The 143155-nt window shown below is 39.0% G+C and overlaps 19 protein-coding genes, 1 long non-coding RNA gene and 2 pseudogenes across 26 annotated transcripts in view; 14 read left to right on the forward strand and 8 right to left on the reverse strand.

Moving 5' to 3' along the window:
- Positions 1–1214: 1214 nt before the first annotated feature.
- On the forward strand, positions 1215–1914 carry LOC127617383 (histone H1-like; annotated as a pseudogene).
- Positions 1915–3269: 1355 nt separating this feature from the next.
- On the forward strand, positions 3270–3663 carry LOC127617490 (histone H2A-like). The gene has a single exon (XM_052089468.1). It carries the CDS (start codon positions 3280–3282, stop codon positions 3661–3663), a length of 384 nt encoding a protein of 127 aa, XP_051945428.1. The 5' UTR covers positions 3270–3279.
- Positions 3664–21239: 17576 nt separating this feature from the next.
- Positions 21240–21726, forward strand: LOC127618021 (uncharacterized). Its single transcript, XR_007967394.1, has 3 exons — positions 21240–21289; positions 21392–21475; positions 21591–21726. It is a non-coding gene; the product is annotated as an uncharacterized LOC127618021 (long non-coding RNA).
- An 840-nt stretch (positions 21727–22566) lies between these two features.
- On the forward strand, positions 22567–105746 carry LOC127617430 (histone H3). Of its 2 annotated transcripts, none has more exons than XM_052089399.1 (2): positions 22567–22987; positions 105420–105746. In XM_052089399.1, exon 1 carries the CDS (start codon positions 22570–22572, stop codon positions 22978–22980), a length of 411 nt encoding a protein of 136 aa, XP_051945359.1. In that variant the 5' UTR covers positions 22567–22569; the 3' UTR covers positions 22981–22987; positions 105420–105746. The 2 variants fall into 2 exon arrangements, with proteins under 2 accessions (XP_051945359.1, XP_051945367.1); XM_052089407.1 differs by lacking the exon at positions 105420–105746 and adding an exon at positions 23903–24292 and having other exon boundaries at positions 22567–22909.
- LOC127617797 (histone H2B-like) lies at positions 24953–25684 on the forward strand. The gene has a single exon (XM_052089880.1). It carries the CDS (start codon positions 25001–25003, stop codon positions 25373–25375), a length of 375 nt encoding a protein of 124 aa, XP_051945840.1. The 5' UTR covers positions 24953–25000; the 3' UTR covers positions 25376–25684.
- On the reverse strand, positions 33397–34030 carry LOC127617680 (histone H2B-like). Its single transcript, XM_052089715.1, has one exon. The coding sequence runs from the start codon at positions 34013–34015 to the stop codon at positions 33641–33643; it is 375 nt and encodes a 124-aa protein (XP_051945675.1). The 5' UTR covers positions 34016–34030; the 3' UTR covers positions 33397–33640.
- LOC127617853 (histone H4) lies at positions 34566–35173 on the reverse strand. Its single transcript, XM_052089964.1, has one exon. The coding sequence runs from the start codon at positions 35044–35046 to the stop codon at positions 34735–34737; it is 312 nt and encodes a 103-aa protein (XP_051945924.1). The 5' UTR covers positions 35047–35173; the 3' UTR covers positions 34566–34734.
- On the reverse strand, positions 35635–37162 carry LOC127617546 (histone H2A-like). Its single transcript, XM_052089512.1, has one exon. The coding sequence runs from the start codon at positions 36135–36137 to the stop codon at positions 35754–35756; it is 384 nt and encodes a 127-aa protein (XP_051945472.1). The 5' UTR covers positions 36138–37162; the 3' UTR covers positions 35635–35753.
- On the forward strand, positions 54874–56124 carry LOC127617912 (histone H4). Its single transcript, XM_052090081.1, has one exon. It carries the CDS (start codon positions 54874–54876, stop codon positions 55183–55185), a length of 312 nt encoding a protein of 103 aa, XP_051946041.1. The 3' UTR covers positions 55186–56124.
- On the forward strand, positions 55949–56323 carry LOC127618659 (histone H2B-like). The gene is made up of 2 exons (XM_052091239.1): positions 55949–56012; positions 56076–56323. The coding sequence occupies exons 1-2, from the start codon at positions 55949–55951 to the stop codon at positions 56321–56323; spliced, it is 312 nt and encodes a 103-aa protein (XP_051947199.1).
- On the reverse strand, positions 59669–74019 carry LOC127617299 (histone H2B-like). Of its 6 annotated transcripts, none has more exons than XM_052089278.1 (8): positions 72345–73279; positions 72173–72259; positions 71005–71192; positions 69844–70259; positions 63823–64543; positions 61641–61791; positions 61400–61527; positions 59669–60849 (listed from the first exon to the last, which is right to left on the reverse strand). In XM_052089278.1, the coding sequence occupies exons 5-8, from the start codon at positions 64372–64374 to the stop codon at positions 60547–60549; spliced, it is 1134 nt and encodes a 377-aa protein (XP_051945238.1). In that variant the 5' UTR covers positions 64375–64543; positions 69844–70259; positions 71005–71192; positions 72173–72259; positions 72345–73279; the 3' UTR covers positions 59669–60546. The 6 variants fall into 6 exon arrangements, with proteins under 6 accessions (XP_051945238.1, XP_051945229.1, XP_051945258.1 ...); XM_052089269.1 differs by having other exon boundaries at positions 71005–72091; XM_052089298.1 differs by having other exon boundaries at positions 71005–72259; positions 72345–74019.
- Positions 74381–74964, reverse strand: LOC127617860 (histone H4). The gene has a single exon (XM_052089977.1). The coding sequence runs from the start codon at positions 74951–74953 to the stop codon at positions 74642–74644; it is 312 nt and encodes a 103-aa protein (XP_051945937.1). The 5' UTR covers positions 74954–74964; the 3' UTR covers positions 74381–74641.
- LOC127617500 (histone H2A-like) lies at positions 75473–75920 on the reverse strand. Its single transcript, XM_052089476.1, has one exon. The coding sequence runs from the start codon at positions 75918–75920 to the stop codon at positions 75537–75539; it is 384 nt and encodes a 127-aa protein (XP_051945436.1). The 3' UTR covers positions 75473–75536.
- On the forward strand, positions 89053–89633 carry LOC127617399 (histone H1-like; annotated as a pseudogene).
- LOC127617511 (histone H2A-like) lies at positions 103827–104228 on the forward strand. The gene has a single exon (XM_052089480.1). The coding sequence runs from the start codon at positions 103827–103829 to the stop codon at positions 104208–104210; it is 384 nt and encodes a 127-aa protein (XP_051945440.1). The 3' UTR covers positions 104211–104228.
- On the forward strand, positions 104833–105432 carry LOC127617444 (histone H3). Its single transcript, XM_052089418.1, has one exon. It carries the CDS (start codon positions 105001–105003, stop codon positions 105409–105411), a length of 411 nt encoding a protein of 136 aa, XP_051945378.1. The 5' UTR covers positions 104833–105000; the 3' UTR covers positions 105412–105432.
- Positions 105747–106285: 539 nt separating the features above from the next.
- On the forward strand, positions 106286–106731 carry LOC127617886 (histone H4). The gene has a single exon (XM_052090028.1). The coding sequence runs from the start codon at positions 106292–106294 to the stop codon at positions 106601–106603; it is 312 nt and encodes a 103-aa protein (XP_051945988.1). The 5' UTR covers positions 106286–106291; the 3' UTR covers positions 106604–106731.
- Positions 106732–109312: 2581 nt separating this feature from the next.
- LOC127617975 (histone H2B-like) lies at positions 109313–109721 on the forward strand. The gene has a single exon (XM_052090176.1). It carries the CDS (start codon positions 109322–109324, stop codon positions 109694–109696), a length of 375 nt encoding a protein of 124 aa, XP_051946136.1. The 5' UTR covers positions 109313–109321; the 3' UTR covers positions 109697–109721.
- An 8703-nt stretch (positions 109722–118424) lies between these two features.
- LOC127618703 (E3 SUMO-protein ligase ZBED1-like) lies at positions 118425–119858 on the reverse strand. Its single transcript, XM_052091308.1, has 2 exons — positions 119628–119858; positions 118425–119073 (listed from the first exon to the last, which is right to left on the reverse strand). The coding sequence occupies exons 1-2, from the start codon at positions 119856–119858 to the stop codon at positions 118696–118698; spliced, it is 609 nt and encodes a 202-aa protein (XP_051947268.1). The 3' UTR covers positions 118425–118695.
- A 4150-nt stretch (positions 119859–124008) lies between these two features.
- Positions 124009–124420, forward strand: LOC127617920 (histone H4). The gene has a single exon (XM_052090094.1). The coding sequence runs from the start codon at positions 124017–124019 to the stop codon at positions 124326–124328; it is 312 nt and encodes a 103-aa protein (XP_051946054.1). The 5' UTR covers positions 124009–124016; the 3' UTR covers positions 124329–124420.
- Positions 124421–125284: 864 nt separating this feature from the next.
- On the forward strand, positions 125285–125720 carry LOC127617982 (histone H2B-like). The gene has a single exon (XM_052090185.1). The coding sequence runs from the start codon at positions 125294–125296 to the stop codon at positions 125666–125668; it is 375 nt and encodes a 124-aa protein (XP_051946145.1). The 5' UTR covers positions 125285–125293; the 3' UTR covers positions 125669–125720.
- A 7708-nt stretch (positions 125721–133428) lies between these two features.
- The window catches only part of LOC127617664 (histone H2B-like), a 32128-nt gene continuing 22401 nt past the window's right edge, over positions 133429–143155 (reverse strand). The window contains exon 2 of the mRNA XM_052089691.1: positions 133429–135479. Within this exon, the coding sequence (XP_051945651.1) occupies positions 135099–135473 (375 nt within the window). The 5' untranslated portion in view covers positions 135474–135479 and the 3' untranslated portion in view covers positions 133429–135098. The remainder of the gene's footprint in view (positions 135480–143155) is intronic.

Genomic DNA, 143155 nt, shown 5'->3' on the forward strand with positions numbered 1-143155 from the left:
GAATTTACGACAGGTGGACTCCAATCAAGTTGTAGAAACATCTCAAGGATGATCAGTGGAAATAGGATGCACTTGAGCTCAATTTTGAGTGACATGGCAAAGGCTGTGAATACTTGTGATTTTTTTAGTTTTTTTATTTTTAATAAATTTGCAAAGATTTCAAACAAATTTCTTTCACATTGTCATTATGGGGGTATTGTTTGTAAAATTTTGAGGAAAATAATGAATTGAATCCATTTTGGAATAAGGCTGTAACATAAAAAATTTGGAAAAAGTGAAGCGCTGTGAATACTTTCCGGATGCACTGTACATTGCTGCACTCAATGCTCCCCCATTTCCCACCTGGACATTGATAAAGCAATGTTGCAACCTTATAAGGATATGGAAAGAAACATGGAATAGTCTCCTAACGTATACACTGAACCATGTGAGGCTTCAGACTATAAGCATACATGCATAAACAGGAATAGATGGATGGACATACAAGCTGGTTTCATGAATGTTAAGTATATGATCATATTTTGATTATAGTTGAGTACATAAATGTGGATATAAGTACATACATGTGGATACATGAACATGCTTGTATAATATCAATAAGCAAATATATAAAATATTGAAATAAACAATAACCCACATAAGCCACTTGCTTTACCATCAGAAATTAAAAATGTAACATATTCAGCCATCTTCAACTAAAACTGTTCTTTAATTATATTTTATTGAGCACTGAACAATGATTGTTAATAATTATATAATTTAGATGTAGAGGACATTATCAGCCCAATGATTTGATCTTTTGAGTGTGTTTCAAGATGCCTAAAACAACTACTGTATGAAACAGTCAACAAGTCCCTCAGTTCTGATCAATACATTAAAGTTATTGTCAAAGTGTTTGTTGAATACTCAGAGGACACGTTCAACTTTTATTAAACGTGTTTACATAAAAATAACAACAAATTCACTCGCAGCTTTTTCCGGTGACTGATGCTCGCCGTGGATTTCATGTGATTGCGCTAAACTAAACGTTTCCACGTCGCGTGTTTTGGTCTTCAAATAAAGCACAGTAGTCCTGCTCAGTGTTCACAATGTTTTTACTCCATCAAACTATTGAATCACTCCAGTTTTGCTCTAAATGTGAGAGGAGAAAACACAAGCGCGAGCGGCTCTCGGAGACACACCAGCACTGAGTCGAGCGGGTTGAGTCTATATGGTTCTCATGTGTGTTTCAAGAGCGCAGCGCCGCTCAGCAGCTGTTCATTACTGAACTCAGACAGTGTTTGTGTGTGAGGTTACAGATCCGATCAGAGAGATGGCAGAAACCGCTCCAGCTGTCAAAGCGCCCAAGAAGAAACCTGCAGCTAAACCCAAGAAAACGGGCCCAAGCGTCGGTGATCTCATCGTCAAAGCTGTGTCCGCATCCAAGAGAGGAGCGGCGTGTCTCTCGCCGCCCTGAAGAAAGCTCTCGCCGCCGGTGGATACGATGTGGAGAAGAAGAACTCCCGCGTCAAACTCGCCATCAAGAGTCTGGTGACTAAAGGGACTCTGATCCAGACCAAAGGAACCGGCGCCTCCGGCTCATTCAAGATCAGCAAGAATCAAGCCGAGAGCAAGAAGAAACCCGTCAAGAAAGCCGCTCCTAAAGTCAAGAAACCCGCTGCTGCCAAGAAGCCCAAGAGTGCCGCGACAAAGAAACCCGCCGCTAAGAAATCCCCCAAGAAGGTGAAGAAACCCGCAGCGGCTAAGAAAGCACCGAAGAGCCCCAAGAAGGCAAAGAAGTCAGCAGCCCCCAAGAAAACAGCCAAGAGTCCCAAAAAGACCAAAACTGCCAAACCCAAAACGGCAAAGCCTAAAGCAGCCAAACCTAAAAAGGCAGCACCCAAAAAGAAGTAAACAGACTCATTACAGAGTTTCTGCCCCAAAACGGCTCTTTTAAGAGCCACACACTAATTCATATAAAAGAGCAATTCTTTATTTTTCATCAATATTATCCTGCATTGTTGTCCTGAGATTAGTCTGTTTATTAATGATGGGCGATACCACTTCTTTTCTTTTCTATCCGATACAAAGTAAAATAAGGCCAATTTCGCCGATATCGATATATCGATGATTCTTTGGTTAAAATTAGTAACTTTATTATTACTTAATTGATGTATGTGTTTATTGGTCTAAATGGAAAATAATAAGTGACTGATGGTGTATTTTAGCATTTCTGAGCGTCAAGATAAGCGGAAGAAAAAAGTTCTGGTGAAATGCAACATTTTGATCATATAATTATTTTTTCCACTTCGAAGCTCATGTGATGCATTAATATTCATGTTATATAAGTAATAAGATCACTAATTAATGAATAAAATAATAAAAACAATTCAGAATCGATAATTTGATGTGAAATATATACTTGATACCACATCAGTATCGGAATTATCGACACTTTAGTATTTAGTATTTTTTATTTTTTTTATATTATACTAAAAACGGAAGTTTAAAATCAAAGGCTAGTGCGGTTAATTGACATAATTGTATACCTATGATTCAGTTAGGTCCGTGTATCATCCGATCATTCGATTATTCCATTTAATCTGTCAAACCAAAAACGAGATCATTTGTAATCTTAAAAATGTATTAGAAAGTTCAACAATAATAGAATATGTGATATGATGTGATATGTTAGTTACACTTCATTGAAATAATTCATCATAACTGATCTCCCAATATTGCACTACATTTCTTGGAATAATAATATTATAATAATAATAATATTTAATGTCTAGACTCCTTACAAAACAAATTCAATTAAATTATCTGCCCGTTTTGTTTCTTCACCTTTCTTTGTCATCGTGTTTTTTAATTTCTTTAATAATTTAATTGTTTAATTCAAACCTTGATCTGTGCGAAAGAAATTTCTATAAAAACTCATGGGCTTTTTTACCCCACTAATATATTTTTTATTATAAATATATTTATTTATATTACACTAACTCTACTTCAGTTTAATTTCTAAGTTCAAATGTATAAAAATGATTACACAAAAGTTGTTTCTGTATTTTATCTCCTTTATTTTATAAACCTTTAAAAGAGTTGAAACTCACTCTTGAACACGTTCATCGTCAGAGAGAGGGGCGTGGTTTGGAGTTTGGAGTGAAGAGCAGTGATTGGTTAGAATGTTTTCCAGACTCTAGCCAATAGGCGTCTGACACACTCTTATAAATACTGTAATCGGGAACTCGACTGCCCAGTATTTCTCTGTAATATAACACTGTTTACTACTGATCGAAAATGAGCGGCAGAGGTAAAACCGGCGGTAAAGCGCGAGCAAAGGCTAAAACTCGTTCCTCCAGGGCAGGACTGCAGTTCCCCGTCGGTCGTGTTCACAGGCTGCTCCGCAAAGGAAACTACGCACAGCGCGTTGGTGCCGGTGCTCCTGTTTATCTGGCCGCTGTGCTCGAGTATCTCACCGCTGAAATCCTGGAGTTGGCCGGAAACGCCGCTCGGGACAACAAGAAGACTCGTATCATTCCCCGTCACCTGCAGCTGGCAGTGCGGAACGACGAGGAGTTGAACAAACTCTTGGGTGGAGTGACCATCGCTCAGGGTGGTGTGCTGCCCAACATCCAGGCTGTGCTGCTGCCCAAGAAGACCGAGAAACCCGCCAAGAAGTAAACGGACTAAAGTCTGATTCACTGAAACACAAAGGCTCTTTTAAGAGCCGCCCAATTTAACTATAAGAGAGTGATGATATCTTATATGCATGAATATTGTGAGATAGATAATACACATAATGAAACCTTGTGAAATACAAAGTGTGAGGTTAAAGTTACATTTTATCATTCGTACCTCAAATTTATAAACGCAGTGTTGACTCTAAAAGGTTAATGTTATTTATAAAGCTACACAAAGAATCAAGTATCATTCTGGGGAAAACAAATAAACAGTATCTACTTCAAAACAGATTAAACATGAATAACTTGATTAAACGTATGCACACATAATATAATATATCTATATTTAATCTCAGATTATTATAAGAGAAACCTTGTAGGTTAAAACCCAGTTAACAATTTTTGGTTCCCAGAACAAACATTTCGAATGTTCCCTGTTGGTTAGCTAGGAAAGTTTTCTTTACATTAATAGAACGTTCCCTTTAGGTTAGAGGAACGTTCCGGGACCGTTCCAAAGGTTCCGAACGTTCCCTTTAGATAGGAACGTTCGAAGGTCCCTAACGGTTCCCGGAACGTTTCTCCTAACCTCTACATCCTGATATGCCTGTACACAAATAAGTCTACAAACAACATCTTCTACGTTGTTTATTGTTCAAAAGCATAATAATCGTATGAATATAATATTATTACAATAAATTGAATGTATGCACAAAATGTATATATATATATATATATATATATATATATATATATATATATATATATATATATAAAGCCATGAACATTTATTTTAAACAACATATATTACAAAATTGCATTGCAACGCAATAACCATGAACATTAATATTCTAAAACTAAAGAGATTAGCCTGTAATAATTTAATAAATGTAAATAGGACATATATTATCATATACTAACTATTATCATATCATGAAAACCTATATACACATTTTAGTTTAAACAAGATATTTACACACACATATAATGAAATGTAAAAAACAAAAAATCTTCTCTTCACCATCATCTGCAAATCAAAAACAAAGAAACAAAACGTATACATGAGTCAGATAGAAATTATATAAACATGTGTATAGGCTATATTTCGTCCATTGCAGTTTTGTCAATGTCTTGTGGACTGGTTATAATATTATGCACTGCAAAAATTCATTAAGTCAGGTAGTACTGATACTTACGAAATTAAAATTTGAGTTGTACAGATATAAATTAAATGTCACATTGAGAGTACTGAGTAGTAAAGAGCCTATACAATTGACAATACGATGGTATACGTGTCGCCAACTCTTTAACATCTCATCACTAGATGACGTTGTAATTACTTAGGCCTACTATTGATCATCTCAAAACAAAACTGACATTATTGCTTACCATTTTAAATGCCTGTGTGGGGCAAATTTTAAAACCATTGAAATAAGGTCTTCCACGTCAGTTGCCTTTAACGACTTGAACAGCTTCTGCGTTGCTCCTAGAATATACAAGGTTGATGATGCGCAAATTTTAGTTAGATTTGAGGTATATTATTTTAAATACTGTATTTTGCGACCAGAACTATACACATTTTATTCCAAAGTGCAAAATACAAAACTGCTGCTTTTAACAACTCTACATTGATTGATAGCCAGTTGAAAAAAAAAACTTGCCTATAATTAAATCACAGATGGTCAAGTCTTTAAAGGCTAGTTTGCCTTTAATTCCCTTCAAACTGAAGTTACTCAATACTGGGTTTGATGCAACCTTGCGCAACATTTTGCGCACGGCTGCCCCTGGGTTTGTTCCTCCCAGGGATCGAAGGTAGTTCATCTGTTAAAAAAACAAAAAAACAAACAAACAAACAAACAAACACAAAGAGTCATAATATATAACACTGTTATTTAGAATAATGCCATTATGATAACAGCTGAAAGAATATTTTGTTTGTTTGAAAGGAAATGTTGAAGCCAATGTCGATGTGTTAAACATTTCTAGAGAGAGAAAGTGAGAGAGAAAGACAGCGAACTCACATTTACATTTTTAATATTTGTTATTAATTTGCAACAACACCTGATCAAATACTACATTTTCTTGTGAAACATATTTATTGCGATTATAGTTTTTACTTGGCTCTTAAAGGAGAACTCCGGGCAATTTTTAAGTTAATCTTGATCGTTAGACCTTTGTGAGTACTGTCTATAGAAAAAACCGAACCGGATTGGTGCTTGCGATGCGGAGCTGCGACAGCGAATGCCCAGAGCTCCCACTCAGCTAAAACGGCAGCTATGGGGGCATAACATAAAGAGTGTTTTTGTGCCTCTTAACAGACACAAAATGCAATTAAAATGTCTGTCCAACATGAACAGGGGCCTTACCTGTGAACGAGTTGCGTTTAGCAACTTAGCCATGGTTTAAATTCACCTAAATATGTTTTAGACGGCAAGCTGTAGTCTCGCGCTGAAGTCTCGCTCCTCCCACCTGGACACTATTTACCAATCCCGGCAGAGACAGAGAGAGACAGAGAGAGAGAGAGACAGAGAGAGACAGAGAGAGTGAGAGAGAGACAGAGACAGAGAGAGAGACTGAGAGAGACAGAGAGAGTGAGAGAGAGAGAGAGAGAGAGAGAGAGAGAGAGAGAGAGAGAGAGAGAGAGAGAGACAGAGAGAGAGACAGAGAGAGAGAGAGACAGAGAGAGACAGAGAGAGAGACAGAGACAGAGAGAGAGACTGAGAGAGAGAGAGAGACAGAGAGAGATTTGATTTTTAAACAAACATTTATTCCAGAAAAATTAAAAACATTTAAATTAAAATAAAAATTACATCATGTTTATAAAAGATGTGAAAAGTAAATTCCATCTTCAAACACAGAACACAATACCTCTCTACAACACCATGTGTTTATAAACACTTCCATACAGTTCAAATCTTTATAAAAATAAAAGTCAATTAACATTCTCGATTTAATCATGGCTGTAAACATCATTACAACATCATAATCACCCTTTTGTTCAACTTTTCTCTTTCTACTAACATATATTGCCATTTTTGCCTTGCCTATAATAAAATTGATTAATTGACATTCTTGTTGTCTTCTTCGAGTGTATTTAAAACCAAAAATAAAAATGGACACAGTAAAATTTTCATCAAAACAACTGAACATGTCTTTCAGCAAGTCAAATAAAGGCTTAAGTCTTGAGCAGTGCATAAACACATGAAAAATTGTCTCTCTTTGGGAACAAAAAGGACACTCATGATTAACATTTGGATTTAAAATAGAAATAAAAGAATTAACAGCAATTATACCATGTATAATTCTCCACTGTAAGTCTCCAATTCTTTTTGTTAATGGTGGCTTATAGAGTGCCCTCCACTCCGGTTTTACATCTCTATCAGAAAAAATTTTACGCCAAGGTGAATCAACTCTTCCATGCAGACCTTTTTTGTTAAAAACTTTTACACAAGCATTGTACAACTTTTTCCCCGACTTCATATAAGTCCATGTCTGGTACATTTTCCAAAAAAATTCCAGAGTGTTCTTCTATATCTGGGGACAAAAAACACCTTGGGAAAGCATCTTTATCATTGGGTAGATGTTTCTCAGCAAAAAAAAAGTCCAGCATGTTCATTTCTTTTACTGTGAGTGCAGATTGCAAATTCTGAAGAAATTTTACCACAATTCGGATTGATTTAACACCTAAAGAGGCAGCTACGTCTTCCACATTTTTAAAATTTGGACCAGACACATTAATTAAACTCCCCAATGTTACAATCTTAGATTTGATGCACGCACCATTTAGTAGACCACAAGTATCCAAAATATCCAGACGGGCACCATATATTATGGGTTCTTCCAGTAGCCAAAAAAGAGAATCTGTGCTCTCAGTCCTTTTCAATTTAAAAAGGTCCCATATTCTAAACAGATTTTTGTAAAAAACAGGAAGTCTTGATGTACTGAGTTTTTTGGATCCACCAGGAATAAGTGTTTGTCCAGACAGAGTTCATCAACAGATTTAAGAATAGTGCAGGCCACTGATTTCCAAGCCAAAGTTTCTGAGCTGGTAAGGAAGCGTTGTATAAATTGTAGTCGAAAAGCCGCAGTCCTACTTTGTATATGAACAAGTCCTTGGCCTCCTTCTTCTTTTTTCAGATACAAAATGTTGTGTGGTATCCAGTGTAATTTGTCCCAAAAGAAATCTAATAGAACAGACTGAATTTTCCCAAGTAAGCTAGCTGGTGGATCAATGCAAGCCATCCGGTGCCACAAAGAGGAAGCCACCAAATTGTTGATGACTAAAGTGCGTCCCCTGTAGGATAAATTTGGTACAAGCCATTTCCATTTTTCAAGTCGGCTCTTTAGTTTTTCGACTGTTCCTATCCAATTTTTTGGGCTGCTACTTCGTTACCTAAGAATACTCCCAAATACTTCAGACCATTTCTTGTCCAGTGCAAACCATCTGGAAGATTTGGTACTCCATTTTTCCATTGACCGATCAAAACTGCCTCGCTTTTGTTCCAGTTAATCCTTGCAGAAGAAATTAGGCTAAAATCTTTTAATGTCGTCAAAAGTAAGTCTATATCATTTTGCTTATTTGTCATTATAATAACATCGTCTGCATATGCAGACAGACATAAAGAAGTTTTAAAATTGGGTAAAAACACCCCTTCTAAAACTCTCCTTAAAACACTTAAAAGCGGTTCTATTGCAAGAGTGTATAATAGCCCTGACAAAGAACAACCCTGTCTTACCCCACGACACACTTTAAAAGGAGCACATAAGCCACCATTAATCTTCAGTAGACTCTCAATATCACAGTATAAGACTTTAATATAAGCTAAAAATTTAGAATTAAAACCAAAAGCTTGGAGAGTCTTCCATAAATAATTGTGTTCTACTGCGGTCAAAAGCTTTTTCTTGATCTAAAGAAATCAATCCTAAGTCAAGACCAAACATATTAGAAACATCAAACATATCTCTAATTAAATGAATATTATCAAAAATTGACCTCTTAGGTACACAATATGACTGGTCAGGATGGATAATTTCAGCTAAAACTTTTCCCAAACGGGTAGCTAGTGTTTTGGACAACAGTTTATAATCGCAACACAACAGAGATACAGGTCTCCAGTTTTTTATATCGCTCAATATTCCCTTTTTAGGCAAAAGGGTCAAAACCGCTCTTCTGCAACTCAAAGGCAAAAGTCCTTTGGCTAAACTATCATTGAGAACAATTAGCAAATCTTCTCCAATGATTGACCAAAGAGATTTGTAAAATTCAACAGGGATTCCATCTAATCCAGGAACTTTGCCATTCTCCATGCCCTGTAGAGCTTTAGATAATTCTTCTAAGCCAATAGGCTTTGTAAGTGCCATATTTGCTCTTTCTGACACTTTAGGTAATTTTTCAAAGAAAAACTGTTCTATATCTTTCTCTTCTTTATATTCAGATTTATAAAGATTTTCATAAAAACTGACTGCTCTTTCTCTTATTTCTGTTGAACCTGATAATAAAGATCCAGACTCAGAGAGCAGTGAATGAATAAAACGTTTCTGTCCATTTTTTTTTCTAAGCTGAAAAAATATTTTGATGGAATATCCATCTGTTCTATGGTCTTAAAACGCGATCTAACTAAAGCACCCTGTGCTTTCATCTCTTGTAGGTCAGACAGAGCGGTTTTCTTTAGAAAAAGAGAATCAATAAAAGCTTTATTTCCACCTAGTTGTGCCATATCTTGAAGTTTCAGAATTTCAGTTTCCAGATTTCTCATAGACTTAGCTGTCTCCCTTGTGATATTTTGAGTGTACTGTTGACAAAAAAGTTTGATTTGGACCTTGCCAAAATCCCACCAACTCTGCAAAGAGGAAAAAGAATCTTTTTATTTTTAAAACTTTCCCAAAAAAAAGCAAAAGCCTCTTTAAAAGAAGCATCATTTAAAAGAGTGGTGTTAAAATGCCAATATGCACTCCTTGGTGACACAGAATTTAAAAAAACACTGCAAATAACTACACTGTGGTCGGAAAAACCAACTGGATTTATTATACAACTCTTAAAAACACTGTGATGATGTTTGAAACTGTAAAATCTGTCCAATCTCGCTAAAGACAATAAATTATCATGGGCGTGAGCCCACGTATATTGTCTTGAAGTCCCATTTAAATTTCTCCAGACATCACATAGGTCATTCTTTTCAATTATCTCACAAAGTCGCTTACGGGAAGGCATGTGTGGTTCTATGTGGTTGCGATCGATATTTTGTTCAACACAATTAAAATCTCCACCAAGGAAAAGATATTCTTCATTACTACATTTATCTAGTGTTGAGCATAAAACATCCATAAAAGCCACTCTTTCTAAAGGTAAAGTGGGGGCATACACACAAATAAAAACCAGAACATATTTTTCAAAAATGGTTTGAATTTTCAAGAGTCTCCCTTTCACGATTTCTTCTATTTTAAAAGAACATGGAGTAAAATTTTTCGCGAACAAGATGGCAACTCCACCACTACGTGAAGTTTTATGACTTAAAAAAATACAACCATTCCATTCTTTTGTCCAGTCTGTAGCGTTTTTATCATCACTGTGTGTTTCTTGTAAAAAAAGAACATCAAGTTTTTTCTGTTTCATTGTTTCGTACACCTGCATTCTTTTAACTTCATCCCTGGCTCCGTTTACATTTAAGGATGCAATACGGATATCTGCCATGAGTAAAGAAAAAATGAAACAAAACAATAAAAACCAAACAGAAAACCACAACCAGTGAAGATAAAATAATTATACCACTTTGTCATCATTATTGTTCAGTTGATTTTGGATTTTTGCCATAATTTTTTTCAGTCGATATACTTCTGTATCCAGAAAGTAACCCTCACTCATTAAACTCCTAGTGCTTACCACAAACCGTTTCAGGTCTGGGAAGAAATCAACAATCTGTACACCTCTCTGATTTTTTGTCAATTTTAGAAACATCTTAATTTCATCAGCACTATAGTCATCACATTTCCATTCACTCTGTGAAAAACTTGAAACACTGGAGTCAGAAAACTCACTTTCACTGTCAACATTGTCTGTGTCATTCTTTTGTTCTTTTCTTGCTTGTTTTGAATTTTCCTTTCTGTCTTTCTTTTTTCTTTTAACAGGAGTTTTGAAGACATCGTGATCCATGTCTACCTCACACAAATGTACATTGTCTGATAAAGGTTCTATATCAGATAAGCAGTTCAGCGAACTTTTTTGTGTGTCTATTGGTTTTTCTATGACAGTGGATTTTTCAAGCAAGGTCACATTCATTTGATCATCAGCCGTATCATTATTTTCTTTGATCTCAACCATATTTTGAGCGGTTTCAACAATCCGTTCACAAGGCACTGTGTTTATTGTGTGCTTGGCAGACTGTACTGGATTCAAAAGTACTGACACAGAAGAACCAGTAACACACTCTTCTTGTACTGTCTTCTCATCGACTTGTTTCGCGTGTGTACTCGTTTTCGGGACAGGCGCGAGCCAAATGTCCGTTTCTTCCACAGCCGAAACATTTTAATGTGTCAGTAGATACATAGACAGTATAATCAAAATTATCAGATCTGACTTTCAGATTTAAATTCAGGTCTGTTCTATTTTCACTCAGGATCATATAAGTGAATCTCCTGAACGACACCACATGTTTGATCAAGTCCGATTTACTCCCGATCGTGATCTTTTTCACTGGAGCAACCAACTTCCCAAACCGTGACAGTTCTTTAGTCAAAGCCTCGTCTTTGATAAAAGGTGGGACATTTGACAAAATTACTTTCTTAGCAGGGGTTGAAAGAGGAAGCACAGGTGTAAAAAGGCCATGAATCACAACTCCTCTTTCTACAATAACATTTGCATTCTCCACAGTGTTTAAAAACAAACAACTGCGTTGCTCATCCTTGATGCTGCAAGAATGCTCTTGTGCCCAACGATCTCACCGATGGCCAAGATACAATCTTCCACACTTGCAGCGGCCACCACTTTAACCCCATGGCGCCGCGTTAGTGAACCGAGTGAATCAACACTTTGGGCTGCCATGCCCCTGGTGATACACCGGTACACCCGTGAAACAATATATAGTTTTATCTACTCAATGCAGATTAAAGGTTTTTTTTTTTTTTTTAGAAAATAGCAAAGTTCAAGTAAGGAAAAGCCACAGCGGGCAGAAAAACACTCGAACTCACCGCACACTCTCCACGCTCACTCAGCAACCGCTCACGCATGCGCACGACACACACACAGAGAGAGAGAGAGAGAGAGAGAGAGAGAGAGAGAGAGAGAGAGAGAGAGAGAGAGAGACAGAGACAGAGAGAGAGACTGAGAGAGACAGAGAGAGAGACAAATGGGTAGACCAAGTGGTTTGAAGGATATTAGCAAAGTACAAAGATTTAAAAATTACTGGACATATTTATAAATGGACAGCGACTCTTATAGCCCTTAAAACACAGCTGTGTGTGATCGTGCTAAGTGCGTTTTTGTGAATAACCCAATAGTTGTAAAACTGCCACACAGAACACACAGTTTTGCAAAATAATATCTTCTTTCCGGTAGAGATAGGTGTACATTTAAGTGTCTTGCAAATGTATTACCAGCTTGGTCCTTTTTTCTTTAGTGCCCAGTTCTGTGGAAAGATTTAGTAGTTCTTCCACAGTCTGGCATGGTCCATTTTCCAGGACATCCTCCCCTTCCTCTGTCACTGTCACAGCCACAGCAGCCAGTAGACTTCTTTGCAAGGCCAGGATGTCTTGCTGGTTTTCTGCAATCTCTTGCAGTTTTTGCAATACTTTTGTGCGATAGTCTGTAAAGCAATATTGCAGATTGGTCCTTGAAAATACAGTATTGTTTTAGTGTGAAAAATGAAAACATGACTTACTCTTTGTTGCTGCTTCAGAAGAACACTGGGGCTCTTCTAAGAGGAGCTGTGAGGCAGCTGTGGGATGACATCAAAATATACTTTTCAAAGTTTAATAATAAATCACTCTTAATAGAATGGTTAATAATTACAATAATATATGATAAAATGTATACCTTGAAGGGGTTGTGACGCACTTGATTGTCCGGACTCTGGCAGTGATGCTTTTGCTGCAAATATAAAATCCAAATAGACTTAACATTCCTAGTAGAATTAAACAGACAGAAATTTCTCTGTTGCCTGAGAGGGCAAAGAGAGATTTTTTTTTTCAAATGTCTTTATACTTAAAAACACATTTGTATATTTTACGAACCCTTGTCAAGAGGATGAATGTTGGAGAATGGCTGATCTGTAAATACAAATTAAAATGGATTGGACATCTCATATGTTGGTTAATGTGTCAATCATGTTACATGTCAACAACTTACATTTGGGTGGAAGAGGTTTTGATACCATTATGGCATTTCTTGTCAGTTGCCATTCTGGTATGAGCTTCATAACTGATTGTCTTGATTGCGCTTTGAAACATCCAAGTATTCTTGAGTCACATGGATCTCTGAAAAGCGGTTCGGTTGTTTCAAAAAGTCTGCACAACAGCATCTGGGAACCATCTACTTCTCTCTCTTCGATGGCCTCGCAACAGTGTCCTTCAGTAAGAATGAAGGCATTGTTAGGCCTATTGATTTTGGACTTGGAGGTCACCATAGATAGTGGGGAATTTGGTCTTTCCACCAGCCGTTTGACCACTTGAATAAGTGGCCGCTTTCCTGACCTTACGAGTCGTTTCAGCTTCCCAAGATAGTTCTCGAAAGGGAATGCACTGCAAGCATCGAGACTGCCAAAAGCCAGTGCCTGTTCTGGTAGATGTACCATCGAATGTACATTGTACACCATGAAGTGATCTCCGTACAGTTCTTTTGTTTTTCCAACAAAGTATGTCATTAGCTCTTGACTGTAGCTGTTGTGGTCCACTGCCAGTGTAGGGCAAAGCAGAAGGCTCAAGGCAACACTAAACGCCATGAAATGGTCATACAACTGGTCAACCAGAATCCCCTTCAGCATGATCTTGCCAGTATATACAGCAAACTGCCGCAGTTCAGTTGCCTTCCACCTGTCAATGTCTACTAGATTCCTTGGTTTTCGGGCAAAACAGCTTGGAATGGCCTTCCTGAGTGACAGCAACCGTTGGGTCACCTCATTTACTTGCCCAGCAGACATTCTCACCTTTCTGTCTCCTCTAATCCACGCTGTGATGAGTTTTTTCATTACACCCAGGCAGGCTTGGTGCATGTAGTCAATTGGAAACTGCTCTACCATGTCCAATGGGAGGCTCAAAAAGGGAGACATTGGGATGTATTCATTCTCCTGACGTCTTGTCATTTCACCACGGTATGTGTCATTGGTGCGTAGAGTGAGGTTGTCCACCTCTGGGTAAGTCACTCGCCCAGAAACCCATGTGCCCTTCTGTGTGCATTTGTCGCATCCATAATACCCGAATACTGTTTGATCTTTTTACCATGGCTCTTGCGGGTGCGTCACACACAACACATCTGATTTTTATTTCTTTTCCATCCAAACCATTGTCAAGTATTTCCTGAATGTCCTTTATTGCTTCCTCAGCAAAATCCAGATTCATTGGTTTGGTGGGACCAAGTGTCAGTGTTATAGGAAAGACACTGATAGGTGGCAGGTGAATGGCACAGAGGATGGGCCAAAGATGTGTCCTGCTGCTTTTAAAAATGGGCAGGCCATCTATATTAAATGACAGTTCCAAAGTGCTAACTCCTTCCATTATCTCCCTTGGATAGCGCTGCAGCTGCTCATGAAGGCTCTGTCTTAAATTAAAGTGGACACACTCCATTCCAGACTTTACCACTGATTTAACTATTCTTGGAGTTTTCAGCAATGTCCTTGATGTTGATGGGAGGTCTGGGTGTCCATTTTTTTTAAGTCCTCTAAGGAGATCATCTATGGCATTATGCTTGATTAAGTGTTTTGTTGCCCATTCTTGTAGGAATGTTGTGAGTGAAGTTGAGGCCATTTCGTTTTCACTCTCAGTTTCTGAAATGCAGTTTCCCTCACTGAGCCCATCGTCCACACGGTCAGGTCCCGAACTGCAGCTCTGCCCACTGACACCAATTTCCACACTTTCAATGACACTTGAGATGTCTTCATCAATGTAATTGATGTGTTGAGGTTTTATTGGTGGAGTTGTTATTGGATGAGGTGTTATTGGATGATCTGACGATTCTGATGATTTCTCTCCAATAAACCTTTCATCCAATGATCTACGTGCATATTTCCACTGCCTTGTGTAGCGTTGTCTCTTGGATTTCGAATCCATTCTAAATTCAAAATATTGGACTTGATGAAAATGTGGTAATGACACATTATGCAATATTTCACTGTACCTACACCACATGGCCAAAAGTATGTGGACATTTATTGGCACAGTGAATCAGCTCAGAAGTTCTTATTGAGATTAACAGAGTTTTAGATGTTCATGTTAGGTTGAAAATGTTTCATTTGTTTGTTTGCTTTAGTGGAGCTCTCGACCCTTGACTTTTCTCCGATTATTTTTCTTTTAGCATTGTCAGGTTTTAGATATTTATTATATTTTAGAAAAGCGATACAGAGGCAACAGTCTGGCAACACAAATATTTTTCCATAAACTGTTTTCTTTATATATATATATATATATATATATATATATATATATATATATATATATATATAATTCCATACTTTTCAATACTTTTCCAAACTGAGTAGGAACCCTGTCATTAAAGTGTCCATTTACTTGTTCACATACTATATGTAACACTTACCTTTCGCTAAACTGTGGAGACCAGAGCAACTGAACACAAAGTGATTGCTGAAGCCCTGGCACTGATGGGTCCAGAGGCTGGGGGGAAAGGGTAGGGGAAAGTAGATAATGATTAGTATTCTTACTTAACTGTTATTATGGACACTTTCTGTTAGCATAGACAATATCAACATCAACATAGTTTATGTGTCTGTGAAAGTAGCCTATGGCCAGGTAATCCATCATTAAAAACACATGAAGTTACTTAAAAGTCTTAGATGACTTCATAAATAATAAAAAATAATAAACAAACCTTGAAGTGAAGCTAAAGAATATTACTTACAAGAAAAAACTTTGAGGAAGAGGCAGTTGAGAACGATGTAGAATCTAATAAATGAAAAAAAGATCATCATCAGATTGGGTTGGTTTAATGCTGGCATCATGAATCGAAACAAGATCAGAAACTTCGAGAGCTTGTGAATCAAATTGAATCATGAAATCTCTATCAGTCCCCAGCCTAACATCTGACTTATAACTTTTAAATAAGGTATGTGACAGGCATTCAAAACATATACTTACAAAGCCAAAGTCGCTCTGTGCTAGGGCTCTTAAAAGAGCCTTTGGGGTGTAGTTAGCTGCTGTTGACACACAAGGAAAGGGGAGAGAAAGTAGAAACATGTCTGAATATGAGTGAGATATATCTGTACAAATTAAAATGCATTCAATTTCAGCAATGATTTTTGACTAATCAGGATGACTGCTAGATGTATCACTTACAATAATCAGACTACAATATACTGAAAAAAAAGAGAAGAGAATAATTATTTTCAAGGTATAAATTCCTAAAGTTAATAAAGGCTCTTGATTTATTGATATATCAATTGCATAAAAAATGCATGAGAAGAATGCAGTAATGCATCTGATGAGACTTTACAACCCACTAACAAACAAGAAACCATATTAAGTCAGTAAAATACATTTTCTTTCTTGAAAATACTACTACTAATTAGTATTATTATTTTTAATACTGTTAACAGTAATAATAAAATATAATTATTATTATTGTCATTATAATTATAATTATGAATAGTATTAATAATAATAACTTATTGTATTATTATTTGAGTTTAACTATTATTAATAGTAGAAGTAGTAGTAATACTAATAATAATAATTATTATTAACACTACTAACAATAATGATTGAAATAAAATATAATAATAATTATTGTTATTAATAAAACAATATTTATATTTATAAATATTATTAAATGTAGTGGTATTAATAATAATAATATGACAGACAGACGAATGGCCGATTTCTGATCTGATCTCATCTTTACAAGACACGTCTCGCTCTCACAGGCTTGGCTGCGAGCGCTGGCGCGTACACCACCAGCGGCGCGCTCACGCGCTCGCTTTTCATACAAAGTAAAGATAGTATTATTAATAATTAGATAATTTATTTATTCTAAAGTAACGATAACATCACAGACATGACTGATGAAACGAAACAATTCATTTCAATTTGAGCGGGTTTTCTCTATTATCCCAAATGACGTCACACAGACTAAACGGCATTTAACGGTATTTAATTATAGCGACTAGTGGACGGTGGGGAAAAAAAACGGAAAAACATTGTTTATGTGAAAAGTAGTTGTACATTTACTGGAAAAGACAGTTAATCAATTTTGTGACAATTAAAAATGTTCATTAGGTGAAAGCGGCAGTTATTTATCTTATTTATGTGGTTAAGGCTGCCGGTTCATGCCGTTTTAAATTCAAGGCCCTGATGCTGGCATATAAAACAGTCACTGGGTCTGCTCCAGCATACCTAAAAACATTTATGCAGAGCTACGTTCCCACCAGAAGCCTGCGGTCGGCTAAGGAACGTCGCCTTGTCGTACCAAAACAAAGAGGCACCAAAACACTTTCCCGGACTTTCAGTTTCATCATACCACGGTGGTGGAATGACCTTCCCAACTCAATCCGGGAAGCTAACTCACTCTCTATCTTCAAAAAACAGCTAAAAACACATCTTTTCCAAAAGCACTTAACCGGTCAATAAAAAAAAAAAAAAATAATTAAAATAAAAAAAATAAATAAATATATATTTACATTTCTTGTTGCACTTAAATCTGTTTGGTGTACTATTCTGATGATAGTGAAACTTTGTAATATGGCACTTTTTGTACCACTGTCTCCCTAAGATGATTCGCTGATGTTCTTCCTCTTTTGTAAGTTGCTTTGGATAAAAGCGTCTGCCAAATGAATAAATGTAAATGTAAAAATGTAAGTTACAGTATGGGCCTACCTTAGCCTATATAACGGTAACGTTATGCTATAATTATATTTTATTATGTACTTTCTTCAAAGTTTGAAGTGTCATTTACCTTTGTAGGGGGTTCGTCTGTTTTAAAAGTAAAATCAGTTATGTAAAAAGTACTTTACCTCAAAAATGCTGGTTGAATAGGATGTCCACTTACAATGAAAACCGGGTTCTCATGCGCAGTGGGGTCACAACCCCTGCTTATATATGCCCGCTCATGGACAATGGCACGCGCACAAATGTATATTTATATTATATTATATTTATTTTTTAAATGTACATTTATATAATGATACCTTACGTTACCTTGTCAAAAAGTGATATACCACAATAATTTAGTAAATAGTAAATATAAGTTATATATTTATAAACTTTTGAATATGATTATGTTAACTAAATTGGCTAAATTTACGAAATTAATTAACAATTAAAATGAATCGATTGTGCAGTCAGTGTTGGGTACCTGGATGGGATGGGGAATATACATAACATAATACATATTCAACAACCCATAGGTGGCGATATATGCGAGTCGCCAATAAGCATGCATGCAAGCGAAGAACCAGCTATACGCAGACGCGAGTTTACTCTATCAACGCGTGGCAGCCTTTAGTGGAAGCGTTCGGCTTTGATGTGCAAATGGTTGAGAATTAGAATGATATGGAATAATATGTGGAAATTTATGTTTTTTTCATAGTGTGATAATTTGTGGGATTGTGAGCGCTTACCCAGAGCTGTCTAGCGCGTTTTGCACGTGGCCCTGTTAAAGAAGCTTTATAATTTTTAAAATGCAGTGATGAAATCTATCTTATAGAATTTAAAGTAAATCAAACATGTAAGAGAAGTGCAAGGTGCATCATATGTTAATTAGTTGTGAACGAAACCGTTTTGCATACAAAAATAACCTACAGGAATCCTGCAGTTTTTTTAGTTTTTTTTTGCAGGATATTGTTTTATTTATACATTGACAATATGTGCAGGAAATTTCTACAGGTTTTAGAATGAAACATGCAGGGACAGGCAAGGCAAGTTTATTATATCACATTTCATACACAATGGTAATTCAGTGGCGTGTTAAGTGCTTTACATAGAAGAAATTAAAATAATCAAAAGAAATAAGAATAATTAAAGTACGAACAGTGGTACAGTGCTCATTCAGTAAATGCACAGCTAAACAGATGTGTTTTGAGTCTAGATTTGACATTGACTACTGTAATAGCACATCTGGGCCCGTATTCATAACAATTATAATTGCAAAGAGTAGCTATAGTGACAAAATCCTAAGAAAGTTTTTAGAAATGTGGGTGTTTACTCTTAAAATTAAATAAAAATCCTAGTGAAGTAATTCAGAAAGAGGTTAAAAGAGGTCTTAAGGTCAAAATTGTTAGGAGTAAGGACTTTTAAGAGGCTTAAGAGTTTTTTTTAACAGGAGAAAATGACAGAAAGACGAAGAGGGAGAAGAAATGTTTTGCGCACAATGGATGACAGTGAGTTGATAAGACGCTATAAATTAGATCTAAATGTAACTGGGAGCCAGTGTAAAGATCTGAGGACTGGTGTGTTCATATTTTCTGGTTCCTCAATATGGCAGCAGCGTTCTGTATGAGCTGCAACTGTTTTATGGTCTTTTGGGGAAGTGTTGTATTTCTATTCCACTGTAATACCTAGATCCTTTTAAAACATTTTCATAATCCACTGTAATCAAATATGCCCTTACCTTTAGATTAAAGATGCAAGACGTCAATCCAGGGTCGCCAGCGGAGCATCTAACCAGTTCAGTTCTAGGTTCGGTTTCTAGGGGCGTCTGCTAATATTACTATTTGATTACTAAAATTAATTTAGTATTAATAAGGAAAAATTACTCATAGTCTTGTTTAAAAGGTTTATGAATCATCACAACATGATTTAGTTTTCTTAAAAAATATTTAGAATAATACAAATACAAAAATTGCCCAAGGCAAAAATAACAAACACATAAAAGTCTTTACCTGAATTGCGACTCTTTTTGCGTTGTCCCTCTGGAGGTGTTCAACTATAAGATCGTCCATAAAAATGTCAACTTTGTCTGTGACAAGTAATTTCTTGTACTATTTTCATCTGAGATGAAGCCAAAATTACAAATAATTTGACTTTAGTGACAGTGAAGGCCAAGTACTCAGAATTTGGCCTCTGCACTTAACCCATCCAAGTTAGTTTACACATTAGGAGTAGTGAACACGCAAACCTTGGACAGTGGGAGAGATCGGGGGTAAAGCGCAAGGGCACCTCAGTTGTTTCCTGTCTGTATTGAGACCTTTGAGTTACAAGTCTGACTCTAACCATTAGGCCACAACTGCCTTTAGAGAAATGGCAGCATCGTTATTTTATTTTTACACAGAGATTTGTAGATCTATTAGTAAAATCTGTTGACTTTAGCAATTTTTGTTGCATTGTATTCCAAGAAATATTAAAGACATCTTAATATCCTTTTTAAATTCTGGTTCTTAACAAAATGTTATTTTGGTATCATCATTTTGAAGGCCCTATACAGTTTAATTCTAAGAATGAACTGTTCAATTTTATTTAATGGTCTGAAAAATACATATCATATGCTAAATTGAGTTTTTTCAGGTCAGTACTAAATTACAAACAAACATATTTTACCCTGTGGTGCTCCTCATTTGTGTTCTTCATGACCGGACACCTGAAAATGAAACTTAAGCAAAATCAATGTAATATACTTTAGTTCAATAATAGTTTTGTTTTGTATTTTGAGAGCATTTTATATCAATTCATATTTATGAAATAATTATGGTCCATTTTTGCCATTGAAAATAATAATATATATTTTTTTAAATCTAATTTCATTTTTCAATTATTGCAGTATTTCAGATTAACAGACTGGGCCTTTTAAATCCATTGTTTTTGAAGGCAGACTAGCGCCACCTGTTGAGAGAAAATAAAATAAAACATGTAATTTCATGGTGTAACCACTAGATCCCGTGCATACCATTCCGATGAAGCTATGTTTTAAAAAAATTCAAAATACAAAACTTTTCGGTCAAAAGTGACCGAAGACCACCAGGGGTAATGTGGTCTTTCATTCACTGCAATACAAGTTTACAAGTATGACGTCCTGCTTTTGAGAAACCTGGAAATGTGAAGTCAAAATACTGGCAAAGTGGGACAGTGGGTAAAGTGGGACAGTTAAGCTTCTTAATTTCTATCTTTACATGTAAATTATTCCATTACTAAAAATCAACATTGAGCTCATCATAAGCAAGTATGTGATAAAAAAATATAGGTTATGTGGCTATGACATCACTTCCGGGGTGTGGCACATCATATTCAACAACCTTACAGTGAACCGTGATGGTAAAGTAAAATGAAATAGCATTCTGAGGTGAATAATGTTAAGATTATAAAAATTAAAACACTCATGGATCATTTGTAATTGTTATATATTTTGTTATAGGATGTAATGGTGAATCAGAACTTTTAAAAATCACATTCATATGAATCTTTTTGTCTCTAACCTACAACTGGGTTATATTGGTCACATGGTATACATTGGCTGCCAGTGTATAAAGAGCAAACTAGCACAGGTCAGTTCTTTTCACTTTTCAGTGTCCCCTCATAAATGTACATCTCTTAGAATATTACAACCTTAGTGATACTAATGTTGTGTTTTCTTTTTAAACACCTAGGCAGGTTTGATGCATGTAGTCAATTGGAAATTGCTTTATCCACTGGAAGCCTCAATGGTGCAAAGTGAGGTTATCCACCACTAGGTCGGGTCCAACACCTATGTGTCCTTCTGTGTGCATTTATCACAACAATAGTAGCTACTTGTTTACTACTGGCAAATAACCTTAGGAGCTAAACCATTTTCACATCCATTCACAGATGGGTGACAGGTGAATGATGCACAATAATGTTTCCCCTGTATTCAGCAGTTGGGGTTGGTGTCCTGAGGAACACATCTGGAATACAACAGTCAGTTTTTTATTTTATTGTTCCTGTTGAAATAAAACCTCCCTCCCATTTGTTCTTGTTTTAATAAAACTGTTAAACTCTGTAGTGAAATTGTAGTGTTGTTTTGTTCAGTCTTGCCAAATAGATTTCGCCCAACAATGTATGTAATTGTATACCATAAAAAATGAAAAATCTTTGAAATAAACCATGAAAAATCTTTAAAAGTTATATAATTTCTATATTATAATTTATAATATAGATATAACATACCTGATTCAAGTCATCGGTTGAGTAGTAAATTACTTAAAGACCTGAAACATTCCAGGAAGATGGTAAGGAAACCCTATAAATATTCAATATGAGCGCCCTCTACTGCCTGTTAATTATGGTAAGTGATATTAAAATAACAACCTGCAGGGAACGTTCCTAGAACGTTCTTATTTGGTTCCGAAAAAAATAACCAAATGGGAACCATATGAGAACGTTAGGGGAACGTTCTGTGTTTACTGGGAATGTGTTCGGTAACTATACAAAGAATCAAGTCTAATTAAAAACATCGACATCAAAATACAGATAGCATGAATGAATAATTAGGTGTGGAATAATTATACATGTGCACACACGGAATATCACGTTTATATTTAATATCAGTTTAACATGCAACATACAGTATAATCTAAAATACAGATGAACTGAACAAAAGATCTTGAAGAAACTGTCGCCGCTTGTTTGAAAACACGAGCCGCACAGTCATTGGTCAACTGTCACACATAGACGTCACTATCAGCCAATCACAAGCCTCGGAACCCTCCCCCCACTGAACTCATGGTCACACAAGGCTTTAAAGAGAAGCAGCAGCGGAACATTCAGTCACATTTTCTGTGAAGAACGGAGAAGAGTCGTTGAAGTCATGGCAAGAACTAAACAGACCGCTCGTAAATCCACCGGTGGAAAAGCCCCGAGGAAGCAGCTCGCTACTAAAGCCGCCCGTAAGAGCGCACCAGCCACCGGCGGAGTCAAGAAGCCTCATCGTTACAGGCCCGGTACCGTGGCTCTGCGAGAGATCCGCCGTTATCAGAAGTCCACTGAGCTGCTGATTCGCAAACTGCCTTTCCAGCGTCTGGTGAGAGAAATCGCTCAGGATTTCAAGACGGATCTGCGCTTCCAGAGTTCCGCTGTCATGGCCCTGCAGGAGTCCAGCGAGGCTTATTTGGTCGGTCTGTTTGAGGACACCAACTTGTGTGCCATCCATGCCAAGAGGGTCACCATCATGCCCAAAGACATTCAGCTGGCCCGCCGCATTCGTGGAGAACGAGCTTAAATCCACAGTGACGTCATCCACATCAACCCCAAAGGCTCTTTTAAGAGCCACTTCAATCCACTGAAAGAGATCATTCCCAGTTTTCATTAGTAATGGTTTATAAGAAAAAAAAATTTTGAACGGGAATTAAAAAAATTCTAGCATTAATGGAGCTATTAATAGTAAATGTCATTCTAAAATGTTCCCAAATAGATGAAGTTAACTTAAACTAATAGATAGTGTCATAAAACAAATTAAAATGAGTTGGAAAAACAATTTCTGAAGCCATTTTACTTGTAATTAGTGAATACAAGTGATCGTTTTAGCACCAGTTTATTTCACCAGGAAACTTCTGCGATATAGTACATACAGCACACCACATAATTATTATAATATTTAAATAAATGCAAATACAATTGTTTGATGTCCACAATAAAATGGTTCTACCGTCCATCTTACATTGAGTGTCTTTATGTAAAATATTTTGGGGTTTTGTCTCACAGTTGCACATGAAGCTGATTTTCCTTTCATTAATGTAGTGGAAGTTCCCAAGATTGTGTAAAATACAATAATTAAACTAAGATATTTAGAAATATCAAACCATTGTCTTATTTTATTTTTTATCAATAGAGAATGTGGTTAATAAATTGAGTGATTGGTAGTTTTGAAGTTGACCACACAATCAATATTCCCATGAAGTCCATTCACAAACTGTTTAGTTGTTTACGTGTTCCTTTTCAGTGTTCATTGTTAACAAGTATTCACCCCCATTTTACAAATGCTTATTTGGACCTGAAACGAATTCTCATTAAAAATAAATTCGAGTGAATCTGTGAGAAGTGACGTGTGTTAGGCTCCTCCTTCATTGCTGTGTTTCTACTAGGTCCAGTAGACTACTTTAAAATCCTCTGCCGCAACTCTATTCTCCACATTCTGTGTATACTCGACATCATGTCTGGAAGAGGTAAAGGCGGTAAAGGACTCGGGAAAGGAGGCGCCAAGCGTCACCGCAAAGTGTTGCGTGATAACATCCAGGGAATCACCAAACCCGCAATCCGTCGTCTCGCTCGCCGTGGCGGTGTCAAGCGTATCTCCGGTCTGATCTACGAGGAGACTCGCGGTGTGTTGAAGGTGTTTCTGGAGAACGTTATCCGTGATGCCGTCACCTACACTGAACACGCCAAGAGAAAGACCGTCACTGCCATGGACGTTGTGTACGCGCTGAAACGACAGGGACGAACTCTGTACGGATTCGGAGGATAAACGACTTTATTCAGGAGAAATCAGACCAACCCAACGGCTCTTTTAAGAGCCACACACAATCTCACACAAAGAGTTGATGTCTCTCAATGACGTTTAATCTTTATTATATTTAGCACGTTGTGCTTTCCCAAAACACAGGAACTTACAAAATAATAAATTTCATGGGAAAAATAAGTGCCACTTCTCTATGAATTACCCAGCTTTAGTACAGTTAGATCATTTCATATTACTTTTGTTTTCACGGTTTAAACTCGCACATAATTATATACTGTTATGGAAGTGTGTTCGTGATAAAAGTGCAGTTTGATTTGCAACATATACATGTATAACTTTGGTGAAGAAAATCAAGTAGACCAAAATAATACCAAATGCAGGACTGTATAAATCATAGAAAATTAGAAAAAAACTATGGTCTTTGTTAAAATTGTTTATTTTTATAAACCACAGTAGTAAGCAGAAACATATTGACATTATTTATTTGTTCCTTTCATTTTATATAAGGCGCGGGAGAACTAAACAAAGGAATGTAATCGTGTGGGGGGTGGAAACTTTCAAACATGAGGCGAGAGGAGGGACTTTCATTTGGAAGTCTTTGATTGGCTCTTTTCGGTCCGTCAAACTTACAACTGTCCAATGAAATCATTGAATGTGTTTGACCAATGAAAATACGCCATCAGTGGCGCGCGTCATCTCCTCACAGAATTAGCATAGAGGAGGGAATAAATACTTCTGTGAGCTGAACAAGAATCATTATTCTGAGTTTGTTCTTCAGATCATCATGCCTGAACCAGCCAAATCCGCCCCGAAGAAGGGATCTAAGAAGGCCGTCACAAAGACCGCCGGTAAGGGAGGAAAGAAGCGCAGAAAGTCCAGGAAGGAGAGTTACGCTATCTACGTGTATAAAGTCCTGAAACAGGTTCATCCTGACACCGGGATCTCTTCCAAGGCGATGGGAATCATGAACTCTTTCGTCAACGACATCTTCGAGCGCATCGGCGGTGAAGCGTCTCGTCTCGCTCACTACAACAAGCGCTCCACCATCACATCGAGAGAGATCCAGACCGCCGTGCGTCTGCTGCTGCCCGGTGAACTGGCCAAACACGCCGTGTCTGAGGGCACAAAGGCCGTCACCAAATACACCAGCTCCAAGTAGAAGAACATCCGGTTTCTCAACCAACCCAAAGGCTCTTTTAAGAGCCACCCATATTCTCATTTAAAGAGTTTCTTGCAGAAGATGTTCACGTGAGAACGGAATCTGGTTTAGTGACTGGAAAAGTAAGGTTTACGGGACACTCAAGATTAAACTCAATCATTGAAAATGGGTTCGGTTACACAAAGCCACCATTTAATTTTCTGTCATCTGGTGATCAGAAATGTAAATTGGGAAACTGCCATGACTAACATGTTATTTAATTTTAAAGTAATACAATTGCATTTGAACACTCATGTCTTTGGAGTGATTATTAAATATCCAATAATTTCAAATCAAACGGAATGCCTTAATTAAGGTTAGAATGTTTTTGAGTATGATCCACACAATCATTTATTTTCAGTTTGAAGATACAGAGAAAAGTACTTGAATGCTGAATGTCCCTGAATAAGGTAAGAATACATTTACTATTCATTTTACAATGTTTTGTCCGTCTATCATTGAATAACACTTATTTTAATGTATCCATCAGTGTTTTAAAAACATAGGGCTCCGCTGGTGTGTTGGTAAACAGCAGGTCGGCGCTGAGGAATTTGAAGTCCGGTTTCTGACTTTCTTCCTTCACCCTACTCGGACCCTGAGTTTTTATTTAGTTATTTTTTATAAACTATTCTAGATGAAGTTGCACCCTTGAAGGTGAGGCGTGTAAAAAACTAAAATAGAGCCTTTGATTAATGACACTACACACACATTTAGACAAATCTGCAGAAGAGCAGAGCGTAAATGGCGAGATGACAGGCTACAAGTGTCCTATGATATTTTAAGGGACTCTTTGCATACATATCAAAGTGTGGTTAAAGCAGCGAAGGCACAGTATTTCTCCAATATTAATGAGAGAAACTGTCATAGAGTACTATTTAGTACTATAACATCCGTTATAAATCAACCTAATGTAATTGGGCCCGATATTTCAATGAACACTTAAGACATTTTTTGTCTCAAAGACTGAAAAAATTATCAAATTTCTCCTGTTGTTTGTGATGTATCTGTTTCAACATGTTGTCCTGTGGTGTTTGACCAATTTGAGTTTCTTCATCTTTCTAGTTTGGCAAAAATAGTTGACCAGTTGAGGCCATCAGACTCCACACTTATTGTTGATATTGTTTCATCGAATGCATTGTATTCGGGTCTGTGCCAGCCATTTTTAAACATGCTGTGGGGCAGCCTTTAATTAAAAAACACTAACTTAAACCCAAATGAATTTACTAATTACAGACCTATTGTAAAATTGTCCTTTCTCTCAAAAATATTGTAGAAAACAGTTCTCAGTCAGCTGCAGTCTTTTTAATAAGAATTGCCTTTTTGAAATATTTCAGTCTGGATTTAGGGAACACCACAGTACCGAATCTGCACGTTTAAAGGTTCTCAATGATGTTCTATTAACTGTGGATGCTGGTAATGCTGCAGTTTTGATGATACTTGACTTAAGTGCGGCATTTGACACCATAGATCACAAAATTCTTATTGCAGGGCTTGAGCAGTTGGTAGGGATGCGAGATGCAGTTTTAAATTGGTTTTTAAGTCCTACCTAACTAACAGAAGTTCTTCAGTTGCCATGGGTAAAATTACATCATCGTCAGCACCATGTACATGTGGGATTCTTCAAGGATCCATTTTGGGACCTATTCTGTTATATATGCTTCCAATTGGCACTATTTAAAAAAAAAAAACACAAAGTATTGTTCCATTGCTATGCAGATGACACAAATATATATGCCATAATTTGTTAGGGCCTCTTCTAGCATGTTTTAATTATTTAAAAACTTGGTTGGCTGTTAATTTCCTCCATTTAAATGAATGCAAAACTGAGGAAGACGACAACAATGATGAGATGGAAACCTGAAAGAAACAAAGTCATGAAAAGGGTAAGAAACTTCAGCCTTTTTTAAAATTATAATGTATTTAGTTACAGCAGATGAAATACTAAGATTTGTTTTGTACTTCTGAGCAGACGCGATTCATTGCCTAATGCTCCAAAGATCCCTAGGCAGCACAACACTCTTGCATTAGACCCAGAGAGGCAAAACAGCCCCAAGCTCCATCCAAGTGGCCACAGCAGTCCTGACCTCCACCCAAGTGGCCACAGCAGTCCTGACCTCCACCCAAGTGGCTACAGCAGTCCTGACATCCACCCAAGTGGTCACAGCACTCCTGAGCCAAACCCAGGTCAACACTCCAGCACTAACAAGTTTGTTTCAAGCTGGCACACCAGCAGATCTGTACACTGAGCCATGCCAGCACTGAGATCCATACACCATATCGCACCAGCACTGAGATCTGTACACAAGACATGCCAGCACTGCAATCTGTACATCAAGGCACACTAGTGGCCCTTATTCACTGCACGTTACAGTTCGACTCACCTTAGCTCTACTCGCTTTACTTTTCTGAGCTTGCATTTCCATTGCATTTTAGTGCCACCTCAACGTGGGTGGGATTATAGGCTGATCTTCATAGTTGCGCCGCCTCTACTGCCGTGACATCATCTTAAACGCGACACAAACTGACCAAAACAATAACACCACCGCTAGCTGTTAGCTACTAGCTCATTGTGCTGCATAAAGCAGTTGTTGCATGGTGATTTTACACAAGTGTAACAGTTAACCCTTTAAGACCTAAGGGCATTTTTACAATTCATTTTCCGTCTGGTTTTATTTACTAAAAAAGCTTGTAAAACATCAACCCTGTTGTGCACAGACAATTGACACACCTCTTTTTTTTCAAGACAAATTGGACTTTCAGCATATTTGTGTTGCATTGATGTCACCTGAATGTAAAATAAGTTATGGGACCATAAAGACAAATGAAAAAATAAAACGGAAATTGAATCACTCAAATATTTATTGAAATCACACACAAATAAATAAAAGCTAAGCAAATTTCCTCTGGAAAACAGTTTGTTCATGTCTTTGGAGTCCTGGAGCACAGGAATAAACATTGTAACTTCTACAGAACCAAAACTATTTACATTTTTCCAAAAAAGTCCAGGCGTTTTTTGCCTCATTCACTGGTGCCAAGCCTCAAAACAGTTCCTATCAGCAATCACACAGAGGGCCACATCACAGGCTTTGCATTTCCAGGGGGTGGCCTGTTTGACCTGCCTTGTCTGCTTGCAGTTCACACATTGCCTTCTACCATAGGAGGCCTTCTTGCTGGTTTCAGTTTGGTCTGATGTTGGCACAGGTACATGGTCACTTTGTTGCTGGGTGGGGGAACAGCAACTGTAACACCACAGAGTTGGGCTGTCAGCTCCTCCAGAAAAGCCTTGTGGGTCATGGGCTGTTGCTGCTTCTCTGCACAAACTTCCTTGTGAAGTAAGTAACTGTTGGTCACAGCAATGTCCAAAAATGGAAAAACAATGTCCTGTACCATCTCATAGTTTTATGGTGAACTGAGTAGTATTGGATGAGTTGATCAGAAAGATCAACACCTCCCATATTCTTGTTGTATTCAGTGACAGGGGTTGGGCATGGAATGGATTTGGTGTTCCAGCCTCCATCCTGAGTTCTTACCCTTCTCTGAACTGTGTTGCCAGAGAAGGCCGGGTGAATTGTGGAGCAGACAGAGACTTCCCAGTGTCCATCCACTTTACAAAAACCAGAGGGCCGTCACGGATCCACCTGATGGTGCCCCTAGGATCCTTTTTGGTCATGACTATTACAATGAACTATTACCTCAAAACTATTACCTCTCCTCAAAACTATTACCTCAAAACTATTACCTCTCCTCAAAACTATTTTGCCGCGCATCTCTCTCTCTCTCCTCAAAACTACTTTGAGGAGAGAGAGAGAGAGAGAGAGAGAGGACCGCGCGTCTCTCTCTCTCTCTCTCTTCAAAACTATTATGCCGCGCATCTCTCTCTCTCTCCTCAAAACTACTTTGAGGAGAGAGAGAGAGACCGCCGCTCTCTCTCTCCTCAAAACTACTTTGCCGTGCGTCTCTCTCTCTCCTCAAAACTACTTTGCCGTGCGTTTCTCTCTCCACAATATCAGAGCTTGGTTCATGCGTAATGACGCACACCAACGTGGAAGACGGATCAGCCTGTCATTGGTCAACAACCTCACGCAAAGCATCATGTGATATCCAAAATGGCAGCTATCATCGAGCTAGCGGCAAAAATGATGGAGAATTGATAAATTATGGACATCAAGTGGATAAATCTTGGATGTAAGTGTTTGGATTTATTGCTGAAAAACTCCGAAAAGAGGCACAAGTTCCGGGCTGGATAGAAAACCTTCTGTAAAGGCTACAAAGACACCAAAGACACCCCCGTGATGGCTAGCTCGTTAGCTTTCTGCTGGAAAAAACGGTAAGAAAATCGATAAAACTTTCATCAAATTATATAAATATTTATCGGAGGTGCCGTGTGATGTCGTGGACGATGCCGTCGGGCTCTGAGGGTTAAATTGGCCTGGTTGTTTTAGAATTAAGCTTCCAGTAGCTGGTCAACTAAATAAAGTGAAGCTTTCAAGCAGAGTATAAAGTCCAGGACACTCTGCCTCCCATTTCTTGTTAGTCTAGATAGCGTCCATTTGGTCGAACTTCCACTTTTCCTTGATGGTTCTGTAGTCACGTTTTCCCTACACTGTTGGAAGGTCCGGTGGTAGCCATGTGCGCCCAACAACTGATACAATTCCTGAGAAACTTTTTTGTTTCGCTCATCGCTAACGAGTGGACCATCTGCACCTCGTTTATTGAACACTGCATGGTTTTGCCCACAGCCATTTATTTTTTCACAATGCGAAAGTTGCCTGAACAAATGATACTGTTATCGCTGTTTCTAACTTTAAAACTAGCGGGTTGATGTTGCGTGTCGGAAATCCAGTGACGCTGGTAGTGACGATTCTCCCTGACCAATCAGTGATCTGCAGGATTTTGACGTCACATTTAGTATCAGCTCGGCTTGCTTGGAACCTCGATTGAGGTTGTACTAAAAAATGTATCAGGTACCAGGTACTATCCACAGTGGAAAACCCCCCCAAAAAGTCGAGTTGTACCGTGCAGTGGAAAAGCCCCTTAGCAGTGAGATCCGTACACTGAGGCACACCACACCATCAAGGCCGGTCTGCAAACTTGTGAATATATTAATGTTTGTCATAGTTATGTGTGTGTGTTTTTTTTTTTTTTTTTGTTGTATGCATTCTTTCTCTGGAAAATTAATTACTTCAGATAATTAGGAAAATTAGACTTCATATTGGCTTTTAAACCCTCAAGCAAACAATCAACATGTCATATACACAGATGACTAACAGGGGTCAGATAAAACATTATAAAACTAGTACAAATAATGATCAGTTAATATCTTGTTCAAATTGGAAATACCAGATATGTAACAGAAATGTACTTAAAAAAACTCTACAATATTTAAGTAACAGCACATTTGAAAATGACTAAAAAGCTAAAAATAATATTAAAAAATAATAATACACACACACACACACTCCCGAGTGCACCAGTGAAGTGGCGTAGCTGTAGCTAGCCGCTAGTTTCCAGATGGCAGACCTTCACTGCTATTCAGTCTGAAATACTGCAAAACTAAGTGGCTAACTACAGGTACAGGCTTTTTGTTTGCTGTATTTCATGTGGACTGAATGCAGCCCAGGACTATCTGTATGCCAAATTGAAAGAACAGAATATTTAGTGACAATATCAATATTAAGAATTTGTGAAGATTGTTTTTTTTTTGCCAGTGTCACCTATAATATCCCTAGTCTTTGATTAATAACATGCTTAAATATTGAACCATTTCTTAAATAAAATAAAATGATTTAGAAATATAATTTCAAGTAAACACACTGGCTCTCAAAGGTGGGGTGGATTCACAAGTGTGTTTGGATGATTATGCATGCAATGATTAAAACACCATGGGGAAGAATATAAACACAAGAGGAGAAAATGGAAAGTTTGTTGATACAAGATGTTGTGATTGGTAAGTTGGCTTTGATGTTAATAGTGTCATTTAAATGTTTAAGAATCATCAATTTATTTAAACTGATAGTTTGGATTCTTAGAGGAGTAGAGGAAGAGATCAGGGGAGGACAAGATGTGGAAATAGGAAGTGGAGGGATTGGAGGAAAGGGGAGGAGATGAGTGGACAGGAAGAGAGGGGAGGAAACGGATAAGGAGAGGAGGGTTGGAGGAAGAGAAGAGGTGATGTGATGAAAACTGTGATTTATGTTTTATTAGAATAGATACTATGGGACTAATTTATTTATTTAGAGAAAACTGATTTGGGAAATGTAAATTGCTGGCTAGTTACTTTAAAGGACAATTCCACTAAAACTGAACCCAGGCCTTACTGAGGGACATTCTGATGTGATATCTACATGCATAGACCAGTTTAAGTAGGAAGTGTATAGGCAACCATGACTGGTTCACATGGTTCCTACTGTCCTTATTGTGTTTAATAATTGGTGTCAAACCGAGCATTGTATTACAATGAGCCACACATGGTTTAAAAATAAGTACAGTCATATGAATGTACTTATTTGAAAATTGTACGTGGCTCTATGCGATACATCTGCTCAGATTGGCTTTCTCCTGGAGCCTAGTAAGGAGGACAGTGCCAGCTCTTTACTAAACTGATCTGTTTAGTAATGAGCTGGCACTGTCCACCTCTCATTAACAAAAGTTAATTTCAAACCATGTATGCATGTATGTTTTAGCTGCTGTGAGGCGTAACCATCTGACATCTGGGGCCACGAACCGACTGAAACATGGCATAGAGTTTTGTGCAGTTGGTTCATGGACTGAAACATTTTTGAGAGGAGAGCAGAGGAAGAGAAATTGGCAAATTATATGTTACAGTTTTGTAAATGGCTTGATGTGAAACATGAATAAATATATGTTCATAATACTTTCATCATTGAGGCATTTTCCATCTGGGCCAAATAGGGCAAAGGTGTGTATTAAGTGGCTTGGTTAAGGTTTAGTTGAGGCTGACATCTGGAGTCAGTGCTAAAACTTGTCTGGTCCAACATAGGGCCAGCTATGGTCAAAAAATTGGCTAAGATATGTCATGGGTCGTATGTGGACCGTAATTCATTGCTGTATTTGGGCCGAGTGGCCCTTCCCTTGGCCAGACCAGTTTTGCTATGTGGGTTGTGTGTTAGCCGATGGTGAGGTATCTACATTGTTGGGGGAAGTTACCGTAATATGTATGACTTCTGATATTGACTTCTTTTGTAATTGTTATATTGCATATAAGCATATTATTTCCATGTTTAATAAAGTATATTAAAATAATATTATATTAATAAAGTATAGTAAGCTATATAAGTGCAGACCATTAATATTTTATCCCTATCATTACTGAAACCTCATTTCATGTTTTTAGTTTACAGTGTTATGCTGTGCATTGCATGGACATACTATTGTAGTTTACGGTTCATTTACATTATCAACTAAGGCTGTACAATATAATATACACTCTAAAAAAAATACCCAACCCAAATGCTGGGACTGTTGGGTAATTTAATTGGATTGTTTTCACACCATTGGGTAGTTTTTGTGATACCCAGCCACTAACCCATCATTCTATATTTATGTAAGTTACCCGTCACAGGGTTTTTGGATCTCATCAGGATTAAGCGGTTCTCTGCGCGGATCAATTTGGTAAAATAAGGTTGTATCTGTGATTTTATCTATAAACATAATTACTGTTCACTAGAGAATGCAAAAATACTGTTCCATAATAAGACCAAGACAGCTCATATATTATATAACTGTTCAGTAATTCATGACCAACTCTACAGCAACACATCAATGCCTATTTTTAAATATCATTCAAAATATGGAAATATGCTTTTTTTTTTAATCTTCAACAAACCAAGTAATATTTCAGCTTTAATTAATCTGCCAGAAGAGCAGTGCCGAAACACGACTATCAAATATTGAAGTCTGGAGACTGTGAAGGTCATTACAAATATATTAATGTTTATTTTAAAGTTTGTGGAGGAATGTATTGGATCAATGTCTTGTTGAAATATCCAACAGCTGTAGTTTCTTGACTGTTGAACATGATCTTCAAAAATAAACTTCACTTTTTTTTTAACAATATTTATTATGCCAATGGCATTCAACCACAAATCATTAATTCACCCGTTTGATTAATAAACTAATTTGAAGTAGAATTATAAAACTCTTTAACAGAGAATATGTGTGGCTCTTAAAAGAGCCTTTGGGTTGGTTGAGAAACCGGATGTTCTTCTACTTGGAGCTGGTGTATTTGGTGACGGCCTTTGTGCCCTCAGACACGGCGTGTTTGGCCAGTTCACCGGGCAGCAGCAGACGCACGGCGGTCTGGATCTCTCTCGATGTGATGGTGGAGCGCTTGTTGTAGTGAGCGAGACGAGACGCTTCACCGCCGATGCGCTCGAAGATGTCGTTGACGAAAGAGTTCATGATTCCCATCGCCTTGGAAGAGATCCCGGTGTCAGGATGAACCTGTTTCAGGACTTTATACACGTAGATAGCATAACTCTCCTTCCTGGACTTCCTGCGCTTCTTTCCTCCCTTACCGGCGGTCTTTGTGACGGCCTTCTTGGATCCCTTCTTCGGAGCAGATTTGGCTGGTTCAGGCATGATGATCTGAAGAACAAACTCAGAACAATGATTCTTATTCCGCTCACAGAAGTATTTATACCCTCCTCTATGCTAATTCTGTGAGGAGATGACGCGCGCCTCTGATGGCGTATTTTCATTGGTCAAACACATTCAATGATTTCATTGGACAGTTGTAAGATTGACGGACCGGAAAGAACCAATCAAAGACTTCCAAATGAAAGTCCCTCCTCTCGCCTCATGTTTGAAAGTTTCCACCCCCCACACGATTACATTTCCTTTGTTTCGTTCTCCCGCGCATTTTTTTTTTATTTAGTCGTAATATGAGAAAATAGCCAGTTAAGAAATAATTTTTCTATAAAGGATTTTTATTCATACTGTCCTGCATTTGGTATTTATTATGGTCTACTTGATTCGCTTTGGTAAAGATTCACATTTAGATGTTGCAAATCAAACTGGACTGTATTATCTCGGACACACCGTGATAAATTGTGAAAGCACGTCTATATCTAACAGTAAAATATGAAATCATCAAGAAAGATTTTGGGTAGATCATGTTGGTTCAGGGAAAAGGACCATTTATTTGTACAACTTGCAGAAAAGCACAATTTAACAAAAATTGGTTAAAGTGATTCAAATTAAACATCAGTAAAGTAAAAGATATCAACTCTTTGTGTGAGATTGTGTGTGGCTCTTAAAAGAGCCGTTGGGTTGGTCTGATTTCTCCTGAATAAAGTCGTTTATCCTCCGAATCCGTACAGAGTTCGTCCCTGTCGTTTCAGCGCGTACACAACGTCCATGGCAGTGACGGTCTTTCTCTTGGCGTGTTCAGTGTAGGTGACGGCATCACGGATAACGTTCTCCAGAAACACCTTCAACACACCGCGAGTCTCCTCGTAGATCAGACCGGAGATACGCTTGACACCGCCACGGCGAGCGAGACGACGGATTGCGGGTTTGGTGATTCCCTGGATGTTATCACGCAACACTTTGCGGTGACGCTTGGCGCCTCCTTTCCCGAGTCCTTTACCGCCTTTACCTCTTCCAGACATGATTTACTCCGTGTAATTATCAACTGAATGTAAGAATACAGTTGCTCGAAAAGAATTTAAAGTTGCCTACAGGACTTAATAGAAACCCTGAAGGAGGAGCCTAAAGCACGTCACGTATTTTTCCTTCTCACAGTTCACAGCTGACATGCCAAAGATCAGATTCACGCGAATTTAAATAATTTAATATAATTTAAATGAGAATTAGTTTCTGGTCAATGTCCATAGAAGTATTTATATTTGAACTATTAAATTTGAACACTAAATTAAAAAATGTGGATTTTTGTTTTCCTTTACTATTGAAGCAAAGAAAATATTTAATGGGTCTCAATCACCGATATCGTACTGTAATACCTGTAATAAATTGCTGCAGTGTTCAAAAACGAAGACAACTTTAATGTTTTATCATTTGTGTTGGCATGCATTTTGTCACCTTATTAAATAATGTATTGCATATTTTGCTATCCTTTCCATATTAAAACAAATAAAAAATAAATTAAAAAGGGCAAGTGGGTGGCCTTTGTGTTTGTGAATCACAGTGATGTTTTCCAAGAAACAAATTATAGACTTGATTCTTTGTGAAGCGTTGGGAAACTTATTTTAATCTATAACGTCTCACATTTCAGTAAGATATCATCACTCTCTTTATAGTTAAATTGGGTGGCTCTTAAAAGAGCCTTTGTGTTTCAGTGAATCAGACTTTAGTCCGTTTACTTCTTGGCGGGTTTCTCGGTCTTCTTGGGCAGCAGCACAGCCTGGATGTTGGGCAGCACACCACCCTGAGCGATGGTCACTCCACCCAAGAGTTTGTTCAACTCCTCGTCGTTCCGCACTGCCAGCTGCAGGTGACGGGGAATGATACGAGTCTTCTTGTTGTCCCGAGCGGCGTTTCCAGCCAACTCCAGGATTTCAGCGGTGAGATACTCGAGCACAGCGGCCAGATAAACAGGAGCACCGGCACCAACGCGCTGTGCGTAGTTTCCTTTGCGGAGCAGCCTGTGAACACGACCGACGGGGAACTGCAGTCCTGCCCTGGAGGAACGAGTTTTAGCCTTTGCTCGCGCTTTACCGCCGGTTTTACCTCTTCCGCTCATTTTCGATTTGTGGTACACACAAAAACTACACAATGAATCAATGTATCGTCGAGTTCCCGATTACAGTATTAATAAGAGTGTGTCAGACGCCTATTGGCTAGAGTCTGGAAAACATTCTAACCAATCGCTGCTCTATCCTCCAAACTCCAAACCACGCCCCCTCTCTCTGATGATGAGTGTGTTCAAGAGTGAGTTTCAACTCTTTTAAAGGTTTAACAAATAAATTATGTAAAAGACAGAAATAACTTTTTTATTGATATTATTTTTTATACATTTATATTCAGAAATGAAACTGAAGTAGCGTTAGAGTTAATTGAATTAAACAATTAAATAATTATTTTATAACGAAGTTAAGAAACACGATGACTAAAAGATGAATTTGGTTTGTAAGGAGTCTAGAAATGTATTTGTTAAGAAGGTTTCAGCCAATCAGAGAGTCGTTTAATGAATGACGTGAGTCAGTGCCTAGTCAGTAAGAGACGAACGAAATATGAATGCTCCGATGCAGAAGACTAATATCTCATCTTCCCTTCAGTAATGGTTTATGTGAGCGAGTTAATGACAAGAATGTAAGTTGTTTATTTCCTTTTACCTTGTGATGTTATACATCCGTTTAAAGCAGATGTGTACTTTATTGAGTTATCACAAGCTCGTTTGCTTATCATCGCGGCAGTTCGCGTTAGCGCCTAAGCGCCAAAGTTCAGCCTTTACGTTTAATATAAGTAAGCATGAGTACTTTCATAGTGTGAGAGATATCTCTGGATGGTGATGTATATGGTTATTTGCCTATATATATTCGTGTAAATATTGTGCTAGGTGCTGTTTTCTATATCAGGTGTAAATGTTACAGCCTGTAATGACACTATAATGGCGTCCCACATAACAACTAACTCCATGTGCGTCCCTTGAACGCCACCTTGTGGATTATCTAAGAACTGCAATAACTTTAATAATGTAACCAGTTCTATTGTATTGGTGAATGTTATTGATTTAGTTGTATCTCTAATATTATTGTTATTCTTTATTATTTTCAGACCACTTACTGTTACCACTCACTGTTACTATTCAACTTGAATCAAGAGTAAACTACAAACTCTGCTTCAAACTCTGAGTCTTATGTGTTCTTGCCGACACACCAGTGCGGTTACAAATCCACCTTTTCCAGCACAAATACAGTCCTTGCATAAATTCTTCAAAACAGTATTATTATTATATTATTATAATTATTATTCCGATACATTTAGTGCAAATGTAACAACTTTAGTGTAATATTGAGAGATAATTTGTTGATTAATATTAGAAAGTTCAACAATAATATAATATGTGATATGAAGGACACAGATGTAAGTATGTTAGTTATACTTCATTGGTATAAAGACTTAAAGGCATAATCGATTCATCATAACTGAATCATTTGTATAAAATATTGTCAATTAATCACACTTAATTTTAAACTTCTGTTTTTAGTATAATATAAAAATAATACTAAAAAAACACTAATTAATAAAGTTTCCGATCATCACTTCAAATGATCGATTCTGAAATATTTATTATTATTATTATTATTATTATGCTTTTAATTATTAATCTTATTACTTTAATAAAACATTGTTAATGATCATTAATTCTCCTTTCCATTCTTACCAATACCATTTTTTTATTATTTTTTTTAGCAAAGTTTTGATGCAATTAAGTGTACAACTTAGTTTTACATCATTACTGTAGTATCCATATTGGTTTAATAATATCTTATTTTGAAGTTTTATTTGTGGCTTATACAAACTCATTATTAAAAGGTAAACAAAGCAGCCTAATTATATTCTATCCCATAACCCATAAATATACTCAAAAATAAAGTATTAATAAAGTTATTATTTTTATCTAAAGAATTCAAATAAATTCAATTTATTAGAGGAATCTTTATTGGTACACTGTAAAAAGTATTATGTGATATCTTTTTAAAAAATGTATGGAAACAATATTACCCGTAATATTTTTAAGAACTTTTCAGTCCTTGTTTTTAAAAATCTCCTTAAAAAAATCACCTGAAATCCTCCAAATTAGTTAATATTTAATCCTTGTGATTTTTAATGAAATTTCCTTAAATAAATCACATGAAATACCCCAAATTAATTAATATTTATTATATGAAACAGTAAGCAGTTTACTAAACAAACTATTTGAGAAATAAAATAAAGGAAAATAAATACATAGTTTAAAGTACACAAATAAAAGCTCAATTTAATGAAAAACTAAATTAAAGTCAAGTTTACAAAGGTCAAATTACTGTCAAATTTCTGCTGTAGTTCAAGCTCCAGGCAGTTGATGTGCCATACCCTCCTCTAATAGGGAGATTTGAAGGGAAATCCCTAATAAAATGCAATCTACATAAACATTGGCAAAAGAGTTACAGATAATAATACATTGAACAAAATTCAAAGATCAAAATTAAACCCTTCAGATAAAGACACTTTAGAGATAACTGAATATTCATTAGACCACAGTTAGGACATACACAATTAAATACTGCACATGTTCTCATGAATAAAACAGATACAGACAAATATGATGTTTGTCAATGTAAAGGGAGCATGTGCTAATTAAATACTAATAATAATACAAACATTAAAAAAGTAAAGAAAATTATGAAGAAAGAATTTAACTGAAAGAAGATATACAAAAATATGAAGGGATTGCCAGAAATAGGAAATAAATAGTTGGAATTAATCAGGGCTTTAATTTATTTGAATTGTTTTGAGTATAAGATTGAATTAAGTTACCTTTTCAATTACCTTAATTGGGGTTTGTATGAAAGTGGGTGCTGTTTCATTGTATTAAATATTTGTTTCCTGTGTGCAGCCTGTGAGGGAGGTCAGACTTTATTGATTATTTAATTACACCAGCTCTCTGTTCCTACATCTATCTGTCAGTGGATCACTAGCTTTCTGACAGACTGGCAACAGCTTGTGAGACAGGGCAATTCACTTCCAGCAACTGTATGATCAGCACTGGTGAAAAAGAGGTTGTGTACTTCCTTCGTTAGTTGAGGAAGTTCAACCTGCTACAGGCGCTGATGATACAGTTCTGCTCAGCAGTCATTGAGTCTGTCCTCTGCACTTCAGTAACTGTCTGGTTTGGTGCTGCTATAAAATCGAACATCAGAAGACTACAAAGGAAAATTCGGACTGCTCAGAGACCTACATACCACACCTCTTCTGCAATTGCATTCCCTTGCTTCTGTATATAAAAGATTTGTTTGTGTGTGTGTGTGTGTGTGTGTGTGTGTGTGTATATATATATATATATATATACACACACACACATATATATATACATACACACACACACACACACACACACACACACACACACATATACAAATCTTTTATATAAAGATTTATATCGCGTTGGATAAAAGTGTCTGCCAAATGCATAAATGTAAATGTATATATATACATACTGTGCCTTGCAAAATATTCAGACCCCTCACCAATTCTCTCATATTACAGAATTACAAATTGTGTGATTACATTTTTAATCAGAAACTGAGGCATAGGAATATATATATATATTGTCTTGTTGTTTTATGTGCACTGGAAGCTCCTGTCACCAGTACAAATACCTTGTATGCGAACATTTGGCAATAAAGCTCATTCTGATTCTTTATTTATTTTTATATATATAATAAAGGTAAGAGTTTCCCATTCAGTTTGTGTTTATTATTTTGGCCTTTTCTGAAGTTTCTTTACTCCCATTTACCTGATTGTATCTTTTGTCTCTGATTTGAGTGTGTTTCAAGATGCCCAAAACAACTACTGTATGAAACAGTCCACAAGTCCCTCAGTTATGATCAATTCATTAAAGTTATTGTCAAAGTGTTTGTTGAATACTCAGAGGACACGTTCAACTTTTATTAAACGTGTTTACATAAAAATAACAACAAATTCACTCGCAGCTTTTGCCAGTAACTGATGCTCGCCGTGGATTTGATGTGATTGCGCTAAACTAAACGTTTCCACGTCGCGTGTTTTTGTCTTCAAATAAAGCACAGTAGTCCTGCTCCGTGTTCACAATGTTTTTACTCCATCAAACTATTGAATCACTCCAGTTTTGCTCTAAATGTGAGAGGAGAAAACACAAGCGCGAGCAGCTCTCGGAGACACACCAGCAGAGTTTCTGCCCCAAAACGGCTCTTTTAAGAGCCACACACTAATTCATATAAAAGAGTAATTCTTTGTTTTTCATCAATATTGTCCTGCATTGTTGTCCTGAGGATAGTCCATCACTTCTCTGTTTATTTTTATATTATACTAAAAACAGAAGTTTAAAATTAAGTGTGATTAATTGACAATATTTTATACAAATGATTCAGTTATGATGAATCGATTATGCCTTTAAGTCTTTATACCAATGAAGTATAACTAACATACTTACATCTGTGTCCTTCATATCACATATTATATTATTGTTGAATTTTCTAATATTAATCAACAAATTATCTCTCAATATTACACTAAATTTGTTACATTTGCACTAAATGTATCGGAATAATAATTATAATAATAATCATTTCTAGACTCCCGACTAAACAAATTCAGTTCAATTCTCTGTCCATTTTTTCTTCATCTTTTTTCATCGTGTTTCTTAATTTCTTTATAAAATAATAATTTAATTGTTTAGTTTAAACTTGAAAGACATTTGTATACAAAACTCATGGGCTTTTTTCCCTCAAACTCTACTTCAGTTTCATTTAATACAAATGTATAATAATAATAATTATACAGCAGTTGTTTTTGTCCTTTACATTCTTCTTCTTTTATTTTAATGGTGGGCTTGTATCATGAGCACATGCCGTTCAGTTTAATGCATCATTTTATTTGCCTTTCTCTCAATCCCTTAAATAAAGTATAGATCCATCATGACCCAGGGGTCAGCTGGTGCTGTGTGTTCAGCTCCTCCAGCTTCCACACTGAGTCCCTCTGGATCCAGACTGATGCATTTCATTACAAATCTGTTCTTTGATATATTTCAATTCAATCACTCAAACCTGTACTAACTCTAATATCCTCCTCATTTTTAAAGCCTTCTTCACTAACTCCCTTTATGTGCTGGTACCCAACAGAATCCGACTCTCCCTCCTTTCCTTTGAATACGATACACGAGCATGATACTTCATTTATAAAATCTTCTCTGGATGATCTTCGTGTAGCTAATGATGTTAATACTGACGCTGAACCAGAACATATAACTACTCTGTCAGGTCTTGTTTCCACTACCCAAGTTAAACCTATTATGATGGCGGTATCTCTATAGAAGATAAATTAGCTGTTAATCTTTTTGACAACACTTACTACTGGAATATACACTCCTATTCCTGTAATGCTGTGGTTGGATCTTTTGATCCATCTGTATAAAAATCTTCCCTAAACATGTTTTTTTACATTAGATGTTATCATGCCCATTTCCACCCAATCCTTCATCTTTTCTAATATCTCAGATCAACCTCAGGAAAAGTCCATCACCTCTCCCCATACAGGAGACATATTACACTCAGTCTCTGCAGTCAGGTCTTTTCTGTTAAGGGGCTTATGCTCCATCCAAATCCCCTTTCTTGTTGTTTACATATTCCCAACAGTTAATTAATACCTCATGTAATTTCCAACATAACTCTTCATATATTTGCAGTATATCAGTGATCATTTTCCTCTATGCAAATTCAGTGGCATTTCATTTGCCTCAACAAGTAGAGCATTAATTTGTGTTGATTTTACTGCTCCTAAGCGTATCCTAAGAGCTCTACACTGTATTTATCCAGTCGCTTTAATAATGTTATTGATGCGGTACAATATATCAATCATATATCTAATCATATCTTGATATATCATGGAGAATCCTATTCTTTCTGCTCCCCACTCTTTGCCAGCTAATGCCCTCATCACATTTAAGGACTTTCTACATTTATTATCCATTTCATCTGTTTTTTCCATGTCTGTTATGAAACCAGACACCTTGACGTTTTAATGTTTTCCCTCGTTCCAAAGCTTTATCCTATAATATTAATCCATAATATTCTGGGATTTCTCTTTTCGGAGTATTGAACATCTTGTTGACATTTTAAATCTGCAGTCTATAGTCTACTGTTCACAACAATATATCCCCAGTTTTAGCATCTCTTCATTGGCTTCAGTCAAATTTAGGATTCAATTTAAGATTTTATTATTTACTTTTAAGGGTTTGCTTGGCTCCTCCCTATATTACGGATCTCCTTCAGCAACACACTTCTAGACTACTAAGGTCTTCGCGGAGTTTATTTTAACAATCCTCAAGTCCACTCAAAAGATCAAATCATTGGGCTGATAATGTCCTCTACATCTAAATTATATAATTATTAACAATCATTGTTCAGTGCTCAATAAAATATAATTAAAGAACAGTTTTATTTGAAGATGGCTGAAGATGTTACATTTTAATTTCTGATGGTAATGCAAGTGGCTAGAGTTATTTCAATATTTTATATTTTTGCTTATTGATATTATACAAGCATGTTCATGTATCCACATGTATGTACTTATATCCACATTTATGTACTCAACTATAATCAAAATATGATCATATACTTAACATTCATGAAACCAGCTTGTATGTCCATCCATCTATTCCTGTTTATGCATGTATGCTTATAGTCTGAAGCCTCACATGGTTCAGTGTATACGTTAGGAGACTATTCCATGTTTCTTTCCATATCCTTATAAGGTTGCAACATTGCTTTATCAATGTCCAGGTGGGAAATGGGGGAGCATTGAGTGCAGCAATGTACAGTGCATCCGGAAAGTATTCACAGCGCTTCACTTTTTCCAAAATTTTTATGTTACAGCCTTATTCCAAAATGGATTCAATTCATTATTTTCCTCAAAATTCTACAAACAATACCCCATAATGACAATGTGAAAGAAATTTGTTTGAAATCTTTGCAAATTTATTAAAAATAAAAAACGAAAAAAATCACATGTACATAAGTATTCACAGCCTTTGTCAGATGGAAGTATTCACAGACTGGCCAGACGGAAGCCACTCCTCAGTAAAAGGCACAAGACAGCCTACTTGGAGTTTGCCAAGAGGCACCTGAAGGACTCTCAGACCATGAGAAACAAATTTCTCTGGTCTGATGAAAAAGATTGAACTTTTTGGCCTGAATGGCAAGCGTCATGTCTGGAGGAAACCAGGCACCGCTCATCATCTGGCCAATACCATCCCTACAGTGAAGCATGGTGGTGGCAGCATCATGCTGTGGGGATGTTGTTCAGCGGCAGGAACTGGGAGAGTAGTCAGGATCGAGGGAAAGATGAATGCCGCAATGTACAGAGACATCCTTGATGAAAACCTGCTCCAGAGTGCTCTGGACCTCAGACTGGGGTGAAGGTTCATATTCCAACAGGACAGCGACCCTTAAGCACACAGCCAAGATAACAAAGGAGTGGCTACGGGACAACTCTGTGAATATCATTGAGTGGCCCAGCCAGATTCCAGACTTGAACCCGTTGGAACATCTCTGGAAAGTTCTAAAAATGGCTGTGCACCGAAGCTCCCCATCCAAGCTGATGGAGCTTGAGAAGTCCTGCAAAGAAGAATGTGAGAAACTGCCCAAAAACAGGTGTGCCAAGCTTGTACAAAAAGACTTGAGGCTGTAATTGGTGCCAAAGGTGCTTCAACAAAGTATTGAGCAAAGGCTGTGAATACTGTAATGGTGGGGGGCCCAAAAAACTGATTACATTTTGGATTTTAAATAGTTCCAAAAATAATTTCGGGCGCCAGACAGGTCAAGCCTGTCTACTGGTGGCTTTTTACACTTAAGGGATAGCTCACAAAAAACCACCAGTTACATACACAAAAAAAAAAATCATAAACACAATGTTAACAGAGACAGTTATAAAAAATAAAAAAACACTGTAGCTGAAAATGTCTACTGAAAATGTGATGCACCTGAATTTTTTAAATCAAAATCAGCAGATTTCGAGTGTCCTTTTCACTCACAAGTATCAAAAAACAAGACAACAGGGAGACAAGAAATAGAGGGTAATTAGATTGTCACGAAGAAAGTTATTGAATTTAAAGAAACAAAAAAACTACACACAACACTTTGAATGTATGTGGTTATGTGTGTGTGCGTGTTTGTGTGGGTGTGTGTGTTTGCAAAACACTGACCATGGATGGCAGGGAGAACTATTACCCGGGGCTTGAGGTTGAAGATAAGCCAACACAAGTCGATTACCTGAACTGGTTATTTGACAAAATTCTTTGCATAAGATGACAACACTCTGCAGCCTGCATTAGGAAGTGCAGTGCGGAACCGCCTCACTCTGGGGTTGACACTGGCCAAACACAGAGCGCGTCCCGCTCTAGCTTAGGAACCGATCTCTTACACCCTCAGGTAATCCGTGCACCTCGCTTTCTACTAGATCCTCTCAACTTCCCCAGTCTCCATTTTTTTCAGGCACCGCCACACACTTCCCCTGGGAAAGACAACATATGGTAATAATTTAGTGGTCCTAATTTCTTTAAAACTCTGTTAGGACCTTTCCACTTCTGGGCTAGTTTTTCACTAAAATGGTGTTGTGCACTGGACTGTGGGAAATTCCTTAACCAAACACAGTCTTTTTCTTTGAAGGAGGCCTCTCATCTTTTTTTTATTGTTGCTTCTTAATTGTCGTTTCTGGGCTTTTTTTACAGCACTCTTTTGCTTTTAATTTCAGCTGGGCTAGATGGTTGACCACATCATAGAATGGAATGGATGGTGAAAGGTTTTCCCCATGTAGTAATTTGTCCATTGGGCCATGCAGTTTCCTTCCCAGTTGGAGCTCTGCGGGGGACATTCCAAAGCTTTCCTGAATGGCTGAGTTAATTGCAAAACGGAGTTCAGGTAAATATTGATCCCATTTTTTGTGGTTGTCGTCCACATAAGAGGAGATCATACATTTTAAGGTGCGGTTTACTCTCTCCGTCATATTCGTTTGTGGGTGATATGCAGTTGTTAATTATTGGGTGATGTTCCATTTAGCACACAGATCCTTAAATATGGAGGAAACGAATTGGGTCCCACGGTCAGACAGGATAAAGTCTGGTACGCCCCATCGAGTGAGGATTTCGGTCTGAAGAATCATTGCTACGGTTTGTGCATTTGCATTGCGCATGGGGAAAAATGACCCAGCGAGAGAAGTAATCAACAAAAACCAGAAGGTACTAGTATCAATGGGTGCTGCTTGGCAAAGGACCCATTATGTCCATCCCTACCATTTTGTTGTGTTGTGTTATGGTTACAGGTTGTAGCTTGCCAGCCAGTTTCTGATTTTCACTCTTAAGTGTTTGACAATTTACACAACACTTAACAAGGCGTTTTATATCGGTCCACATCCCTGGCCAAAAAACAACTTCCTGCAGTCGTTTGCAGGTCTTACAGATACCTCCATGGCCACTTAAGGGATTAGAATGGTAGTATTGAAGGACAGATGGGATGAGACTGCTTGGGAGGTACACTCTGTAGTGGACTTGGCCATTTGATAGGTGGGTCTTGTGATATAACTTGTCCTCCACAACTTGATGTGTATCTTTCCAATTGTTGTTCTTCTCTGCCAATGCTTTAAATAACTTTACAATGATGGGGTCTTTATGTTGTTCCTCCCAAATGGCGGCAGCAGAGATAGGAAGATCATCATTCTCTTTCTGGTTGCAGTACAGGCCACAACCTGGTATGCTGGGAATTCTAGACAGAGAATCAGGTGCTACATTTAGTTACCTTTGTGGTATTCAATGACAAAATAAAACTTTTGCAATCGTAGTGCCCATCTAATGAGACGGCTGGTGGTTTTCGTGGAGCTCATAACCCATTGTAGTGCGTTGTGGTCGGTGACTACGGTGAACATCTTGTGCTCCAGGTAATGCTGCCATTTTTCAAGTGCCCATACAACTGCAAGACATTCCTTCTCAGTAGCAGAGTAATTGGTTTCAGCTTTGTTTAGGGTTCGGCTTGCATAGGCAATAACTTCCTCCAGTTCCTGATCTTTCCTTTGGGCTAATACAGCCCCAAGACCTGTGTCACTGGCATCTGTATACACAGTGAACGGAAGTTGGAAATTTGGATGGCCAAGGATGGGAGGCAATGTGAGATGGGCCTTCAACTGCTCAAAAGATTCCTGGCATTGGGGTGACTAGTGAAAAGAATGCCCCTTTTGCAGTGCATTTATGGGTTCAGCTATCTTGGAGAAGTTTGGAACAAACCGGTGGTACCACCCGGCTAATCCAAGGAAGTGCTGGACCTCTTTGATGTTTCGTGGTACAGGGTAAGACCTGATGGCCTCAATCTTACTGAAGTCTGCAGTGATGCCATTAATGTTAACAACAGGCCCTAGGAACATAATTTCTTTAAGGCTGAACTTGCTCTTTTTTAGGTTTATGGTCAGCCCAGCTTCCTGTAATCTGTGGAGAACAGTTTGGAGATCTTTGAAGTGCTGAGCTTCAGATGGGGAGTAGATAATAATGTCATCAATATAGACAAAGCAAATACTTCCTTGTAACTCTCCCAGCACTGTCTCCATCAGCCTTTGGAATGTTGCAGGTGCATTCTTTAACCCAAAGGGCATGACATTAAAGTGGTAGAGCCCTGATGGAGCGAAGAATGCAGTCTTTGGTTTGCTTTGAGGGTCCATAACCACCTGCCAGTAGCCGCTGTTAAGATCAATGGAAGAAAAAAGTGTTGCCCCAGAGAGTGATTCTAGGATCTCTTGATGTTTGGGAGTCGGTAAGCATCATTTTCAGTGATTGCATTAATTTTACGATACTCAACACAAAATATAAGACTGCCATCTTTTTTTGGGACTAGAACGATAGGGGAGGCCCAGCCAGAGTGTGATGGTTCCACAATTCCTGCATTCAACATCTGCTCAAGCTGTTCTTTTACTACAGCTTGTTTGGCAGGGGACATGCAATAAGGATACTGCTTGATGGGGACTTGATGGTGTGTGTAAATGCAGTGTTGTAGGACATCAGTACACACTGATTGAAGGGAACATACCTGAGGGTTGGTCTCTAGGGCTTTCCTCAGTCTGTGTTTTCCTTCAGGAGATAAGTGTGCTTCACTCACTGCATTGTCAATTAAAGTTTTTTCATATGTACTGACGGGATGAGATAAGTGTAGGTTGAGGGGGAGGAATAGAACTTAACAGTGAAAGACTTTGGGTGAGAATCTTTGCACGTTGTCCTATTTTCTGGTGTTGATGGTTAATGTCAGGTACACTTGCATTGCCGGGTTGAAACAGATGATCCTCCTGTGGGTTGGACTTGAATGAATATTTTTTGTCAGTTACGTTGATTTGTAGGCCACTGAAGAAGATGAAATCCAATCCCAAAACTGCAGTATAGACGAGTACTTGGTGGGAGAGAACAGCAACAGGTAAGGTAAAGGTTTTGTGGTGAATATGAATTTATATCTGTAGCCATCCTAAAGGCACTTCTGTTTCACCATTAGCCAGATACATTGGACAAGAGACCATGGGTGAAGTTTCTCTGGAGGAGAGAGCTTTTCCCACAGACTCAAGGATCATAGTATAACTTGCCCCTGTACCCACAATGGCCTTTCCAGACCAACCGCCAATGCAGATTGGGACTATTAACTGTTGAGGGATGACAGGAGTAATAGGGGCTGTTATGGGAGGTGGTTTCTTGGAGGATGACAACATTTTAGTTGTTGAAGCAGTGACAGAATTGTTAGTTGCTTGACCTCCTGTCTTATGAGAATGAAATGTCCATTGACTTCTGCTTCACAGATCGATTTGGTGATGAGGAGTCATAATGTGGACAGTGGCCTGGTGAATGGTGTCCCTTACACCTCCAACATTGCACTAGAGGCTTATCAGTGGGTTTGTTTGAAATTAGTTTAGGCACTTCTGCTGAAGGTTTACGGTCCATAAATTTTTCATATTAGAGTTGCTGCTCATGGTCTCGCTCCAGCTGATGCCCCAACCTGAAAAGCAGGTTCAAACTCATTACAGGTCGTTATTGAGGATCTGGTGACTTCCCACCAGTCCCGTGCAGTGCCATGCAGTATGTTGCGGAAAGTTGCCAGGAGGTCAACCTCTACGAGGGGATGCAATTCTAAGAAGTCCTGACATAGAGTTAGGTATAGGAGATGATCAGTGTCATCGGTGGGCCTTCCAAATGTGGGAAAGGTTAACTTTAAATGGTCATTCTTACCAGCAGGCATAGGAAGTATGGGAAAATGTTCTGGTGGTGAAGGGCATGTGGTGATGGGTGGGGAGTGTACATCTCTTTGGTGAGCAGCCATTATCTTTTTTTGTTCTTTGATTTCTTCCATTTCAAATTGGAGTTCCTTGACATGTGTAGTCAGCTTGTCAATTTGGCTAATACACTTATTACACTCAGTAGATATTTGCTCATGATCTTTTTGAAGATTCGTTTTTATGGCTCTAATGTCCCTCTGTAGTTCTACCTGGAGCTGTTCCATCATGAAGCGGACTTCTGAACATAAGTTTGACTCAACTTTTTGTAATTCCTCTGATTTTAACACTTTTGTGGCCTTAAGTAAATGTTCTGAATCCGTCTCTCCCTGGTGTTTTGATGTAGTTAACACGGTGAGGATTTGACGTTGGCTGGCTTCCATATTGGCAGTGAAGTCTGAGAGTTGCCTTTCGTTGTTGAAAGTTGCAGTTCTTTGCTCCTGGCTAAGTTCACGTAAAGCTCTCTCTTGATATTTCATGAAGTCATTTGAGAAGTAAGATGGTGAATTTCCTTTCCAGGAGTTGGGAGAATACCAGGCAGATCATACTGTGCCACCGAAGATGGAGGTGAAATTTGTAAAGAGGTGCATAGTTGCATGGAATCTGGTTCCTGGTGGCAGGTGGGGGCTTGGAAAAGAGGGCTGCCATCTGGTGTCGGGGAAGCAAAACGCACATGGGTTATAGGTGTGATACTGCTGAACTAAGTGGGTGTGGAATGAAAAGTGGGAGCATGTGATAATGGGAAAAAATACTGGTTGCTGCTGTAGTAGTTGCACAAGTGGCCAGTTTGGGGTTGATATATCTAGAGGTGGATCAATTTCCACAAAAGTGGATTGGGGGTGTAGAAGCGGCCATCTTTGTAGTGTTTGTGTCAATGAAGAATGTAAAATGCTTTGCAAATAATCAATAAATTAAATGAATAAAATAAAAATGTGTCAGTATCTTGGCCCACAAGGGGGAGAAACAAAACAGGATATTAAACCCTGGTTACCTTTTTACTTTCACAATTGGCAACCAGTCTACCTCTTACTCACACACCAGATACAAAACAAATCACCAAGTATTCAGTGAACAAACCACACTTCAATAATCAATTAACTTTCAATTATCCAAATACATATTCACTCAATTTGCACCAGGTTCACACACAAAAAACCTTATCATTTTTCAAAACTCAAATACACACAAATTACAAGGATTTTCAACATGAAAGTTTAGAATTATCTTTTTTTTTTCAAAGATTCAACAGTTTTTTTAACAGTCTTAAATCACCAACAAATAATACCCATATGGTTTCAATGTTTCAGTTCACAGAATTTCAGTTATTCAATTATCCAAAAACACATTAGAATTACCAAATTTAAATATTCAAGTCCCTTTTAGGGACTGTAACACTTCTGTAACAGTGGCGGGCCCAAAAACCAGATTCAATTTTGGATTTTAAATAGTTCCAAAAATAATTTTGGTCAAGCCTGTCTACTGGTAGATTTTTACCCTTAAGGGATAGCTCACAAAAAAAACACCAGTTACATACACACACACACACAAAAAAAAAAAACACCACCACAAACAATTGAATGCAGTTCAATATTATATATTTTTACCCCCATCTATAATACAATCATAAACACAATGTTTAACATAAACAGTTATAAAAAATAAAAAAACACTGTAGCTGAAAATGTCTATCGGTGATGCGCCTGTATTTTTATAATCAAAATCAGCAGATTTCGAGTGTCCTTTTCACTCACAAGTATAAAAAAACAACAACAGGGAGGCAAGAAATAGAGGGTAATTAGATTGGCACGAAAACATTTATTGAATTTAAAGAAAAGAAAAAACTACACGCAACACTCACTCTGAGCGAGGCGCGAATGTGGGGCTGTGAATGTATGCGGTTATGTGTGTGTGTGCGTGTTTGTGTGGGTGTGGGTGTGTGTGTTTGCAAAACACTGACCATAGATGGCAGGGAGAACTATTCCCGGGGGCTTGAGGTTGCAGAGAAGCTGACACATATCGATTACCTGAACTGGTTACTTGACAACATCCTTTGCATTAGATCTTCTGGCTCTGCGCACCTGTATCCAGCTTTGAGGCTTCATCTCATTAACTGTACTTTAACATCTTTCATTTATTTATATTGTTCATTATACAAAGATAAGGCATTGTATTGTTATTATTTGGTTAAATCTGAGACTTAGATTACATTTTATAATCAAATATATTTTTTTCTGTATTATTGCATTTATTCTCATAATTTCATATTTTTATTCACTTTAATTTTAATTCTATAAAATAAAATGCCCATATTTTATGTCAAAGATGACATTATTATGCCTACATAAGGAAATACCCATTATTGATATAAAAATGCTGATTCATTATTGATACCTGATACAAACTGAATGTCACTATTATCTGTCAAGTATTCACTCATATTAAAAACACAATTAAGGGTATGTGTATTTTACAGGGCTTAAAGTGAAAAAAATTGCTGAGCCTGAACTTTTTTTTTGGGGGGTTGTTTTGCAGAGACGGACTTATCTTCAAATGGAACCATTTATTTTTAAGTATTACGGCTGTATCTTAATGGCATCTTTTTATTAATGAAGGCCAGTATCACTGATATTTTATTTAGTATACTAAATTTTAGGGTTATAAAATAGTCCGTAATGCATAAATTATAAATTAAATTCGATTAATCCTTATTAAAGCTACAAGCGTTCTTTAGTCAAAGAGTAGTTAGTAGTTTTCTCTGTTCCCTTTGTTCTTTGGTTAACTTTACTGACAGACAGAATTAGTGGCTACTGTCACTTTAAGATCTACAGCTGGTGACAGGATCTCACGCGTCTCATTCTCTCACTACTCTTTACTTCCATTTAAGATTTTATTTAACTCATTTAAAGTTAATAATGATTGATTCTTGTGAGGATACTCGACAAAACGGACATTTTGGCATAAATGTGTGTGTTATTGTTCGTTCAAACGCGAAAGAGAATTCGATACTGGTTCGCGACTTTTTGTGCCTCGTGTGTGTGTGTGTGTGTGTGTGTGTGTGTGTGTGTGTGTGTGTGAGGAGGACATTTACTGAAGTGCGTTCTCTTTTGTCTTGTCGCAAATTAATGGTTTAAAGCATTTGGTGGACAAACTAATAACTAATAAGAGCTAAAGAATGACAAAGAACGGATGCAGCGTTAATTGCGTTAAATATTTTAAAACATTAAAGCTGGACAAAAAAAAAGAAATCGCATACGTTAACGTTGACAGCACTAAAGGTGCGTACACACTGCAACGTTACTTGTCATACATTGCTGACAGAAAATAAAGCGGTTTAAAGTGGACTCGTTTTCATGGTAGGCCTACACATAATGTTTTTTTTAGTAAGCTACACAGAATGTTCTACATTAAATATTTAACTAAGAGTCTGAAGTTACCTAGCAGCAGTGTATGTTAATGTTAGCTCAGTCAACGTAAGGCTAACATCAAAAGGTGTAGACAGAAAATATGATTATGCTGACCTGAGCTAATTTACAAAATCAACCAACTCACATCTCCTTTCTTTTCATCCATGATGACATTAAGTCACCTAATGTTGTTTCTGGAGTTCTGCACTCCATGCTTTCACCGACGACGCTAACGTGAGATATGGATCTCAATCACACTGTTGCCAGGACCCGCCCTGCTCTGCTTCTGATAGGCTTGTGACGTTAGTTAGAGCTGCGCTCCTCTCATATGATTGGTAGGTGAAATCAATTGACTCGAAAATATTAAACCGCATTCAAGTTCCCAGTTTCAAATGCAGCCGCGCGGTATGCACGCTCATAATGGAAGCGGCGCACTCGTTTTTTCCAAGCGCGTCTGCGCCGAAAGTGCGTCCGACTGTAATTTGCAGCCTGATTAATAAATTTTGCCTGCGCCGGAGGCCGGACCTGCCCTCAAGCCGGAAATCCGGCCCCCGGCCGGAATACTTTAAGCCCTGATTTTAGAATATTTTATTTTAAGAAGTTGATTAGGAACTTAAGAAGATCAATGCTAATATGTTCAATAAATTACAAAGTTACTAGTACAACTATACATTCCTGATATCAACAGTTAAATTACAAGGAGTACAATTTCATTTGATGGTGTGAAATCGGGTCTCTTGGACTACAACCTGTCCTTTTTATCAGGTGAGATCAAACAAAGACAAATGAGAAAAATTAAAAAAAATTATATATACATATGTGACTGAATGAATTTTTGAATTCTGGATTATATTTGCATTTATGTCCAAGAAGACTGATTTAATGGGATGAAAATGTTACCAGAGTTCATAGGAATTGTTTGTGTCTCAATCGATGAAACTACACAATACACTGTATTTAAGGTTCTGAATACACAATACTGTGCTATTCACTGACAGTTTGTGTTATGATCCTCACCAGTCTTGGGGAAACGTTACCAAAAGAAGAGTTCCTTAAGAAAATAAAAGAATCCCGGAGTCCCATCTCACGCTCTTTACACAAACCACTAAGACAGTGATGAGAGTAATCATGTGTGTACTTACACAAAACAAGGCATATGGGATCAAAGAAACCTCAGAAGAATTAACACAAACTGAATGGGAAACTCTTACCTGCATTTAAAACAAAAATTAAATAATCAATAAAGTCTGACCTCCCTCACTGGTAGCACACAGGAACAAATAACAAATAAAAAAGCACCTATTTCCGAATTTGGCGTAAACAGAATGAGAACATGGATCCGTCATGCCTAGTTACCACTGTGCAGGCTGGTGGTGGTGGTGTAATGGTGTGGGGGATGTTTTGGGGCACTTGGGGCATAATGTTGTATTTATTAATTATTTTCTCATGATTCAGGAAGCAACTCTTCAATTGCAACTCTTTCAATCTAAAATTGGTCACTTGGAAAACTTGAAGAGCTCAGCTATACATTAACAACTGTACAATTTCTATAGAAAAACATGATAGAGCACAAAATATCTACACAATTATTAATGCTGACAAAAACACACACACACACACACACACACACACACACACACACACACACACACAGGCACGCACGTATGCTTTACATGTGAGGACATCTCATAGGCGTTCATTGATTTAATAGCAGGCTAAAGATATATTATCTCCCCTATCCCGAACCCTATCCCTAAACCTAACCCTCATAGAAACCTTTGCACTTCATTAGATTTAAAGATAAACATAATTTAGTTGATTTATGAGCCTTTTTACTAGTAAGGACCAGCTAAAATGACCAGCTAAAAACACAATTGGGTTCTCTAGCATTTTTACTATACTTGTGAGGACAGATTTTATGGAGACAGATTACCCTCATGGGTACCCTCATTCGCTCTTTCATCGACCTCGTTCGGTGGCTTTGCCTATATATTATATGTGTGACGATCTCAGGTCCTATGTTGGAGCGTGAACTCTGTTGGAGCGTGTGACCTCATACCGCGCCTTTTCGGTAGCTGCACCCAGATTTTGGAAAGCTCTCCCCTTCTGTACTAGATCTGCACCATCACAATCTGTTCTCTTTGATTTGGCATATAATCAATGTGGAAGTTTTATTGCTATGTATTTTAGTAATGACATTGTATTGTTTAAGTGTTCTGTTTTTTATTGTGCAGCACATTGGTCAACCCTGGTTGTATGTAATTTTGTTATATAAATAAAATTGACATTGACATTTCTGATGATGAATATGATACCATGTCCCTCGCAGATTTAGAGACTTTGAATGGTCCACTGTTGTCAAGTACTTCCTAAAATTACGAGTACTGTGCACAAGGGCTTTCCGGTGGCAAGTGGTGCTCCGTCTCATCTAGCGAGCGAGCCAATGCGCCAGTTTTTCCGCTCCGTGGATGCATGATGGGTCTAAACGATGCAGTTTGCACAATCTGGCATCCCCAACCCAAGCTGAAGAACCTGCATATGTGGCCCCTGGACCAGAGTGCTACACCTCCCAGAACTGACCCAGTTGGTTATGAACACCATTTACAGGCTAGATCGCGCTCTATAAGACTTTTTTTTCTATTTTTTATGTCAAAACGATTGCAAGATATGCAGTTAATTAAAATAAATAAGGCGATACAATGTATGGTAACACGAATGATCAAGTGTCATAAGAAAATGTAATAAATTCGAGTGAAACTGTGCTTTGGTTTTGAACAAGGAAGTAATTGATTTAAAATTGTATAGATGAATGAGACACAGTAAATATTATATATAACAATATATATATATATTATATATATATAATGTTTAATGTATAATGAATCCGTGAACTTTTTTTACGTCAGCGTGGTGAACTATGAGAAGAAAAATAAGTGACGTGTTTTAGGCTCCTCCTTCAGTACTGTGTTTCTACTAGGTCCAGTAGACTACTTTAAAATCCTCTCCAGCAACTCTACTGTCTACATTCTGTGTATTTTCGGAATTATGTCTGGAAGAGGTAAAGGCGGTAAAGGACTCGGGAAAGGAGGTGCCAAGCGTCACCGCAAAGTGTTGCGTGATAACATCCAGGGAATCACCAAACCCGCAATCCGTCGTCTCGCTCGCCGTGGCGGTGTCAAGCGTATCTCCGGTCTGATCTACGAGGAGACTCGCGGTGTGTTGAAGGTGTTTCTGGAGAACGTTATCCGTGATGCCGTCACCTACACTGAACACGCCAAGAGAAAGACCGTCACTGCCATGGACGTTGTGTACGCGCTGAAACGACAGGGACGAACTCTGTACGGATTCGGAGGATAAACGACTTTATTCAGGAGAAATCAGACCAACCCAACGGCTCTTTTAAGAGCCACACACAATCTCAGACAAAGAGTTGATTTTCTAGAGTAGTTATTCGATTAATAACTATGTATTAAAATCATTATGAATTTAATCTTTGAAGATCTGTACGGATTTTTTGTATCCGCAGCAGTACATAAATAAAATAATCGTCTTTCATTGAATAAACATGGATTTTTAAGTGTTTTGTTCAATATATATTCAAACACGTACAGAATTACAGATGACGTTTCCGTCATATTACAGTCCAGATTTACTTGCGCAGTTCTAAACGCAGAACAATTGAAAGAGAAATACGTCTTTGATAATAATATGGAATATGCAAAATATCTACTTCTCAGAAAAGCATTGTTGGAGAAATAACTCAGAAAAAAGCTCTTTACTAACATTTATTTCTTGAGAAACTTATTTTCTTTTTCATATTACATTATTTTACTAGAAAAAATGAGCGGGAGAACTAAACAAAGGAAATGTAATCGTGTGGGGGGTGGAAACTTTCTAACATGAGGCGAGAGGAGGGACTTTCATTTGGAAGTCTTTGATTGGCTCTTTCCGGTCCGTCAAACTTACAACTGTCCAATGAAATCATTGAATGTGTTTGACCAATGAAAATACGCCATCAGTGGCGCGCGTCATCTCCTCACAGAATTAGCATAGAGGAGGGAATAAATACTTCTGTGAGCTGAATAAGAATCATTGTTCTGAGTTTGTTCTTCAGATCATCATGCCTGAACCAGCCAAATCCGCCCCGAAGAAGGGATCCAAGAAGGCCGTCACAAAGACCGCCGGTTAGGGAGGAAAGAAGCGCAGAAAGTCCAGGAAGGAGAGTTACGCTATCTACGTGTATAAAGTCCTGAAACAGGTTCATCCTGACACCGGGATCTCTTCCAAGGCGATGGGAATCATGAACTCTTTCGTCAACGACATCTTCGAGCGCATCGGCGGTGAAGCGTCTCGTCTCGCTCACTACAACAAGCGCTCCATCATCACATCGAGAGAGATCCAGACCGCCGTGCGTCTGCTGCTGCCCGGTGAACTGGCCAAACACGCCGTGTCTGAGGGCACAAAGGCCGTCACCAAATACACCAGCTCCAAGTAGAAGAACATCCGGTTTCTCAACCAACACGAAGGCTCTTTTAAGAGCCACACATATTCTCATTTAAAGAGTTTATCAGTCAACTTCAAAATATGAAGCGGTTATACAACCTTTTTTTTTTTTTTAGATTGAGAACTACAAACTTTGGGATGCAGGTCAGTTTAAAAACCTACACTGTCTGACTAAACACTGCCAGTAATAAAGTGACATATTTATATGATGTCAGATTTGTCTTCATATCATTTTTTTATTATTCTTAAAAGGATGCCTTATAGATCTGGCCTTTGCTGGCTGAAAGACAAAATTTATCTTCCTAGGACTAGTGATACATTAACATACACCCCATTTAAGACATGAGACAATTTCTGTAATACCGTTGTACAACTCTTCAGTAATAATGATGTCGGAGAGGGTACATTGGCCAATAGATGACGAGGTCTCTCTTTGAAGACACATGTAGGCTCAGATGATTCCTTCACACATTCATTGAGAATTAAGTATATGTGAATCAACTGATTAACCTTTGTGATGAAGATACTACTTGTGACATTTTTAAATGCAGCTTCTTCCAATACCTTCCGGTTTCTGCTCAAATTCTGGACTGGATGGGCTGCCCAGGAGCTGAGATGTTGAGGGAAACTTATTGAAGTCTTCCACATGCTATCAAACTCTGAAGCTTCCTAGTCATTATAAGGACTGCATTGCCTTTGAAGAGAGACTTTTTAGCTGCTAACTGGAGCACAGATTATGAATGGTCTGATTTCATACTAAGAATAAAAATTAGATGCCAGAATTAATCCATATTTACAGGAGTTGCTGTTACTAAGACAAACACTTTTGATATGTTGCAGAGTTCAGATCATTTGTGTTTTCAAGGCTATACCAAACTAACGTTTGTCTAAAGCGTTTTTACAAAAATGTATTTACTACGATTCACTATAAATATGGTCTCCTAGATGTTTAGCTTGAGCACAGATTATGGATATAAAATGGTTTAGAAGTTCTTGTGTTACTAAGAATATTCACTGGATGTCACAGTTAATCCATATTAACTGGAATTAATGTTAAAATGCCCCAATTTTTGTTTTTGTGACAGCACAAAAGACCAGTCCACAAATCTCATAAGCATTTTTTGTATTGTATTATTTAGAACAGAACATTTAATTAACCTTTGATTAAAAGGTTGTTTGAAACATTTATTGACCTTGTGTGGCTGTTCAAAGCATCATAAAAGTTAAGCTGAACATGTACAGCTGTTTAATGATTATAGGTTTTGGGTTGTTTTATAGCATTAGCATGACTGAATTTGTAAGTTCTAGTACATCAATTTTGATAAAAATACAGACAGGCACATCTAAATAATTGAATATAACATGAGCAAAGCACAACCCCTAAAATATAATCAAAATTCTCTGATTATCTATTGTAGATGCTGTATTTGTACTCTATCATTTCTGATAATAAAGCTACAGTGTCTCTGTGGACCTCCAACACATCAGCCAGAGGCACATCTGAGTCTGGGAACCTCTAGCGTCCTGCTGTGTAAGTTCACATGACATTTGTACTGCAGGGATCACTACACCGGGTTCGTGATGACCACATGGTCCTGTACAGTCAATGCCATATTGCATGGCATCTGCATTAGACAACCGATAATTAAAAGTTACTTTTGACAGAGGAGGTTCAAGACACTTATGGCTGTGTGAATTGGGATTTAAAATGTATGCTGCACAATGAGACTAAAGAGAGCCAGCTGGATAAACAAGAACGGATGAAGATCATGTCTAAAACAACAAATGTTGACCCAGAAGGAGTTCGCAACCTTCTGAAAGCAACATACTACTCTCAACGCAAAGATATAAACAACGGAGCAAGCATACAACAGCTTTGTGAGAACTGGCCGTTTCTATTTCAAGAGGTCGAGGTCAAGAGGTGTTCACAAGCAGCTGTTCCTAAAAAGCTTGGATAAAAAAAGGACAGCGGCTCCTGAACTTTCTTAAAACAGTTGGTGCAGAAAAGAAGACAAAAGTACTGCAAACTGCTGCAAAACTAGAAGTTACGAGGTGTGAAACTGAGGGATGCAGTGACGATTGGATAGATGTGGTGCTTCTTCTGCTTGCCTGCTTTGATGAAAAGGAAGAGGTGAAGTTTCATTATGTGGAAGAGATGTCGAAGATGTGGACAAGTTACCAGCAACACCCTGCATCATTGTCTGTGGTGAGTTTGAATGTGTCATACATTTTGTCAAAAACACCAAACAGTTGTGGGGCCTCATTGACGTCCAGGAAAAAAAATAGTCAATGGTGCCAAACAATTGTTTGGTTACAAATATCTTTCTTTGTGTTCAGCATTACAAAGACATTTATACAGGTTTGGAACAACATGATGGTGAGTAAATGATGACAGAATTTTTATTTTTGGGTGAACTATAGGGACGTTATTAAAATATATTTAAACCAAAGTCATTTTATGGTTTGTTTTTGTCTGTAGACTCTTCCTGCTACACATCAAAACTATTCATGCTGAGCATCGACCAAAAGATTACAACATTTCTACATTCATCTCTGCATTGTGCACGATGTTTGGCAGTTACTACATTCATTACCCTTTGGAACTGGGTTCTACACGAGTTCATGCAAAGGGAGACATTAAACCATGTTTTACATGAAATTTGTGGTAACACTTTACAGTAAGGTCTCATTTGTTAACAATGGGAATTACATTTGTAACAGTATTTAATCTTTGTTTTTGTAAGCAAAATACAGTTCATTGTTTAAGTTAATGCACTGTGAACTAACATGAACAATGTTGAAAGTAACATTAATTCTGTAAATTGTCATTAATTACTCTCCCTCATGTCCTTCCAAACCCGTAAGACTTTCGTTCAAGTTTGGAACACAAATGGAGATATTTTTAATGAAACCTGAGAGCTTTCTGACCCTCCATTGACAGCTATGCAACTACCACTTTCAAGGTCCAGAAAGGTAGTAAAAACATAATTAATCCATGTGACTCCAGTGGATTAACCTCAATTTATGAAGCATTGCGTTGTGCAAAAGAGCATAATTTACTACATTATATTTAAAAAAACATTATTAAAAGCGTTCACACAATGTCTGCTCTTGCATCCATACAACACACGTGTCATGATGCTCTCATGCACAAGTGTTACAGATCAATATTTTTGTAAATAAAGTGGTAAATAGATGTTTTGCTCAAACAATGCACTCATGTTGCTTCATAAAATTGAAGTTAAACCACTGGAGTCACATGATTGCTTTAATTATGTCTTAACTACCTTTCTGGGGCTTGAAAGTTGTCGTTGTGTAGCTGTCAATGGAGGGAGAGAAAGCGCTCAGATTTTTTTAAACTAATGCTTTAATCAGTGTATACACTCTAAAAAATTGCTGGGTTAAAACAACCCAATGTGGGTTATTTTGGCAACCCAACGCTGGGTCAAATATGGACTAACCCAGCGGTGGGTTATTTTAACCCAGTTGGTTGGGTTAAATCTTTGACCCAACATGCTGGGTTGTTTAATTGAACTCAACTATTGATTAAAAATTACTACATTGCTGGTTAAAAACAAACCTGAAATAGGTTTGAAAATACTGAGTGCAGAGAATTACCAGAGGAAACAGTAATAATCAAAAGGAGAAGATTTATTAATAAGAAAGAACATCCAAATGTAATATAAAAAGAAATTCATAGAAAAAAGGCAATTTTTCATGCTCAATGAACAATAAAACAGCATATAAAACATTTCATTCCAATTTGTTTAGAAATATTTAAAAAATATTTAATAAATAAATAATGAAAAATATTTAAAAAATAAATAACATCAATAAATTACATTAGCTTCACTTTTAACATTAAATTACATTAGCTTCACTTTTAACATTAAATTACATTAGCTTCACTTTTAACATTAAATTACATTAGCTTCACTTTTAACATTAAATTACATTAGCTTCACTTTTAACATTAAATTACATTAGCTTCACTTTTAACATTGGTTATCAAAGTGGCACAAGTGCTTTATAAATTAGTTTGACACTTAAACTTTTAGTTTAAACTTAATTTAAACTCATAGCTTTTTAGAGATTAAGGTTAACAAAGTGGCACAAGTAAAATGCTTTAGATATATTCATCAGTCTGACAATTTTCCTCTTCATATAAACTCATAACATTTTAGAGAGGGTTAGTTGTTTTGGTTCCAGTACTGCTTAACATGACAAATATCCACGGAGCAGTCTTACTGAAGGGGATTCTGTTCCTGGGAGTTTGTAGACAACAGTCTGCAAAAATTCCCACACTGGTGCGCACTGCTTTGGGAAATGGATGTCCAAAACATAAAAAAGTTTAAAGCATGTGTCCACAGCACCAAGGAGAGTGTTTTGCTGTAGTGCCTGTTTGCCAATAATTACAAAGGCCTGATGGCACTGACTGTCATCCCCAAGACCAAGGACGAAGGGGAAGGGTTTAGTGAGCCCAGCCACCTGCAAGTATTCAACTATGTTGGTCCCAATCTGTTCAAAACAGAAGAATGTTAAAAACATACAACTCACAACACAATGCAGCATTATATACAAAATTAGGGGTGGGACAAAATATCGATATGGCGATATATTGTTGTCCTTCTCCGTGCGATACGAGAATTGACACTTTGAAATGACTTAAGAAAAGGGCCTGAGGCACTCAGGAGGATGAAGGTTAAAAAGCCTTTATTAATCCATGGCTAGTCTAATAAAATAAAAACATGCCTACGCATTTCAGCCAGCAAGGCCTTCGTCAGGGCTTGAAGTGTTTGACAAACAGCTCACTTCCTTGTTAAGACCAGTAATCAATAACAGCTACTTAGGTTGAGCAGGTAAGAATCTTATATTCTTAAGATATATGTGGATCCCTTCACTGAAGAGCACCAGAGGTATTTACACACTTTTACACCCAAGAAGCACTACCAGCATTTTCTGCTTTTTGTATCAAACTTTGAAATGACTGTTGATATGTTTAGCCATTTTAAGTTGCTCTTAGTATGGTCTGTATAGTGATGTGTGCAATGCTACATTACTTACTTACATTCTTGAATTCAATGAAAGACTTGATATTTTCTTCCAAGCTTGGTTTGAACATTTTCATCCCGTTTTTGTAGACAGGGGTGGGCAGTATCATAGGTAGCAGCCTGAGTGCAATGTCACTTTGGACTTCTGTGCAGATTAATAATTTGTATCAATTAATTATTTTACTGTCATTATTCTAAGGCAGAGACTCTATTATTATAAAGTTTGGGTTGGAGCTGAACTTGCATTCACAACTGTACCTGGAGACAAATTTTCTACATTGTGGAGAAGCTCCTGAGCCTTTTTCTCCTGGCTGGCGAAGTGAAGGATTTTGTCTTTGAAACTCAATTTCCAATTTTGACAAAGTCTCTCTGCATGGTCGGGGAATAATATAGAGAAGGCTTGTGAAATCTGAAAGTGACAAATCAATAGTGCATTAGCTTATTTTAAACACTTCAAAGGCAATGCCCTGTCTTCAGTCTTTATTGAGAGTGTTTAACCCATTTCAAACCTTTTTTAAGTTGGTTTTTAAGATTATTAATTTTCCAGAATTTCCCAATTTAAAAATATATCCCTAAAAGACACAATGTTCTTCAGCTAATACCACACAAGAGATTGGAAAAAAAAATATATGTTACAGGCCTTCAGACTGTGACTAAATGATAACATGAGGGTGAGTAAATAATGACAGACTTTTCATTTTTGGGTGAACTATCCCTTTAAACCCGGAACACACCTTTGCCTTGGTTGCACTGATGCGCCTAACTTTTTATCACGCTCCATATACATTCATATATATTATGTAAATGCTTTTAAACAACAATAAGGTGTAGGTAAATATTTGTTTTATTTGAAGCACAATTATACTGTATATAAAAATAAAAAACTTAAAAAAAAAAAGTTTAAACTGCTGTTCATTTTTGTGAAAACTTTTGTGTATCTGATGTTCAAGCGTAGTTCCGAATACTGCTAAAAAAACTGAACTGAGGATCACATGGTGACAAAGATATGAGGCTTTCTAAGCACGCGCTTAAGTAAAAAGTCAAAAAGTTAAGTTTTAAGTCAGTCAGTGCGAGTAACACACTGAGATCTTTTTCTGTGGCTTATTGCACTTGACAACTCTTTTTAACATCAAGCATGACCCACACTTTATTTTCTCATTCAAGTTATTTTTGTAAAAACTGAAACATAAGACTAACTTGGTAAAAACCAGACCATTCTCAGTAGTAACTGAGTTATGGTCTGGCAAAGCTTCATTAATAACTCATTTCCAAAGGGGCCTCAAATGCCTCTGGGCGCAATTGGATAGACCTAAAACCAATCAGAGCGATCGTCATCGTGTAAAGCCATATGCTGCATCCCAGTTCACCTAAGTTACACTACGCCATAAAAGTATGTACTCTTTTGTGAAGAAAAGGTATTTAGTTTTGAATGTGTAGCAAAAAAGTAGGCAAGCTTTGGGACATACTAACTTCGTCATCTTTATCGGACGGATCTGTCACGTAAACTGCCGTCAATCATTGTGTCACAGTTAAAATCCTCTATTAAATCTAATTTAATTTCCTACCGTTTCGGAGAGAAAGGTAGTAGCACGTTCATCTGCCAGTGGGTCTTTCATGGAGACTGTCCTCATGTGTTTGCAATTTGAATATAATAATGCATTTAAAAGTTGCGCTTCACCAACGGACGTCGCTCAAATGCCTCTGGGCGCAATTGGATAGACCTAAAACCAATCAGAGCGATCGTCATCGTGTAATGCCCGCCTCAACGTTTCTGATTGGTGCCGCTATTTTGCCGGATTAGAAATGGGCTTGAATGAGCTCTTTGCCAGACTACTTGCAGAGCAAATCTAAATTTGCCGGAAGTTGTCTGGGTTTTTCCAGGCTAACATAAGACGTGATTCCCTCCCGAAGGACATGTGAAAAACTTATATGTGCTTCTGAAGGAAAGCACTTTTACCTGATATCTCATTTTAAAATACGAGAGATTAATATAGATCGATTTAAAATGATTAATATAACAATGGTAGTTTATTTTCATTAATATGCATGATAGGCCAATTTAATCACATTTTTAAAAATTTAATACCGGTTTCTTCACATGGCACCAGCGACAAACACTGTTCCCAGAGAAGCTCTCTGTATAGCCAAGGATTGAATTTAGCCCCAAATTATCACCACAAATTTGGGCAACCCAAACCTTCAATGTGCCTTTGAAGTGAGTCGTGTCTACTTCCACACCATTTGTTTCCAAGTCATTGATATCATCAACAATTGACTTCAGGACAGCATCTATACCATAAGTTTTGGCATCATCTGCCTTATATACTGCCAAAAGAAAGTGAGAATCAAGACTTGAAAGACACTCTGGAGGAAGACATTTAAGAGTGAAATAGATGAATCCCAACTTGTGGATTGAGGTCTTGGAGCCTAGTGGATTTACCATTTCACAGTCGTCATTATACAGCAGAAGAGGAACAGAGGGCTCAGTGGGGAAAACAGAACTTATTTTCAACACAGTGGTGTCACCCAGACTGTTTGAGTCACTAAGCTTCCTTTTCCACTCCATTATCTTCTCCATCGTCCCTGGACTCTCAAGAATGATTTTCAGCAGTGGACGTAAAGGAATCCTTTGGAAAGTATCCTGCACTGCCACCTGTTTTACAGTTCCTGTCTGTGAGTCCCTTTGTTGTGTGTACGAGACACCAGGGAGAGGCTGCACCACTGGCTGAACTAGGTACCCAGTTTGAACAAAGTATTTCATCTGCTTGTGTTCAGTATCCAAGCATTGAAAAGGTTTAGCTGCATTTGCAAATTGCTGATTCAGCTGTTGGCCTTCAGGGGTCTCACTTTGGCCAATCCTTTCCAAGAAAGACATTGTCTGTCTTTGTAAAGCACTAACAATATCAAAGACCAGACTAGATGTTTGCTGAACTACAAAGTTGACAGTAGATAGGGTCATAGATGATTTTGCCTTCAACTTTGATAGAAACATGGCCACTCTATCTGTGATAGTGTTCTGCTCTAACTCATCCCATTCTATGTCATCAGCAGCATTATCTTCGGCAGCATTATCTTCCTCCTCGAAAGGCTGACTGTGAGAAGTCAGAGGTCTATTGTCAGACCTCAAAGCAGCAGGAGGGTTTCTTCATCAATTTGTTCATCTGTAAAGAGAAAAAGAGACAAGAGACAAGAGAAGAATGTAAGAAAACTGACCTATTCAGGGCTCTACAGTGCGAGTATTTCACTCGCATTTGTGCCAAAAAATAGTTGTGTGCGAACTTGTAAAATAATTTACGAGCACGTGTGCGCGAGTGACGGGCTGTTCTCAATACACTGAACAACAGCGCGATGAAGCGTACCATTGATTTCACATGGAAAGCATGCAAGAGGACGGGGTCGCAATGTGAACATAACATGATGACGTAACTTTATTCAAATGAGAGCGATTCGCAACCAATGAACCAATCACTAAAATAGTGTGGGTATGTGCGGGAACTGCTGGATTTTAAGTGAGAGAGTCAAGTGACTCTTCCCAACAGTGCTAAAAATATGTTATAGCCAGATATGATGACGCTACTGCAACACGCATCAAGACCAGCATCAAACTGCCGCAAATGAAAGTGAAAGTAAGTCATAGACGCTCAACACACAATTATATTCATTAATAGTAAAGAAATTAAATGATATTAGGCTACCAGTGCTGCTGTCGCTCTCTCCTAATCGCTGATTTTGAAATGAGCTTATGATCAATAAAATGCAGCTCATATCTGTTGCTTTTGGTGACGTGAACTCTGGCCTACATTAAATCTGCATATAGCGTGGGAATAGAAGATCCGATTTATATCAGTTTTGCGAAAACACACTTATGTGACTCACCTAAATGGAATCGTTTTGATCAGTAAAAACGCATAAAGTGACCAGGTGTAAACAGGAGGGATACACTATTAAAAAAGTCAAGTAAACACTTAGTGAGCTAGATACCCAATGTTCACAGTATGAAGCCTATAGTCATTATTTCAAAAGACCAAGTGCAAAAAAAATAAACAAGGAACTCCTGCACACTATCGATACTTGCAAATGAGTATCAATTTTATTAGTCTTTAACGTTTAGGTCTCACCAAAAGACCAAATGCAGAAAGTGAAGTTACGACCAAAACAGTCGACACTGAGGACAGGAAGGTGACAAAAACTAATTTTTAAGGACAACTTAGCCTACTAGTACGGCAAAGGAAAAAAGCAAGCGGTGTGCCATATCATACCGTTCACGATAATACCGGTCTAAATTTTAACATGATAAAAAAGTGTCATATCGCGATATCAATGACTACGTTTACATGCAGCCAATTTTCGGGTTATGGTCGGGTTAAGGTCACTATTCGGTTTTCTGAAACATTAGGAATAACCTGTATACATGGAATTGCAATATACCGATGTAAACGGCGACGCGCGGTTAGCGTCTAGACGTACGGACAACATTAAGACGCAATATGCGTCATTTCCGATTCTTCTTCCTGTATCCAAAGACAACAACAATAGCAGCACGCGGATAATGAATAGTTCGGGGCAGATAGCGATCGCCTTTGTTTGCGCTTTGATGCTGGTAACGTTACTGACCTCGCTCCAAAAGTGCTGCGTCTCGCCAGAGAATGTAGACGGGCTCTGGTCTCGCCATGTTTACTTCCGGTATACTGCACGCAGATTTTTGTATGCGTCGAGAAGTTTCTCTACTCAAAAGACCAAGATTCCTTGCGAATAGAACATGCGCAGAACACAAATCACTATGGGGATATGCCGATACGCGTTTACATGACCAAAAATTTGGGTTAGAAAAGGGGTACCCCAGGTATAATATCCCGGTTTTTAAAATTCGGGATATGAGCATATTCGGGTTTTTGCCGGTGTTTACATGCCGTTCGCGACCGGGTTATTGCTAATATCCCAGTTTTTAACGGGTTATTGGCTGCATGTAAACGTAGTCAATGATATAGCGACGCGATGACGTATGGCGCATTTACGTTCCCTAGCGCGCACAACAACATCACCTGTCTGAGAGTAAGAGCAGCCTGTCAGCCTCCGATGACAATTTAGTACATAAAAAGGGAGCTACTTCAATAGAATGGAAGTGGTTTGGTTACAAGAAGTCAGACCTGCAACAAAGCACAATATTTTGCAAAATATGCAACAAAAAAAAACTGTTACTGCTAGGTGGAAACACAACAAGCAAAAACACACCGTCGAGTACAACCAAACTTTCTCCGAGACGCAATTTCAAAAACAGCTTGAGTGTTCAGCGGTGCTGCCGCGCCTTCTCTTTCTCGTCTCTCAAAATGTGTTGCACAAGGCAAGAGTCAAGCGCTGCAGGCGGCGATACCACACTCTCGCGTTTAGGAGTCGGGACATAACTGAATTGTCACTTGCACAATCGGGCCATCAGTGCATCACAACTAAAGTTTATAATTTTCACGTCTTCTTAAGTCTTATCAGTTTAAACATTCAAGCGATTTTAAACTATCCAGTATGTTACTCGCACGCTCTCTGAGAGACTCTGAGCATTTCTCTGCGTGCATACATGCATTGTGTCAAAAATTCTGGTCTTGGTAAGTATACTCGTAAACACAGTCGGTTGTGTATAAAACGCATGTGACAGTGTGACAGACAGTATAATGAAAACAGCAATGGATCAGTGCACTAGCAGTAAAAGTGACAGCAGCCACATGTGTCTGTCATTAATGTTGTCGTCAAAACAACAAAAGATAGCTTTAATTGTAAGGAATGATAATTAATAGCCTATGTATTTCGTTTAGTCAGGAATCAGAACTAAAAGACTGTGTTATTTTACATGCGATTACTTTATTCAGTTTCTGTAGTATTTCTGAATACTAGTGTTAGACCTACCCAAAAACTTTTTTCTTTATTTGTATCTTTTTTTTTTGTATAGATTTTTGCTACTTTTTTCAATATAATTCAAAGATTGAAATCAAGCTTCCTTGTGTTGTGTAAACACAACAAAATTACCCCATTGTAAAAACACAATGAGTGAGCAAACATTTAGGCGAGATAAACGTAATGAAAAAAAGATTTTCTATATCGTCATAAATATCATTATCGCAAATATTCTTGAAATATCGTGATATAATTTTGAGGCTATATCGCCCACCCCTAGCAAGAGGGCTTTTTTTGTTTTGTTTTTAGCACTTTATACTTTATTGAGGTGTTCATTATTTTTATATATTTTGAAGCAGGCTAAAAATAATATTTGGATAATTGTTAAACAGGTAGTTCACCTAAAATAGAAAATTGTGTCATTTATTACTCATCATGTTGTTCCAAACCCGTAAGACTTTCAATCATCTTCGGAACACAAATGAAGAACGTTTTGATGAAATTGAGAGATTTCTTTCCCTCCATTGACAGACTACACAACTACCACTTTGATGCTTCGAAAAAAGTTCATAAAAAGATCGTAAAACGAATCTATATGAATTGAGCAGTTTAATCAACTTTTTTCACTGTGTTCCTATATTTCTTTGTGTACTCCTTGGGAAAAAGGTTAGCGTAGAGCCCTGCTATTCAGAGCTCAATGGGTTTTAATGAACATATAAAGAAGTGCATTTTAATTTTAAAGATTGGTATCAAGACATCCAAGTTCCATTCTTTCAGCTTCTCCTGTACAAAATGATCCATTATTATAAGCTGTTATTCTGCAACCTGTCAGTGGGAAAATTGGGAAAATTAGCAGAGGCTGTGAGTTTTAAGTAGTCATCACGTTTCTTAAAACATTTAAAATGATACAAAATGGTCTGTATATCAAACAGATGAGAATATGAGAAATTCGAATACACTTAACTTTTGAGCACATACTTATTTTAATCAGTGACTTATAAAGACAACTTTGCACTAGGAATACACCAATAAGATTTTTTTTTTTTTGGCTGATACAGATATTTTCCATTTGCTCACTTATTTGAACTTTTGTCATTAAAACATAACTGTTTAATCAAGTTTTAAATGATCAAAAGTCAAAAACACATGCATTAAAGGGATAGTTCATCCAAAATGTAAATTCTGTCATTAATTACTCACCCTCATTTCGTTACAAACCCGTAAGACCTCCGTGCATCTTCAGAACACAAATTAAGTTATTTTTGTTACAATCCGAGAGCTTTCTGACCCTGCATAGAGTAGACACCAACGCAACTACTATTTTAACAATGTCCTTACTACCTTTCTGGGCCTTGAACATGGTAGATGCCTTGCATGAGGGTGAGTAATTAATGACAGAACAGAATTTAAATTTTTGGGTGAACTAACCCTTTGAGATAAACTGGCTAGTTTATTGCTGCATAATCAAATCTGTTTCACTGAATCCATTTATTATTCAAGAGGCAAACATTATTATTATTATTATTATTACTATTATTATAATATATAAAAATTTATTTTGTAAAGATTTAATTTTGTCTGGGCAAATATGTAATTATTTTACACAGAGAAAAACATTGGATTATGCAACAGACATATTCAGTGCCTTCTCGTAGTTCATTAATAAACTATGACTTACCCAATGTGCATAGCTGCTACTATCCATCCTAAATAGTATGTGACATTAGTAATTGTCAATACTATTTAGGGCAGATAGGGTGGATAGTATTCACATTGGGACGCAGGGTTTTATCACTTTGTTATATCTGCGTAGATATGACCATATGACTATGGTTTTAAATTTCCACGTAAGTGCACCTTCTAACATTACAGATATGTCACACAACTCACTCATATGCTTTGTATAAAGCCATGTCTCAACATCTTAAGATATTAAATGTGTGTGTGTTGTAGCTTGTTTAAAGCTTGTTAGTCTAGTGGTTAATAAGTAAAACTGCATATTATTATGTCTGAAGAACATTGTAGCCTGCGCTACTTCTCTCTGTTTATAGATATGAATATATTACATATGTTAGCTTTAGGTAACTTAACTTACTCAGCTAAAGTAACGTTACTCTGCAGTAGAGATAGGTCCAACAAGTCCGACTATAAACACTTAACTGTTAGCAGCTATTCAAGACTCAATCTAGGGTTTCATGACTGGACAAAAACCCGGTTTGGAAGATGAACTCATGACGTACTCTCTAATTTTGATCATTTTAAACAAAAAAAGGCGATAGTTTATAAACGGCTGACGTGAATGTCGTATCATAAAGCAAACGACACTCGCGTACCGACAATCGACCTAACGCAAAACACATAACGTTAGCGAACTAAATGACTCACATAAGTCACATATTTCAGGGGAAATGTTGGCCAAAAGAGGTATCTGACTTATTCAAAAGGCAGGGAAAAGCTGTAACGTTAACGTTAACTTACTTCAAGACTTTTTGTGTCGTGTGAATCGCCCTATTTTGCATACTTTTACATTTTCTGGGGTACAGTAATAGTTTTCTAGATTAAATACTCTAAAACATACCTTTTTTCGCCGAATAACAGCTGTCCTTGCTGAAAAACGATCTTCTGAGGTGATCCAAAATACCCGCGAAGGTAGAGTTGTTGGTCTGAAGCCTTGTTTGAGGCGTCGATGGGAGGGGTGAGTTCACTGTTTCAATGGTCACAACCGGTAACACAGAGTTGGGTTACATAAACTACCCAACATTGAGAAAATAACCCAATAAAATGACCCAACAGTCTCAACCCAGCGGTTGGGTTAAAAAAATAACCCAGCATTTTTTAGAGTGATGAGCAACAAATTCAGTCATTCAATTCTCTTTTTAAGGTGCTTCTTCAGCTTAAACCCAGAGAGGGGCACCAAAGTTGAATCGAGGAAAAACAAAAAACAGCTCCCAGTGAACCCCCGAGTCCTTACACTCATAGCAGACCTTGCTGATCCTGAATGGAGAGAAGATTAAGTTTGGACAAAAACTTTGACAGATGTCTTAAGATTACATTGGCACTGAGAATGCTTTACAACTTTGTATGTTTTTTTGTATGATTATGTTTTTCATGTCCTTTCAATTTATACATTTAAGTGTCCCTACAGGAAGTTTGGTTGTGTGCCTCTGAGCTGTATGTTAATGCTTTCCAAGCATTTGGTTCATGATTAATCCATTCTGTTAATAGAGTGGTTTGCTGTCTTGTTCAGGTTATTTAATGTGGGCTTTCTGGTAAAGATTGTAATTATTCAAATAGTTTGTTCTGCAAGTTGAAGCCAACAAGGAGTACATTCTTTTACTGCTGTTTTAAGAAGAATATGGTTGTCCAAAGTATGTGTTTACTATGTTTGTGGTATTTAAATAAAAAAAATGTTTTGCTTTCATATCGGTTCTGAATGATTTTTTTTAATGGCAACCAAAACTGCGTTTTTTTTTACAGTTCACTTTTAAGTATACCGTAAACAGAAGAACATTTCGACTGTATTTTTTACAGTAGATTTCTGGCAAACACAGCTGCCAGTTTTTTAACGTAAATTATATGGGATTTTTTTTACCGTGTACATGTGATTACAACGAGGGTCACTTACAAATAACTAAATAAATAGCAGTCTTAACCTTAAAATTTACAATGCATATACATTGATAATTATTAACAGGTTAATTAATATAGTATATCTCCTAATCAGCTCGGATATAAATACCTGGTTAGGGTCTTGCTATGCCTCAGGTTGATGACTTTCCCAGAGCTGTATTGGTGACCGGTTTCATTCGATCCGCAACTTGTTGGGGTTCCAGCCATCCTGAAAGAACTGAAGGTGTTTCTGTACATGTGGCATGAAGCATCGGTTGAGCGCGTAGAGATGCATTTCATCATCTGGGTTCAGAAGCCCTTTATTCTCAATGTTGGTGGAGATTGTACAGAAGAGATAAACATATAAGCATAAACATCTCTCCACAAACTTTCGATCCTAACACAGTAAAAGTACTGAAATATTTAACCTGGAAACAAGAACCTAGACAAAATGTACAATGTTGAGCCTGAAATGGGGTTTCCATAACCTGAACTGTAATTGAAGATTTGAACATTTTGTAAGACATCTACAATACAGATAAATAGAACATACACACATACACAGTAAAAGTATTTGTAATTTTGAGTACATTTTTAAAGCCAAAATTAAAGATTTCAGAGTAGATATTTGTAATGACTTTCCAAAAAAGCCAGAGGTGGCTTGGTAACAGGAGTGAGCACGTATTAATGTGTGCAGAAAGTGTCCATGTATTCAGCGTCTTTAAAACAATGTCTGTCTTTATTGTGTTCCAAGTGAATACTATCTTTCCAATTTCCTGCATAGTCTTACATGTTATCCTCTTATTGAACGTATGTGAATGCTTACCAGTTAAACTTTACACTATGGCTACAATTTTAAAAAAATGAAATATAAGGGGTATGAAAATGTACAGTATAATCAGCATATTTAGTCTTGCCGCCTTTTGCTGTATACAGACCTTTCCTCTTCAGTCTGATATAGGAAAACACATCCAGCTGACCATGATTAAAGCTTCAATCATTTATATTGTTGTCAGCATACCTTATTAGGTTAGGTTCAGTTTATTGTCCCCTAAGGGAAACTTGTCTTGCATATTAGCTTATGGTTACCATCTATGTGCCATAAACCTTTGGGTGCAGGGACAGTGTATTTCTACACCTATTTGGGTTCAGCGGAAGACTGCGCATGAAGACACCCCAAAGATCCACGCGTCAAATGGATTCTTGAAAACGTCGCCCTACAAAAATAAAATTCACCAATATATGCAGATTAAATATTCCTATCTTTGAGTTAATTTCTATATGTCCTTTGTATTCACCTTACGGGTCTGTTGTGCCTCTCTGGATCTAATGCAAGAGTGTTGTGCTGACTAGGGCTCTTTGGAGCATTAGCCAATGAATCCCGTCTGCTCAGAAATACAAAACAAATCTTATTATTTCATCTGCTGTAACTAAATACATTATAATTTAAAAAAGGCTGAAGTTTCTTACACTTTTCATGACTTTGTTTCTTTCAGGTTTCCATCTCATGATTGTCGTCGTCTTCCTCAGGTAAAGAGTTGTTAGATGCAAGAACATTTGTAATTATTTCAAGAAATATGATTATTTGCAAATCTTTTATATTAATTTCCCCACAATGTACACAATTCCTTTATCCTCAATGTTTTGGACTAAAACATTCTCTTTTGGCTTCACTACTATATCATCAATAGCAAACACTTTAAATTGACAAACTTGTCTTGAGAAACACTCTGGCACTGGCCCATTCATATGCTCTTTAACATCAGGACTGCCATTTTCCATCTCTTTTAAAATACACTAGCCACATTAACTGCAACAACAACTGAAATTATCTACATTTACCTCAGTTACTGGCTGCCTCAATGAAAACTGGGCAGTGCACAAACAGTTTTAATTACAAAATGTAATGTTTTTAAAACACTGAAGGTTAAACAATTAAAATCGAAAGTGTTATTCAATGATAGACAGACAAAACATTGTGTAAAATGATGAAAATACATTTCTTACCTTAGCAACGTTCACACTTAAAATAATGCATTACTTGTATAAAGTAGTTAATCTTCTCAATTTACTTCCACAATGAAAATAAATAATTTTGTGTTGATCATACTCGAAAATATCCTCAATGTAGGTATTCCGTTCCATATTACTTATTTAATGGAGAAAACATGAAACGGCCACAGCGGTTTCTCATTTGCGAGTCTGATCACCAGATGGCAGTAAATTTAGCTTGGAGTAATGAACCCATTTTCAACGTGTTTGTTTAAAGTATTGTTGATTCTAAAAGCTTGATTTTACAGACACTACACAACCTTGATTTACTTTATAAAGGACAAACACTTTCTGCAGAAAACTCTTTCACTGAGAACATGGGTGGCTCTTAAAAGAGCCTTTGTGTTGGTTGAATAAACCGGATGTTCTTCTACTTGGAGCTGGTGTATTTGGTGACGGCCTTTGTGCCCTCAGACACGGCGTGTTTGGCCAGTTCACCGGGCAGCAGCAGACGCACGGCGGTCTGGATCTCTCTCGATGTGATGGTGGAGCGCTTGTTGTAGTGAGCGAGACGAGACGCTTCACCGCCGATGCGCTCGAAGATGTCGTTGACGAAAGAGTTCATGATTCCCATCGCCTTGGAAGAGATCCCGGTATCAGGATGAACCTGTTTCAGGACTTTATACACGTAGATAGCGTAACTCTCCTTCCTGGACTTTCTGCGCTTCTTTCCTCCCTTACCGGCGGTCTTTGAGACAGCCTTCTTGGATCCCTTCTTCGGGGCGGATTTGGCTGGTTCAGGCATGATGATCTGAAGAACAAACTCAGAATAATGATTCTTATTCCGCTCACAGAAGTATTTATTCCCTCCTCTATGCTAATTCTGTGAGGAGATGAAGCGCGTCTCTGATGGCGTATTTTCATTGGTCAAACACATTCAATGATTTCATTGGACAGTTGTAAGATTGACGGGCCTGAAAGAGCCAATCAAAGACTTCCAAATGAAAGTCCCTCCTCTCGCCTCATGTTTGAAAGTTTGCACCCCCCACACGATTACATTTCCTTTGTTTAGTTCTCCCGCTCATTTTATTATTGTGTATGTAGTATTATGAGAAAATAAACAGTTCTTAATAATGTGTAATATAATGAAAAAGAAAAGAAAAGCTTCTAAAAAAAATTTAATTGGTGAATAAAGTGTTAAAGTACTTACCAATTCAATATTATTTAAATATATAATTTAACCATACATTTTTTGTTATTATTTGCAAAATCGCATTATCTTTTTATATCTTTCTGTGTTTAGTACTATTCTGATCTATTTGTTTTTCCTCATATATGCCACACAAATGTTTTGTGCTAAAAGTAAATCTGGACTGTATTATTACTCGCCCATAGAAACTTCATCTGTAATTCTGTACGTGTTTGAAAATCATATGAAATATGTATTAAACAAAACATTTAAGAACCCATTTTATTCTTGGAAAGACGATGCCGTTATTCATTATAAACTTCTGTTTCAGAAAGTTCTTACAGATCTCCAAAGAAACTTCATAATGTAAATTAATCTCATTAAACTATGATCGCTTTGACTATGTGAGATTGTTCAGGGAGAAAACATGAATTATTTTTACATGAAATATATTCTTTATTATAGCTCATAAATTTCACGATGTAATTATAACTAAACATCAGTAGTCATCAACTCTTTGTGTGAGATTGTGGGTGGCTCTTAAAAGAGCCGTTGGGTTGGTCTGATTTCTCCTGAATAAAGTCGTTTATCCTCCGAATCCGTACAGAGTTCGTCCCTGTCGTTTCAGCGCGTACACAACGTCCATGGCAGTGACGGTCTTTCTCTTGGCGTGTTCAGTGTAGGTGACGGCATCACGGATAACGTTCTCCAGAAACACCTTCAACACACCGCGAGTCTCCTCGTAGATCAGACCGGAGATACGCTTGACACCGCCACGGCGAGCGAGACGACGGATTGCGGGTTTGGTGATTCCCTGGATGTTATCACGCAACACTTTGCGGTGACGCTTGGCGCCTCCTTTCCCGAGTCCTTTACCGCCTTTACCTCTTCCAGACATGATGTCGACTAAACGAGTATAAACAGAATGTGAAGTGTAAACATGCTGGAGAGCACATTTAAAGATGTCTACAGGACCTAGTAGAAACATAGAACTGAAGGAGGAGCCTAAAGCACGTCACGTATTTGTCCTTCTCTTAGTTCACAGCGCAGACGTGCCAAAGATCAGATTCACTCATTACATTTCTATCATTTTAAATGAGAATAAGTTTCAGGTCAATGAGTATTAATCAAATGTACAACACGAACCAGAAGAATTGACAGTAAAAATGTCAGTAAATTGAACACAAATTTTGCATTTTACTTTCACTGTTGAAGAAAAACTCATTCACGATAAAGTATTTAACCAGCAATCATTTACAGCAGTGTTCAGAGCTCAAAGGTCAGTATCACTCAAATGTATTTGATTTAAAATAGATTTAAAACACTTGACCATGTGTTAGTACACATCTCGCTGCCTTGTTTATTTTTATATATTGCATATCTTTCGGTCGTTTTCACATGTAAGATACCACTCTCTTATAGTTAAATTGGGTGGCTCTTAAAAGAGCCTTTGTGTTTCAGTGAATCAGACTTTAGTCCGTTTACTTCTTGGCGGGTTTCTCGGTCTTCTTGGGCAGCAGCACAGCCTGGATGTTGGGCAGCACACCACCCTGAGCGATGGTCACTCCACCCAAGAGTTTGTTCAACTCCTCGTCGTTCCGCACTGCCAGCTGCAGGTGACGGGGAATGATACGAGTCTTCTTGTTGTCCCGAGCGGCGTTTCCAGCCAACTCCAGGATTTCAGCGGTGAGATACTCGAGCACAGCGGCCAGATAAACAGGAGCACCGGCACCAACGCGCTGTGCGTAGTTTCCTTTGCGGAGCAGCCTGTGAACACGACCGACGGGGAACTGCAGTCCTGCCCTGGAGGAACGAGTTTTAGCCTTTGCTCGCGCTTTACCGCCGGTTTTACCTCTGCCGCTCATTTTCAATTGATAATTATAAAATTTCTAATAACAAAATAATGTGGCGTTGTGTGCCCGTTAACAGTATTTATAAGAGTGTGTCAGGCGCCTATTGGCTAGAGTCTGGAAAACATTCTAACCAATCACTGCTCTTCCCTCCAAACTCCAAACCACGCCCCCTCTCTCTGATGATGAATGTGTTCAAGAGTGAGTTTCAACTATTTAAAGGTTTAAAAACATTGAATAAAAAAACAAAAACAAATTTTGTATTATTATAGGTTTTATACATTAGAATGCAAAAATGAAACTGAAGCAGAGGTAGAGGGAAACATATATTATTATATTATTGCACAGTGTGCAACACTAGCTAATGTTAGCTTTGAGATTGAATTAACACCTTAAGATCACACTCTGTCAGTTTAATTTTCACATATTCACATATACAGTTTACATTTTCTTTTCTTGAGAAATGTAAAAATTTTCTTACATGTAATTGTATCACCAATAATCCCCCTTTTACTCTACATATCGTCCAGGTTACTTCAGTAACCTCCGATCCCTGATGGAGGGAACGAGACATTGTATCGATGTAGTGACACTAGGGGTCACTCTTGGGAGCCTGAGACACCTTCTGATCTTTTATAAAAGGCCAATAATTACTGGCAAGTTTAAGAGTATTTTGAGTGGATATATGCCACATGGTCACATGGCCCAAGGAAGACGCAGTTTACAGACAAGGAAACGCTACTGGGAATCAACAATGCAAGTCTTCACCTCAAGCGAAGTGAAAGGTACTATGCGCAAGCGATATACCTGGCTGGCTGAGGAACGAGGTGCGGTCTGGAGGGGTTCAGCCTCTCAGGAACTTGATGATCAAATCGTGCTTTCCTAAGGACTTACCGCCCACTGTGTCATGGTGTGCAGCTATAACAGCTACATACACCTTCAAGGTGGAGGGGGACAGCCGTCCCTCCAACTTCACCGTGGTAGTGTGGACACCACTGAACTTGGGTGGGTGCCTGGCGAACTGAATCTCGTAGCCGAGCCGGACAGTCCAGGCCAGCCATCGCAACGTGTTGAAGAGCGCAAGCCACGCTTCCAAGCTCCGGGCGATGGGGACTAAGGGGACAATGCGGGTAGGGCCATGCGGCGGGGCGGAGCTGAGCCAGAGAGGCCACATTGATGTGGCTTGGGCCCTGTGGCCGTGCTGAGTCAAGAGACATCGAAGCACTTACTTGACTACTGATACTCACCAGTGGATCGGTCGAGGAGGGGGGAGGAAGTGTTTCATCCCCACGATCTGTCGAAACTGTCCAAGGTTGAGTGTGTTTGTGCTACAGCTTGGTGCGCAGGGGCGAGGAAACCGCCGCCGGGGCGTTGAACCTGCCAAAAAGGAATTATGGATGGTTGTCGTAATGATGGCCATACACACCAGATATGTGACCCAGGGAATAAGGAAACCACTCTTTTGTTAAACTTCTGGGTACCGCAGCTACTTGAGCATGCATCGAATTTAAATGAAAAAGGAACAAAAGTTTCTCTTACCGGCCCCTAACCGGAGAATGGAGTCGTCTGTTCACCAGCTCTGGAAAAGTGGGTCAGTTAGAGAAGGAGAGGTTTATAGTATTGGAAATAGTTTGTGCTGAACATGTTTTTATAATAAAAAACTATAATAGAAGTGCCAAGACAACCCAGAAATACAATGTTCTCAAAGCCACAAGTCTAAAGAAGTTACGTTTCAAATTTGAAGATGATCTAACAAAAAATGATGTTCCAGCAAGCATTTTTCTCTGAAAATCACTGCCGGTATACAGAGTAGAATTAAGACTCCACCTTTCAAGACGACAAAACATCTGACTACACTGCTCAGCTATTATAAATAAAACTATGCCACATTTTTAAAAATAGACTTTGGAGACACGCTCATTTTGTTTATGAGACTCTAATATATAAGATAATATACAGTTTTACAACATGAATGCTGTTCAGATTGCACAGTTTGTTGAAGAACGATGACAAAGGGTAATTCTTTCAGGCGAGATCTCATGTAAACAATGGAGAATATATTAATATTTCCAAGATTTATCACTTTTATGGACAAAAAGTGCTATTGGATGTTTTTCAATGAACGCTTGACATTGAAAATTGACCCAAATGTGGAAAACTGGATTCATCTGGCGATCGCATTTTCATAACAAAGGTATGAAGTCCTGTTTTGATATTGCATGTTTTCATTCGTAATCCTGGCACAAATAACTAAATTGCTGTTTCTGGAGCATTGCTGTCATGAAACAGAGATCGAATATCAATGCTGAACCCTTAGACATTTGAAAAGATGTATAATTTGTTAACATTCATTACATTTATAGATGGTAAATTATATATTAAATGTAAGCAGAGTGACGTAACACCGCATGTGTCGAAATGCGTATAAACAGGTTAAGGAACCATGAATTTAGGTTAAGCCAAATGTGTTGTTCCTTGATCAACAAGGTGGAGAACGAGGTTGATCGCCGAGTGGAACAACCCTTGTGCAGCTCTTTCAAAGGCTTGGCTTGATGGACTTGGAGGAGAGCCATGGCGAGCAGGGCGGAGGTGGCTTGTCCAGCGGCACTGTAGGCTTTGGCCACCACCATGGATGACTTACGAAAGCAAGCCACGACTGCAACATTGCCATGGTCAAGTCCTCACAATGAGAACATGACGCATCCACAAAAGATGTCTCTGCATGGGCAGTGACCATCTGAAGGCGAAAGATGTCGACCGCATCCAGGTATAACACACAAACGGAAAGGCATCTTTAAAAAGACGCATCTTTAAAAAGACGTTCAATGTGTGCCGCAATTTTAGAATATGCTCTTTTTGGTGGAAAATACTCTTTTAGAATATATTCTTAGTAGTGCACCTGTGCAGATAGTAGGGAAAGCCGATGTAATGCGCCATAAGTATCCAGCAGAGGTGAATGGAAGCCATGGGAATTCAGCTCGCTTATTTCTCAATGAAATAGCGACCGCTTGGCTCCGAAGAGAAAATTTTAATGAGCGGTATGCACTCCCCTCCTTTATACCAGTATGTTCGGGGAGTGGCATGCAAATACCACTCTGCAATTCCAATTGGCCTTTTATAAAAGATCAGAAGGTATCTCAGACATCAACACATTGTCGAGTGAGTGACAGATGGAACTCTGACCATTCCTTCATCCAGTTTTGTCTCACTCTCTTGTCTTATTTACTTCTCACTTCACCTATGGTCTCCTTCCGCCGCAACCGCTCTCTCTCACTCACTCGTTTCTTTACCACAGTCTCTTTTTTTCTCCACTAACAATTTAGCTTCACTTGATTTAAATGAAGTTACAAATGCTCTTTTCTCAACATTAACTTCTTGTCTTGATAGCATCTCTATCAAGCATCGAGCTGAGGGCTGTGGAGAGAAAGTGGTGCAAGTCAAAAGACCCTACTGACCTGAACATGTATCAATCACTTCTCACCTCTTTTTCCAACAGGGTTTCTAGTGCTAAAATTGATTATTACCAGAATAATCAGTAAAACTTCAGATTTATGTAAACTATTTTCAAATTTCTCATGTCTTCTCTATCCTCCTGTGTTCTCATCTTTCTCCCCTCTCTACGAGACTGATGTCTCCAAAGTGCTTCTTCTAACTATCCTACCACCTGTCCCCTTGATGTTATCCCCTCACATCTTATGCAAGGTGCCTCTCCATCAATCTTACCTGCACTCACACAGATTATCAACAGATCTCTCACAACTGGAAACTTTACTAACACATTAAAGCAGGCTTCAGTAACCCCACAGCTCAAAACATGAACATATAACCTGACAGTAGTCAACAACTACAGACCAGTCCCTCTCCTACCCAACCTGTCTAAACATTTTGAGAGGGTTGTATTGAACCAGTTGTCTTCTTTTCTCTCCTAGAATAACCTACTCGACAGATATTAGTCAGGCTTCAAAAACCCTTTTGTTTCAGCTCGTATCGCTGCCTGCCTCTCGGCCTAGATGAAGCTCAACCTTGCCAAGATATAAATCCTCATGATCCCAGCCAACTCAAAGTAACACCACCCAGAACATCTTGGAGCCTGGGGGAGTGGTGGTAGATGACCAGCTTAATTTTACAACCCAAATCTCATCAACCGCCAAGTCTTGCTGATTTGCGCTCCACAACATCAGGAAATCAGACCTTTTTTAAAGTGTGTTTATGCTTGTATGCTTGTCATGCTTGCATGAATCGAACATTACTCATATGTTAACTGATAGCAATGATCTACGTTTTCAGGAGAAGTTACTGTGACATCTTTGCCTATATTTATTATTTCTGAAATTGACTTCTCATAATTGTTATATTGGATATAAGCATATGTTTAATCAAGTACATTTTATTCCCATCATTATTGAATCCTTGTTTCATGTTTTTAGTTTAAAGTGTTATTGTGTGCATATTGTTCCATAATAAGAACAAGACAGCTCGTATATGGTATAACTGTTCATTAATTCATGACCACCGCTACAGCAACAACATCAATGCCTAATTTTAAATAATCGCATCCATGACCCCACCCACTTGTGCTCACTTCGTAAACAGAGATACAGAGAGGACAAAAGGCATTTTGTGGCCTCACTACTCCTGAAAGCCACGGATGGGACCCATCTGGATTATTTTGAATTATTTTTGTATAAAAGCATGCCATACATGGACTTTGACTGTTTTCATGTCTCTGGCAAGCTTTTAAAAGAAGCAGTGTCAAATTTCATCTATGAAGAGGAATCGAGGTATCATCAGCTACTGTGGCTCCTGTTGTTTTGTTGCTAAAACTGCTCAACAATCTGTTATTTAGACCATCAGAGCTCTTTGTTATTGTTGGTGTATGTAAACAAGTCAAGTGAAGTGAAGTAATTTTTATTTTTATAGCCCCTTTCACAACACACATCTTGTCAAAGCAGCTTTACAGAAAACCATGCATTACAGTAACAGAAAATGAAACTGTAATATCTATAATGTCTTAGAGTCATCATTGTGTAGTTTGGAGTGTGGAGAGTGTGGAGAAATCCTTGAACTGGCCACCAAAAGTTTTAGATTATTTCTCCTATAATCTATGTAGTTCGCCCCCCGCATGAATGTGCACCATTATCAAAGCTAAAGGCGGTGTAACAAAATATTAGAGTATACAATTTTATTTTATTTTGTCAGGCAGTGTATATTGACCATATACATTGATTCCAGAAGGCTAGCTACTTCATATGATTTATTAAGAACTTTTAGAAGCAATTTGGTAATTTTGCCTTTCAGTGCTGTTTAAAATTCAGCCGGGAAACCATCTGGTCCAGGTGATTTTCCTGACTACAGTGCAAAAATTCCTTGTCTATCTCTGTTTGTCAACATGGACACACACTTGATCTTGTTTTTTTCATATGGTTTGCCTGTTCTTAATCTAGAGATATGTGACGCAGTGTTTTCTGACCATATGCCTGTATTATTTGAGACTGCTCTTGCCTGTCATACATTTAAACCTCGCGCTGCTGCAACGCGCTGTCACATGATTAACCCTTCCACTGCTGCTCAGTTCTCGGCTGCTTTCATTCAGAACACCATCACCCCTGAGTCTGTATTGCACACAGAAGAGCTTAGCTCATGGTTTCACTCCACCTGCCAAACTGTTTTAGACACTGTGGCTCCATTAAAATCCAGGCAGCCTAAAACTAAATCTGAGCCCTGGTTAAATGACATGACTCATGCTGCCAGATGTGAGTGCCGTAGAGCTGAGCACAAGTGGAAGAAGGACAAACTGCAGGTGTCTCTTCAAATGTTAAGGGATTGCTGGCGTCATTTCCAGGAAACTGTGAAAGATGCCAAAAGGAAACATTTCTCAGATATTATTCTGGCAAACAGTCGCAAGCCTCGTGTTTTGTTTAACACCATTGACTCACTTTTAAATGCACCACAGAATGCTTGTATGGAGGCATCCCCTGCTATGTGTGAAAATTTCCTTTGCTTTTTTATTGATAAGGTCACTTCTATTAGGTCTCAAATTGCGCCTTCAGCTTCAGACCCTTCAATCTCTGTCCCTTGCTCGGTTGTTTTTGATCATTTTGAGCCGGTGACTTTTTCTTTTTTAGAGGAGGTAGTTGGTCACTTGAAGCCCTCGGGTTCTCCAAATGATGCTGTTCCCCCTCGACTATTTAAGGAGGTTTTCCCCACTGTAGGACCATCTGTTGTTGCAGTTATAAACAGTAGTCTGACCTCGGGTGTGATCCCTAACATGCAGTGGTTTAACCTCTGATTAAAAAACCTGCTCTGGATCCGTCAGTTCTTGCTAATTTCAGGCCTATTTCCAAATTGCCCTTCCTTTCAAAAATACTGGAGAAGATTGTGCACAGTCAATTATTGGTCTTTTTGGAAGAACATAATATACTAGAGGATTTCCAGTCCGGCTTTAAAACCTTGCACAGTCAAGTCAAGTCAAGTCAATTTTATTTGTATAGTGCCTTTCACAACACACATCGTTTCAAAGCAGCTTTACAGAATATCAGCATTAACTGACGATAAAACTGTAATGTCTATAAAGTCGATTAATCATCATTGTGTAATTTCGATAAAATAAAATTTTTAATAGTGTTTAAAAATAAGTAAATGATAATTGTATTAATAACCCCAGTGAGCAAGCTGTAGGCGACTGTGGCAAGGAACACAAAACTCCATAAGATGTGGATTAATGGAGAAAAATAACCTTGGGAGAAACCAGACTCACTGTGGGGGCCAGTTCCCCTCTGGCTAACATTATGAATGTAATGTAAATATTAATTATGTATAGGTAAAATCGTGGTTTAAAATTATTAAACTAAGTGTTAAGGGTCAGTGATTAAACATCGATTGTGTTTGAACTGTAAGATTAATGACCAAAGTCTTTGAAGTCCATCTTGATTAATTGCAGAAGTTCACATAGATGCAATTGTCCTTGTTAATTGGCTGATGAAGGCTTTTGTTGGCAATAGTTAGTCTAAGCATTTCATTTCAAGATCATAGTCCATTAATAGACCGAGGTGATGCAGGTTGGAGTTGGCATCATTTCATCCTCTGAAGTCCGTCATAATAGATTGAAGTGATGTTTGGCTGGCACCGGCTGCATTTAGTCATCATCATTCTGCGACATGTAGCAGTGGAGTCCAACATGAAGCAGGAATGGTGCTGGATCCAGCTGGTTCTGGTGACCTCAGGATAGGAGTCCTGAGGTTGAGACAGGGAAACAAATAAAAAGATGTAAGCATAGATGCCTTTTAATTTATTGCAGAGTTAGAGATCATGCTCAATGTTTCTGGTTTCTGGTTCTGGCAGACCCAACTAAAGCAGCCTAATTGTGGGTTGGAGTATAAATTAGGTGTATGTCTGGCTAAATAGATGAGTCTTTAGTCTAGACTTAAACTGAGAGAGTGTGTCTGCATCTCGAACAGTGTTTGGGAGACTATTCCATAGTTTAGGAGCCAAATATGAAAATGATCTTCCTCCTTTAGTGGATTTTGATATTCTAGGAACTATTAATAGGCCAGAATTTTGCGATCTTAATGAACGTGTTGGAATATAGCGTGTTAGAAGATCACTTAAGTACTGCGGAGCTACACCATTCAACGCTTTGTACGTAGTTAACAGAATTTTAAAACTAATACGGAATTTAACAGGTAACAATGTAACGATGATAAAATGGGGCTAATATGATCATATTTCTTGGTTCTCGTCAGCACTCTGGCTGCTGCATTTTGAACCAATTGAAGTTTATTTATTGATCTTGCTGGACGTCCTCCCAGTAATGCATTACAATAATCTAGTCTTGAGGTCATGAACGCATGAATTAGTTTTTCGGCATCAGCAACAGAGAGCATATGCCTTAATTTAGCAATATTTCTTAGGTGGTTGATTTTCAAAGGACAGATTGGTATCAAATATAACACCTAAGTTCTTCGCTGTTGAAGATGATGTAACAGTACATCCATCTAGAGTCAAATTATATTTTAGCTGCTTATTTTTAGAGTTTTTTGGTCCAATAATTAGAACCTCTGTTTTTTCAGAATTGAGTAGAAGGAAATTTCTGGCCATCCAATCTTTTATTTCATTAATACACTCTGCTAATTTTGAGAATTGTGAAATCTCATCAGGTTTTGAAGAAATATAAAGTTGTGTGCACAGCACCGAAACCGCTCTTTTTAAGAGTTTTTAATGATATCTTTTTAGCGACTGACTCTGGCGACTGTGTTATCCTTGTGCTTTTGGATCTAACTGCTGCATTTGACACAGTGGATCATGAGATGTTGATTTCACGTTTAAGGCAGTGGGTGGGCATCAGTGGCATGGCACTGGAGTGGTTTAGGTCATATTTAGCGGATCAAACTTTTTGTGTCAGCATAGGTGAATCTGTATCCTCCTCTGCTCCTCTCTTGTGTGGGGTCCCACAGGGCTCAGTCCTCGGCCCTCTACTTTTCTCTTTGTATTTGCTTCATCTTGGTTCCATACTTAGAAAGTACGGCATTTCATTTCACTGTTATGCAGATGACAGTCAGATTTATGTACCTCTTAAAAAGAAAAATGATAACTCTGTTGGACAACTACTCAATTGTCTCGATGACATAAAGGCCTGGATGGCTCTGAACTTTTTACATTTTAATGATAAAAAAACAGAAGTTTTTGGAGGCACGACTGGGACCCCGCCTGTAGATCTGGGCTCCTTGGCACCTTATATTAAACCTAGCATTACAAACCTAGGAGTTAAGGTGGACACTGAGCTTAAATTTGACAGTCAAATCAAAGCTGTTGTCAAATCAAGCTTCTTTCATTTGAGGCAGCTGGCCAAAAATAAAGCCAATTCTGTCAAGACAACATTTTGAAACTGCAATCCACGCCTTTGTAACTACACGGCTGGACTATTGTAATTTGCTATATGTGGGGGTTAGTGGGTCCTCCATCACCCGTCTCCAGATGATACAAAATGCAGCAGCATGTCTTTTAACAGGCACACATGAGCACACTTCCTCTATTTTAGCTTCATTACATTGGCTGCCTATTCAATTTAGGATCCATTTCAAAATTCTGTTATTTGCTTTTAAATCATTAAATGGTCTTGCCCCGCCATACCTCTCTGAGCTTCTACACTCTTATAAACCTGTCCGCGCTCTCAGGTCAGATGATCAGCTGCTCCTGACTGTGCCTAAAACTAAGCGTAAGCTCAGAGGGGGCCGTGCCTTTGCTGTGTCTGCCCCTAGACTATGGAATGATCTGCCTTTGCATGTTAAGCAGGTCTCTTTTTTTATCTGTTTTTAAAACCCTTCTTAAAACCCATCTTTTCTCTGTGGCTTTTGACACCTAGTAAGATGTCGACTTTATTTACTTGATTGTATTTGTTACTTTGAATGTTTTTATTTTATGGTTATTAATTGTACATATGTTTATGTATATTTTTCTGTACAGCACTTTGGTCAACTTTGGTTGTTGTAAAGTGCTTAACAAATAAAGTTGGTATGGTAATATAGAGATGAGTGCATTTAGTACAATTCTTGTGTTGGCCTCATTTATATTATTAAATGTAAAAAATAAGTCTGTCACACCTTCCAGAAATGTAATGAATTTCTCTTCCAGAAACAACAAAGTATTCATCCTCAGTATGAATGGACGTTCTGTAGGCCTAACAGGCTGAATGGACAAAGTAAGTGGAGCATGGTCTGAGAGAGCAATATAACCCATGTCCACATTATCAATTAATTCAGTAAGTCATCTTGATATAAATATATAAATATATTTATAATTATAAGTAATGTTGACAAATAGAGTTGAAAGAGAAACATTTAACTCCTTGACAGTGTTGTGGTGTCTCCATACATCCAAAATATCTAACACCCTAATAATAAAAAAACATAAAAAAAAAAAAAAAAAAGACTTCACGTTTTTGTGAGTTTTCTGCGGAGGATGTCTATCCAGCATTGGACACAGACTGCAATTAAAGTCACCTCTTATTATGAATTTGGCACAGTCCATACCTACAAGTCGGCTAAATAATGTTGCAAAAAAATAAATCTTAAACATTAGGAACATAGACATTTCCAAACACAATATTTTGTTGTGTTGTGTTAGTGAAATATTGCAAAAAAAAAAAAAAAAAAATATATATATATATATATAATAATAATAATAATAATATATATATATACACACAAGACAGTTAGAAAACAATAACATTTTAATTAAAGTTTTATTTTTCTTTAATTAAAGAGATACTGCAACAAATCAGGACATAAAGAAATAAAGATCAGGATTCATTATTTACACACTGAAATTTCATGAGATGCAACTGGCTGTCAAGCAAGTATTGAGATACACAGAACACATAATCTACACACGTGTAATGTATGTGTAGCTTATGTGAAATATTATGTGTAACTCAAGCACTTATTGAGTCTAAATAGATGCACAACTTACATTGGTTCAGTAGTACACCCAAATGAAAGTCACATCATCCATTTGATGTGTTGTACTTGCTATAAGTTTACTTTGAAGTTGTTTCTTTATCAAATATCAATGTTAAATTATAAATCAAGTCAATCACAGAAACATCAGTGCCACCTTGAGTAAGAAATGGCATGTACATTATGTGTGTATGCATAGACATTACTGAGATTTCACAATTGTTGAAAGTTCATTGATGCACAGAAGGTCAATATGATATAGTATTTATTTGAATGAACATAATAGTATTTATCTTGTAATACACAAATACATTTATATTCCAGGGCAGTAAATATAAATAGATATGAATTCATCATAAAAACACATATAATAACAACAAAAAATAACAAAATTAACACTCTTACATACCCTGTGTCTCTAGAGACATACACTTTTAGTACTTAAACCATTATAAAGTAAATAAAATAAATAATAAAAACAATGTGTCACAATATTTCTAAGAGATAGATAATACAGTAATATTAAAGAGGTGTGGGCACAACTCTAAAAAATAAGATGTGCAGAAGGTGGAATGAGGTCCCAGGTCTCGAAAGACTTGATGCACGAAAGACCTTACACAGCACTTGAGGGTTAAAGCAAACAAAATAAAAAATAAAATGAAAGGCAATGGGATGAAAAAACAAAACAGAAAACATAAAGAAATCAAAACTCATCTCCAATTAACCTCTGACTTAAAAGAGGCCCAACTATAGGGAATCACAAAAGAGAAACTGAGCTCCCCCTACTGGATTACAGTAAAAACTCCAAGTGTCTTTTATTTTATTGAGTTGTTAGACATATTGATCACACAAAACGTGGATACCTGAATTGGATGGGTAATTAGTTCACTTGGAACTGTAGTTTTTGGACATATGTGTTAACTTCTTCCATACTTGAAAGGGAAGCAGTGATGCCTGCAGCTATTTGCACTATGTACCATTAGCAGTCCAGCAGACCATACCTACATTTATGCATTTGGCAGATGCTTTTATCCAAAGCAACTTACAGTGCACTTATTACAGGGACAATCCCCCCGGAGCAACCTGGAGTTAAGTGCCTTGCTCATGGACACAATGATGGTGACTGTGGGGTTAGAACCAGTGATCTTCTGATTATCAGCCCTGTGCTTAAGCCACTATGCCACCACCACTCTCAGGTGAGAGAAGGAAGGAAAATTGATAGGTACATCGAGATCTTTGGCTTCAGGCAAAGCTCTCTTTTCGTGACAACGGTGTGATGGAGCAAGTGCAATACTGCCCCCGCTGCCCCGATTCTCCAGCCAACCTCCCGGTCCATTGTCCCCTAACTCATGAACAAGACCAGAGATACTTCAACTCCTTAATTTGGGGCAATACCTCCTTCCCTACCCGGAGTACGCACTCAAACGTCTTCCTGCTGAGAACCATGGCCTCAGATTTAGAGGTGCTAATCCTCATCCCAGCCGCTTCACACTTGACTGCCAAGCGATCCAGTGAGAGCTGAAGGTCACAGACCGATGATGACATGAAGACAACATCATCTGCAAAAAGTAGTGATGAGATCCCCAGCCCACCGAACTGCACACTTTCCCCACCCTGACTACGCCTCGATATCCTGTCCATGAATATCACAAACAGGATTGGTGACAAAGTGCAGCCCTGGCGGAGACCAACCCCCACATGGAACAAAGTCGACTTCGTGCCGAGGACCCGGACACAGCTCTCGCTTTGGACATACAGGGATTGGATCGGCCTAAGAAGGGCCCCCCCCCCACCCCGTACTCCCACAGCACTTCCCACAGTCTCTCCCGGGGAACCCGGTCATCCATCTACTCCAGATCCACAAAACACATGTAGACCGGATGTGCATACTCCCAGGCCCCCTCCAGGATCCTTGCGAGAGTAAAGATAATTTTTTTCAATCTTTTTTTAAAAAACTAGTATATATTGTTAATTTATATCATACATTATTTGCACATGATAAAAAGACAATTCAGTTTGCCATCCACCATCAGGAATAAGAAATGTTACATATTCAGCCATCTCCAACTAAAACTGTAATTTAATTAGATTTTTTTGAGCACTGATCAATGATGGTTAATAATTATATAATTTAGATGTGGAGGATATTATTAGCTAAATTATTTAATCTTTTGTCTCTGATTTGTGTGTTTCAAGATGCCCAAAACAACTACTGTATGAAACAGTCCACAAGTCCCTCAGTTATGATCAGTCCATTAAAGTTATTGTCAAAGTGTTTGTTGAATATTCAGAGGACGAGTTTAACATTTATTAAATGTTTTTATATAAAAATAACAACAAATTCACTCGCAGCTTTTGCCAGTAACTGATGCTCGCTGTGGATTTGATGTGATTGCGCTAAACTAAACGTTTCCACGTCGCGTGTTTTGGTCTTCAAATAAAGCACAGTAGTCCTGCTCAGTGTTCACAATGTTTTTACTCCATCAAACTATTGAATCACTCCAGTTTTGCTCTAAATGTGAGAGGAGAAAACACAAGCGCGAGCGGCTCTCGGAGACACACCAGCACTGAGTCGAGCGGGTTGAGTCTATATGGTTCTCATGTGTGTTTCAAGAGCGCAGCGCCGCTCAGCAGCTGTTCATTACTGAACTCAGACAGTGTTTGTGTGTGAGGTTACAGATCCGATCAGAGAGATGGCAGAAACCGCTCCAGCTGTCAAAGCACCCAAGAAGAAACCTGCAGCTAAACCCAAGAAAACGGGCCCAAGCGTCGGTGATCTCATCGTCAAAGCTGTGTCCGCATCCAGGAGAGGAGCGGCGTGTCTCTCGCCGCCCTGAAGAAAGCTCTCGCCGCCGGTGGATACGATGTGGAGAAGAAGAACTCCCGCGTCAAACTCGCCATCAAGAGTCTGGTGACTAAAGGGACTTTGATCCAGACCAAAGGAACCGGCGCCTCCGGCTCATTCAAGATCAACAAGAATCAAGCCGAGAGCAAGAAGAAACCCGTCAAGAAAGCCGCTCCTAAAGTCAAGAAACCCGCTGCTGCCAAGAAGCCCAAGAGTGCCGCGACAAAGAAACCCGCCGCTAAGAAATCCCCCAAGAAGGTGAAGAAACCCGCAGCCGCTAAGAAAGCACCGAAGAGCCCCAAGAAGGCAAAGAAGTCAGCAGCCCCCAAGAAAACAGCCAAGAGTCCCAAAAAGACCAAAGCTGCCAAACCCAAAATGGCAAAGCCTAAAGCAGCCAAACCTAAAAAGGCAGCACCCAAAAAGAAGTAAACAGACTCATTACAGAGTTTCTGCCCCAAAACGGCTCTTTTAAGAGCCACACACTAATTCATATAAAAGAGCAATTATTATCGGAATTATTATCATAAATGCTATCTTTCTTTGTGGGCTATTTATAAATATTATTCTCAAAATAAAATAGGGAAACACAGGAATGGGCGGATCGATCCAAAAAGTATCGATACTTCCGATACTGACGTTGCATCAAAAATATCCATCCTCAAACACAAATATCGATTTAACCAGGGGTATTATTATTTGGTTACCACAAACAATAATCAGAAGCTTGAAAGTGAAATAAAAAGGCTGATCCACCAATCTGAACGTTAATTTCAGACGCGATTGGATTATTTACCAATCATATTTTCCGTTTCAGTAAGGGGCGGGACATTTCTAGCGTCCGATACACAAGCATTCCTGGAGAAACTATAATTTGCACTGCATATTTATTTCCCTGTTAAACGTAAATATATGTATATACATTTAAAGGTAACTTATGCAATTCAACTTTGTGAAAATACTGCATGTTATTGCACCCCTTGCTCTTTTTTTCTTAAGAGATGGACCTTTTTAAAACACTTGACTAATTGAAGCGCTGTGAACCGTGAAAGGAAAAATACGTGACGTGTGTTAGCTCCTCCTTCATTGTTGTGTTTCTACTAGGTCCTGTAGACAATTTGAAATGTCCTTCCCAACAGGTCTGTTTTTCACATTTAGTTGGTAGTTGAATTGTTCATCGTGTTTGGAAGAGGTAAAGGCGGTAAGCGTCACCGTAAAGTGTTGCGTGATAGTTTATGCCTGTTAGATTCTAATTGAGTTTGAAATGTCAGGTGGTGCGACCAGAGTTACAGTTAAACCAACTAAAAAAAGTCATGTTAATTTATGTTTTTGAATATATTAAATACATTTTAATAAATATACAAAGCTTTTAAGTTGTTTAAAGGTGCTATCTATCTATCTATCTATCTATCTATCTATCTATCTATCTATCTATCTTTTTTTTTATTTATTGTATTATGGTATGGGTGAATTTAAAGAGCACATTGTCCATCTTAATGTCCTAATCTTCAAGAATATAGGACTGTATAATCAACATTGATACTAAAACAATTGCAACTTTAAATTAACCTATTTTAATTTGTTTCTGTAGATGCCATTATCAAGCAAGGAGAAAACAGCACGACATAGATCTCGTTTAAGAAGTGATGCAGTTGCAAGGGCAGAGTACTGAATCTATTGAGCAGTGGATTGAATTCTGCCCTGAATGTTTCTGGGCCCAATATTTGCACTAATTCACTGTTCCATATAAAAGATGTTCTCATTAAATGTGTTCCTTGAGGTTTCAAAGTTATATTTTTAAAGAAGCAATGATCAAATGTGATCGTAACATGCAGTGTTGTTTTGCACTTTCTTGTTAATGAAATGTAATTATATGATTGAGATACAGTATAAATTGGTCAGAGGATTAAAATAAAAAAGCCAATTGAAACTTGAATAAAATTAAGTGACATTTCTTTCTTTTTATTTTGTGAATATCAATCATTATTGATCACAATGTCAGGTGGTGCGACCGGTCATGGTCAGGTGGTGTGACCAGTAAATTTACATTTAAATGTATCAATTCCCACTGCAATTGCAAAATTAAGAAATATAACTGTAATCCTTTAATGTATACAAATAATTTTTACAGTTAAAAACAAAACATAAAAAGTCCTTATGGAAAAATGGGTGTTTGAACACACAGAAAAGCAGCCGTTTTAAAGGGAATTTACCGTGTGATATGCATTTTAGACACTACAATGATTCATATTTACAAGTCTCAGTAGTGCTAAGTACATTAAATGTTTATTATTTTAAATGTATATATGGTCACACCACCTGACATTTTCTGGGTGGTAAAATCAGAAATCTTGTTTAATAATGAATTAATGCTGTAAAACCAATATGAATTAACACCATATATTTTATTGGACCTAAAAATATTTTTTTTTTCATCTTGAAAATCTTATTTGTAATTGACCCATGTACAATATTGAAGAGAACTATTATTTTATAAGGCTAATCATCATTTATCAATAAAATTTCACAGCAGGTTTTACAAAAATCTTTTCCTGCCACCATACTACTTCATCATCTGCATTTTCAACCATTTTAATTACAAGCTAGAGGGAAACTTAGTGTATGAAATAAACTTAATTTTGTGGGCAATGTAGAAAAGCAGACAGATTAGAAATATGATCTATTTTTTTTTTTTAAATATGACCATTCTAGTGACCATTCAGACAGATTCAGTGCTGAGTAAACTTGGAGTAACTTCTAGAACTTTCTAGTCATTTAAATACTAGTATAAATACAGGGACCGTAAGCCCACCAGTTCAGTTCCAGCTGTTTAAGTGGATACATATCTGCATTTTCTTTCTGAGATGGCATAAAGAGGCTGCAAGCTTCCAGCAGATGCATCAAGATAAGCTTGAGAAAGTACTCAGTGGAAGTATCTGCTAAGATGTGTGAGGCCTATAAGGCATATTTCGACATGCCTGTCGGGGATCAAGACAAACGTATCGGTTACCTAACGTAACCTCGGTTCTCTCTAGATGAGGGAACGAGTATTGCGTAAGCTAGCTTACGCTATGGGAAAGATTCATCTTTTCTGAGATATTGAAGCTAAAAAATTATCCTTAATTTTTGTATCCATTGTCAACGCAGTGCGGCAGCTGCAGACCTTGAGCGGGCTAGCTAGCGAGCTCATAGGTTGCTCTGCGGCAACTGCTGCAGCCTATAGACGAGCTTGGGCGAACTCGCATCCAATGAGAGGCGTCCCGCGCTCACTGCATCAAAGCCCGCCAAAATGGGCGTGACTAGAGTGCATATAAGCGTAGTTCAGTAGGCTGGAACCCTGGTTTTCATTGACTGAAGCGAAAAGTCGCTCGTGGCGCGAAAGCACGGCCGGCTACGCAATACTCGTTCCCTCATCTAGAGAGAACCGAGGTTACGTTAGGTAAACGATACGTTCTCTTACGAGAGGTTCTCTCAGTATTGCGTAAGCTAGCTTACGCTCACGGGAACCCATTGTCAACGCCGTGCGTGCCAAGCATCCACTGTATGAGCCCCAGGGAATTAAGGGGGACCCGGGGAGCCCTTATGAGTGGGGAAATAATATTTGGCCGGCAAGAATGCGGGTCATTGATTGTGTAATACATAAGCACATAGTGGGAAGGGAACGACAGAGCGGCGGTGCCGGTCTGTGTGGAATGTGTCCCATCAGTGCAGCTCACCAGGGGAGCTGTAGCGTATTAAACCGCTAGTAGTTTTGCCTGCAGAGCGGGCACTTCCATATTGTAAAATCTGACTAAGGTGGAGGGGGAAGTCCATCCCGCTGCCACACATATGTCGTGAATGGAAATCCCGCTGGACCATGCCCACGAGGATGCCATGCCTCTTAGTGGAGTGAGCCCTAATGCCCAACGGGCATGGCAGGTCTTTTGACGCGTATGCAGCAGCAATAGCGTCCACTATCCATCTAGATAGTGTCTGTTTCGAGGCGGCGAGACCTTTGGTGCGCCCTCCGAACGAAACGAAAAGCTGCTCAGAGCGTCTGAAAGCGGCGGAGCGCGCAGTATACAATCTCAGTGCTCTGACCGGGCAAAGAAGATTGGCGTCGCGTTCAGCTATCGGAAGCTGGCAGCGCCGATAGGGAAATGACCTGTGCTCTGAAAGGAGTATCGATCACCTTGGGAACATAGCCGTGTCTAGGCTTTAAAATGACCTTGGAGTCACTTGGTCCAAACTCAAGACACGCAGCACTGACAGACAGCGCGTGAAGGTCTCCCACACGTTTGACTGATGACAGGGCAGTCAGAAAAATGGTTTTGAGTGAAAGGTATTTCAAATCCACGGATTGAAGTGGTTCGAAAGGGGGGGCTTTCATAGTTTCGAGAACTATAGAAAGATCCCGGATAGGAACCGATGGGGAGCACGGGGGGTTCATCCTTCTAGCTCCCCTGAGGAAGCGGATGACCAGCTCGTTTTTACCCCATGACTGGCCGTGCAGGGGTTCAGCGAACGCCGCAACGGCCGCCACATACACTTTGAGCGTGGATGGGGATCTGCCCTTATCCAGCAGCTCTTGTAGAAATACGAGCAGCGACGACACCCCACATGTCCGCGGGTCCAGGTCTCTGTCGGTGCACCATTTTGAGAACACAGACCATTTTACAGTCTTCTCGTGGAAGGGGCTCTAGCGTGTATGATGGTGTTTATTACTCCTTCTGGCAGAGCGACGGGTAGTCGTTGATCACCCACGCATGCAGCACCCAGCGCTCTGGGTGGGGATGCCAGATTGTGCCGCGAGCTTGAGAGAGGAGATCTGCTCTCACTGGGATGGGCCACGGCGCTGTCAGTGACAGCTGTGTAAGCTCCGGGAACCATGTCTGATTCTCCCAACGTGGGGCTATGAGGAGCACCGAGTGACGCGTTTCCCTGATCCTCTGCATTACCCGTGGCAATAGCGAGACGGGAGGGAAGGCGTAAAGCGGGCGTCTGGGCCAGTCCTGGGCCAGCGCGTCCTCGCTTTTCGAGAAAAATATTGGGCAGTGAGATTTCTCTTTGGACGCAAAGAGGTCTATCTCTGCTCTCCTGAATAGGTGCCATAACGTCTGGACTGTTTGAGCGTGCATGGACCATTCCCCTGGGGGAATATTGTCTCTGGACAGTCTGTCCGGGCCGTCGTTCAGGTGGCCTGGCACGTGCGTCGCCCTCAGCGGGCGCATGTGGCACTGGGACCAACTCAGTATGCGTTTCGTCAGATGGAAGAGGTTCCTGGATCTGACACCGCCCTGACGGTTTAGGTAGGATACCACAGATCTGTTGTCCGAATGGACCAGGACGTGGTGACCCTGAATGACCGGGAGAAAGCGCACGAGTGCGTACTCGACCACTATCATTTCCAGACAATTTATGTGAAGGAGCTTTTCCTGAACTGACCATACGCCGAAAACCGGAGAGCCCTCGCAGACTGCGCCCCAACCCGTGTTGGACGCATCTGTCGAGATGACTTTTCGGCGAGATACAGCTCCCATTGTCACTCCCCGCTGATACCATTCGGCCACTGTCCAGGGCTGCAGAGCTGATATACAGGTCTGAGTCACCTTGATGGGCTGGCGGCCTGTGGCCCAAGCCCGGCAAGACGCGCGGGTGTTTAGCCAATGCTGAAGCGGGCGCATGTGCAGTAAACCCAGCTGAAGTACTGCTGCGGCTGAGGCCATGTAACCTAGGACTCTCTGGAATTTCTTCAGAGGCGTGAGGCAGTTCATCTGAAAAGATGCGGCTAGTCGCTGAACACGGCGCACGCGCTGTGTAGATAAGCGAGCCGTCATTGCCACAGAGTCTAGTTCTATTCCAAGGAAGGAAATTGTCTGACTGGGCTGTAGTGAGCTCTTGGTCCAATTGACTGCAAGACCCAAACTGTTCAGATGGCTGAGGAGAACTGCTCTGTGAGACAGAAGCTCCATATGTGACTGTGCCATAATCAGCCAGTCGTCCAAATAGTTCAAAATTCGCAAACCCTGACTCCGCAGGGGTGCGAGCGCCGCATCCATGCACTTCGTGAAAGTACGGGTGCTAAGGACAGGCCGAACGGGAGGACGGTGTATTGATAAACCTGGCCGTCGAGGCGAATCTCAAGAATGGCCTGTGACGGGATTTACCTGAATCTGAAAGTATGCATCTTTCAGATCGAGAGAAATAAACCAGTCCCCTGGCGCACATGCGCGAGGAGTTTCCTGATTGTAAGCATTTTGAATGGTCTTTTGCAAGCACCTTGTTCAAAACCCTGAGATCTAATATGGGTCTGAGGCCGCCGTCTTTCTTGGGAACAAGAAAATAATGGCTGTAAAGCCCCGACTCGCTCAGAGAGGGTGGCACTTTCTCTATGGCCCTTTTGCACAGAAGGCTTGCTATTTCTGAACGAAGCATGCACGCTGCTTCCGTGTTCACAGCGGTTTCGAGCCACGCTCTGAAGCGAGGAGGGCGGCGATCAAACTGTAGCAAATAGCCCTGTTGTATTGTGCTTAACACCCACTTGGATATCCCTGGAATAGCTTCCCACGCTTTGAAGCGTAACGCTAGAGGGTGAATGGCCAATTCGCTCTGATTGCCGCACACAGAGCGCTGAACAAAATGTGTGAGTGCGTTTAGTGTGTTTATGCATGATTGCGCGCAGACAGCATGAACAGGCTGTTTTGTGAGTGACTTCCCGATTGGAATGAATGGGGAAAGAGTCACATCTGTTACTTGATGCGCAAGCATAGTCATGGGCACGGGACTTACACACAGAGGAATGTTTGCTGGCCGTGTAACAGAGCGGGCAGAGAATGGGCGCGCGCACGTATTCGTGGGCGCATTTATTGACTCTAACACTCGAGCGGTTCGTAACCGCTTTATGTGAGCGTGCTCTGGTGGGGACACGAGACATGTAGTGCTTGTGTGTAGAGGTGAACACTGGATTGTGGGCACATTTTCTACACATAGGGCTGGTCGTGTGACAGAGTGGCCAGAGAATGGGCGCGTGCACGCATTCGTGGGCGCCTTCATTGACTCTGACGCTTGAGCGGTTCGTAACCGCTTTATGCGAGCATGCTCTAATAGGGGCACGGAATGTGTTATGCTTGTGTGTAGGGGTGAACACTGGGTTGTGGGCACATGTTCTACACATAAGACATGTTTGCTCTTTACAAGATTTATTTGGGTCGCCGTAAAAACGGCGTTTAATGCAGGCAAGCGGGCAGTGTCACCGGCTTGTTGGCTGCTAAATTCACCACTGTAGTAGCCTGAGAGAAGGGGACTGACAGGGGGTAAAGCTTTGACGGTGGTCCGGCTGCGGCGGGACTGAGCCGTCGTTTGTTCAACAAAGTTAGGAAGACTTCGGTTGCTCTGGTTTCAGTGTTACCTTAAATCGAGGCCCGCGGGGGGGCGGCGGTCTGCAGTGGCTGTCTGAGCGCGATCGAGGGCAGCCGCCCTGTCGAAGCTGAGAAGTCTGAGTTTGTTGAGCTGGGCGCTGTGAAGAGGCTCGTGCAGGAGGCTGATCACGTGAGCAGCCTGCAGAGGAGCTAGCGCGACGCGGCAGGAAGAGGTTCATGGCTTGAGTGGCTTTCTGGACTTCTGAGAAGCGGTCAACAATGCCACTCACCGCGGAGCCGAAGAGACCGGTCGGAGAGAGCGGTGCGTTGAGGAACTTCTCCCTTCTGAGGAACTTCTGAGAACGCTCTGCTTCTCCCATGTCGGCTAGCGTTAGCCACAGGTGTCTCTCGGTCACAGTCAGCGAGGCCATGCACTTCCCTAGAGCTTGAGCTGCAGCTTTGGTAGCGCGAAGGGCGAAGTCTGTCGCGCTTCGTAGATCAGTAACAGCCTCTGGGTGCCTGCATTTCTCATCCCACTCCCGAAGAAGGTCCGCTTGTAGGATCTGTAAAACGGCCATGGAGTGCAGAGCAGATGCGGCTTGGCCGGCGGCGGAATAGGCGCGGCCAACATAGGCGGAAGTCGCTCTGCAGGCCTTAGACGGGAGCACAGGCTTAGACCGCCATCTCGCAGAGGGCGGGCAAAGGTGTGCTGCTACCGAGTCCTCGACCGGGGGGATGGAGGAGTAGCCTCTCTCGGTGGCGCCGTCCACCGACGCGAGAGAGGTGGAGACGTGGGAACGGGACCTGGCCGAAAAAGGAGCGTTCCACGACTTTGCAAGCTCCGTGTGTAGTTCCGGCAGGAAGGGAGCGGCCCGGGCCATGGGTGTAGAGCGGCGATGGCTTTGAAGAAAGCAGCCGTCGAGTCTGTTGGGTGCCTGCTCAGGGGGCGGTGACCACTCGAGCCCGAGGCGGTCGACGGCCTGTGTGAGGAGGCGTGTTAACTCTCCTTCGACTCCGGCGCGGGTCCTGCTGGATTCCTGGGCCGAGGAGGAGGCTTGGGAGCCTGACCACTCCTCGCTGTCCGAAGCCATGATGGAACAGCAGCCCTCATCCTCCGCCTCGTCATCCGAGATGGCAGCAGTGCGGCCGCTCGGCGGCAACTGCGCATCCCGGGGGGGCGGGGAGGGTGAAAACGATGCTCGAGGGAGAGGCTCCGGCGAGGCAGTCGCTTCAACCACAGTTTCCGGCAGCCTTTGGGAGCGGCGCTTCTTTCTGCGCGGCGGAATGTAAGGCGGCGCGGCGGCTTCTGCTTTGAGCGCTTCGAGTCGAGCCCGCAGGGTCGACATCGGTAGCTCCTCACAGAAATCGCATCCGCCCTCAGTGAGGGCGAGCTCTGCGTGTCCCAGTCCCAGGCAGAGAGCGCAGATGATGTGGCGGTCTCCGGTGCTGAGAAGGGCGCGACATGAGGCGCAAGTGGAACGAGGCATCTTGAAAAAGATGCTCGTACTCTTTTGTGAATAGTTCGTAAGAACTAGCTTGCTTTTAAAAAGGATACGTCGTCGGATGGCGTAGCTCGCAGGATGGCTGAAGGTGGCTGAGACGGCCGGCTTCTTCTAGCGCTGTCCACGCTTGCTTGATGCCCCTCGAACGGCGACGCGGCTTCCAGGTCAGAGATGCGAAGAGCTTCGCTGAAGAGATGAAAATCAGGGTTCCAGCCTACGAACTACGCTTATATGCACTCTAGTCACGCCCATTTTGGCGGGCTTTGATGCAGTGAGCGCGCGGACGCCTCTCATTGGATGCGAGTTCGCCCAAGCTCGTCTATAGGCTGCAGCAGTTGCCGCAGAGCAACCTATGAGCTCGCTAGCTAGCCCGCTCAAGGTCTGCAGCTGCCGCACTGCGTTGACAATGGATACAAAAATTAAGGATAATTTTTTGGCTTCAATATCTCAGAAAAGATGAATCTTTCCCGTAGCGTAAGCTAGCTTACACAATATGAGAGAACCTCTCATAAGAGAACCCTGGGCACCTCATTTCACCTGGAGCGCTGCAAAAAACTCTTGAAGATGGACAATTGTTGCTTGGAATTTAGTTGTAAAATGTGTAATTTTAAATTTGTAAGTTGTTAATTTGAAAATGTTTTTTTAAAAAAAAAAAAAAAAAATATATATATATATATATATATATATATATATATATATATATATATATATATATATATATATATATATATATATAAAAAATATGGGTGAAATAAATATATTTTTGTAAGATGGTACAGAGGGGATCCCAATCATTTTGGGGGGACCTGCTGACCACTCAAGCAACAGCTACATCTGCATGTTGGACCCTTCCAAACATCGGACTGGCAAGAACGCACCTGCAATCATGTATCCAGACCTTCCTTCATCCATCTCCCCATACCCACTCCTCCAGAGAGAGAGAGCAGCAAGTCAGAGAGCGAGGAAGACGTTGTAGATCCAGATGACAATTTCACAGGTGGAGCTGAGGAGGGAAACCCACACTACCCCAACCAAAAAGCCCTCAACGACTTGAATGACTTGGTCTCACCAAGTCCAATGCCGAGCTTTTGACGTCTAGGCTCAAGCAGTGGAACTTGTAGGATGAAAGTGTGCAAGTCGCAGATCAGAGGAAGCGTCACCAACCTTTTTCCAGCTTCTTCACCCGTCAAGATGGGCTCTTCTTCTGCCACAATGTGACCAGTATGTTCGAGGATTCGCCTGTAACCAGAATGAGTGGCATCTCTTCATTGACAGCCAATCCAGGAGCCTCAAAGCCGTGCTGCCCCATAATGGTAACAAATACCCGTCTCTTCCCCCGGCTCACTCGATGCACCTCAAAGAGGATTACAACAGCATCAAGAGCTTGCTGGACACCTTCAATTATGATGAGTACATTTGTGATTTGTGAAAGTGATTTACAGTATAATCGTAAATCTTGAAAAACCACTTGCTTCTAAATCTTTTGTAGGCATTTTTTTATTACTTTAGTATAAATACATGTTCATTTGGATTCATATGTTGTTTTTTTCTGACTTTGTGAATGCAAAGACACAAATTTCCTGTTTTCTCATTGGAAATATGTACATTTCAAAATATCTTTGTCCTGGTCACAAAAGCAAAGTTTGTGGGGAATAATATTCATTTTCTATACTTTTGAGGCATAAGCAATTAGGAAATAACACTTACTACCCAGGAACTATAGTATATTTTTCAATATTCTAGTATGTTTTTATATATCAAAATACTTATATGAGTTTCTAGGCCTTTGTGTGACCCAGGAGAGAGCATATGAGGTTACTAAAAGTGTTGATGATGCAGAGAACACAAAGAATGGTATATAACCTAGAAATACAGGATGTACTTCTTTAATCAGTTATTATATGAATGGTGTCTTGTATTTTTGCAGCTGGTGTTTTGCTGTTTTTGTTAATTAGTAGTATTCTGACATATATCCTTGATGTATTTCCTTTATGCTGACACGTATCTCTAAAATATATGGTGAGTCTCATTAAAATACAGGATGCACTTCTTACAAAAATACTTTTAATAAGTTAGATATCTCTTATATGATATGTTTCTGGCATGGTGTTTTACCCTGATGAGTTAAATATCTTTGGAGCTTGTATTTTCTTTCATTAATCAAATGATACTGTGTATGAACAAACAAGGCCGCCTCATTATGAGGGTACACTGAAATGTAGGGCAAAGGTAAAAGGTATGTGATGGGGACATGGCTGTTTGTCTCATACACAGGTGTTTCTAAAATTGATGCACTCTTACCATGAACTATGACATATGTCAAAAATAAGTGGAGTTACCAGTTGATGTATGTTTTTAAAAATAATTAGATGGGGGATTTTCCACCAATATTTAATTAGTGAGGGAAATAAAACATATTGGTGGCGAAGGAAAGAGACAAGGGTAATTATTCTATTGGTCAGAGATAATGGGCAAAAAGATAACAAAAAGGTATATAACTGAGAACTCAGGAGGATAGAGGCAGAACAATCAGCTGACTGGTCTCATGTTTTTTGGTGATCAATAAACTACAACTTTGGCATCTGGAACTCAAGACTCTGAAAGTTTTCTTCAACTTAGAGAAACTCATCGCAATATTCCACGATAGAACTAAAATTGCATTGCATTGTGGAATCAGTGTTAAATGCAGGCTGTAACTGATCTCGAGTCAGTTCAGCAATAATCTTGGACTTACACTGACACCTAGCATCTTGGATAAGCATTATTTAAAATCAATAGTTTTCTGTATTTTGGTATTCACAGTCAGCCATGATTATCTTAATCGGATTATAACATCCCGCGGGCGGGCCTGTAAATGTTAAAAATAAAACCATGCGATGTACACAACTGCTGTGTGTACATTGGTACACGTGCCACATATCTTTGGAAAGCTCCATTTCTTGATTTTCTATTGATTTAAACCATTTTAAGATACAATCACAACAGCAGGTACAATCTACATCTTTCTCAGACCACCAACATATAAACAAACAATAACAAAATTTAGGCAACTCACCCATGAAGCCTCATAGTAGTCCACTGATCAATAACTCCTGACAAAAACGGCATTGTTACACTGTCAAATGTCCAAATGATCAAATCAATTAAAAAAATGTGTCCAAATCACATTATTACATCAATAAATACCCACAGACTCATGTTGCATCATTTCAAAGTACCCGGCAGCTGTGCCAAATCTTTCACATATTACCGGTAATAACTTCAGTTCAGATGTAAACATTTCCTATATCCGGTATCAAAATGGATGCTGCACTCTGACCTTTCGATTGACACCTCACTTCCATGTCCTGTCCAAAGCCTTCAATAGCCAACCACAGTCTGTGTCGCATGTAAGTGCCTCCGCCCATTCCTTTGTGTAAAGATCAAGCCAATTACAGCTGAGTGTGAGGATGACTGGCACATCGTATAGCCAATGAAATTCTGAAAACAATGATATGCGGCTTTAGTGGGAAGTTTCAAGAATGTTTCTAAAAAGTGTGCATAATGTTTACTTGCTAGCACGAGGTGATTTGTGTGTAAAAGCTGAATAGTGTAATTTTGGAACTGTTTACACTTTTGGAGATTGAAATGTGGCGAAACGGACCAGGAAAACAAGATTTTCGCTCCAGGATGTGATAGAAGAATGCATTCGGTGTTAAAGCAAGTCTGGAGATGAAATTTCTGAACAAAATACGGATGATTCGTCAAATGTTGTTTCCAAGTCAGAGGTGTTTATGGAGGGAGGAGACATTACTCTGGACAAGTAAGTGTTTTCTTGTATTTTATAACATATATTACTGTATATTCCACATAAATAAGCTTTAGTGTGAATAATGTATACGCATTTTGTAATTACCTTTTGTCGTGTTACCCAGTGAGTGTTACTGTTTGCGGGAGTTGTTTATATTTGTTTGTGCATGTGTGAGGTTTTAGTTTGTTGTTTCTTTCAGATCTAGCTCTATTGGCATGATATGTGTGTATGTGTGTGTTTTACCAAAAGATGTTTGTGCAAAAGTATACAGTATTTACAGTAAATATACATATACGAATACATATTTACATACTCGAAAAGAAAAACGATATATACACGTTGAATATAAGAATATAAGTTATATAACCCTTAGAAAAACAAGTGTAAAATATTTGTGGTATTGTTATGAAATTTGAACTTGGACAAGGTAAGGCTTCATGCCGTGATCCCATTATGTTTTCAAGCTAATAGCTACAAGTTAAAGGCATCTGCAGGCATCTGTATGCAAAAAAATAAAAAATTCAGGTGTAAAAACAAACTTCTATTACTCAAAATCAGTAGCACTTACAGTAATTCTGGCTGCTGAGGAAAAACCTTCAGAGTGTCACTTTTCAATTTTCTTCAATTTTAATAATTAACCTTCTTTCCACATCATGTCGTATGCCTTCTCAGTATCAAAATAAACAGCCACTAACCCCTCTTTCATTGCTATTGCTTTCTTAAAGGTGGGGTATGTGATTTTCTTTTTTGACCATTTTTTCAAAATAACTTGAAATCCTATTCCTAACCCACTTACTGGCTGTAAATTAGAAGCACTGAAATGAAAATTAAGCAATTTAATCATCTGTGGAACGGGCAGGACTCGAAAAACTCCAGCCGATCATTTTCAAGACCATCTAGAATCATTGGACAGAAAATGTGTCAATCAAATGGTCGTACCATGCCCCCCTCCCCCCACCACCCTGGCGCGCGTGTCCCGTTCGTGCGCATACTCAAAGCTCGTGACCCAGTAACAGGAAGCGATTGTGTTTATGTATGGAGAATAGAGCTTTTATAGTGCTAGTGGGGTTGTTCCACATTTCTATGAATCCTGTTTTGAATAGAAGACCGCTGTACAGACGCCAGGGCTGGCGATGTTCTTTTTTTTACAGTTATGAGAAAATCAGCTCTACACCTTTCAAGAGTGGTATGCGAACCCCTCCTCCTGCTGTGTCAACAATTTGCTCTGAAAAATTGTCTGACAGGTGAATGCACTGTTTGATTAGTGAGTCTAGAACACTGCTAGAACACTGCGCATCTGAGTTTTCGCTCGTGCATGATTGCGCGTCCATGTTTTTCGAATGGGTGGAGTCAGGGCCAGCGTTGGAGGAGAGAAGGTAGGACCTTAGAGTTGTGTATTTTCAAAATCTGCCGGCCGTTTTGCAAATCACATACCCCACCTTTAACATCTGTTTCCAATTTTATTAATGTATCCAATGTTGATCTACCTTTTTTAAAACCATTTGGATAAGATGCTGACAATTCATTACTCTCCAACACATAATACAGCCTATTTACAATCAATTTCTCCATCAATTTATGGATCTTAACCCCAAAAGCTTTTGTGAATATAAGTATGTTTCTTTCCATAAGAGCAAAATCTACATTATTCCAAACATTTGGCACCCAGTGTATATTTTTAAATTATTTGAAAAAATCTTTGTTATTTGTTAATGTTAGCTGATAAAAATACACTTGTTCATTGTTAGTTCATGTTAACTAATTTAACCTTTTTGTCAAGTGTTAAAAATACTTTAGTTGAATCTCACTCTTGAACACATTCATCATCAGAGAGAGGGGGCGTGGTTTGGAGTTTGGAGTGAAGAGCAGTGATTGGTTAGAATGTTTTACAGACTCTAGCCAATAGGAGTGTGACAGACTCTTATATATATACTGTAAACGGGCACACAGCGCCATATTATTTTCTCATTAGAATTTTGATAAGTATTAATCGAAAATGAGCGGCAGAGGTAAAACCGGCGGTAAAGCGCGAGCAAAGGCTAAAACTCGTTCCTCCAGGGCAGGACTGCAGTTCCCCGTCGGTCGTGTTCACAGGCTGCTCCGCAAAGGAAACTACGCACAGCGCGTTGGTGCCGGTGCTCCTGTTTATCTGGCCGCTGTGCTCGAGTATCTCACCGCTGAAATCCTGGAGTTGGCTGGAAACGCCGCTCGGGACAACAAGAAGACTCGTATCATTCCCCGTCACCTGCAGCTGGCAGTGCGGAACGACGAGGAGTTGAACAAACTCTTGGGTGGAGTGACCATCGCTCAGGGTGGTGTGCTGCCCAACATCCAGGCTGTGCTGCTGCCCAAGAAGACCGAGAAACCCGCCAAGAAGTAAACGGACTAAAGTCTGATTCCCTGAAACACAAAGGCTCTTTTAAGAGCCACCCAATTTAACTATAAGAGAGTGATGATATCTTATATGCATGAATATTGTGAGATAGATAATACACATAATGAAACCTTGTGAAATACAAAGTGTGAGGTTAAAGTTACATTTTATCATTCGTACCTCAAATATATAAACGCAGTGTTGACTCTAAAAGGTTAATGTTATTTATAAAGCTACACAAAGAATCAAGTATCATTCTGGGGAAAACAAATAAACAGTATCTACTTCAAAATAGATTAAACATGAATAACTTGATTAAACGTATGCACACATAATATAATATATCTATATTTAATCTCAGATTATTATAAGAGAAACCTTGTAGGTTAAAATGTGTTCGGTAACGTTATACAAAGAATCAAGTCTAATTAAAAACATCGACATCAAAATACAGATAGCATGAATGAATAATTAGGTGTGGAATAATTATACATGTGCACACATGAAATATCACGTTTATATTTAATATCAGTTTAACATGCAACATACAGTATAATCTAAAATACAGATGAGATGAACTGAACAAAAGATCTTGAAGAAACTGTCGCCGCTTGTTTGAACACACGAGCCGCACAGTCATTGGTCAACTGTCACACATAGACGTCACTATCAGCCAATCACAAGCCTCGGAACCCTCCCCCCACTGAACTCATGGTCACACAAGGCTTTAAAGAGCAGCAGCAGCGGAACATTCAGTCACATTTTGTGTGAAGAACGGAGAAGAATCGTTGAAGTCATGGCAAGAACTAAACAGACCGCTCGTAAATCCACCGGTGGAAAAGCCCCGAGGAAGCAGCTCGCTACTAAAGCCGCCCGTAAGAGCGCACCAGCCACCGGCGGAGTCAAGAAGCCTCATCGTTACAGGCCCGGTACCGTGGCTCTGCGAGAGATCCGCCGTTATCAGAAGTCCACTGAGCTGCTGATTCGCAAACTGCCTTTCCAGCGTCTGGTGAGAGAAATCGCTCAGGATTTCAAGACGGATCTGCGCTTCCAGAGTTCCGCTGTCATGGCCCTGCAGGAGTCCAGCGAGGCTTATTTGGTCGGTCTGTTTGAGGACACCAACTTGTGTGCCATCCATGCCAAGAGGGTCACCATCATGCCTAAAGACATTCAGCTGGCCCGCCGCATTCGTGGAGAACGAGCTTAAATCCACAGTGACGTCATCCACATCAAACCCAAAGGCTCTTTTAAGAGCCACTTAAATCCCACTGAAAGAGATCATTCCCAGTTTTCATTAGTAATGGTTTATAAGGTAATGGTAAATGTCATTCTAAAATGTTCCCAAATAGATGAGGTTAACTTAAACTAATCGATAGTGTCATAAAACAAATTAAAATGAGTTGGAAAAACAATTTCTGAAGCTATTTTACTTGTAATTAGTGAATACAAGTGATCGTTTTAGCACCAGTTTATTTCACTAGGAAACTTCTGCGATATAGTACATACAACACGCCACATAATTATTATAATATTTAAATAAATGCAAATACAATTGTTTGATGTCCACAATAAAATGGTTCTACCGTCCATCTTACATTGAGTGTCTTTATGTAAAATATTTTGGGGTTTTGTCTCACAGTTGCACATGAAGCTGATTTTCCTTTCATTAATATAGTGGAAGTTCCCAAGATTGTGTAAAATACAATAATTAAACTAAGATATTTAGAAATATCAAACCATTATCTTATTTTATTTTTTATCAATAGAGAATGTGGTTAATAAATTGAGTGATTGGTAGTTTTGAAGTTGACCACACAATCAATATTCCCATGAAGTCCATTCACAAACTGTTTAGTTGTTTACGTGTTCCTTTTCAGTGTTCATTGTTAACAAGTATTCACCCCCATTTTACAAATGCTTATTTGGACCTGAAACGAATTCTCATTAAAAATAAATTCGAGTGAATCTGTGAGAAGTGACGTGCTTTAGGCTCCTCCTTCATTGCTGTGTTTCTACTAGGTCCAGTAGACTACTTTAAAGTCCTCTCCAGCAACTCTATTCTCCACATTCTGTGTATACTCGACATCATGTCTGGAAGAGGTAAAGGCGGTAAAGGACTCGGGAAAGGAGGCGCCAAGCGTCACCGCAAAGTGTTGCGTGATAACATCCAGGGAATCACCAAACCCGCAATCCGTCGTCTCGCTCGCCGTGGCGGTGTCAAGCGTATCTCCGGTCTGATCTACGAGGAGACTCGCGGTGTGTTGAAGGTGTTTCTGGAGAACGTTATCCGTGATGCCGTCACCTACACTGAACACGCCAAGAGAAAGACCGTCACTGCCATGGACGTTGTGTACGCGCTGAAACGACAGGGACGAACTCTGTACGGATTCGGAGGATAAACGACTTTATTCAGGAGAAATCAGACCAACCCAACGGCTCTTTTAAGAGCCACCCACAATCTCACACAAAGAGTTGATGACTACTGATGTTTAGTTATAATTACATCGTGAAATTTATGAGCTATAATAAAGAATATATTTCATGTAAAAATAATTCATGTTTTCTCCCTGAACAATCTCACATAGTCAAAGCGATCATAGGTTAATGAGATTAATTTACATTATGTATTAAGTTCTTTGGAGCTCTGTAAGAACTTTCTGAAACAGAAGTTTATAATGAATAACAGCATCGTCTTTCCAAGAATAAAATGGATTCTTAAATGTTTTGTTCAACACATATTTCATATGATTTTCAAACACGTACAGAATTACAGATGAAGTTTCTATGTGCGAGTAATAATACAGTCCAGATTTACTTTTAGCACAAAAACATTTGTGTGACATATATGAGGAAAAACAATTAGACTAAACAGAAATATATAAAAAGAAAATGAGATTTTGCAAATAATTAAAAAAAAATGTATGGTTAAATTATATATATATATTGAATTGTTAAGTACTTTCAGAAAGTAAATTAACACTTTATTCACCAATTACATTTTTTTTAGAAGCTTTTTCATTATATTACACATTATTAAGAACTGTTTATTTTCTCATAATACTACACAATAATAAAATGAGCGGGAGAACTAAACAAAGGAAATGTAATCGTGTGGGGGGTGGAAACTTTCAAACATGAGGCGAGAGGAGGGACTTTCATTTGGAAGTCTTTGATTGGCTCTTTCCGGCCCGTCAAACTTACAACTGTCCAATGAAATCATTGAATGTGTTTGACCAATGAAAATACGCCATCAGTGGCGCGTGTCATCTCCTCACAGAATTAGCATAGAGGAGGGAATAAATACTTCTGTGAGCGGAATAATGGCGCTTTTCCATTACCAGAACCAGCTCGCCTCGGCTTGCTCTCGCCTCGGCTTTTTCTCGCCTCGGCTTTTTCTCGCCTCGGCTTTTTCTCGCCTCGGCTTTTTCTCGCCTCGGCTTTTTCTCGCCTCGACTCGGCTCGCCTCGACTCGGCTCGCTTTTCGCTCCGTTTTCCATTGCAGACAGTACCGCCACAAATAATACCCGGTCGTCATAGCGACACCGCAGGAAACTGCCGTGACGTAATCTTATACGCGACACACATCCGCTACCCACACACACAGGACAATGGAGGAAATCGAGTGTATGCTGTTTTTGATCCTCGGGATGTGGCTGTTTCTCACAGCAAGAAGACAAACGTTGTTTCACGAGAGGCTGAGGGCAGCAAAACGAAACACTGCTGAAAAAAACAGGAGAGTTTGGGAATTACTACAGAGTTCAGACTACGAGACGAATCTGGTTGTTCACAGCCGACGCAAGAGGGTAAATTATGCTAACATAGCTAACGTTTGCATATGTGTAAATACTATACTATATGCAAAGTATTTAATCAACTTTATAGCTACCAGTATTACGTACTAAAATGTGCATGGTTTATGTGTTTCAGATCTGTTTAGCTTTGCAAAGTCGCCGCTGACAGACCGTCTGTTTGGGCTTTCAACCGAGCTACCGATTCACTGACACTGGACGGCTGACAGTAGAACAGCAGATCTACAACAAGAAAATATGTCGAGCACGGATAGTGGTTGAAAACGCTTTTGGTAGACTGAAGGGAAGGTGGCGTTGCCTCATGAAAAGAAATGACTGTGATGTTACAATTGTGAAATCTATGATTCTTACTTGCTGTGCTTTGCATAACCTTTGTGAGAGTCACGGAGAGGACTATGACAATGACTGGGATGCACCTGCAGCAGCAGAGCCTGTGGTGGCAGTGGCACAGGGTATTGAGGAGGAGGGCAGAGATGTACGAGAGGGTCTGATGCGTTATTTTAATTGCTAAATAAATACATTATCATTAAATATGTTGTCTCTGCTGTTTTTCATTAAAGGTTATCACAGTATACAATCTGAAAATACTTGTTCAAACCCTTGTAAAAAAGCAAACCATCAAAAAAGACACTGTTTGTAATAAGTTTCAAAAAGGTTTTATTTAAACACGCATACAAATAGAAAAAAATATAATATTAATATAAATTCACACATCCAACTATATACATATGTTACATGTAGTGCAAACATTTAATTAAAATAAACAAAGGGGTTTCAGTCCAGGGGCGTTGGAACAGCATCCCACCGGTTCAGTGCCTAGACAAGCTGGCTCAGGGTTCCCAGAAAGGCCTGGTTGAAGGACGACATTGCAGCAATCTCCTCTCTCCTTAAAGCCGCCTGAGCTCTCGGGCATGTGCTGCATCATCGAGTGCCATCTGTAAATGGCGCTCCCGCTGTGCCATAATAATAGTTTTGTAGGCTATATCTGTGCAAACTATTTAAAAATGGCGGAGTTATTCTGGATACTCCGTCTGGCGCGCGCAATGATGACGCAGTGAATAGTGACGATTCTCTCTGACCAATCAGCAGTCGGCATTGTTTGTACGTCACATTTTAGTATCGCCTCAGCCCACTCAGAACCTCGCCGGAGGTGGTACGAAAAAAAGTACCCGAAAGCAGGTACAGGTACAACTTTTACACAGTGGAAAACCAAACAAAGTCGAGTCGAGTTGAGCCGAGGCGAACTGGTACTGTGTAGTGGAAAAGCGCCATAAGAATCATTATTCTGAGTTTGTTCTTCAGGTCATCATGCCTGAACCAGCCAAATCCGCCCCGAAGAAGGGATCCAAGAAGGCCGTCACAAAGACCGCCGGTAAGGGAGGAAAGAAGCGCAGAAAGTCCAGGAAGGAGAGTTACGCTATCTACGTGTATAAAGTCCTGAAACAGGTTCATCCTGACACCGGGATCTCTTCCAAGGCGATGGGAATCATGAACTCTTTCGTCAACGACATCTTCGAGCGCATCGGCGGTGAAGCGTCTCGTCTCGCTCACTACAACAAGCGCTCCACCATCACATCGAGAGAGATCCAGACCGCCGTGCGTCTGCTGCTGCCCGGTGAACTGGCCAAACACGCCGTGTCTGAGGGCACAAAGGCCGTCACCAAATACACCAGCTCCAAGTAGAAGAACATCCGGTTTCTCAACCAACACAAAGGCTCTTTTAAGAGCCACACATGTTCTCATTTAAGGAGTTGATTTGTTCATGTTGTTATTCAATATCACTATAAAGTGCCTTTGAAGTCCTCATCAGAATCGCTCCGTCATCATGATCATAATGCAAAATAATGAAATTCTGAGGTTTTATTATAAATGGCAGAACAAGTACAGTGATAAGTCTCTTGAAATTTGTTTTTCTGATTTTATACCATTTTCTTTGATTGGATGTATGTGATTTTGGCATGTCCCACACGCTACTCCGCTAAATTCAGTGAGTGTAAAAAGTGGTTAAATGACATAAAATTAAAATACTTTTTGAATGTTCTTATTGTCCTCATCAAATTATTTAATAAAACTAGTCATTTTGATTATATTTTATTTTCATAATTATATTAAGCATTTTGCATGTGTCCCTGAAATTGCTGTCCACCCTGTCACTATTGGGTAAACGCCCCTTTAAGAAACCGACTGATGTACACAGTGACATCCCCTCCCCCATTTGGTCTTTCTTCAGTGGAGGTTAAAACATCTGCTGCGCACACAGTAAGTATCTACACTTATATTTCCTAATTTTCATCATATTGTGTTTGTAGTTGCGTCTTGTCAAGCTTAAAGAGCAACATGCAGGTTGAATTTATAACTGAATTAATACTTTATATTGTCTGCAGAGGTCTTTTAAAAACACATATGTAGAAATTACTAATGAAATCTCATTTGATGTAGAGATTTTGATGAAGATGTGCTAGGCTCTGGAATACGCCTTTCCCGCTATCAACGCGTCATATGACGTAGGGCGAGGCAAATAAAAGAGCTCATGGTCAGCTCTCTCATTGTTGGGTGTTGATGTAGTTAGAGCAGTAGTGAGAGACAGAAAGGTTTTAGAGAAGCCATAATGGTAAATTATTGTGTTTGTGCTGGTTGCACGAATTCCAGCCTGTCAGGACATCGTGTCCATCATTTTCCTTCTAGGAAAAACAAGGCTTTTCGGGTGCGTTTTGTGCAGGTGAAGAGAGCAGACTTCACTGCCGCGTCTGTTACCACACACTCGGTCGTTTGTGGCGCACATTTCACTCCGGAGAATTATCGACCTGGAGATTTGTTGGGAGTCTCGGATGGGATTTCGGAGTAAGGACCACGTGAGGCTGATTACTGATGCTGTTCCCTCGGTGCACTCGATGGAATCAAGTCCACCGTCAAAGTGTACACCGGATTTTGGCGCGGGCTGGACTGGAGGACAAAGTGCTAACGTTAGCAGACATTCTGTGCAACGAAAACGAGCACTTAGCAGAGTAAGTCTTACTTTTAATTATTTTAACTCTTAATTTGCTCATAATTATAGGCCTGTGGGCCATCATAGGCATGTTCGTCCACACCGGAGAACTTCGGTTTCTTCATTCGCATCCATTGTAACCTGAGCTTGAACTTGACCAGACTCCTCAGCCCATCGTCACTTCCGGTTAGTGCTTTATAGACGCGGAAGTTATTTTATCACAATTTATCTCAAAATATCGTTAATGGCTAAATATATATTACTCCAGTTCAGAAAATCTAGTTGTTTTATCATAAACATACACTATGCTATATAGGGGTGTCCAGCCTGCATGTTGCTCTTTAATATGTCCACCCTGTCATTGTGAAATATTAATTAATATAAAAACTTTTCAGAAATTCAAAATATATATTTTAAACAGTGCACAGTCAGTGAATCACTTTGCTAACTGCTACACACCATGTGCTCATTAAATGCTAACTTTAGCCAAAAATGTCCACCCTGTCACCAAGCCTTCCAATGACAGGGTGGACATTTACAGTTTTTGCCACATTTATTATTTTTTTTCACATATCAGAACAGTTATGACACAGTTATAACAGTAGATTCTATACATGAGTGGACGTAAACATTTTTGGCAATATCACTATCAGCAGGTGTTTTGATGATGATGATAATTTGATGATAGTTTACAAGCCTTTTTTCCAATGTAATAAAAGATTGACATGAATTTCATTGACTGTTTGAAAAAATACAGCCCTAACAATGTAAATAAATAAGACTAGGCAAGCCTAGTTTAGCTGGACCAATTAAAGGAGAGTTTGTAAGAGAACGTTTTGAATTGTTTTAAAATATTATAATTTTTTCCAAGCGGAGCTGAGATAGCAAGGAGATATAGGGAATGTCGTGATGCTGACCCAGAGAGAAGAAAGTACCTCGAGAAAGAGAGGGGGAAATGGAAAAAAAGACAGAGAGACTGGAAAGAAGAAGGGTATTAATGAGCTAAGTGAGAGAGAGAAAAGGGCAAAAATAAATAAATGGAAGGAGGCAAAAAGGCAAGCCAGAGCCAGTGCTTTGCTACAGTCAGAGACACCACCCATCTCTGGACAGGTGATGTACAGAGACATTTCATGCTTGTGTAAAAGGGAGGATGGTGTTTTGGACTGCACCTGCTTTAATCTTCAGGAGGTCACTCTCACTGATGTTCCACTTTCATCTGATAAGGCCAAAGCATGTGGAAAGACACAAGATATCCAAATGAGACCAGAAATGATCGAGTCAAAGCACATCGGAGAGTGGTGCGTTGTCAATTATGACAATGAAGGCTACCCAGGTGTCATCATGGATGTGGAAGGGCACAGTGTGAAAATTAAGTGTATGCACCGTAATGGCACCAACAAGTTCTTTTGGCCAGGTCCCAGGGAGGACATCAATTGGTACCATGATTGGCTGTTTGGAAGTATGTGGAAGATCAATTAGAGTGATGCAGAAAATTAATTCTTGAAATCCTTCTTTATATTGCTTAAGGGTTTCTTGTTGTTCCTGTTGTTTCTTTAATGTTCCTGTTCTCTTCTAGTTCACCCATTAAAGCATTTGTCCACCCTGTCATCTTGTTGTCCACCCTGTCATCTTGTTGTCCACCCTGTCATGTTCAACTTTTATGAAAATAAACAAATTATTCTAACAAGTTAACAAAACCTTGTGTGTGATTTCTTAATAAACAAATGAGGCCCAGTTAGTATTGTTTTAAAGTTTGACTAAATGTCTTTGTTGTTAGATTTTATTTAGAAAATAATGTGCAACTATCGCATATTTTATTGGGCAAAACACATTTAGGCAGTAATTTCATTATTATCAAAAGACTTACCATTAACTAAAATGTTTTGTTGGGAAAGGGACACATTATCTTTCTGCAGATCTAAGTTTTATAATCGCTATGCAATGAAAATGTATTTATTCTACTTTGAAATTGTCCATGACAGGGTGGACATATTTTATGGTTTGCTTGTATATTGTCAGCTTGCAGTTAATTTATAAAAAGTGCTGGAGCTTGACCAATATGCATTTCTAACAGCCTAACAGTCTCCTTAATACAAAACATATAAAGTTAAATGGAAAATCTCCGATTTTTTTTTGTGGAAATTGTGAAGTCTCAAAGGCACTTTATGGTGATTTTGACCCTTGGGACATCACGGATGTTCAGAGTCGGGAAAATTAATCTTAAGAATCAACGAGACCATAAACGCATTGAAAATTGGTTCATTACTCAAAGCTACGGTTCAATTTACAGTCATGTGTTAAGAAGAAAATATGAAACTGCTGTGACTGACGTGTTTCATTTTAAAGCAAAACAATTGAATTTGAACGCAATTATGGCGAGTATATTAAGTCCATAAATAAGCAATATTGCTGAAGCCTAAAGGCCGTGGGGCATTAGGACACACAGACTGCAGGGCGAACATCTCCTGCTGCACTGTTAAACATGTTCTAGTTAAAAAAACAAGAACTGGCTGCACGGTTACCAGCGAGTTACTGTTAAATTAACGGTGTCTTACTGTTAGCATTGGCAGTTAGTGGATGCTTATTTGCTCTTCTTCATAGTGAAATTAGTGTAAACTACAACACAAATATACTACATAGTGTAATCTATTGAGCAATGGACAGCTAGCAAAAAGGAAAACTTTTCCTTCTGTGTTTTTATAGATTATTTTCTAAACCTTGTGATTTAATACATTTCCCTGTAGCGGTCTTGCTATAAAATACCATGTTTTTTACCAGTGAATAAATGTGAAATAGTGAATTAAAAATGTAACTGAAGAAAATCAGCTTGTAGTATTGCTTCAAAACATGTATCTTTTTTATTAAACTTGTGAAATTGTTTTGGGGGGAAAAGCAAAAAGGACATGTAATGAAATAACTCAAATCTCAGCTCTTCAGAAGTCACAACAAACAGAAATAAACAAGATGTTACCCAAATCAGATTTTGAAGGGAGTTCATTAAAAATATAAGCTAAAAGCTTAAGGGTTTGGAACAATATCATTTTTTGTTTGTGTGTGTGTGTGTGTGTGTGTGTGTGTGTGTGTGTAAACTATCCCTTTAAGTGTTGAAAAGAAGTAAATGAAAATAAAAAATTACTCACCCTGCTGTTAATCTTCTTTTGTGTTCAACAGAAGACAGAAACAGACAGGTTTGGAGCAACTTGAGTGTGAATAAATGATGACAAAATATTCATTTTTGGGCGAACTATCCCTATATGAAAGATCATCCATTTTGCCTGTCAGGACAATCATAGCGTAGTAAATAAATAATAACTTACGTCTGCAAGAAGGATCAACCCATCCAGGCTCTCGGTGAAGTGAGCCATGAGAAGCTGAATAACACAGAAGGATAGCTCAAGGTTTGGACGCTGTGAAAGGACTGCCCGCACATCTGTATTGGTGGATTTGTTGCTGAAGAACTCTATTACCCCTTTTCCACCAAGGCAGAGCTGGTGCTGGTTCGGAGCCAGAGCCTAGTTTCAAATCGGTTCTTTGTTTTTCGACCACCAAAGCACCAGCTCCGAACCAGTAAACGTGGTTCTTAAGTAGCACCAAATCATTGATGGTCTAGAAGTAAGAACCACTTACGTCAGCGGCTGGGGGCGGGGTTACCGTGACCATCAAGACGAACAGAAACTTGTGACCGCCATTTTTGAATTGGCAGATAAACACGATGGACGCGATTAAACAAAAACAGTTGTGGTCAGAGGAGGAAACAAGCTGCTTTGTTGCACTCTGGCCCTCTGCAGAAGTCCAGGGTAAGTTAGACGGCGCTTTGCGGACGAAACAGGTTTTGCAGCAAATTCAGCGAGAGATGGCTGTAGCGGGGTTCGACCGGAACCTCCAACAGATAAGCAACAAAAAAAACTAAAGAAGGACTACAGGGACCAAAAAAAGGACCTCGGTCGAAGCGGCAATGGTCGCCCTCGTCGAAACCCACATTTCGACGTTCTCGACTCTGTTCTCGGCGATAGGCCGGCATGCCAGGTGACCGGGGCGCTGAACTCGGCAACAATAATGCTCGAGTCAATGGTGGATGATTCGCTGCAGCAAAGTTGCACCGATCCTGGTAAGTTCTGTTTTTTAGATTATTTTACTTGTTCCGAGCATGTTTCTTAGCTGTTTAGTGAGGTTCTAATTTCTTACATCAGTGTTTGCAATGTGGCTAGCTAGGATTGTATTATCTGTGATTTCATTGTATAAAGTAGCACAGAACAGTGTGTAAAGTGTAATGGACAATATTTTTTAAAGCACTGTCTTGTTTTTTTTTTATAGAACTGTCTGCCATCACCGACCGTGATGATGAAAACGTTCTCCCGTGCCGTCGTGTAGCAGCTCTGGAGAAGCATCTTCAGAACGGGGTAAGACTTGGTGTGCAAATGGTCACATCATACACTATGCAAACATTGAGATGTGACTGTATATTACTATATATTATCAGGTACTGAAATGTTTATATTTTTTCTTCATTTAAAGGGTTAGTTAACCCAAAAATGAAAATTCTGTCAGTATTTACTCGCCCTCATGTTGTTCAACCCTGTAAGACCTTCGTTCATCTTCGGAACAGGAATTAAGATATTTTTGATGAAATCTGAGAGCTGGATCACTCCTCCACTAGTCCATAGGCTTCTTCAGGGATTGAAACTTGCCAGCCCCGAAAAGTTATTAACTTGCTATATACAATATAATGTTGATGCTTTTTTATGAACATGAGCAAAATCTGAAGTGATATTGATGTAGTATGATGCTATACATATTTTTTATATAACTAATATAGCAGATGCATACCCGTAATTCCTTGCAGAAAACAATTATTTGCAATGCTATGACAAAACATTGATGATCTGTCATCTGCTATTATTGTTGTACACAGGAAAAAGGAAGAGAGACAGTACCTCAGAACTGGTGCAATATTTGGAAAGGGCAGATGAGAGGTTCTTGCAGCACAGCAAAGAAATGGACGATGCCTTGCGTCAGGACATGAGAGCGGACACACATTCTCTGCTTGGACTCATGGGGCGCATGGTGGCCGTAATGGAGGCACAAGTGCAAAAATGATTGCAAATATACCACCACAGTATTTTTGGTTGCTGCTTTTTATGTAAATTTTTTTTATTTAACTGCACTTTACATTTTCATAAAGATTTGTATTGGTTGTTTTTGTTTAAATAAACATCTTTATTAATACAAATGTCTGGTTCAGTTTCTTTAACACTTAGGCAAATATCGTATATGGTTTGTGGTTTTTTTTTTTATGTGATTTGGTGTATTTTCATAAATAATGTGTATATTAAACATGTTAATCAGGTGAAGCGATTAGCTGCATATAAAATTCTATAACATTTCAACATTAAATATGAATAAAATCCAAATGAAATTATTCACAAAATGCATAGTTTTAGAGATAATAGGGTTTATTCAATGGATGAGAATATAATACAATTTATGAAAGTGCAGATGTCCTCAAACACAAACGGCAGTGTTACAAAAATATGGCATTGGTGTATTCAAAGAATCACTCGTTCCCTCCGTTAAAATGCATCATTAATGCAGCTCTGATGTCAGCCCCTTCTGTGTTCGCACGCTCAGGTAATGTCTGAACAGGAGGCTCAATGTTTAGAGTCCTGTCTGGGTGCTCTTCACTGAAATTATCACCATGTTCCTCACAAATGTTATGGAGCACACAGCAGGTCAGTGCAATCCTCTTGCTCAGCTCCAGCTTGCAGTCATTTCTTTTTAGGAGGCACCTCCATCATCCTTTTAATCTCCCAAAAGACATCTCCACAACCGATCGTGCACTGCTCAGCCTGTAATTGTAGGTGTGCTGTTCAGGGGTCAGTCTGCCAGTGTCGGAAAAGGGCTTCATGAGCCAATTCTGACAGCAGATGTACTCAAACGATTCTGGGGATACACGGAAATAGTGTTGTCACGATACTAGAATTTCTAACTTCGATACGATACCTTGAAAAATATCGATATTCGATACCATTTTCGATACAGAGAAAAAAAATTGACACAATATAAATGGGGTATTTTTTATTTATTTAAAGCTAAAAATAACAATTCTAGAACATGACAAATGAGGTATGTTATAACAAAAATGTCCTGAGGTAGTGCACTTGTTCAAAGGCATCTCAGATTGCCATACATTCAAAAAACAATAAAGTGCAAGTAAAAAAAGTGCAATCTTTTGTATTTCCAAGTTAAATCAAATACAATCACAGTCTCAACAAAGATACTTAAACTTCAAACAAAAACAAGATTAGTGCAATCTTATGCATCAAGTAACAAATTAGTAAACAAAATAATTGAATGGAATCTGTTGCTGCAGTTCTATGCAGGTTCTCTACAGAGGTGAGTGAGATTGACACCCATTACTGTATCCTACAGTTTCAGATTTTGAGCTAGAAACACCAGCATGTCGATGTGCTCCTCTGTAAGTCGTGCACTTCTTGCACTGCAAATGAGCCCTGATGTACTAAATACACGCTCTGAAGCTGAACTTGAAGCAGAGATGCACAAATACTTCTTAGCAAACTGGGCAAGGTGAGGTAAAGTTGTCTGATGTGTCCTCCACCATGTGAGTGGGTCCTCTTCTGCACTGATCTCAGGCATCTTTTCATATATTGAAAACTCATTTTTGAGTTCCGTTTCTGCACTCTCACTTTCTCTGGATGATGAACCCTCTCCATGTTCATTCTTTTTTTCCCCCTGTATGTTTGTTAACAGTCTCTTCAGATCTGTTTTAGTTTTTTTTTGCTGGTTGCTGCTTGTCATCTGGAGATGATGTTTGCTGACTTTGGCCCCCTGCTTCTAGCAAATTGAAACTGACCATAAGATTCTGTTTAACCTCCTCTCTTAAGGTTACAAAACTGTCCTTGAACCTTGGGTCAAGAAATGTGGCTTTGTTTAATATCAGCTGCAGATGTGTGTTCTCATATCTATGTCTGAGATCTTCTCTGATGTTGTCTTTAAGTTGACATTTTAGGTTGCTGTCACCTTCCTCAACTGTCAAAGTAGAGAAGATCTTCCAACTCAGAGGCAGGACTGCAGAGATAGTGGTGTGTTTTTCGCCACTAAGGGCATCCGTGAAAGAGCTGACGGGGCTCAATACCTCTTTAACAGTCTCAAGAACTGTAATATCTGTATCTTTGGGCATGAGGTGCCATTTCTTCCGATCATCAGCTAGAACTGAACAGACAGCTTGCTGCTGTTCTAGAAATCTCCACCATTTCATAAGCTGAGTCCCAGCGTGTGGGCTCATCATGGATCATTATGTGTTCAGGCAGTTGCAAATATTTTTGTTTTTTCTTCAGCTGTCGCAACATCTTTGGTGACCTGCTGAAGGCAGACACTGTCTTTCTCAACCTCGACAGTGATCCAGACACACGGTCTATATCTAGGCCCTTGTTAATGGCAAGGTGCAAGTTATGCCCAAAGCAGGGGACCCATGTGAAGTCTTGCTGAAATGCTTTCTTGTTTGCTGAAGCATTATCAGTGGTGATACCAGCCATGTATGACATGTCCAGCTTCCATGCTTCTTGTATCATCTCTTCCAATGCTTCCCTCAAGCATTCTGCTGTGTGCTCAGTGTGGAGCCCAATACAGCCCAAACACCAGCTCTGCATATCCCAGGTTTCAGTGACAAATTGCAGAGTTACTGCCATGAACGTGGAAGTGGCCCTGCTTGTCCACAGATCAGTGGTGCATGAAAAAAGTTTTTCTTTCCAAGATTGTTCATGACTATTTCTTTCATTTTGTTATATAGGGCTGGGATTTCAGTGTGCATGAAAAAGTTTCGTGAAGGAAGGGCATACCTGTTGTTCAAATGTTGAAGAAGTTGTTTGAAGCCAGGTTTCTCAACAGTATACACAGGAACCTGATCCATGCATATGTACACTGCTACAGCCCTGTTCAGCTTCTTGGCTTCATTTGAGTTTGCTTCATACTTTCTTTGCTGTTCAAATACAGATGGTAGTGTAGGTTGTGTGTGTGTTGTTTCTGTTGCAGGCCGAGTCTCATCTTCTTTCTGGTGCTAAAAGAGAATGCCAAAATTCAATAAACATTTTTCTTTTTAGACCACACTTTTAAAATGTACTGAACTAACTTATCTAAGAACGTAGGTTAATGGTAATAGATATTTAATTGTTAACATGAATAATTCATGAAAGATACTTCCAAAACATTTATTAATCTTAGTAAAAAGGTTTATTTAAACTAACATTTACTAATACATGTGCTAATTAAAATCCAAAGTTCTATCTGTTAATATTTTCTTCATTAGACCAGAGCTAACATGATGTATTTTTATTACCTACTGTTATCAAAGATTAAAATATACTGTAACAAATGCAATGCTCATCGGTCATAAATGCTGGTTAATACATTAACGTTATTTGATGAACAGATTTAAACGAAAACGTGCGTGCATCACACGCGAAAACAATACTTATTGGATCGACATGAAGTCAAGTCACCTATATTTATATAGTGCTTTAATTTAAACAATCACACTCTCTCATATCAACAACAATAATGGGCCATCTTGGTTAATGTTTCAGAAATGTTCAAATAAGAAGAGTTACTAACCTCTCGAAATTCTTTATATAGATCCGGGTGTCGGTCTTTCAGGTGCTTTGCTATATTAGTGGTGTTAGCGCCTTTTGTTAGCACTGCTCTGTAGCATCTCTTGCATATTGGCTTGCTTGTGTCCTTCGGCTTTCCATGTTCATTTGCTTCATATCCAAAATATTTCCAGATAGCACTCCTGCTGTGTTCTTTATCGATCAAAGGCGGTCGCGTCGGAGATGCACTCGCCATCTTTCCTTTCACTTCAATTTTGCTAGTGAATGAGACGAGTGCGCGTGCGCTGTTTGTCAATGCGCCTTTGGAGAGAAGTGAAATTGACAGCTCGGCTAGTAGCCTATTGGTGTATCGATACTTTAGTAAATTAATATTGATACCGTTTAGATATTTCAGTATCGATATTTATCGAAAAATCGATATTTTTGACAACACTACACGGAAATTCTGCATGGATTGTAATGGGGTGAAATCCGGAACAATTGTGTCCCACCAGTGGCCAGATCGTGGGTATGCCCACATTACAGGTGGCCTCCGCCTTGCCTTCAGCTGCAAGATTGCCTGTAAAGATAAAAAATATAGATAAAAAATATATATATATATATACTGTATATATAAGTTTCATTTATGGGCAATAGGGTATAGGTATATTTTCTATCAAGTATACAGTGCAGTATAAATACTATAAAAACAGTTGAGCTGTAGCAGTGAAGTGTTTATTAATTCATCTATAAGTACCACTTAAAAGACAGGGCTACTTTATTTATAAGGTTTTTTCAGTCTTTTTAGGGTCATACATTGTCTTTTCAGACAACTTATTTTCATAGCCTTCTTGTCCAGTGAAAACCATGTATAAATCTAAATTTGGACATTTTTAATAGGCTACACATTACAGCTGCAGTAATACTAATAAAAAAAAACATAATATAGCCTATAGTAAAACAACACTGACAGTGGACACATTTTTCTGCAGATTATCTAGTTTTAGTTTTATTACTGTGAGTGGTTTTTGCGTTATAGCTCACATATACATATGAGTTTTCACAAAACAGCGTCGGAAAACTTATTCAACCAATGCTTAATACATTTTAATTTAACTGCAATGTGATCGATTATCAGCAAAATCGATGCTAGGAGGTTAGCAACATGCTGAGGCTAAAATATAAATCTCAGGCTAAAGTCGGCATCTTATTGTTAAAAATAAATGTTATGTACATACCGTTACTCTCGCTTGTAATCTCAGTCTGTACAAATAAAGGCGAGCCACGCGAACACGTTGGATCCGCCGTGTTTGGATGCCGATGTAGGTCCGCAAAGCCATGAACATCAATAGCAAAGCAACGTCCGCCATTGTTTATTGGTGTGTTTGTGTTTGGCGCCACCGCGCTAACGTTGCTGGAAAAGATGAGACGTATACAGTGACGTAAGACCTGGCTCTGTGCTGGCTCTTTAGCCTGTGGAAAAGAAAACCGGACCTTTGGAGGCTCATCAGTCGAACCAACTCCGAACCGGCACTAGCTCTAGCTCTGAACCAGCACCTGGTTCTTGTTGGTGGAAAAGGGGTATATGATGGCTCTGCCACACTCCTCCATGTGATCTAGGCACCAACACACACTCCATGTGATGTCTGTATAAATGTGATATCAAAGCTGCTAATTTTATGAACTTGCTGTTGCAGGCTTGGATGCAGCAATGAAGAAGCAAGTTAGGGATATTGCTATGAATCCTCATGTGCTTCACATAGGCCACTGTAGTACAACATTGATGTCCACAGAACTGATATGGACACATGCTGACAAGTCTTTGGGCATGAAAAAAATCTCAACAAAGAAGAATCTCCACCAAAATAAAATATCCATAAAAATTACGTGCTGGGCAAAGCAACATTGCAGCAGCAATAACGAAACTTTGAATATGAATTATTCTATCACTTAACTTATATCAAACAACTTGGATCGATGCAAAAATAAAGCCACCATTAAAGTAACAATACAAACACTAGGCTACTAGTACAAAACAAATCACCCTCAGAAAAGAGATATGTACAGATTACAAGTTTACCCACATTTGAAAGCACAACGACTCCGAAATTAAGGTTTTGTCTAACGTTGGGAGGTTTCGCGAATTATGAAAAGCAAGCTGCATGCATGGTTTTAGCCAACAACACCAGTCATTTTAGCGCGCTACAGAGACATCGATGTACTTTAAATGCAACAATGTTTGCAGGCTTTGCAGAAGAACTTAATGTTGGATGAAACTCACCCTGTAATCGTGAATTATTCGTGTCAGGAATCCAAATTCACTCACAATGTCGCAGTTGGTGCTTTTATCACTGAAACGAGCGAATGGAAAAAGAACAGTTACAGTAACAATATCCACAATACGAGTTAGTTACAATTGCAGAATATGTAATGTATTTTTCTATCACAACGAGCAAAACAAAAGGGAACTCACCTATTATCAGTATGAAGATGTATGAATAATCCTTGCGTGCTCACTGCGGTCTTCCGTAGGCTAGCCAAAAATACGGTTAAGTACCGTTTTGTTTCCTTCGAGCAATAAATACATTAAAATGCCGTTATACTTTGTCTACGTCATTTCACAAAAACGGCAATGTACTGCTTTTGAACATAACAGGATTATACTGTTGTAAATTTACAGCTATTTCTAATAGTGGCCTCCCCATTACCTCTTCCAGCAGCAACATTTAGTTTTCCCAGGTGGAAATCTAGTGGCCAGACTCAATCCTGCTTGGCTTCAGTGGGCAACTGGTCTGGAGCTACAGGGTGATGTGGCTGCTGGTAATATGTAAGTATACGTCTTACGATGTACTCCTACTATAAACTCAAACGTGTTAACAAACTGTCAGACAAATTCATCAACTTAATTGAAAGACTGGGAAGAATGGAGCAGCGGGTGTCAGACTTAGAGGACATGACACCCCCTAGATAGCAAAGAAATGTCGATTCAACATCTATTTTTAGTTGTAAGGGTCGGGATCAGTCGTCAATCAATATTCAATGTTAAATCGACTTTCACTATTTGGTTGGGTCATCAGATTGTTGTTAGGATGAAAATGTATCATATATTCAATGTTGAAATAAGGTTGATTAATCTTACGTTTGTTCTATGTTGAAACTTGAGTTTTGCACATGTGCATTTCTGAATATACGTCGTGCCAACCGTCAGTGGATGCATCGCTAGAAAAATGTACTTTTATTCATCATTTTATGTTTTATCAGTCTATCATTGAATAACATTATAGATTTTAATTGTTTCATGCTTCAGTGTTTTAAAAATATTCCTGCTTGTTAATTTTGTAATTAAATGACCTGTTTTCCGTGAGTCAACTGAGGTAAATTCAGATAATTCACCCAAATACAGAAGACAGTGGTACATTATATCTCCAGATAATGTTTGATATACTGAAGGATTGAGTTAAAATAGAATAACATGTTATTTATTTATAATTCTAGAATTAACATTCATAAGATTTGATTTTATTATGGAATCATAATCACTGTTGAAATGAAGTTTCACTGTGATTGATGTCTTTTCTTTTACGTTTACTGAGGAAATTAATGTTGCCTGTAGACTTACTGATGCACATGAATTACTCAAAAAAAATATTTATAAATATTTTGAAAGTGTGCTGATCATTAACCAGTAAAAGGGCAACGTGGACACGCATCTATTCCAGTCTTACCTACACCACACAAGACTTTTTTTCTACTTTTTTTAAGGATGGATGTCTACTTGCCAGTTCTCTACAAATGTAGAAGTATGCAAATATAACTTGAAGTGCACGAGCAAATAACTTGATCCAGTTGAAGAGAATTAATTAAATCAAAGCGATATTTCACACAAGAATAGATAACTATTCTTATAACATATAATATACCAAAAAGTTAATTCATAAAGGCCCACAGCAAGAACACACAGGCTTATTAATTTATTATTATTTATTTTAATTGAAAATTGTATATATCATACAAACTATTACAAATAAATATAGGCTACTATTGATCAGAAAATGTATAGAGACTATAAAGATGAATGTTCTCCCTATGTTTATTTTCCTTTTTCAAAATCCATCAGTATTTAAAACAAGTGTTTTTTTTATTTTTATATATATATGGGATACTAGGAAACCTAGAGTTAGTATTAAAATTAATATAAAAGTTGTCAAAGGGGCTTATTTGTACTTTTACCTGAAACTAATTCTCATGAAAAAAATTAATTCGAGTGAATCTGTGAACTGTGAGAAGGAAAAATACGTGACGTTTTTAGGCTCCGCCTTCAGTGTGGTGTTTCTACTAGGTCCTGTAGACAACTTTAAAATCCTCTCCAGCAACTTTATTCCTTATACTCAGTTGATTGTTGAGAATCGACATCATGTCTGGAAGAGGTAAAGGCGGTAAAGGACTCGGGAAAGGAGGTGCCAAGCGTCACCGCAAAGTGTTGCGTGATAACATCCAGGGAATCACCAAACCCGCAATCCGTCGTCTCGCTCGCCGTGGCGGTGTCAAGCGTATCTCCGGTCTGATCTACGAGGAGACTCGCGGTGTGTTGAAGGTGTTTCTGGAGAACGTTATCCGTGATGCCGTCACCTACACTGAACACGCCAAGAGAAAGACCGTCACTGCCATGGACGTTGTGTACGCGCTGAAACGACAGGGACGAACTCTGTACGGATTCGGAGGATAAACGACTTTATTCAGGAGAAATCAGACCAACCCAACGGCTCTTTTAAGAGCCACCCACAATCTCACACAAAGAGTTGATGACTACTGATGTTTAGTTATAATTACATCGTGAAATTTATGAGCTATAATAAAGAATATATTTCATATAAAAATTATTAGTGTTTTCTCCCTGAACAATCTCACATAGTCAAAGCGATCATAGTTTAATGAGATTAATTTACATTATGTATTAAGTTTCTTTGGAGATCTGTAAGAACTTTCTGAAACAGAAGTTTATAATGAATAACAGCATCGTCTTTCCAAGAATAAAATGGATTCTTAAGTGTTTTGTTTAATACGTATTTCATATGATTTTCAAACACGTACAGAATTACAGATGAAGTTTCTATGTGCGAGTAATAATACAGTCCAGATTTACTTTTAGCACAAAAACATTTGTGTGGCATATATGAGGAAAAACAAATAGACCAGAATAGCACTAAACACAGAAAGATATAAAAAGATAATAATTAAAAAAAATTGTATGGTTAAATTATATATATTGAATTGTTAAGTACTTTCAGAAAGTAAATTAACACTTTATTCACCAATTACATTTTTTTTTAGAAGCTTTTCTTTTTCATTATATTACACATTATTTCTTAAGAACTGTTTATTTTCTCATAATACTACAAAATAAAGAAAAAATGCGCGGGAGAACTAAACAAAGGAAATGTAATCGTGTGGGGGGTGGAAACTTTCTAACATGAGGCGAGAGGAGGGACTTTCATTTGGAAGTCTTTGATTGGCTCTTTCCGGTCCGTCAAACTTACAACTGTCCAATGAAATCATTGAATGTGTTTGACCAATGAAAATACGCCATCAGAGGCGCGCGTCATCTCCTCACAGAATTAGCATAGAGGAGGGTATAAATACTTCTGTGAGCGGAACAAGAATCATTATTCTGAGTTTGTTCTTCAGATCATCATGCCTGAACCAGCCAAATCCGCCCCGAAGAAGGGATCCAAGAAGGCCGTCACAAAGACGGCCGGTAAGGGAGGAAAGAAGCGCAGAAAGTCCAGGAAGGAGAGTTACGCTATCTACGTGTATAAAGTCCTGAAACAGGTTCATCCTGACACCGGGATCTCTTCCAAGGCGATGGGAATCATGAACTCTTTCGTCAACGACATCTTCGAGCGCATCGGCGGTGAAGCGTCTCGTCTCGCTCACTACAACAAGCGCTCCACCATCACATCGAGAGAGATCCAGACCGCCGTGCGTCTGCTGCTGCCCGGTGAACTGGCCAAACACGCCGTGTCTGAGGGCACAAAGGCCGTCACCAAATACACCAGCTCCAAGTAGAAGAACATCCGGTTTCTCAACCAACACAAAGGCTCTTTTAAGAGCCACACATATTCTCATTTAAAGAGTTTCTTGTATGTTGTGAAGAACATCATGGATGTTCAATGTCGGGTAAATTAATCTTTGAATAATCAACGAGACTTTAAGCATTGAAAATGGGTTCGTTACTCAAAGCTCATGTTCAATTTACTGACATGTGTTAAGAAGCGCAAATAGGAAACTGCTGTGACTCACGTTTCATTTTAAAGTAACTCAATTGGATTTGAACGCACTTATGGCGAGTATATAAGTCCATGAATAAGCAATATTGCTGAAGCCTAAAGGCCAATGTCGAAATGCATTTAAAATTAAACCATTACATTGTGATACAAGAACATATTTTACAATTCTCTTCCACGTAATTTTCCTACTTTATTCAACGTAGTGTAAATAGTGCAGCGCTTCCTGATTCTGCATCACACACGTGTCTCACATGAACAGCGTCGGCCAATGGTGAGCCGGTGCTCTGACGTAGAACCCGGAAGCGCTGCACTGTTTACACTATGTCAACCAAGGAGGAGAATGACGTGGAAGAGAAGAAATGGGTGAATAAAGTCGTTATTTTCGTTTGTTGTTTGCGCACAAAAAGTATCGTCTTCGCTTCATAACATTAAGGTTGAACCTCAGTAGTCACATGGACTATTTTAACGATGTCTTTACTACGTTTCTGCATAAGGATGGTTCAGAAACCTCTCGTATTTCGTCAAAAATATCTTCATTTGTGTTTCGAAGATGAACGAAGGTCTTATGAGTTTATAAAGACATTTGGGCGAGTAATTAAAAACAGAAACTTCATTTTTTGGGTGAACTAACCCTTTAAGGGAACTCTGTTTTCAATAGAAATGGCTTCATTCTGACTGAACTTTAACAAAACAAAATGGAAAGTGTGACATTTCATAAGACATTTTAAAAACCGATTATCCTTTGTGGGTGGTTCCTCCAAATCCTTGCCAATTGGCTGCAGTTTTTTATCCTTGCCCGTTATAAAACATATGAGCACAACTGAGGGACGTTCAATAAAGGCAATATACAGTAATGGCACAGAATGCTGACTAAATGGGCACCAGTGTAAAACATTTAATAGACCAGATATATTGGGGTTTATTTTGTTTTTATGAAACTGTGATTGTAACTGTTAGATATCCATGAGAACAGGGGATTGTTTTTATATTTTTGAACAAAAGCTGACACAACAAAAATGTCTCTTCACTTTCTTCTCTTCTCAGATTAACCAATAGTGCCAATATTAGCAAGGGGCACTGTGCACAATTAAGTACTCTTTTCTGTTGGTACACAGAGAATAAACAATACTATTTTCAGGAAACTGTATAATAGAACATTATATAAAATTATCTAAAGGATATACAAAATAATAAAAGCAAGTAAAAAACATGCAAATCATAAAGTACTTTAAAAGTAAAACAATATCAGAAGTCTTCATAATCCTCCCATTAAATTAGATTTTTGTGTTGTTCAACTTCATTGATTTGTTTGGACACATAATAGCTCTCTTAGTAAGAGACAACAAGAACTCCTAAATATCAGCAAGCACACTCATTTTTATTCCAGTAATATTCAGCCTTTTCTAGCTTTCCCATCATTCCCTTTCAGTAGATGACTACATACCTGCTGAATTTCTCATTTTCAGAGTCTGATCCATCACTGTCCATCAGTACTCTCGCTATAAAACACAGTTTGCTACCTATTAATTTGATCTGTATGGTTACTAAGTATTTTTTAAACAGTTACATTAAACCAATGTCTATAACCCACAGTGGCGTTCCAGCTGATCATAAAATGGCATTTGAGAATTTTCAATCTGCTAGTTTATTTATTTAAATTAATTAATTGACAAAACAAATCTATGGAGGAATATGTGTAAATTAATGTATCTAGTTATTAACTCAGTACTATTTTACCGTGTGGATCAAATCAAGATTCCTTCCTTTGACTTTTTTGCTAAGATGGCGTCTCTGCATGTGCCTCCATAATGATCTCCTCTTCGGGTAGGCCTCACAGTTTATGCAATGCAAGTAATCACTTGCTGTTACTGGTGCAATGGATTGCTGTCGGGGTATCACCAGTCCTTTTCCTTCTTTAAGCACCTGAGCTTTATGACAACGGTTCCCTTTATTTCCCAATAAACTCAGCTGTAATCTTCGCTCTTTAGACCCTTTCAGAAATGCTCTTGCCACCTCTGGCTTATCTTTGTGCTTTGATTCTAAATGGCGTGCCATTTTACTGAATGATTTAGAGCAGAACAAGCACAAGTACTTTTTATTGTACAGTCTGCCGCCATCTGTTTCCTTCTTCAGCATCATGACCTTCACATTACAAATATCAGATGAAGAGGATTCTTTGGTCCAGGAACTATAACGTGTCACATGCTTTCTTTTACATGGTTTAGATCTTGATGTTTTTAACAGAACATTTCGTCTCTTTTGCTGTTTGACATTTTTTGCTGAGCTGTCACTCTCTGATTGATCCTCTGTTTCCGGCATATACTCGCTGAACTCTGAACTTGATTCTTCTGTTTCATATCCAAGCATTTTCCTGTTAAGCTGTGAATAAAATGTATGCGTTTGCAAATACAAATAGGAATACAACAACAAGCAATTTGTTAAAAAAATTAAATTCTTAGTTAAATCTAAAGGAAATCTGGATACTCAGGACATTCATAGCTTCTATTTTTTACTAATTTCTTTAGTTTTATTTTAAATACATGCTCTATGTTTGAAAAACACTAATGTAATTTAAAAACTGCCAAACAAAGTGTTTAAAAATGCAACAAATTAAAAAATATGCATTTAAATTGAAAGGCAGAGATCTGTAATATATCAAACAATACAAAAAGTAAATCTTTTACTATATTTATATAAGTTGTGTTCTCACTTTGCGTCAACTCCGTCAGGATTTTTTATAATGCTGAATAAATCAGGCAATATCATGGTTATCTTTAATAGGACCCCTTTCCTATTTCCTGCTCATTGTGTATCTTACAGTAGGACACATAGTACTGAAAGTTTTAGCTTTTTTTTTATATTTTATACAAACATTTTGTTGTTTTATACAAAAAAGTTGTTTTGTCGTCTCCATCAGATGTCAACTTCGTCAGGTTTTATGTCTGATGGGGTTGACAAGTGCTCACAAAACTCTTTATATATTGATATTATATATATATTTTTGATAACATTTATTTTAAGGTGATGTAGTTACACGTTACTACATGTACTTACTATAGTAATAACTTATGCATAATTACAAGTAACTAACCCTAAACTCCCATAACTCTATAGTTAGTACATGTTGATTAATATTACTCAGTATGATGTAACTACGTCACCTTAAAATAAAGCGTAACTTTTTTTGCATATGGGGAATTATTCTAATGTTGTTTTAATTGTATTTACATACTTATATACATAGCATCTTTACATCTACTGTCAAGATTAATGATTCTTTTTTTATGGAATATTGCAGTTCTTATTATAAATACATTTGTAGATTTGTATGATGTAATGGACTTCAAAGAGAGAGCAAACATGTAAAACGGCATTTCCCACTGCTTCATTCATGCAGGTCACAACAAATAAAATGTATGTATTTGTTGCGATTTATAGACAGGCTACAGACCCTTTGGATTCACGTTGGGAACTGTTGCTGCTACAGGGCGCACATAATAATGCTAACCCTTACATTCAACCTAACTTACACTTCTTGTGTTCTTGTACCGCTAAAAAAAACAAACCATGGAAGGATTGCTGTATTAAATTAAATATTAGCTTACATTTTTTTTAATTTGTTGTCTTGTCAATCAGTTGTTGTCAGTCAGCTCCTTTACTGAACGCAATTATAACATTATTATTGTTGGATGGATCAAATTAAAACAGCATGCTTTTTAATGCATTTATTTCATTTTCAGAAAAACCTGTTCCCTTATATGGTTCATTAGCTGAGACCTTTGTCTACAAATATATCCATTTATAATAATGTAGTATTAAATAATAAAAAGGAAAAACTAACTTCTAAAGGGACTTTTGTCCCTTATCTCAAGTATCAGAGATTATATAATGTTTATCTGTGGATATAGCCTACATTTGTCTTCTCTTCAGGGCCATCTGTCACATCATCCACTGCTATGTAAATTACAAAGACAAAAACATTTATTGTTGTTTAGAATATTTTTCCATTTGACTTCCTCCTACTAAAGTTCTTGGCTTTAACCCCAAGAGAATCATCAGTATCGAATAGCAAACCAATAGATTTAAAACAAGTATCAAAATAAGGCTGACCTGTAGTTACCACAAATTTAATGTGACCTGTGACTTTTAATTTCATACAATGATAAACAATTACAACAAAACAAACTTATCTGCAGTATCCACTGAAATTGAGAGTACACAGGACAACATGTTGTATTTACTCAGCACTTACAGTCAAGTAATTATATCTATGTCCAGTTATTGAACCATTACTAACATGTCAGAGTTTAGGGATAATTGCCCAAATTTATTTAGCCATTAGAAATTAATTTTCACCATCGATTAATGTATGTAAAAATAAAAATGCAAGATATCAGCGAGGTATTTTTTTATCTTTATATTAAACATGAAAAGTACACTTTAGGTTTCACAATAACATGATCATATGGACATATAGACATATTTATATTGTTTAATGCCACAATACCAAATTTTCTGTCATTTAACAAAAAAAGCAAAAATACAGAAATGTTTTTTAAAATGAAACTTTTCACTAAAATAAGCAGATATAAATCACCTACTTGCCTTAATTTCTAACAGATGATATGTTTACTTTTTTAATAAAACTGTTAAGAAAATTTACAGATTATAACAAAAAGTGTAAGTTTGTATAAATTAACCTTAGATTGCATTAATTACTACAATCATCCCTTAATTACTTTGTGATAATGTAGTGGCCTCTAAACTTTTATTTAAACTGATTGGTCATTAATTACAACATTATTTAGCTATAACCTAAAGATAACGGATTAAAAGATTGAATCTCGTGCACATCCATGAACTTGGCATGGTGGGTTATGTTTGATATTTATTTTTCTCCAAGATTGTGCTTTTAAAAACCTTGGTTACTCTGGCTCATTAAGCTACATATATAAGCTTTAAGAATTATTTTAAGTAATAAATGACGCACTACAATTTGACATGGTACAAAACACATTTTACTCATTTGTAGTATCTTCTCATTATCTCACCTGTGCATCCAGAGCTGCCATTCATAGTTTCATCTTCCTGCAAGCACAAGTGTCATAGACAGTCAAACATCACATTACACTATATTTAAAACTGTAATGGTACAATTTGGCAATATATTAAAGTAATTGACATTGTAATTTCAACATAAGCCAATACAATTTCAAAACATATTGACAGAAAATAAATGCCATTTATTGTCTGGTCTTTAAAATTGCATTACAGAAGTAGAACAAATGTGTTCTGAATTTATTAAACTTCGCTCTTGCTTTGTTGAAACACATTATTGGTGTTTAGTGAGATAAGACGCCATGAATCCCGCCTGACCTCAGACTCCACATGGCTGCACGTGCAGGCCGCTAAAGATGCAACTCCTGGCAAACTAAAATTAATGTTACCAAAAGTGAGCTAATCATCTAGGTGAATTAACAGGGACGCAAAATATGTCTTTCAGAAATAACAAAGACAACAACATTTTAAATTAGGCGAAGTTTAAAAGCGGATTACCGCTAAAAATGCAGTCATCAAAATGAGCTTAAGACTCAGGAATCTAAAGCCCTAATAGATATATTATTATTTTCATTTTGGTACATTAATCTATACTTTCTGCAAAGCTGCTTTGAGATTATGCTTAATGTGAAAAGCGCTACAGAAATAAAATGACATGATTTTTATGTTACGATATATGTGCAAACAATATGCAAGTTAAATAAACAGCACCATATTATATTCAGAGCCTTCCACAAAAAGTCAAAAACGTACTTTTTTCTCAGACATCCCGTCTCCTCCGCGCCGTGTCTGTAGCATCTCTGACTCTCGAGCATCTCTCTCTCGCTGGTGTGCAGCAGGGGACTTTAAACCTCAGGTTCTGTGTGACGTGTCCGCCATTACTGACACTCTTTCAGCGCACTATGCAGCTATATTTATTACCTGCGCTTTTTTTTTATCTTGTGCGGTTTTTGTTTTCTTTAACATATATGCTCTTATAAAAATCATTATATCTGAATTTGAGCAAAAAATTTATTTCTTTTATAAGTACAAATAAAATGACAGAATGTAGATGTAAAAAGACATTTCTATTAAATTTAATATAAAAAAAAAAACACATGAATGGAACCAATTTGGAACTATTAAACAACTCACAAAAAAATAACTATTACAAGACCTTGTAATCAACAGAACATATATTATTTATTTAAAATAAATAAAATAGGTTTGAAAGAAGTGAGGCTTGTCTTAATAGACCAAACTATGGATATGAGGCCTCCACACAAGGCCCAAGAAAGTGAGTCAGGGCAGTTGTTATTGTTACCATCCTCAGAAATTGTCTATATTGATTCTGAAACTCTTTAACTGCATACTCTTAACTATTGTTAAAATAAAAACAAACCATCTTCAAGACAATGATTGAAACCATGTATTGCTAGCACTTCTCTTGCTACTGCTTTCTCTTTAAACAAATTGCTTGTTGTATTTCTCATTTATAAGTTGCTTTGGATGAAAGCGTCTGCTAAATGAATAAATGTAAATGTAGTTAGCCAGGTAGAGGAGAATGGGGAAAGACTATTTGCAAACTACAACCTGAATTCCGGAACAGTTGGGACGTTTTTTAAATATGAATAAAACTAAAAGACTTTCAAGTCACATGAGCCAATATGTTATTCACAATAGAACATAGATAACAGAACAAATGTTTAAACAAAGAAATTGTACACTTGTATGCACTAAATGTGCTCATTTCAAATTTAATTCCTGCTACAGGTCTCAAAATAGTTGGGACGGGGGCATGTTTAACAAGGTGTAACATCTCCTCTTCTTTTCAAAACAGTTTGAAGACATCTGGGCATCGAGGTTATGAGTGTCAGGAGTTTTGGTGTTGGAATTTGGTCCCGTTCTTGCCTCATATAGGTTTCCAGCTGCTGAAGAGTTTCTGGTTGTCTGACGTATTTTTCGTTTAATGATGCACCAAATGTTCTCTATAGGTGAAAGATCTGGACTGTAGGAAGGCCAATTAAGCACCCGGACTCTTCTACGATGAAGCCATGCTGTTGTAATGGCTGCAGTATGTGGTTTTGCATTGTCCTACTGAAATACACAAGGCAGTCCCTGAAATAGACGTCATCTGGAGAGGAGCATGTGTTGCTCTAAAACCTTTATATACCTTCCAGCATTCATAGTACCTTGCAAAACATGCAAGCTGCCCATACAGTATGCACTTATGCACCCCCAGACCACCAGAGATGCTGGCTTTTGAACTGAACGCTGATAACACGATGGAAGGTCTCCCTCCTCTTTTGCCCGGAGGACACGGCATCTGTGATTTCAAACAAGAATGTCAAATTTGGACTCGTCGGACCATAGAACACTTCCACTTTGAAATGAGCACATTTAGTGGATAAAAGTGTACAATTTCTTTGTTTAAACATTTGTTCTGTTATCTATGTTCTATTGTGAATAACATATTGGCTCATGTGACTTGAAAGTCTTTTAGTTTTCATTTTATTCAAATTTAAAAATTGTCCCAACTTTTCCGTAATTCGGGTTGTACATAAATCAATCAAATCAAATCACTTTATTGTCACACATGTACACAAGTGCAACAGTAGGTGAAATTCTTGTGTGCAGTTCCGAGCAACATAGCAGTCATGACAGTGACGAGACATATACCAATTACAGTAAACAACATACTTACACAACACGATAATTATATACAATACACACCATATACAATACAATTGTATTCTCCCAAAATGACATGAAACTATAAACAATAACACCTAACTTAAACAGAAATAAAAGTGTGTTGTGGACATTTACGTTTGCATATGTACTGCACGTACAGACTAGTGATTATGATATAGTGCTCATCATTTCCAGGATTTGAGTTCACCTTGTCAGAGTAGCCATAATGATTTTGCACCTGTCCTCACCAACATTTGGAACCATAGAGGTCAATGTGCTGCTAGATTTAGGGTTAGGTAGCTGCTCTGAGAGGTACTGGTCCACCACATTCAGATGCTGATAGCATTTCTGCTTCATACCATGACGGCTCTATTAACTGCTCTGCTAACATGACTATGGGTGATGATCAGTCCTCCACTATGGCCTTTAGCTGTTCCTGCTGTGACAATGTGAACTGGAGCGCATACGCTGGAACATGCTTACATCAGCATTTACACGGGCATTAGCCATGTTTTTAGCAAGCGATCATTGCCTAGATTGTAGATTATTTCTTAACTTTTGATCCAGCATCTGTTTATGTCACACTCTGTACTGTTCACTTCCTTTAGCTTCATGAAAAGAGAAGTATCTGGCACCACTCTCCATTAGGTCCTGCTAAAGCAATATCAGTCACTCTCTGTTATCTCATAGCATCCAGTAGGGCACAGAGAATTGGAAGACTACTGATAAACTGTGAGATATGATGTATGATGAGGGTATAATGTGTTAATCTGTTAGCCTAGCGGGTAGCATTTACAAGATAATAAAGTCATGAAACATTTTTATACAAATATTGTATTAGTAGTTCACTTTTAAAGCTTTTGAGAGAGCGCAGAACTCTGTAGTTATCAAATATCCCACCATTTGTGCAAAGGAATTACAAAAACAGATATTCTAACTTTTTGAGATGCACCTGTATTGTTGAGCATCTAATGACTCTAAACACTTTTTACATCTATTTATACAATTTCACACTAGAACAAGTAAATATTGTGTTTATATGGATAACAAAAATGATATTAAACAAATAAACAATAATAAATTATACAAATAAACGTGTCAGGTGCAAAAGTTTGGATTCCTTTCAGTCTGTAATAATCACACAATTGGCAGAAATTACACCTTCAAAACGTTTCTTGCTGTTCAGCAACATCAGTGTCTCACATGTTCTGCACGTTTAAGATGTAACCAGAGATTATCAATAATATTCAAGTCTGGAGACAGTGAAAGCTGTTTGGATAAAATGGCAGCAATACGAACACAAATCATAAACACACCGTGTGACAGTTTTGCAAGTTGGTTTGTTTTCATTAAGGGAAGGCTGGGGCATGTCCAGTAAAAACAGGTTCTAATTTCATCTTGAATAATCCACTCTTTAAATGAGAAGATGTGTGGCTCTTAAAAGAGCCTTTGTGTTGGTTGAGAAACCGGATGTTCTTCTACTTGGAGCTGGTGTATTTGGTGACGGCCTTTGTGCCCTCAGACACGGCGTGTTTGGCCAGTTCACCGGGCAGCAGCAGACGCACGGCGGTCTGGATCTCTCTCGATGTGATGGTGGAGCGCTTGTTGTAGTGAGCGAGACGAGACGCTTCACCGCCGATGCGCTCGAAGATGTCGTTGACGAAAGAGTTCATGATTCCCATCGCCTTGGAAGAGATCCCGGTGTCAGGATGAACCTGTTTCAGGACTTTATACACGTAGATAGCGTAACTCTCCTTCCTGGACTTTCTGCGCTTCTTTCCTCCCTTACCGGCGGTCTTTGTAACGGCCTTCTTGGATCCCTTCTTCGGGGCGGATTTGGCTGGTTCAGGCATGACGATCTGAAGAACAAACTCAGAATAATAATTCTTATCAGCTCACAGAAGTATTTATTCCCTCCTCTATGCAAATTCTGTGAGGAGATGACGCGCGCCTCTGATGGCGTATTTTCATTGGTCAAACACATTCAATGATTTCATTGGACAGTTGTAAGATTGACGGACCCGAAAGAGCCAATCAAAGACTTCCAAATGAAAGTCCCTCCTCTCGCCTCATGTTAGAAAGTTTCCACCCCCCACACGATTACATTTCCTTTGTTTAGTTCTCCCGCTCATTTTTTCTAGTAAAATAATGTAATATGAAAAAGAAAATAAGTTTCTCAAGAAATAAATGTTAATAAAGAGCTTTTTCTGAGTTCTTTCTCCAACAATGCTTTTCTGAGAAGTAGATATTTTGCATATTCCATATTATTATCAAAGACGTATTTCTTTTTCAATTGTTCTGCGTTTAGAACTGCGCAAGTAAATCTGGACTGTAATATGACGGAAACGTCATCTGTAATTCTGTACGTGTTTGAATATATGAAATATGTATTGAACAAAACATTTAAAAATCCATGTTTATTCAATGAAAGACGATTATTTCATTTATTTATATATTTATTTATTATATTTATTTATTTTGGTGGGGTGGGGGTCTGCAGACAGACTTATCTTCAAATATTGACGATAATAACAAAAATACAGTAACAAAAGCTTAAAAAAACTGGTAAACTAAGACTGAGATGGACAGATTAACTTCTCTTCAATGATTAAGCTTTGCACCATTTATTTAAAAGTAATATGTCAAATAAAGTGCTAACCCTTACAAAAATAACCTGCAGGAATCCTGCAGGATTTTTCTCTTGTGCTGCACAGCAGTCCTACAGGATTTAAAAAAAAAAAATCAGCACAAGTGAAAAATCCTGCAGGATTTTATAATTCCTGCAGAAACAAAATGTTTTCTTACAGGAGTTTTTTCCTGTAAATGAAAAATAAATAAATACAAAATGAAAAATAAATATAAAAAAACCTACAGGTTTTGGATTCAGGATAGACTATATAATGACTAGAGAATAAAACTGTGATAGTTGCTGTAGTTTTAGTCATACAATTTTTATTTAATTAGATTCAAGTACATTTCATTGAACTATTTTTGATATATTATGCTCTGTTGGCAGCAATAGAAACAATGAGTCTTAACAAATAAATGAATACAATTAAGAGTAAGAATAGATATCCATCCATCCATCCATCTTCAACCGCTTATCCGGAGTCGGGTTGCGGGGGCAGCTGCTCCAGCAGGGGGCCCCAAACTTCCCTATCCCGAGCCACATTAACCAGCTCTGACTGGGGGACCCCGAGGCGTTCCCAGGCCAGTGTGGAGATGTAATCTCTCCACCTAGTCCTGGATCTTCCCCGAGGCCTTGTCCCAGCTGGACGTGCCTGAAACACCTCCCTAGGGAGGCGGCCAGGGGGCATCCTTACCAGATGCCCAAACCACCTCAACTGACTCCTTTCAACGCAAAGGAGCAGCGGCTCTACTCCGAGCTCCTCACGGATGACTGAGCTCCTCACCCTATCTCTAAGGGAGAAGCCCGCCACCCTTCTGAGGAAGCCCATTTCGGCCGCTTGTACTCGCAACCTAGTTCTTTCGGTCATGACCCAACCTTCATGACCATAGGTGAGGGTAGGAACAAAAATTGACCGGTAGATCGAGAGCTTTGCCTTTCGGCTCAGCTCTCTTTTCGTGACAACGGTGCGATAGAGCGAGTGCAATACCGCCCCCGCTGCCCCGATTCTCCGGCCAACCTCCCGCTCCATTGTCCCCTCACTCGTGAACAAGACCCCAAGGTACTTGAACTCCTTCACTTGGGGCAAAACCTCATTCCCTACCTGGAGTACGCACTCCATCGGTTTCCTGCTGAGAACCATGGCCTCTAAGAATAGATATAGGCAAAAATAAAAAATTAACCATTACTCTAAATCATTTCAAAATTATGCATTTATGCAAACATCCAAGACATTTCAACATTTAAGAGATATGAGTCTGTGTACTGTACACTTTTACATTTTATAACATTAAGATCAAAACCAGCAATTTATTTTTAATCCAACTCCCATCTATTTGGTTGGATGCAAAAAAAAAATATTTGCAAGACCTGGCAGGTCCTTGAGATAGACACAGGTTGAATGTATGTCTGTGCATTTGATTAGTTCAACTGAGTCTATCCCTCTTTCTTTTAAAATGCTTGTTGCTGTTATCCCTGATTCTCTGTCTTTGCTGATGTCATTACTTGTTGTTTTCATAACATCAATGAAGGCATGACCCACTCCTTGCGCATTACCTACATTTATAAATGATCGTATTAATGCTACAGACCCATGTTTGGTTTGAACTGCATGGTTGATTCTTTTAGATAAAGATTTTGCTCCTTTTGAATGAATTCGCTTGCCATATACCACAGCCCTAGAATAAAAACTGAAAGCTTTATTTGCACTGAAACCTGACTCTTGAAGGAGATAAGACTCTCTTGGGGTTGGCTGTCGTACATGTGGGCATCCAAGAAACATCACGCTAGAACTACCAATACACTTTGTCACAATCTTGGTGCCTCCCAATATTTTTTCAACAAAGCTTTTGCTGTGCTGTGTTTGTTCATCATTGAATACAGCAGCAATGAGTCGTGGAACATGCTGGTAAAGGTTAAACATGTTAACAATTTGCTCTGCTACAGCTTGTGTGCCATGAAAGAGTTTCTGAAGGTGTCCATTCTGGGACTCATATAAGAATGCACTGTGACTCCATAAAGGACCCCAATTTTTTACAGATGCTGCTGCATGTACAAGTATGTGGACATTATAAGACACATGACACTTTCCATACAGAGACTCAAAGTGGCCCACAAATGATTTTAAAAGGCCATCAGCTTTGTCAGTGTCATGGGGGGGGGGAATTTAATCTTGAAGGAGAATGTATGTGGCCTGTACTAGAAGTAGTAAATGGTCAAGATATTTTCTGGGTAAAATGCCGAACAAACAGGGAAGGCTGTAAAATAAGAAAAAGTGTCTGTATTCCGAAGCTTTCCAATATTTACGCAAAGAAATTGAACGGGGTGGTCTTGTTATACTTGCAGGTGGTTTAATGGCAAGTAACCTTCTTTCAATTTGCTCGACTTCTCTTCCAATGTACCAAGACTCTGTATGGTATTTGGAGTCAAACCATAGGGTATTCAGCTGGCGACAAACACCAAGTAATATGCCATGCATGTAATCATATCCAAATCCAGTAACCATGTTAAAAAACATCAGCAGCATTAGAGGAGATGGACCTTTTACACCATTTATGCATGTTTCCGAATCCACAGCTTGCTGAGCATCTTTAGTGTGTTTTTTGTGTGATCTTAGCTCTGGCTCCGTTGACTGCAAAGGATACACCCTTGTAAACCCATTACCCTTTTCTACAACTTCACCCTTTTGATAACACCAGTTACAACCATGCTCTCCATTAAATTGCTTGACGTTCTGTACAGCACAACGAGCCACTGAATCACAAATGCAAAGCAAACTGTAAACATGGACTACTGATTTTTCACCTTTCCACTGACAAGGTAACGTATCGGTTACCTAACGTAACCTCGGTTCTCTCTAGATGAGGGAACGAGTATTGCGTAAGCTAGCTTACGCTACGGGAAAGATTAATCTTTTCTGAGATATTGAAGCCAAAAAATTATCCTTAATTTTTGTATCCATTGTCAACGCAGTGCGGCAGCTGCAGACCTTGAGCGGGCTAGCTAGCGAGCTCATAGGTTGCTCTGCGGCAACTGCTGCAGCCTATAGACGAGCTTGGGCGAACTCGCATCCAATGAGAGGCGTCCGCGCGCTCACTGCATCAAAGCCCGCCAAAAAGGGCGTGACTAGAGTGCATATAAGCGTAGTTCGTAGGCTGGAACCCTGGTTTTCATTGACTGAAGCGAAAAGTCGCCGTGGCGCTGAAGCACGGCCGGCTACGCAATACTCGTTCCCTCATCTAGAGAGAACCGAGGTTACGTTAGGTAACCGACACGTTCTCTTACGAGAGGTTCTCTCGTATTGCGTAAGCTAGCTTACGCTACGGGAACCCATTGTCAACGCCGTGCGCGCCAAGCATCCACTGTATAAGCCCCAGGGAATTAAGGGGGACCCGGGGAGCCCTTATGAGTGGGGAAATAATATTTGGCCGGCAAGAATGCGGGTCATTGATTGTGTAATACATAAGCACATAGTAGGACGGGAACGACAGAGCGGCGGTGCCGGTCTGTGTGGAATGTGTCCCATCAGTGCAGCTCACCAGGGGAGCTGTAGCGTATTAAACTGCTAGTAGTTTTGCCTGCAGAGCGGGCACTTCCATATTGTAAAATCTGACAAAGGTGGAGGGGAAGTCCATCCCGCTGCCACACATATGTCGTGAATGGAAATTCCGCTGGACCATGCCCACGAGGATGCCATGCCTCTAGTGGAGTGAGCCCTAATGCCCAACGGGCATGGCAGGTCTTTTGACGCGTATGCAGCAGCAATAGCGTCCACTATCCATCTAGATAGTGTCTGTTTCGAGGCGGCGAGACCTTTGGTGCGCCCTCCGAACGAAACGAAAAGCTGCTCGGAGTGTCTGAAAGCAGCGGAGCGTGCAGTATACAATCTCAGTGCTCTGACCGGGCAAAGGAGATTGGCGTCGCGTTCAGCTATCCGGTGCTGGCAGCGCCGATAGGGAAATGACCTGTGCTCTGAAAGGAGTACCGATCACCTTGGGAACATAGCCGTGTCTAGGCTTTAAAATGACCTTGGAGTCACTTGGTCCAAACTCAAGACACGCAGCGCTGACAGACAGCGCGTGAAGGTCTCCCACACGTTTGACTGATGACAGGGCAGTCAGAAAAACGGATTTGAGTGAAAGGTATTTCAAATCCACGGATTGAAGTGGTTCGAAAGGGGGCTTTCATAGTTTCGAGAACTATAGAAAGATCCCAGATAGGAACCGATGGGGGCGCGGGGGTTCATCCTTCTAGCTCCCCTGAGGAAGCGGATGACCAGCTCGTTTTTACCCCATGACTGGCCGTGCAGGGGTTCAGCGAACGCCGCAACGGCCGCCACATACACTTTGAGCGTGGATGGGGATCTGCCCTCATCCAGCAGCTCTTGTAGAAATACGAGCAGCGACGACACCCCACATGTCCGTGGGTCCAGGTCTCTGTTGGTGCACCATTTTGAGAACACAGACCATTTTGACGCATAGAGTCTTCTCGTGGAAGGGGCTCTAGCGTGTATGATGGTGTTTATTACTCCTTCTGGCAGAGCGACGGGTAGTCGTTGATCACCCACGCATGCAGCGCCCAGCGCTCTGGGTGGGGATGCCAGATTGTGCCGCGAGCTTGAGAGAGGAGATCTGCTCTCACTGGGATGGGCCACGGCGCTGTCAGTGACAGCTGCGTAAGCTCCGGGAACCATGTCTGATTCTCCCAACGCGGGGCTATGAGGAGCACCGAGTGACGCGTTTCCCTGATCCTCTGCATTACCTGTGGCAATAGCGAGACGGGAGGGAAGGCGTAAAGCGGGCGTCTGGGCCAGTCCTGGGCCAGCGCGTCCTTGCTTTTCGAGAAAAATACTGGGCAGTGAGAGTTCTCTTTGGACGCAAAGAGGTCTATCTCTGCTCTGCCGAATAGGTGCCATAACGTCTGGACTGTTTGAGCGTGCAGGGACCATTCCCCTGGGGGAATATTGTCTCTGGACAGTCTGTCCGGGCCGTCGCTCAGGTGGCCTGGCACGCGCGTCGCCCTCAGCGAGCGCAGGTGGCACTGGGACCAACTCAGTATGCGTTTTGTCAGATGGAAGAGGTTCCTGGATCTGACACCGCCCTGACGGTTTAGGTAGGATACCACAGATCTGTTGTCCGAACGGACCAGGACGTGGTGACCCTGAATGACCGGGAGAAAGCGCACGAGCGCGTACTCGACCGCTATCATTTCCAGACAATTTATGTGAAGGAGCTTTTCCTGAACTGACCATAGGCCGAAAACCGGAGAGCCCTCGCAGACCGCGCCCCAACCCGTGTTGGACGCCGTCTGTCGAGATGACTTTTCGGCGAGATACAGCTCCCATTGTCACTCCCCGCTGATACCATTCGGCCACTGTCCAGGGCTGCAGAGCTGATATGCAGGTCTGAGTCACCTTGATGGGCTGGCGGCCTGTGGCCCAAGCCCGGCGAGACGCGCTGGTGTTTAGCCAATGCTGAAGCGGGCGCATGTGCAGTAAACCCAGCTGAAGTACTGCTGCGGCTGAGGCCATGTAACCTAGCACTCTCTGGAATTTCTTCAGAGGCGTGAGGCTGTTCATCTGAAAAGATGCGGCTAGTCGCTGAACACGGCGTGCGCGCTGTGTAGATAAGCGAGCCGTCATTGCCACGGAGTCTAGTTCTATTCCCAGGAAGGAAATGGTCTGACTGGGCTGTAGTGAGCTCTTGGTCCAATTGACTGCAAGACCCAAACTGTTCAGATGGCTGAGGAGAACTGCTCTGTGAGACAGAAGCTCCATATGTGACTGAGCCATAATCAGCCAGTCGTCCAAATAGTTCAGAATTCGCAAACCCTGACTCCGCAGGGGTGCGAGCGCCGCATCCATGCACTTCGTGAAAGTACGGGGTGCTAAGGACAGGCCGAACGGAAGGACGGTGTATTGATAAACCTGGCCGTCGAGGCGAATCTCAAGAATGGCCTGTGACGGGATTTATCTGAATCTGAAAGTATGCATCTTTCAGATCGAGAGAAATAAACCAGTCCCCTGGCGCACATGCGCGAGGAGTTTCCTGATTGTAAGCATTTTGAACGGTCTTTTTGCAAGCACCTTGTTCAAAACCCTGAGATCTAATATGGGTCTGAGGCCGCCGTCTTTCTTGGGAACAAGAAAATAACGGCTGTAAAGCCCCGACTCGCTCAGAGAGGGTGGCACTTTTTCTATGGCCCTTTTGCACAGAAGGCTTGCTATTTCTGAACGAAGCATGCACGCTGCTTCCGTGTTCACAGTGGTTTCGAGCCGCGCTCTGAAGCGAGGGGCGGCGATCGAACTGTAGCAAATAGCCCTGTTGTATTGTGCTTAACACCCACTTGGATATCCCTGGAATAGCTTCCCACGCTTTGAAGCGTAACGCTAGAGGGTGAATGGCCAATTCGCTCTGATTGCCGCACACAGAGCGCTGAACAAAATGTGTGAGCGCGTTTAGTGTGTTAATGCATGATTGCTCGCAGACAGCATGAACAGGCTGTTTTGTGAGTGACTTCCCGATTGGAATGAATGGGGAAAGAGTCACATCTGTTACGTGATGCGCAAGCATAGTCATGGGCACGGGACTTACACACAGAGGAATGGTTGCTGGCCATGTAACAGAGCGGGCAGAGAATGGGCGCGCGCACGCATTTGCGGGCGCATTTATTGACTCTAGCGCTCGAGCGGTTCAGTAATCGCTTTATGTGAGCGTGCTCTGGTGGGGACACGAGACATGCAGTGCTTGTGTGCAGAAGTGAACACTGGATTGTGGGCACATTTTCTACACATAGGGCTGGTCGTGTGACAGAGCGGGCAGAGAATGGGCGCGCGCGACGCATTTGTGGGCGCCTTCATTGACTCTGACGCTCGAGCGGTTCAGTAACCGCTTTATGAGAGCGTGCTCT

Source organism: Xyrauchen texanus, chromosome 2 (genome assembly GCF_025860055.1).
Source record: "Xyrauchen texanus isolate HMW12.3.18 chromosome 2, RBS_HiC_50CHRs, whole genome shotgun sequence".
NCBI classification, from domain to species: domain Eukaryota; kingdom Metazoa; phylum Chordata; class Actinopteri; order Cypriniformes; family Catostomidae; genus Xyrauchen; species Xyrauchen texanus.

Coding starts and splice junctions, on each gene's coding strand:
- LOC127617500 (XM_052089476.1), bottom strand. CDS start 75,920: ATGAGCGGCAGAGGTAAAACCGGCGGTAAAGCGCGAGCAAAGGCTAAA.
- LOC127617912 (XM_052090081.1), top strand. CDS start 54,874: ATGTCTGGAAGAGGTAAAGGCGGTAAAGGACTCGGGAAAGGAGGTGCC.
- LOC127617490 (XM_052089468.1), top strand. CDS start 3,280: ATGAGCGGCAGAGGTAAAACCGGCGGTAAAGCGCGAGCAAAGGCTAAA.
- LOC127617546 (XM_052089512.1), bottom strand. CDS start 36,137: ATGAGCGGAAGAGGTAAAACCGGCGGTAAAGCGCGAGCAAAGGCTAAA.
- LOC127617299 (XM_052089278.1), bottom strand. CDS start 64,374: ATGTTTCTATCAAAGTTGAAGGCAAAATCATCTATGACCCTATCTACT. Junction 61,528..61,640: donor TGTAGAAAATTTGTCTCCAG/GTACAGTTGTGA, acceptor TAATCTGCACAG/AAGTCCAAAGTGACATTGCA. Junction 60,850..61,399: donor CTTTCATTGAATTCAAGAAT/GTAAGTAAGTAA, acceptor TGTTTTGAACAG/ATTGGGACCAACATAGTTGA.
- LOC127617920 (XM_052090094.1), top strand. CDS start 124,017: ATGTCTGGAAGAGGTAAAGGCGGTAAAGGACTCGGGAAAGGAGGTGCC.
- LOC127617511 (XM_052089480.1), top strand. CDS start 103,827: ATGAGCGGCAGAGGTAAAACCGGCGGTAAAGCGCGAGCAAAGGCTAAA.
- LOC127617430 (XM_052089407.1), top strand. CDS start 22,570: ATGGCAAGAACTAAACAGACCGCTCGTAAATCCACCGGTGGAAAAGCC. Junction 22,910..23,902: donor CACCAACTTGTGTGCCATCC/ATGCCAAGAGGG, acceptor TTCTGTGTATAC/TCGACATCATGTCTGGAAGA.
- LOC127617853 (XM_052089964.1), bottom strand. CDS start 35,046: ATGTCTGGAAGAGGTAAAGGCGGTAAAGGACTCGGGAAAGGAGGCGCC.
- LOC127617444 (XM_052089418.1), top strand. CDS start 105,001: ATGGCAAGAACTAAACAGACCGCTCGTAAATCCACCGGTGGAAAAGCC.
- LOC127617797 (XM_052089880.1), top strand. CDS start 25,001: ATGCCTGAACCAGCCAAATCCGCCCCGAAGAAGGGATCTAAGAAGGCC.
- LOC127617680 (XM_052089715.1), bottom strand. CDS start 34,015: ATGCCTGAACCAGCCAAATCTGCTCCGAAGAAGGGATCCAAGAAGGCC.
- LOC127617860 (XM_052089977.1), bottom strand. CDS start 74,953: ATGTCTGGAAGAGGTAAAGGCGGTAAAGGACTCGGGAAAGGAGGCGCC.
- LOC127617982 (XM_052090185.1), top strand. CDS start 125,294: ATGCCTGAACCAGCCAAATCCGCCCCGAAGAAGGGATCCAAGAAGGCC.
- LOC127618703 (XM_052091308.1), bottom strand. CDS start 119,858: ATGGCGAGTGCATCTCCGACGCGACCGCCTTTGATCGATAAAGAACAC. Junction 119,074..119,627: donor TATATAAAGAATTTCGAGAG/GTTAGTAACTCT, acceptor ATTCTCTTTTAG/CACCAGAAAGAAGATGAGAC.
- LOC127618659 (XM_052091239.1), top strand. CDS start 55,949: ATGCCTGAACCAGCCAAATCCGCCCCGAAGAAGGGATCCAAGAAGGCC. Junction 56,013..56,075: donor GGCCGTCACAAAGACCGCCG/GTTAGGGAGGAA, acceptor ACGTGTATAAAG/TCCTGAAACAGGTTCATCCT.
- LOC127617975 (XM_052090176.1), top strand. CDS start 109,322: ATGCCTGAACCAGCCAAATCCGCCCCGAAGAAGGGATCCAAGAAGGCC.
- LOC127617886 (XM_052090028.1), top strand. CDS start 106,292: ATGTCTGGAAGAGGTAAAGGCGGTAAAGGACTCGGGAAAGGAGGCGCC.